Here is a 144,179-nt window from a genome sequence, read left to right on the forward strand (position 1 = left end):
GGGTGGTTTGATTTTTTTTCTTGCTGATCTGGTTGCGTTCTTTGTAGATTCTGGTTATCAGCCCTTTATCAGAGGTGCAGCTTGCTAGTATATTTTCTCATTCTGTAGGTTGTATATTTGCTCTGTTGGTTGTTTCCTTAGCTGTTCAGAAGCTTTTTAATTTAAGGAAGTCCCATTTATTTATTTTTGTTGTTGCTGTGATTGCCACTGGGGTCGTCTTCAAAATTCTTTGCCTAGGCTGGTATCTAGAAGAGTTTTTCCAACATCTTCTTCTCGAATTCTTATGATTTCATGCCTTACATTTAAGTCCTTTATCCATCTTGAATTAATTTTTGTGAGTGGTGAGAGATAAAGATCCTGTTTCATTCTTACGCATGTGACTGTCCAATTCTCTCAGCACCGTTTGGGCTTTTATTCAACATATATTGCTGTCTGCTTTGTCAAAGATCAGCTGGCTGTACATGGATGGTTTTATATCTGGGTTCTCTGTTCTGTTCCACTGGTCTCTCTCTCTCCATTTCTGTGCCAGTACCATGCTGTTTTGGTTACTCATACCCTTGTAGTAGAGCTTAAAGGCTGGCAAACTGATGCCTCCAGATTTTTTCCTTTTGCTTAAGGTTGCTTTGGCTATTTGAGTTCTTTTCTGGTTCCATATGAAGCACAGAATTATTTTTTCTAGATCTGCAAAAACTGACATTGGTTATTTTGATGGGGATTGCATTAAATTTATAAATCACTATGGGTAGTGTGGACATTTTAACAATGTTGATTCTACTGATCGATGAGCATGGTATGTTTTTCCATTCGTTTGTGTCATCTGCGATTTCTTTCCTCAGTGTTTCATAGTTCACTTTGTAGAGGTCGTTCACTTCCTTGGTTAAGTATATTCCTAGGTATTTTATTTTCTTTGTTGCTATTGTGTAAGGTATTGAGTCTTTGATATGACTCTCAGCTTGACTGTTATTGGTGTGTAGGAATGCTACTGATTTGGGTACATTTGATTTTTGTAACCTGATACTTTGCTAAATTGATCAGTTCCAGGACTCTTTTGGTGGAGTCTTTGGGGTTTTCTAGATATAAGATCATATTGTCAGCAAACAACGATAATTTGACCTCCTTTTTCCTGATTTGGGTACTTCTTTCTCTTGCCTGATTGCTCTGGCTAGGACTTCCAGCACTCTGTTGAATAGAAGTGGTGAGAGATGGCCAACATCCTACTGAATGGGGAAAAGTTGAAATCATTCCCACTAAGAACTGGCATAAAATATTTTAATTCTATAAAAATTCAGTGAGAACTTCAGGTTTTAATAGTTAATAAATGAAAATGCTTTATAATACATGAGAGATCGTGATACCTGTGATTAATGTTGGTGCTGGACTTCTTTGAGCAGATTGACACTGTAATTATTTTATTTGAATTAACAGTATAATTTTACATGTCCTGACTTCTCATAGTCTGAACTTGGATTATATATTATTCTATTGAAAAAAAAATTGCTGGTTTTATTATACAAACTAGGCAGAATACCAGAAATCTTGTATACTACTATATGAATTCTCTCTTAAATTCATGTCTGAATTACCCAAAAGGGTATGAATTATATAACTACCATGTGCCTTTTGGAACTTGCAACATTTGCAGGATTTATAGAAAAATGACAACATGATTATTTTAATTGTGTGGACTTCAAAAACACTTCTAAAATTTGTTGACAAATGTTTTTGCTGTCTAGCAAAAATATCAACAGTACCTTTGCATTGAAATATGTCTTTAGAAGCTGCTGAAAACATTACCATCTCAGAAGCAGGATAAGAAGTTATTTAATGTTATTTTGGAGAAGTTTCATTAATAGAATTCCTATAATTGTCAAACTGCATCATAAGATTTAAAAGTTTTCTCTTTCAAACTATTTTGAATATACCACTTGCAAATAAGGATTTTCTAATGGGATTTTATAGTATATTTACACACTAGTTAAATTACTTGTAAGCAAAAATGAATTATACTTTCAATAAAATAGCTCACTGAATTATCCCAATTTGTTTTTCAACTTATCTTGGGTCTTTCATTTTTAAACCTTTTATTTTTTAATTGAAGTCATTCAATTTTAATAGCATTTTGGGATTTGGTGAGTAGCTGAGCTTTGAAAAAAGTCTCTAGCTTTCTTCACCTTCAATTACAAACGATTGCTTTAACATAAACATTAGCTCTTTCCAATTCTGGACATCCAAATCCTGCCCCTATGTCTATGTGGAGGGATACGAGAAATTGTCACTCTAGAAGAAAAATGTCTTAATTCTCATTTGTGTTTGACATGATAAATGGCGATTCAAATACTTAAATGGTTGCAGAAACTCCTTCTAAAAAAAAAAAAAAATGAATATACCTTCTTGAAAACTTTACTTTATTAGAGAATCTAGCCCAAGTGTGGAAAATTTAAAATCACTGTTTATCAAAACTGGCTAACAATAAGCTTACTAGAAAAGAAAAAAAAAAAAACACAATTTCTGGGACAGAATTTTAAGGTCCAGTTTGATGTACTTGTAAGGTAAATCCCTCGGTTTAATAATATAAAAAGTCTCACATTTTAATACATGTTTTCACACTCATAATACACATACAAAAGTTGGGAGACTTGTCTTAGAAACATGTTTATATAATGTGAAATATAATCTGAACAAAAATTTTATTACAACACTTCTCTATTTTAAATCATGTTTATTATTTAAATTTGTATCACAGTGGAGATTAACTTATGCTTAATCATCCAGTCAGTGCCTACTGTCAACGTCATCAAATTCCAAGAAAGTAAAATCAACTCATTCATACACTCCCATTACCACCCCACCACTCATTGCCTGTGTTTTTTTTTTTTTTCCCCTTTTAACGGCAACATTGTGATAAGATTGTGAAAAGGTATGATAGGCTTCTATGCATAATACCCTTTCTTCAAGTATCAGGGCAGTACATTTGGCTGCACTGCATTATAGAAAACTACTTGTGACATTATTTCTATGTATAGGAGAGTGGCTCCTGGTGGGTGCGTAATGACATTGTCATAGTGTATGACAAGGATTTACAGCATTCTAGAATTTTCACAACTTTTCCAAGTTAGTGAATGCCATTAGGTAAATGTTGTATTTGTCTACTCTCAGCTGTCAGATGTGGGATTTCCGACTACAGATAAATAAAGCATCCACGCAACCTGTGTAGTGCAAATGCTAGGTAAACAGAATGACGTGGAATAAACTCAGTGGCCAAGGGAGGTCCTGATCTGATGTCTGTGACGTGCATCCCTGCTCTCAAATGAATACTGTCACTGTTCCACGTCAGCCACGATGACTGGAAAAGGCTGCTGAGGAGGAAACTAGGAATTCATCTTCATAAACAAACCAGTACGCAATTTCTCTGTTGCTTCTGTATATCATGTAGTCTGATTTGTTAAGATCTCAAACCTCTCTAGACAAAGCAGGTACCAATAAGAATTGCAAATATTCCATTTAAAAGAATTAAAAGTTGGCACCTACGTAACATAGATTATGTGGCCTGGACAATAAAAGGGATGAGGAACATGGTATTTTAAGTTAAAATTTTGGAAATGAAACACCTGAACATTCCAAAGTTACACTGGAGAAAAGCCACCAAACATTCAAACAATGGCCCTGTTTAAAAATGCCACATAAGCAATAATCTTCAATACTTTGAACAAAAGTCAGATTTGCTGCTTTGTCTTAATTATACATTAACATCATGTTACTCATTAAAATGAAATAGAAAAAAACTATAAAATTCTTCCATAGGAAAATTAGTGGGAAAACAAAAGTAAAATGTGACAACCAATTTATACAATTACTTAATTACATATTTTCCCCCAGAAGTGTCCATAGTCTGTAAGAAAAGGAAAACAAAATCAGAAAAACAAAACAACTAAAACAAAAAGTACAAAAAACTGTGCCATTTATCTTTTCATTTTCTTCCTCTGCATTCAGTTTTGAGGGAAAAATGTTCTTTCACGGTAGCGTTCAGAGTTCACATATATTAAATGCTAGAAGAGAAACATTTGGATCCTATCTTTCTATTTCATTCTTGAACATGTGTTGTACCCTCAACAAATATAACAAGCAGCCACTAAAAATTCTCTTAATTAGGAGACACGCACACATACACACACAAATCTTATTAAGAAAATGAAACCATTCCTTATCTGGGATACACACACATCAAGATTTAAAACTAAGGTCTGACCTGGTCACTTAGTCGATTTAAATAATTAAGGCTTCTAAAAGGTTCAGTGCAGAAACTCTCTGTATCAGTATTTGAATAAAACGCATTTTTGCATTTTAGGTTTGTGCTTTTATAGCCATCTTAATTCCACAGAATTTCATTAGTAAGATCTGATAAGGGCGTGTTAGGATTGTTTACTGATGTTTTGCTTTTAGTAGCTGTTAGACTAAATAATAGTGATATAAATTCAATGACTGAACAGATTTGTTTCTATTACCTGGGCTGTTGGCTCATTTCACCTTCTTTTCGTGTTTAATGTGGCCATTTCTTTTGTACTTGCCATTGAGGATCCCATTGTGGTAATGTCCATTAACTGCGCTATGCTTATTTCTAGACCACAGGCTTTTGATTTTCCTGTAGATAAATTTTGTCACCCGGGACAAGAGGAAGTAGAACAAGGCAGCACCAAGCAAAAGCACAAAGGCAATGTCCAGTAAAAAATACTGACAGAAAGAGATCTGGTGGACCGTGGCACGCAGGTGGTGGGCTCCATCGTGACGGAGGATGTAGTCTATCCAGTAGACAGTCCGATTGACAGGGTGACCCGGCTGATCCTTGTGAATTTCCGAAAGCTTCCGGGCTCTCTGACGGTAGCTGTGAGGTGAGGGCAAAACACAGAATGATCATGTTTATGCACAGTTCTGTATTTGTGGATCTCTCAACTTGAAAATGGGGAGAATAAACAACGATCCTTTATTAAGTATCTAGCATGTACGGGCCTGGTGTTAAGAGCTTAAAACATACTATCTTATGTTAACCCAATAAAATGAATTTTAAGCTGAAGGAAATGAAAATCAGAGAGACTAATAAGTAAATTGATTAAAAAGTTGAGATTTGAATTCAAGTTTTTCTGACAGCAAACCCTGTGCTCTTTCTACTCTATACCACGCGTGGTCCTTCTTGCCATGTGTTTTCAATTAAGGAGTCTCAACCTGCAAGGGAAGTAAATTTTTTAGATTCTTTTAGAATTTGAGATGGAAGGATGGAGTAAAATATGCAGAACTTTGTTCCACCACTTTTTTTTAACAATGACATTTAATTTTGTTTCAATTTAAAATAACATTAAATAATGGCATGAGAATGGATATATGTATTGGACAGTAGTGTTTCTCAACCCACTTTTAAGTATGGAGACACATATATTCAGTGTATATTATAGGTATGTATGCATGTATATATATGTATAAAGAAATCACTCTCTTAAATGGTTAATTCAAAAACCAGTTAAAGATAATCACAAAAGTGACAAAATGTAAACAGTTTAAAAATATGTAACTGCATATTTGTGTGCCAATCTTTGACAAATGACCAAAGCCCCCTTTGCATAAATCCGTGATTGGGGCTTGTATTGTTTAGACCTAAAAAATAATTTCTACCTGGAGAGATTATAAAATATGTTACTATCACAGAAGATACAGCTCTTGAGTTGTGCCTCAGAGGAACAAAAGTCTGAATGTGTGAAGACTCGACAGGCCAAGGGATGAGTGTGGACTAAACCACCAAGGTGGGAGAGTGAGTACACCCAGAAAAAATTCCTTTGGAAAGAGCGTGTAGTGTGAGGGGGGTGTCTGTTTAGACTTTAGACTGGAAGAAGACGAGTTCTGCTCATGGGTCTTTTGAGTGGTAAGATATGTAGCTTAGTTCGAGCCCTTAGATGAGACAGACTGGCTGTCAAACCAGAAAGGAAGATACTGATGGTGGAAAATCCATTCAAAAGACCTCACTAATGGCCCAAGAGAAACTGCCAAAAAATGGTAGTGGAATTAGACAGCGGAAAATACTAGGGTAGAAGGTTCGGGCAGGGGCTAAATGTGAAGGGAGAGGGAGGAATCGGATGTGACTGCCATGCCTGGCTCACAGGGGAGTCGAGTAACAGGACACAGACACACACAACACGGGGCAGGCCGGGGAAACGACTTGGGCTGGGGAGGAAGGAAAGGCGAGGTTCACAGAGCAGCTGGGAAACGAAGCTGGAGCCACCCGATCACGGCACCTAATGAAGAACCAACTAAGGTATTAATGACTCATTTGCTGACACTTTTTTAAAAATAATTTCCCTCCAGACCTACACGTTAAGTTTTAACACATATAAACACAAATCTGAGCACCAGTGAACAAAGGTTATCAGGAGTTAGGGAAAGAGCAGCCCCGGGCGCTGACTCGCAGGTGTCTCCTACAGTGACGTCAGATGACAGAATGCAATTAGCAGGCCTGTTTTTTTCTCTCCTCAATGCCTCACAACAAAACTAGTTACATAATAAACCCAGTTTATTATATTCAAAAAGTGTCAAAATCTCACCCAAATGTTAAGAGGTCAGCCTCACCTTGCTCTGTAATTTATCGTGATTTCTAAAATGGCAAAAGAAACTAGAAACTTTTTATGATTCCATTTTGTAAGAAAATGCTTATGGGGTAAAAAAAAAAAAGGCATCTGAAAAATGAAACATGGTGTCTTAGAAAATAAAATCCAACCTTCCATTTTAGCAAGCATGGAGGAGGAGGATAAAAACAATCTTAGTCCTCAGGCACCTTGACGTCACTGCACATAAACAGATTAAAGAGTTCGTTCTGTGGGGACTGTGACTTCTGGCACTGTTGAATAAATGTAACGCATATGGAATCCAACAGGTGCACTTGGACCTGGATCACTACTTAGCAGAAAGCTCACGAAGCCTCTCTCTGCTTACCTGAGTATCGATAAGGACTTTCATCCGTCAGACCGTTGGGCCTACCTAGGAGAAGGCGCTAAGCCGAACTGCTTACTAACCAGTCCAATGTTACATAACTCTTGTGTTCGGAGGCGGTCTAGGGATCCACTCCACAGATAAGTTCTGAAGCAGAAGGATTGTCCAAAATTCCTTCCGATGATATACTGTGATATACATATATATTTATCTGCTTTACCAGTAACTAAAACCTTACCTGGGATTAGTGATGACTTTCACCAGTGCGTCATAGAGCTCTTCCTCAGTGACTGTCTTCCACTGGAGCAATATCCCCATGCCTTTCGCCTGGACTCTGGTCATCGTATCATAATGGTCTCCAAAGAGTGGGATGCCCACCACCGGTACACCATGATACACAGTCTCAAAGATACTGTTCAAACCACCATGGCTCAGGAAGGCTTTAATATTTGAATGCCCTAGAGAAAGATAAAGAAAACAACTTACAACATCATTACTCTAGAGGGGAGATTTTTCTAGAAATAGTGCAGATTAAAAATCGATAATACAATTAACATAGATGGCAGAGATTTCTAAAGGCATCATCTCACTGATTCTTGTTCCATGACAATTAAGTTACTGGGTATATACATAACTACCTGACTTGTATGTATCAATTAAAAGCCATTTTTAGGTAGCTGAAATGTATAGCTTTAAGTAGTATTTTACAACTTTCTCTGGAACACAATCGCCTGACAAGCAGCGTGTATTTAAAGGGGTAATAATTAATAGGAAGCCAATGAAAGCAAGCGTTGCCAAACAATACCAGAGTGGAACCATATTCCACTGAAAGAGATATCTATTTCCTGACTTCTCAAGCATTTATCTATATTAAAGTCAAAACATACTTTATTAAAAAAATATGTAAAAATGTAGGGCTGGATTCCAGAAGTCCATAAAGAGTTAATGTGCTTCTCCAAGGAGGAATGTTAATAATCACTGTTTATAACATTCAAATTCCATCAGAATCCATGTTTCACAATTTTATGGCCCAGTTTTACATTTTAGGTATACAAACAAGTAGAGACATTCATAAAAATCAGTTGTGAGAGACGGGACATCATGTAACATCTAGTTGCCATGGCAATCAAAGGGGTAATTTGTCAAAATTAATGAGGTAGTTTAAAACCCATTTTTGTTCTCCTAGTAAACAGTCTACATTTCATAAAAGGGATTCACAGACCTGCATAAGAAGTATAAAAAAATATACTGCACATGGGAAAGGGATTATTGGTCATGAAGGAATTAGAGCTTGCAGATATACAAATCTTTTAAAATATACACACTCCAGGTACAAAACTATGTGTGTGCAGCATGGTCCCAGGGGGCCTCCCGAGGCTCTCCCGGCCCGGAGTCTAGTGGGGTCGGTCAGGCGGTGTCTCTCTGGCCTTTATCCACGGGTCTCCAACTCTTAGGCCCAACTAAAGGACCTGCCCTAGAGCTGGATTTCGAAGTTTCTTTGCAGTGGCAGAACCCCCCTGCCTCCCCCTTTTCCTTGAACAGAACCAAACCCCCAAACCCTCTGAAGAGTGGTATAAGGGGAGAGGAGGGGAGGGGAAGACACTGATTTGGTTCCTACTTCCCATCTGGGGGGAATCTTTTGATCATAATTATAAGCCATTAGAGGACACAAGTGTCATGCCCAGAGTTTAAAGGGACATTCATCTTGGAGAAGTCGGCGCACCGAGACAGTGAGGAACTCAGAGGAGCCAGGGACTTGGGGGGTGTTGAGCGTGGACCTAGCTTAGCACCCCACAGTAAAAAGACAAGCAAACAAACAAAACGCATATGCAATAAAAATCTGGATGCTCCTACGTTAAGTGTCGCACGGTTGCACTGAATAGCTGACAGTCAAGTTACCTTATTTAAATTTTCTGCTGCTTTTTTACCTTCTACGGAATCTGAAGTCATAATAGTAAAGACATGAAAGATTAAAAAAAATACAAGTATCAAGAAAGGTAAACTGCCTTGTGTTCTTTTTCCCTCAGTTTTATCATTTATAGAATATTTACACCACATGAAAGGAAATTATATAGATAAATAAAATTCTTTACTGGTTTTTAGGAGGATCATTGTAGCTTCTAGAAAATACATTTTAAAAGCCTATTCTTAAGACTGTAATTTAAAATTAAAACTAATATTAGGTGTTAGTATTATGGAATTAATGGTGCTAAATATTGCCAAAATCAAAAACCTTTTTATAATTTCTTTAATATATTAAAGAATAATATGGCATTATATTTTCCTAGAAATTTAATGAATCTTTACTTTTTTTTACTATCTATGCTTATTGAACATGGAGTTAAATTAGTTAAATTCAAATATACTTAAAAGATATGCATATAAAAATTATTTTGAGTTGAGGATCATAATCCCAAGAAATAAAAATAAATAATGCTTCAAAAATGCCTGGTGAATGAGGAGGAAAGAGGCAGATGACCCAATTAAAATTAAAATAAATCAATTGTTCCCATGGCCTTCTGCTTCTCTTTGCTTTCAGACAAATGAATAATTTCTAATTTCTCTTGGTTCTCAGACAAATCTGTAATAAAGCTATAACCCAAATCTGCATTTTCATTGTTTTAATTTTATTTTACCTGATTAGCTTAATCAAGAATAGCTTTATTCACTACTAATTTATATAGTTTATTAAATATATTTTCCAGATAGTTAAAGTCCGTGACTGGTCTAAAAAATTTAATACATAATCCCAAATGATTACAGTTTTACAATAAGTAAAGATTTGAAATGTTGGCCTGGAATTTAAAAGTTGAGATACTCAATAAAAATAGAATGACAAAAAAGCATCAGAAATGCTGGGGGAAAAAAAAAAACCAACAGATTGACTGACTTCATCATAAACTATTGTACGATGTTCTTAAGTAAAAAATAAATAAATAAATAAATAAAAAATAAATCACATTTACATAATTAAAATCTAACAGCCAAGTAAGTGCCAAGATGTCACTGACTTACCAAGCAGGTCATTTTGTGGTAACCATTCTATGAGCTTAGTGTTGTTTCCTAGATTCTTTGGTTTGGGTCCAGAAAATCTAAAATGTACAACAGAAAAATAAAATCTTTCAAAAATCAAATCTATCTTATGGTATGGGCTCTCTGGTTAAAATACCAGATTTAAAATAAATGTTACATCATCTTTTGTTGATATTCTTAAGAATAAAGCCATGTTTCAGTAACAATAAAAATTTGACTGTATTTCCTTTTTAGAGACAGGGTGTCACTTTGTCACCCAGTGGCGCAGTGACAGTGCCCTGCAACCTCCGACTCCCGGGTCTCAAGCAATCCTTCCAGCTCAGCCTCCAGAGTGGTTACTAGAGGCAGGGGCCACCATGCCTGGCTAATTTTTATTTTTTGTAGAGACAGGGTCTTGTTTGTTTTCCCAGGCTGGGCTTGAATTCCTGGCCTCAGCGATTCTTCTGCCTTGGCTTCTCGAAGTGCTGGGATTACAGGTGTGAGCCACCACACTCAGCCTAAATTCTAATCAAAAAAACTTTCATTGATTGAAGGATAAATAAATGATTTGCTTATACAGAAATCTCGTTTTCCAGCAGCTCCTTTCACCTGTACACATACACAGAGATGACAAAAAAGCAACCAAACAAATGAACGTCTGAAGTCTCTCCCTACCATCACCAAGGAGCTAGAACATGAAGGGCCAGGGAGGCCACCACCAGGCAGCCAGTGGCCCTGATCCTTGACACCCAGAGCCTGGGCGAGCACACAGATGTTGAAAGAAAGAAGAAAGTACTCTTTATTAGCTTGGCCCCAGAGATGGGAGTTCTGTGGAACAAAGAACATAATCAGGCTGTCCCCTCTCTCACCTTTAAAAGACAAACCATAAACATGCTTAACAACCGAAAGAATGACAAAAGAGTCCGAACTGAGCACAAACTGTCCTAAATAAAGCAGGAGAGGCGCTGTCTGGGTTAAGTCTAAGAGAGGAAACGCAAGGAGACTAGAATCTGAAGGGAAAAGTCCCGAGCAGTTAGAATAAAATATGTATCCATTTCGTAGGTCAGACTAATTCCTGTGCAGTTATTACAAAGGGAAAATCTATATTCCTCAGAGCCTACTTGCAATGGCTTGAGAGACACTTTATTCCAATTGTGGTAGAAACTGTGGGACCCACATTTTTCACAACTCTATCCCCAGAGCCCAGCAGTGGTGGTATAAATACGTGCTAAATAAAGTGTTCAGGTCTGATTTTTAAACACCAGTTTGGAAATTCCAGAGACAGACATGTGTTAGTGCCTCCCAAAGGAAGCTGGGATCAATCCGTGGGTGGATCTTAACCAGTGTTAACTGGCAAGTTATTTGTGAAGGAGACAAAGTGGATGCCTAAGAGAGTCCATGAAATATTTTACCTGTTTATTCCTTCCTCCATCATTGTCTACCTCATTCCAAAACGGATTTGAAGGAGTATGCAGAAAGGCATGCAATTATAACTAAACTTTCTACAATGACAATAGATAATAAGCAGAGAAACTGAGGGTAGAATATACTAATGCATCCAACACAAGGATACATCATTCGAAATCATATCTTCTTTTTATGCTGTAAGTCACAGGTCTCTTTATCCGTTGTAGTCTTATGAATTAATTCCTAGATTTCAATACACTAAGGAACAAAATGAAAAGTCAGGGACGTCCTGCTAATTTTCCCAGGGACTCCGCGTGCTGTTCTTTACTGGGACCTGCGGGCTAAACAAGGGGATACTGAAGATCAACAGCAAAGGAGCCACCTGTATTATTACCTTACCTCCATATCACCTGTTGAGGCAGCCTCCCCAGGGCTCCCGCCAGTTTGTGAGCGATGTCTTCCGACAGGTACTTGACGCCGGCTCCAAAAGATACCAGGACGAAGCCATGCTCAGCAGCACCATTTACCCACCTTTGGAGATCCTGTAAATCGAAACATCGCAGTTAATTTTGTGAAGAACTGCGTAGTTCATAATCAGTATCACCAACGACAGCACAGTTAAAAAACAAAACAAACAAAAAAAAACTTCAGGTAATTTTCTTAAACAATCTGAAAGACGGGGATATGGTATTTTCCACTAACTGCTTTTGTTTAAAATACTTCATCTGACAACACTAAATGGAATAAAAAGGGCATATGGTTTACTTGGTGAGATCAATACGTAATAACAAACCAAAAAAGAAAAAAATCAGTAGCTAATGGTCTAAGTCTCAGACAGAAGTCAAAAAACTGAAAATGATGTCTGAGGCATGGTCAGATAAATATGTATGAGGATACAAGCAAAAGACCTGGATTGAATATACGACAGATCAATCACACTGGCAAAAATTAGTGTGTCTTTGACAAATTTTTGTCAATATGATTTATTTGCATTGAAAATGAAATCAGTTCCCTTTGAGGGACACCACCTTGCTTTATTTTATTCTACAAGCTTGTGTTTTAATGGTACGAGCTATAATACAAGGCACAAGCTTGTTTTTAATGGAAAGTCATCCCTTTGAATAAAATCTTTGCCAAAGACACTGAGCTTCAATTTCCCATAGGAAAATTATGAATAATAAAGCCATGGCACTTTGAAGAACACGCTAATTTCACTGTAAGGACAACATACCTGCTGTCCTGTCCGTTTATATGGGCAGCTTGATACACCTAGTGCCACAACGCGGCTGCGAAAGCAGGGACCCGACCCACTCTGTATTCGCAATGCGCAGAGCGAGCTGTCGTGTTACAGCAGCTACGGGGTACCCCGCAGTAAGGAGACTCTTCCCAACAGAATCCCTGTGCAGCTTAAGTAAGCGCTTACATGGAACATTAAGCCTAAATTTTCTGTCCTTTCTCCCCCTTTTCTTTTTATCACTTAAAGAAATTTGTGTTAACTTGCTGTATTGCAATCATTCCTAGCAGGGGAGGGGGAACCGCATTTTATGCCCCAAATTAAGTAGTGTCGCTCCATGACCAAGAGTGGCGATGGCATAGCCACATCCTTCTAGCTATTAAGTAAAACAGCCTGTAAGTATCTGGGAACGAAGAAAACCTGACCAAAACACTTTATATTCCAGGAGAATCTATGGAGTTTATACAGACTATCTCCAACTTATGATTTTTCAACTTTACAATGGTAGGAAAGCCATACACATTGGAAGAAATTGTGCTGAATTTTTTTTTTTTTTTTTTTTTTTTATTTTACAGAATCAAAGAGTCTAACAGTATATCTTGTTAGATACAGTATGTCCTCATAATGTATACATTATTTCTTGTACAATGATATGAAATAATATGGGAAATATTCATGATAAATTATTAAGTGAACAGTGCAAGTTAAAAACAATAGTTTCATATTTTTTTCCCCACCCCCCCTTTCCCGAGTCAGCACCTTCAAGTGTTACCACTCCCCAAACGGTGCACAATGCACTCATTGTGTAGGCATACCCCCATCCCCTCCCCCACCCCCCACCTCAGTCTGATGTCCAATTGGTGTCGTTCCCAGATTTGTATTTAGGTGATGATCAAGGAAACCAATTTTCTGGTGAGTACATGTGATGCTTGTTTTTCCATTCTTGGGATACTTCACTTAATATAATGGGTTCCAACTCTCTCCAGGAGAACCATAGAGATGTTGTATCTTCATCATTCCTTATAGCTGAGTAGTATTCCATGGTATACATATACCACAGTTTACTAATCCAATCATGTATTGATGGGCATTTCGGTTGTTTCCACATCTTTGCTATTGTGAATTGTGCTGCTATAAACATTTGGGTACACGTGCCTTTGTTACAGAATGACCTTTTTTCCTTTGGGTATATGCCCAGTAATGGGATTGCTGGGTCAAATGGCAGGTCTACTTGAATCTGTTTAAGATACCTCCATAATGCTTTCCACAGAGGTTGCACTAGTTTGCAGTCCCACCAGCAGTGTATGAGTGTTCCTGTCTCTCCACACCCACGCCAACATGTGTTGTTTTGGGTTTTTTTGATAAAGGCCATTCTCACTGGGGTTAAGTGATATCTCATTGTGGTTTTGATTTGCATTTCCCTGATGATTAGAGATGTTGAACACTTTTTCATATGTTTGTTAGCCATTTTTATATCTTCTTTTGAAAAATTTCTATTCATGTCCTTTGCCCACTTTTTGATAGGGTTGCTTGATTTTTTTTTGCTGATTTTCCTGAGTTCTAAATAGATTCTTGTTATCAGTCCTTTATCTGATGTGTAGTATGCAAAAATTTTTTCCCATTCTGTAGGTGGTCTGTTTATTCTCATGACTGTTTCTTTGGCTGTGCAGAAGCTTTTTAATTTAATCATGTCCCATTCATTTATTTTTGTTGCTGCTGTGATTGCCTTGGGGGTCTTCTTCATAAATTCTTTGCCTAGGCCAATGTCTGTAAGAGTCTTTCCTACATTTTCTTCTAGAATTCTGATTGTATCACGCCTAAGGTTTAAGTCTGTTATCCACCGTGATTTGATTTTTGTGAGAGGTGAAAGCTGTGGGTACTGTTTCAGTCTTCTACAAGTGGCTAACCAATTCTCCCAGCACCATTTGTTGAATAGGGATTCTTGTCCCCAGAGTATATTCTTTCCCGCTTTGTCGAAAATTAGGTGACTATATGAGGATGGTTCTATATTTGGATTTTCTGTTGTGTTCCACTGGTCTGTGTCCCTGCACTTGTGCCAATACCAGGCTGTTTTAAGAACCACGGCCTTGTAGTATAGTTTGAGGTCTGGCAAATTAATACCTCCCATTTTGTTTTTGTTGCTTAAAATTGCTTTTGCTATACGGGGTCTTCTTTGGTTCCATACAAAGTGTATAATTATTTTCTCTATGTCTGTAAAGAATGATGTTGGTAATTTAATAGGGATTGCATTGAATCTGTAGATCACTTTGGGTAGTATAGACATTTTAACAATGTTGATTCTTCCGATCCACGAGCATGGTATATTTTTCCATCTATTTGCAAGTTCTGCTATTTCTTTTCTCAGTGTTTCATAGTTTTCCTTATAGAGGTCCTTTACCTCTTTAGTTAGATATATACCTAGATATTTTATTTTCTTTGTTGCTATTTTGAAGGGTATTGAGTCTTTAATTTGGTTTTCCGATTGACTGTTATTGGCATATATAAATGCCTCTGATTTGTGTATATTAATTTTGTAGCCTGAGACTTTGCTGTATTCATTAATCAATTCCAGGAGTCTCTTGGTTGAATCCTGGGGGTTTTCCAGATATAACATCATATCATCAGCAAAAAGTGAGAGTTTGATCTCTTCCTTCCCTATTTGGACTCCCTTGATTCTGCTCTCTTGCCTGATAGCTCTCGCAAGGACTTCCAATACTATGTTGAAAAGTAATGGAGACAATGGGCAGCCCTGTCTGGTTCCAGTTCTAAGTGGGAGTGCTTTCAGTTTTTCCCCATTCAGTATGATGTTGGCTGTGGGTTTGTCATATATGGCTTGTATCATTTTTAGGTAGGTTCCATCAATGCCTATTTTGTTAAGCGTTTTTATCATAAAAGGGTGTTGAATTTTGTCAAATGCTTTTTCTGCATCTAATGAGAGTATCATATGGTTTTTGTTTTTGCTTCTATTTATGTGGTGAATTACATTTATAGATTTACGTATGTTGAACCACCCCTGCATCTCGGGGATGAAGCCCACTTGGTCGTGGTGGATTACTTTTTTGATAAGTACTTGGATTCGATTTGCTAGTATTTTATTGAAAATTTTTGCATCTATATTCATGAGGGAAATTGGTCTGTAGTTCTCTATTTTTGTTGTGTCCTTTCCAGGTTTTGGTATTAATGTTATATTGGCTTGGTAGAACGTGTTAGGGAGAACTCCATCCTTCTCAATATTGGAGAATAGTTTATGTAGGATGGGCACCAGTTCTTCTTTGTATGTATGGTAAAATTCAGGTGTGAACCCATCTGGACCAGGGCTTTTCTTTTTGGGAAGGTTTTTTATTGCTGTTTCGATTTCAGTTCTTGATATTGGTCTGTTCAGGTACTCTATTTCTTCCTGGTTGAGCCTGGGAAGACTATGTGTTTCTAAAAATTTGTCCATTTCCTCCACATTCTCCAGTTTGTGTGCATAAAGATTTTTGTAGAATTCATAGATGATATCTTGTATCTCTGTAGCATCGGTTGTGATTTCTCCTTTCATGTTCCTAATGGAGGTTATTAGAGATTTTACTTTTGTGCTCTTGGTTAGTCTAGCCAGAGGTGTGTCTATTTTGTTTATCTTTTCAAAGAACCAACTTTTTGTTTTATTAATTTCCCTTATAGTTTCTTTGTTGTCCTTTTCATTTAGTTCTGATTTGATCTTAGTAATTTCTCGCCTTCTGCTGGGTTTGGGATCGTTCTGTTCTTCTTTCTCCAGCTCTTTGAGTCTATTCGTTAGGTTGTCTATTTGCATGTTTTCTGTCTTTTTGATATAGGCATTTATGGATATGAATTTTCCTCTCAGGACTGCTTTAGCTGCATCCCATAGATTTTGATAAGTTGTATCTCCATTGTCATTTAATTCAAAGAAATTTTTGATTTCCATCTTGATTTCTTCTTTTATAGAATAATTATTCAGGAGAAGGTTATTTAGCTTCCATGACTTTGAGTAAGGGTGAGGGTTTCTGTTTGTGATCATTGTTACTTTTATTCCGCTGTGATCTGAGAAGATGCATGGTATAATTTCTATTTTTTTGAATTTTTGAAGACATGATTTATGTCCTAGGACATGGTCAATCTTAGAGAATGTCCCGTGAGCTGATGAGAAGAATGTATATTCTGTGGACTTTGGGTAGAATGTCCTATAGATGTCAGCCATGCCCATTTGTTCTAGCATTCTATTGAGGTCCATTATGTCTTTGTTTATTTTCTGTTTAGAGGATCTGTCCTGTACTGTCACTGGGGTGTTAAAGTCTCCAGCTATTACAGTATTGTTATCTATCATTTGGTTGAGATCTAGTAGGGTTTGCTTTATGAATCTAGGTGCACCTAGGTTGGGTGCATATATATTGAGTATAGTCATGGCTTCTTGATGAATTGTGCCTTTAATCAGTATGTAGTAGCCATCTTTGTCTTTTATTATTTTTGTTGGTTTGAAGGCTAAGTTATTGGAAATTAAGATTGCCACACCAGCTTTCTTTTGGTTACCATTTGCTTGAAATATCGATTTCCATCCTTTTATTTTCAGTCTAAATGCATCTTTGCAGGTTAGGTGAGTTTCTTGAAGACAGCAGATACTTGGATTGTATTTTTTTATCCATTGGGCCAGTCTATGTCTCTTGAGCGGGGAGTTCAAGCCATTCACATTTATTGAGAAAACTGATAAGTGAGACAGTTTTTGGTTCAGCTTGTTGGGTAGAACTTCATTGTGATGTTTTCTCTCCTGGGCCATTGTGGTATCTGGAATTTGATCTTTAGCTCTTGAGTAGTTTTACATTCGTGGATCTTTCTTGTGCTGATCCGTGTATAATTCTCTTTTGAGTACTTCTTGGAGGGCTGGTCTTGTCTTGGTGAATTCCCTCAACCTTTGTTTATCTGAGAATGTCTTGATTTCTCCTTCGTATAGAAAACTTAGCTTAGCTGGGTACAAGATTCTAGGCTGGGCATTATTCTGTTTCAGAAGCGTGAAAATGGGGCCCCAACCTCTTCTTGCTTGTAAGGTTTCAGCTGAGAAATCTGGCGTAATTCTGATGGGTTTTCCTTTGTAAGTTACTTGTTTCTTTCTCCTTACAGCTCGGAGAAGTGACTCTTTAGTGGATATTTTGGTCAGCCTGATGACTATGTGGCGTGGTGTTTTCCTATTTGCTATGAATCTCCCAGGGGTCCTTTGAGCTTCTTGAATCTGTATGTCTAGAGTATTGGCAAGGCCTGGAAAATTTTCCTCGATTATGTCTTCAAATAGCTTGTCCAACCCTTGCTTGTTATCTTCTTCACCCTCAGGAATGCCAATAACTCTCAAGTTAGGTTTCTTCACATAATCCCACATTTCTTGAAGACTCAGATCATTTCTCTTACTTTTTCGATCTGTCTCTGTGACTGACTTATTTAGTTGGAAGGAGTTATCTTCAATTTCTGAGATTCTTTCCTCTGTTTGATCTACCCTGCTCTTGAGACTTTCCACAGTGTTTTGTAGCTCTCTGAGTGAATTCTTCACTTCTAGGAGTTCAGTTTGGTTTTTCTTCAATATTTCAATTTCTTTAGTGAATTTTTCCTCCAAATCCTGTATTTTTTTTGTGTTTTCCTTGTGTTGTTTATCCATTGATTCTTGTATATTATTCAGCTTGTTTATAATCCATAATTGGAATTCTTCCTGTGACATGTTGGTGTTTTGAGTCTGGTTTGTGTCAAATGGTTGGGAGCTGGTATTTCTCTTTGGGGATGAGCTTTCCATTTGATTCTTTTTGCTCTCCGTGTTTTTTCGCTGGGCCCTTCCCATCTAGATTTGTCGTTGGATCTTTACTTATAGGTTTAGTCTGGTTAACAGGACTCTTTGTGCTCTATTCTTAGGCTGTGAAACAGTCTAGGTATGTTGCTTCTTTTGGCAAGAGGGGGAGTTGCTGTAGCTCCCACGGGCAAAAGTCTGTCTTGGCCCAATGTTCGCAGGGGTCAGGTTCCACACTCTCGCTTCTGGAGAAGTATTCAGTGTTTACACTTGGGCAGGGATCCTATATAAGGTCCGTGGACCAGGGGAGAGGGCCGTCCAGGGAGCCTCTTGGTACCCTATTGCTCCGCAGTGACTTGGCTGTGGGCTCTAGAGTGGAAATTGCGTGCCCGCAGATCTCCGGCCCTGGGGGTGACTACTCAGGATCCGGTATGTACCAGAGCCAGGGACCTGGCCCGTTCCGAAGCTCACCGTGGGTCCCCAGTTAGAAGGTGAGAAGAGAGGAGAAAGAGAAGAGGGAAAAAAAAAAAAAAAAAAGAAAAGGAAAGAAAGAAAAGAAAGAGGAGAAAACGAAAGAGAAAAGAAAAAAAAGAAGAAAAAGAAAGAAAGAAAAAGAAAAAAAAAAAAAAAAAGAAAAAAAAAGAAAAAAAAAAAAAAGAAAAAAAAAAAAAAAGAAAAGAAACGCAAAAAGCCAAACCAAAAAACACCAAAAATGCCAACAAAAATGAACAAAAACAAACTACATAGCACTTCACCACACCGCAAGGCAGAAAGATACACAAATCTGAAGTATATAATTCAGCGACTCAATGTTTTTTTTGTTTGTTTGTTTGTTTTACGCCTTAGCACAGCTCCGCCCCTTCACGCCCGCCCGGCTGGGTCCCGGGCGGTTTCGCAGTGGATTTCAAGATGACGTCTGCGCGCCCGCACAGCTCCGAGGGTGGTGGGGATCCAACCTCCGCGCTCAAAAAGGCGCGGCAGCCAGAGGCCCAGAGGGCAAAGGTGCCCGCCGAGGCTGTCCGCCGCCGGAAAAAAAAAGAAAAAGAAAAGAAAAGGAAAGAAAAAAAAAGAAAAAACCCCAAAAAAACAAAAACAAACACAAACACAAACAAACAAAACCCAGAAGAAATTTACCAAGAATAAAATATACAGTTCGGCGAGCCTATTCTTCTTGTTCGTGTTGTTTTTTTTTTTTTTTTTGGCCTTAGCGCAGCTCTGCCCCTTCACCCCGAGCGCGGCCCCGGCATATCCCGTACTCCTGGCGTTGGTTCAGAGACCAGCGGAGGGCGCCGGGCAGAGAGAGCCGCTCGGCACTTTATGGCTCCTGAGCGGTTTCGCCCTCGCTTTCAAGATGGCGCCTGCAGAGCTCCGGGGCTGGAGGAGACCGGCTCCTCGGCAGGCAGAGACCACCACTGCCCGGGGGCTGGCGAGCAAGAACGCGCACCAGGGGGTCACCGGCTGGAGAACCGCCGAAAAAGGCAGCACGGGCAGAAAGAGCCGCTGGGCACTTTTTGGCTCCCGAGCGGTTTTGCCTTCGCTTTCAAGATGGTGCCTGCCGAGCTCCGGGGCCGGAGGGGGCCGGCTCCCCGGCAGGCGGAGACCGCCACTGCCCAGGGGCTGGCGAGCAAGGACGCGCACCAGGGGGTCACCGGCTGGAGAACCGCCGGAAAAGGCAGCACGGGCAGAAAGAGCCGCTGGGCACTTTTTGGCTCCCGAGCGGTTTTGCCTTCGCTTTCAAGATGGCGCCTGCCGAGCTCCGGGGCTGGAGGGGACCGGCTCCCCGGCAGGCAGAGACCGCCACTGCCCAGGGGCTGGCCAGCAAGGACACGCACCGGGGGTGACCGGCTGGAGAACCGCCGAAAAAGGCAGCACCGGCAGAAAGAGCCGCTGGGCACTTTTTGGCTCCCGAGCCGTTTCGCTCTCGCTTTCAAGATGGCGCCTGCCAAGCTCCGGGGCTGGAGGGGACCGGCTCCCCGGCAGGCAGAGACCGCCACTGCCCAGGGGCTGGCCAGCAAGGACAGGCACCGGGGGTAACCGGCTGGAGAACTGCCAAAAAAGGCAGCACGGGGTACAACGCTATTTGCTGTCCGGGAGTCTTTTGTGTTTTTCTGCCCTGGGGCAGATCCGTCCCTCCTCGCCAAGCGCTGTCTCAGCTGAGATCCCCCAGGTTCTAAGGTAATTTCTCAAAAAAGCCTCCTGTCTGCAATGCGCCACGTATCCCTCAGTGATTCTGCGCTGGCCTGGGTCAGGGCTCTATTCAATTGGGAGCGGCGGTCAATGAGGAGGACAAGCCGCTTTCCCGAGAGGCTGCACCCGCCCCGGCTGGGGGCGGGTGTATCCGACCCGCGCTCCGCTGGCTAGTGTCTGTCCCGTGTTCCCAATTTTCGTTCACCTCAGACCTCACTCGCTCTGTTTGTCCCACGCTGATTCTCCGTGGATTCACACCGCTGTTCCTGTGTGGGAGCGGTCTTCTAGCGTTGTGGCAGGTCCGGATCGATGCCTTCCTTCCCGGGAGCGCAGATTCAGGCCGTCACCACCACTCCGCCATCTTTGATCTTCCCTGTGCTGAATTTTGACCTTTCTCGGGGCTAGAGAAGATGCTGGGCCGCAGCAGGGAGTCGTGGCTCCCAGTGTCAGTCACACGATCACGAGGGTCAGTGACCATTACTCTACAGGGCACTGTGATGCCAGGTGGTTCTGCCCACCTGTAGACGAATGCAAATGTTCTGAGCATGCTTAAGGTAGGCCAGGCTAAGCTGTGATGTTGGTATGTGGGGTGTTATTAAATGCATTTCTCCTTCAATGCATTCAACTCAACAATGGGTTCATCGGGACATAACCCCATTGTAAGTCAAGGAACATCTGTATATAAAACACAGAGAGGCTATATCAACTTTGCATTAAAGCTTTTAACTTATATTCTGCTACATTTACCAAGAACATCACAGGTGATGAAAATTTAACGGTGTTACCTGTGGATTCAAAGTGATGAACGAGAGCAAACTGATTTAAAATTTTAATTGCATGTACGGTCCCTAAGCTGGATGTACTTAAATATAAGTGCACGGTAGAATGATTTGAACGCATATGGTGTATTTAAATACCATACATAGCCTTTACTGGTGTGGAAGGGAATAGAAAAAAAATTGTACTCATCATGGCTTCCTTCGGGAAAAGTACTCAGTACCTTTAGAAGAGAATACTCCATCTGGCTCAGAAGGGAGAGTGAGGCCCCAAGGTGATATCCGGACTGCTACTTCCTGGCTGGAGGGGAAAGGCCAGAGCACAGAGAGGGAGGGATGTGACCCTCTCACGACCCCTAACTTTCCCGTGTTCGGTGGGATGGATGTTTTATGAGAACACCAAGCGCGCTGGGTGTTGGATTTGGTTGAGGAGGGCGACATTCAGGAGGTGTGAACAATCCAACAGCCAGAGGCGGAAGAAGGGCTGGTAAATTTGAACTCATGGCAAAGACTTTGCAATCAGAGCTTCACGAAAAGTATGCCTGTGTCTCCAATGGGCTGGGAGATATCTACATGGCCTACACATACTTAGACAGTATTTTCTGGAATTTAAAACCTCCTCAATTAAAAAGTGCAAACTGACATAATAACAGTTTTTCAAAAAAAACTTCATAATAAATACATGCAATGTAATTTTCAAACTATAAATGAAAATGATCACAAGAAAGGATCAAATGTTGAACTGGAGATTAGCAACACTCATAGGCGTTCCCCTCACTATTTGAGGATGAATAATTCCATTTCTACACAATTTAAGTAAGTCCATTTAGAAATAATTATATATATATATATATATATCTCCTTTGAAAAGACAAACTTACAATAAAAATAATCATTTTTTATCTTCTTATAGGGTTAAGTGAGTTCTCTCTTAAATCCCTTGTGAAAAAAGGTAGCATAATAAAGAAATATAGATAATATATTATACTTATCATAATCAGATATTATATGTTAAAGTATTTGCCTTTAAAAAAAAAATGGCCTGGGTAGAAACTTATTTGCTTTCTGGTGTTGCTGGTTTTCTTTTCCTAGACTAGTTAGATGCCAAAGGCCTGGACTTTGGTGTAAGAAGAATAAAGCAGTGAGAGGTGTGTCGTCCTCCCCCATCTCCTGCGTCCCTCAGCGTGGCGCTGCTCCGCATGACAAGGGTACAGCAGCCTGGCTCTGCGGGACAGTGGATGGGCAGAACGGAGCTAAGCAATGCACCAGAGTCAGACTGGGGAACAACTACAATTTTCAATCATATTTTTAGGTAACGTTTTGAGACAATGGATGTCAAAAAATGGTGCATGGTGAAAAAATATTAGAAGAGATGGAAAAGCAAGATCTTGAGACTTTTAGTGAACACAGTCATTGAGTTTTTTTTTTTTTTTACATACTTAGCCCCCTACCCAAAAACAAACTTCCTATTAAATTCTGACTGATGTAAAACACATCCCAATTCCAGAAAAGTGCAAGTAAGCTTCTTCAAACATAACCACTGCAGAACCGATGCACATATAACTGATTAAAAGTTAGATGGTGCAGGTCCACCTCTATCATCACTAGGATAGAGGCCGAGGACATCACAATCTTGTAGCCCTCTAGAGAGATCTCTAACAGGTCTGAGGCCTGGGGACAGACTGGCTGCCATGCTTAGCATCAGATCTGTCCTGGTGGCATATGACCCAAACCTACTCCTTTCTCTCCCCCAAGAATGGGAGCCAGAGGGCTCTAATGCAGTCAAGACACCAATAACACTACGTCCTCTGTGAGCCCCATCATTCTGATGGAAAGAACACCTGGATGCTGAGAGAATCCTACGCAGAGATGATGATGGGAGAAGGCGGTGGGTGTTGGGGTTACTTTTCTTGTTCCCAACGCCAACATCAACCAACAGGCATCTTTTCCCATGTTAACATTTCTGATAAAAAAAAATGTTCTGCCTGGTGGGCTGCAAAGAAAATACTTACTCTGCAAAATCGAGTACGTAAAGTAATAATGAACATTTTGACACAAAATGTTTTTCAAAAACATCTTGGGACATCAAATGTAATCTCTGCCTACTGCCAAGATAGTTAACCAAGACTTACAAAAAAATAAATAAATAAATAAATCACTGAAAATATAAAAGTCATTCAGGAAAAAAAAAAAAATGTGCCAACCATTGTTTTCACTGATTTGTTTGGCTGGAGATTTGTGTCAAACCCCGATTCCACAATTTGCTGTATAACCTTAGTAGAGTCACCTACTCTCTGAGGCCCAGCTTCCCCATCTCTAAAACTGCTGATAATACTTTACAGGGACATTGTGAAGAATAAAAGTGCTTTGTCAAATAAAAATTACCCAGTTCTTCTCCCTAGCCAGAATGTCTGATAAATAATGCATAGATCATGGACTGAAATGATATGCACTTTGAGAAAAGGGAAAAAAAAAAAAAATCATTCTGCACCAAAATATTTTCACTTGATTATATTTTGTTCACCATGTTATAGATTCTTCAGAATACAGATGGTTAAAATACATAAATGAGAAGTAGTACAAAAAAATATTTGACACGTAGCATCAAATCTAGCTGTCAGTTTTGCAAAAAACTCAAATGAATTCCCAGATTAGGGTTTAAGCTACAATTACCCTAAAGAAGCAATAGAGAGATCAATGTCAAGGTGATGATTCTATTTTTTAAAATCTCAGAAGATGCTTTTATTAACACAGTGAAAGTTCAGGAAAATGAAATAAGCACCTAGAAGGATGTATTCATTTCCACTGAGATACTGCAGTACTTGCTTTTCTTTCTCATAAGGCTTTTAATTGTTGCCAGTTCTTACAATTAAAAGTGGTAAGCAAAATTTGAAACCCTGATTTGACTTTGAAAAGAGTTAAATTTTCAAGGTTCTTAAGACCTTCAAGAAACTGCACACAGGCAGCAGGACTATCCCAAGGATATGATCACGGCAAGGTACTAAGGTGCTACGGAAGGTAACCACTGGATAGAAAAAAGGACAGAAATACTAAACAAACAGAATTGAAACTCTCACCAGAAAAGAAAAACATTAGTCCATAATGACATTTAAACTTTTTTTAGGTTAGGAAAGGAAATTGAGAATCCAGAAGTTTGGGGACAATGGAAGAGATTTGAACATACTTATTTGCCATCAGGAATGAGAAGAGAGGTGTAAAGTATAGAAAGAAGAGACACTCAGTACTTACTTATTCTAATAAATTAAGAAAGCTAAGAGTAATCTAAATCCTTAAATGGATAAACAATAAGCAAATTGCTTTATTTTTCCATTCAGTTAACTAGATAAGTAAGACTGTCTTTTCCCTAGAATGTAAGAGTTGATTGGGCACTTTAAAGAAATGTCTCATTTTTACATTCAAGTTTAACTACTAAATTGTGATCTGCCTAGACAAAGTAAAGGCAGGCCTGCCAGCCAGTCTACCTGTCTGCCCATCTTCCTTCCAGAGAAAACGAAAACAGAAACAACCAACACTTTCTTTATGATAATCACAATGTTATACCATAGGGACATAGAGACTGATAAAGAATATTTACATAGCTTCGAAACCTGATTGATTACCAAGGTACAATTAATAATGTGACAGGGAAGAAGCCTGGGACATAACACCTTGATCAAGTGATCAAAGTGGACGTCATCAATGATGGAAGACATCAAAACCATGCACCACCTAATTAGATGCAAAACGCAGGACACAGCATTGCTTCTATGACACTGCTGACGAGGGTGCGTCTCCTGAATCCAATTATGAGGAACATGAAATAAGCCCAAACTAAGGGACAGTCTATAAAATAGCAGACCTATAGTCTTCAACAGCATCAAAATCATTAGTCAAAAAAAAAAAAAAAAAACACTGAATAAACTTTCAAGAAGGAGTCTTAAAGACACATGGCAAATAAAGGCAATGCACGATTCTTAACTGGATCCTTTCCTTATAAAGGACACTATTAGAGAATCTTGTAAAACTTCAAAGAGTTATAAAATTTAGGTGGTAGTAATACATCGTTAATTTCCCAATCCTGATGCTCTGAATTACGGTTATGTAGGAGAACGTCCTTGTGCATATGAAATGCATACGAATGTGTTGGGGGTTATAAGGTATCATATAGAAAAATTACTCTCAGGTGGTTCAAACAGAAAAAATCTTAGAACTGTGCACATTTTCTATAAATGTGCATTATTTTAAAAAACGTATTTTGAAGAGATTGTTATATTACAAAGGAAAGAAAATAAAAGGAATGCAGCTTTCAATTTGACAATTACACACGAGAAACATGGTTTACTAGCAACAGCCAATACCACCCATGAACAAATACCACTACCCGTAATAAGCCCCCATAACCAACGACATTTGTCTCAAAACAGCTTACGTGGACTTCTGTTTGCCTTTAAGAGCTTCCCCTTCCCCGAGCCCCCCCAGATGGACCTATGGTCCACCCTAGCATGTGTATCCCCCGCATTGCAAACCCTGGCTATTCCTAAAATAAACTCTGTTTTCGACAAAAAACAAACAAAACAAAAATACTTCAGAATTTTTGGATGCAAATTAAATCAATTTTATTTAATTGTGGGAAATAATCTAGATAATCTATTAATTTTTAGTTTTCAATTTAAACTTCTCACCATCGATTTCAGCATCTGATTAACACACTGAACTGAAAATTATTTAAAAACGAAAACTACGTACAGGGAATTAGTAAGTAGTCTACTTGGTAAAAACGATCTAGGGAGATATATAAAGAATTAATCATAGCTGAAAATTATGAAGCTGTAGCAAAAGACATAGGAATTATATTGCATGGCAGGTTGTATTTTCTGCTCTTAGAACCTCCCCATCACGTGGGACTATGTCCACACCCCATAAACCTGGACTATGTCCACACCCCATAAACCCGGGCAGGTTCGTGACTTCTCTGATCAATAGAGTACAGAAGCAATACTATGTGACTTCCAAGCCTAGGTCATAACGAAGGGTACAGGTGCCAGCTGTTTCTCTCTGTCTTGGAACGTTCACCCTTGGTATCCAACCACCACACCAGGCTATCAGCAAAACAGTGCAATGCGGAGAGGCCAGGTGCAGGTGTGGTAGCTAACAGACCAAGATTTTAGCGAGCCGCCAATATAAACCACCAAACCTGTGACTGAAAGAGCTTGAAGCTGACCCCAGCCGCTAGCTCTTGAGTCTCCCAGCTGAGGGTCTAGACAATCTGGAGCACGGAACAGTTTTTCCCACCCTTCCCTATCTGAATTCCAGGCCCAGACAGAGTGATTCCCTATCTGAGTCTCGTATAGGCGTAGTAAGTGGTTGCTTAAATGTCACTAGGGTGATTTTCCCAGCTCTGGGGACCGGCATGTCTCAATGTATCTTCATTTGGTTCCTCTCTGAAGAGTCACAAATGGATTTTAAAAACAAGACTAAGAGTTCCGCAGAAGTCCCTGGAATTCTTTACTCAGAAAAGATCACGGAGAATAGAAAGTTAACAGTCGCCAAACACCCTACTCTGTGACTTTAAATACATCAAGTTACCTCTTCAAGGTAAATACGGAAATGGCGGAGGCCTAATGAGACCAAAGAACCTAGTTCTAAGCCATGAATCTGTGGTTCTCATCAATACTTCAATAGAGAAAATGTTAATATTTGCCAGGTATTTTTCCCAAATCATTTTGGTACGCACATGCCTTTCTGAAATCTACTGATATTACCACGAGGGACAGAGTGCAGGGCCCTTTTTTTTTTTAATCTGCAGGCATATTCATTTCATTAATAATTCAATAACAGTTAAACAAACTTTTATTGGTCACCTTCTACGTGCCAGGCACTTACTTGGTGCCAAGAATATAAAAGAGCAAGATATGGTTTTCTGCCCAGAAGTTCATAGTCCAATTCAGACTCTAGAGCTTACTGTCAGCTTATGAACATTACCTTTGCCTTATTTCCCCGTGTGCTGGGGAAACGGAGAGTCTGAAAATAAATCTCTGTAAATTTATATCCCAGTTTCTCTTGATTTCAGAGTTGAATTTCCAAAGGAATAGTTTGGTGATGAGCCAATTAATAGTTGTATGCTAATATTTCTAAACCAATTAGAAATACACGTGTAGTCAGTTCAATTAAATAAAGTGGCAAAAATCCACTGCCAATTAAAGAATCCTTTCGTAAATGAAAGAAAATTTCTCCTTTTCTAATATTACAATACCGATATTTGGTGTTTCTAGAATATAAACCTATGGAAGGAAATGATAGTACATACAGAATTTGGCTAAACCAAGTCTAGTTCATAGCATTTCCAGAGTCAATCACTCAAATAGATCCTTCCAGGCCAATGACGGAATCAGAGTACACCTGAGTAAGCTTCTCCCAAATGCCTAATGCAGTATGTAGACAAAGACCAAAATATGCAGTAAGATCATGTCCTATAACTATGACCTCATGGATATTTCCATTAACTTAGTGCTTCTGTCTCATGAGCATGAATAGTATATACGGTCAAGAAGGCGAGAGAAGTCTTTGATTAACTTTCGTAGGGTGAGTGACAAGACAAACTGTAAAACTAGGAACTGTTCCTCCTCCTCCGTCTCACTCCCCATTGCCACAACTATTCAGGAAGTAAACTCCTCCTGTGCAACAAAGTCAATGACCCAGAAGGGTGTGGGCAATGGTGCAATGATTCTGGGATGAGTAAGTTGGTCATCTCAGGGTAAGCATTTATAACTGGGGCAGAAACACGCAGAGCCGTGGTCACAGTGCCTGCTGGACCGTGTACTCTTCCACGTACTGCCTTATATAAAGATAATTTAAAAACAAATCCCATTCTCTGCTTGGATAGACAATAGGACGATCAGAATAAGAGAAAAATCCCAGATAGACCAAGCAAAGAGTATATAAATGAAGAATAAATATCAGTTATCAAACATGGCTGTTTCCGGCTGCTAGGACCCTCAGCCTCCCCTCCCGGCACTGCTCTGACAACTGTGTTCCTTCATCACGTTATATACGACAGAGTCAGTTCTGTGAACCTAAAATTTGGATTTATCTGCTCTTCTACTATTCTAACACCATGACTTTTTTTTTTTTTTTTTTTTTTTTTTTGAGACAGAGTCTCACTCTGTTGCCCAGGCTAGAGTGAGTGCCGTGGCGTCAGCCTAGCTCACAGCAACCTCAAACTCCTGAGCTCAAGCGATCCTCCTGTCTCAGCCTCCCGAGTAGCTGGGACTACAGGCATGCGCCACCATGCCCGGATAATTTTTTCTATATATATTTTTTTAGCTGTCCATATAATTTCTTTCTTTTTTTGGTAGAGGTGGGGTCTCGCTCTTGCTCAGGCTGGTCTCGAACTCCTGAGCTCAAACGATCCGCCCACCTCGGCCTCCCAGAGTGCTAGGATTACAGGCGTGAGCCACCGCGCCTGGCCTAACACCATGACTTTTTTCCAAAATTGCTATGTTCCTAGAGAAGTCTGTAGTAAAGTTATATCTTTGAAGAAGCAACCCAAAATATGCTTTCTCACCAATTTCTTTTTAACTCCTGGGCCCTCTCATAAAAGTTCACTGCCTAATCCCAAACAATATGTTTAAAAAGTCTTATTAAGTAATCTCCACTCAATGCCCAGTGCTCATGTTCTCAATATTATTTTTTTCCTAACTTTATTGCCCAATCTTAAACTCCGATTTTTAGAACTTGATGAGATCTTTGACGGCACATTTTTTCCATATAGCTGTTAATCCAGAAGGGATATGTTGTTACCTATTTTTCTAATTTTTCGTTCTGGTGGATAGTTTTTCTAACCAGTTTTCCTTTGGAGCAATATAATAAAATTAAGTATATCAGAAAAATGTATGAATGGTTTGACTTGAAAAGACTTGACAAAGATCTTAAAATTTTCATTGATCCAACTACCAACTGACATCCAAGACCCATCTATTTCTTACCTCCTACCACACTGGGTCACTCTACACTCTCTTAGCTTACCCCGTCCCTGCCCACTCTGGTGACTTTGTTCATTTGATTCCCTGCTTGACAGGACTTCCGTCTACCCAGCAAAGTGAGCTCAAATGCCACCTACCACAGCAATTCTTGTCTGACCTTGCCACGTTTAAGAATGTATTCGTTATTTCTCTTCTTTGACGGTATTTTATAGCTCTCTTATGGTACTGTTCATATTTGAATGAGTTCTAAAATTATTTGTGTGTATATATATATATCATCTCCTTTAGGAGACGATAATTCCTTGACTTTCAAGGCACCCAAAACAGCGTAGTGTCCATAATTCATGTACATTCAATAAAAATGAGCTAATATTCAATTTTCATTGTTTTGCTAAATCAAACCAATATAAAAACCCAACTTACAAATGAGTTTAATCCAAAGGTTTATTTGTAAATTGTCTTTTCAGAAATCTACGTGTATTTTCCCCAGATGTTATACATGGTGACTTAGGATAACTGAAGTTATACTTCAGCATTTCAGGTACATTTTAGGTTAATTGTTAATTTAAAAGGCATTTGGAAGATGCCTTAAGATCTCTGGGATCACAAGTTCATGCTGTCTACCCCATTCCTAAGTACCAGAGACTGACGGACTCTCTACATACACTTAGCAGCGAGCACCTTGAAGAGTGTACCAATGCGAGTTATGTTTGTAGCAGAAGGCAGGAAGGAAACCCGTATTAGAACATTCTAGCATGACAGCAGAGCGATGTATATATGGAAAACCAGCAAGCACTTGCTTTAATCTTGAACTTGTCTTAAATGTCACATAACATTAAAAGGCCATGTGGTGGGACTTTTATATTTATAAAAGAAGTATGTCTAAAGAAAAAAAACTTAAGTAACACGAGAAAAGGACACTTACAAGTATTCTCAATTGAGGAAAAATAGAGTCAAGTTTAACTTGTCAAGTCTCTTCAAGTCAAACTGTTCATACATTTTCTTGATATACTTAATTTTATTATATTGCTCCAAAGGAAAACTGGTTAGAAAAACTATCCACCAGAACGAAAAATTAGAAAAACAGGTAACAACACATCCCTTCTGGATTAACAGCTATATGGAAAAAAATGTGCCGTCAAAGATCTCAAAGATCTCATCCAGTTCTAAAAATCGGAGTTTAAGATTGGGCAATCTGAGAATAAAATTACAGAAGAAATGTCGAGTCAAGCAGAGATCAGATTTTTCCAGGATCAATCAAGTCGGGAGCTTTTGAAAAGGTTAGTTTCGGGTAGGAAGGTTTATGATACTGAAAACGCCCTTCACAAAAGTCAACAATTGGCTGGGTGCAGGGAGAGAACTGTGGCGAGGGCCTAGCTAAAAATAACAACAATAATAATAACAGTTAGTAACTGTCCCCCTGCTTGCTTCTCTATAATTGCCACTCTGGAGCCACACAGCTGGTGGTCATGAAGATTCTTGGCTTTCTCCATAGATCACATCACCTTTTGAAACCTCGGGGTAGTTTCTGAGATCCCTTCCAGTCCTGCATCCCAGGGGAACAGCTGACCCCCCAGACCAGCGGCTCAACCACTGAGGAACTGACTCAACTAACTGGTCTTGCGACCCCACCCAAGAACCTGGTCAGCAAAGAAGACAATTTCTACAACCCTATGGTTCTTCCCAGAACCCAGCCAGTTAGCAGATTCTACTGCCTAGACCAAACTGTCTGTAAAAACCCTGTCTCCCAAATTCTCAGGGAGGCGGGTTTGAGAAATTTCTCCCGTCTGGCTGCTTAGCACTATGGGGAATAAACTCTTTCTCTGCCGTCAACCCTGCCGACTTGGCACACTGGCTTCCTCTCGGGCAGCAAGCAAACAAACCTGGCTGGGTGGCAACAATATCAGAGACAGGATATGGAGGGATGAAAAAGAACTTTTCAGACAAAGGGAATGGCATGTTCAATGGAAAAACGTAGTCACGTAGTCAGAAAGCTGTGGCAGAATAGAAGGAAAACTTGCACATCTCAAGAAGAAAAACCTCTCTATGCAAAAGCAAGAAATAAATATTATCCGCTAAAAAATGGGCTCAACGGTTAAGGAGGAAAAAAAAAAAAAAAAACAACTCGGAATTTATGAGTTCTTCCTGGATTCCTGTTACCTGAGGGTTGATTCTGACAAACTACGTAGGCCTCAAAATAGATTAAAAACCAACCACCAAAAGTAAAAAACGTCACCAGGAAAGCAATTCTTTTAACGGAACAGGAAACCATAGTCAAAATATTGGACGAAGTATCTCATAAAAAGAAAGAAGGCATATATATCATTTTAAAATACAATTTGACAAATTTAACATATTTCTGAGTTGTAGTGGTGTAGAGACTGTTTCAAAGAATAAGAGCCTTTAAAAAATAGCTCACACATACAAGATGGATGGGAAGGGTGGGAAATTCTCCAACAAGTGCTATTTGTAACAGGTTCTAGGAGGACATGCAGATGGTAAGAAAAGGTCTCCAAGGCCAGCAACTTCCAGTCATTGTGAAATAATACAACTGCAAAAGCAACAAATGTGACTACACAGCTGGAGTCACTGCAAAGAATGTGACCCCTGGGCAGAGGGCAGTCAGTGATCTAACACATGCCAGGTCCTCAGGGCAGGTGCAGGACCATCTCAGCTTGGGGAATCTCTGCATGCCAACCAAGTGTGGTCACCAACCCACTGGCCCAAAACATTGCTGCGTTTCATTAGCAGGTCACACATGTTTTTAAATCAGTGTTTATCGAATCTGAATAATCACATATAATTCAGCACTTCTCAAAGTGGAAAAACACCAGGTGTACCAGGGACTGCATAGTATAAAGCCACAAGGTGAATATAGTATCCCGAAATGTCCACTTCAATTCATAAATAAAGTGTAAGTATTTTTTAAATAATCAGACAAAGGGACATCATTCTGGCAGAGACTGCTAGTTGCTTAACAATATTCATTTCCTCCACTTCCTTAGTAACAGCTTCCAAATTTTAGCCGGGCACACTGCAGCCCAGGTAGAGACTACATTTTCTAGTCCTAGCTGCAGATGTGTGGACACCTGATTGGCCAATGAGAGAGAAGCAAAAGTCAGCCTTCCGCGGGGGAGGGGGAAGGGGAGGGGAGGACGAGAGCCACACACCAGGGGCTGCGGAGCAAGGTGTTGAAGGAGCCTGGGTCCCCGCTGACTTCTCAGAGCCCCCAGACCACCCTGGATCGCCCACCTGAGAACCTCCTTTATGTGACACAAAAATAAACTTCCACTGAGTATGGCTACTTACTCGTTTTCAGTTCCGTGCATTAAAACATCATCCCAAGTGACGCAATCACAAAGAAGAATGAAAAACAGGAGACTTTTAAATAAGTGTCCATACTTATGATTTACTGTATACGGCTTTCCCAGTATCACGTAGGTGAATGCATTTAGTCCTCTGTGGTGTGTAGGTGTGAGAAGCACCACAATGTACGTTATTAATATAATACTAATCTCTGGGTCATCTGGTTGCTTTAAAACTAGAAGATACTATCCATATGATATTGGCAATCTCCAGTACTGTGGGGGAGAAGTTGCATCTGAAAACCCAGTATCATCCCCAGCATCATTAATTTACAGAACAGCTAATATTCTGTTGTCCTAGTCATTTATTTTACAGCTGAAGAAACTGAAGCAAGGTATTAACTGCCAGGGGCAATAGAAGCAGAGTTAGGATGGAGTTCCAGTTCTAAGTTCCAGCCCAGTGCCCTTCATTCCAAAATTTACCCTGGCCGTATGCTCTATGAGATAATGCAGACTATTTTAATTCCTCAGAAGGATAAAGTTACACAAATTCAAACAACTCATGTTTTTTTATTTGCTCAATGAAAAGAATTTATGGTGTATTCTATTCCCCAAAGCTACAATTTTCCTTCCCCTTTGCAGTGCACTGGAAGAAGGGGGAAAACAATGATATGTATAAAAAAAATCCTAATCAATTTTGTAACTGGTAAACACTTTGTATTTCCTATTTATTCTTTTATTTTAAAAAAAGTTTGCTTTAGTGCATAGCTATTAACCGACCTTCAGCACTGCCACTGGACCTTTACAAAATATGCCAGCTGCTTATTCCTCATAAATATATTCTTCTTTAATTATGATCCATGACAAAATTGAATTAAATTATATACACCCTAAATCTCATTTTTGTGCCATAATAGTGAGATTTAAAAAAAAAAAAAATCCTTTCCCCCAAATTGTTACATATGGCTTAAACCACATTCATTAAGTACCCTGAATCTCATTTGACTAAAAATATATAAAGAATAAAAAATAGATTGTCTGCATGTCTGAGGTCACATGTAAATGATACTGCTGGGACATACATGCTCACACCATTTACAGCCCTCCTTCCTCACCACAGGCAAGCAGGGCATATTCTTCATTTCTCATTCATACACATTGAGTATCAGTAAAACATAAATGTTAGCATATATTGATCTGCTCAGAGTAAGCTCAAAAGCGCTGGAATGGCCTCCCATCCTAGGCAACGAGGAGGAATACAGCAAATCAGATCAAGGAATCCTGCATTATATATGAAAGGTCAACTAGGCAAAGGACCGTAGAAGAAAGGCTGAATTAATCGTCGTTTGGATTCTTCGGGATATAAGAAAATCTCCCCGATTGGCAAACAAGACCCTGAGCTGACACCAGCTTCCATAAGCCAGAACACTGCATTATCCATGAACTGAAGTAGCTGTTTATATTCACAAAATATCGTCCACAGTTCTGCCACTGGACAAGTAAGGACAAGGAAAAGGTAATGGAAGGGACAGAGACAGGGTGACGTGCAAGGACCAGCAGACTGAGCTCAAATTCTGTCTTCTGCCAGTCCCTGGCCGTGTAACCGTGGGCAAGCCACTTAGCCTCCCTGGACCCCACGTACCTCACCTGCAAACTGGAGATAAGAGCAGCCCTTACCTTACAGGGAGGTTATGAGGCTTAAGAAAGCTAATTCATGGAAACCGCTTAGAATGGTGTATGAAAGCACTCAATGGGCATTAGCTATTATTATTTAACTGTCATTGTTAGGTAATGACAAAATAGAAAATCAGAGGTTTGTGCTACAGACCCTTGGAAAGAAAGCAGTAGATATCTTTTATAACATCTCAGACAATATCCCTGGAGATTATTTATGGATTAGACTATAATTGATGTATCTTATAAAATCTCTGCAAGTATCAATATGACTTTCTAAAAAAGGATTAATTATTTACCACTGAAATTGTCAATCTGTTGCTAGCTGTGTACGCTTTCGCAACCAGAATCACACCTCTAGAACGAAGAGGTCAGAATAAACCCCAGGGATAGTAACCTGCTTCTTTCCCTAAATCAACAGTCATGTTTCAAAACTCCAAAGGATTCTGCTCGGTCTCAAACTCCAGAACTTTTGCAAAAGGCTGTCCCCATGACGGTGGAAATGTGTTTCTGCAGGGCAGTGACTCTGACACGAAGCTAGCAAATGACCCAAACAACAATGGGACCAAGTTTGCCTGAAACAAGAAAGAAGTACTTTCCTTTCCGGGCATTGCAAAAAACACATCACGATCACGAATTGCTAGCATCGCATGGCACAGAGATGTATTTCAAGGAGCTGGCCATGATCCTTTCTTGCCCCTGGTTTTGTGAGAGATTTAAGTCTAATGCCTTAACCAAAGCATCCATTATGTGCAATGAATTGACTTCTCTTGAATGTACCTGGAAGCGGTACTAACTCTGTACCTAGCTCTGTATCTTGAGGAGAACAGAGAAAACACTCGTTCAAATTGTGTGTGTGACCAATATTGTTAATTTATTTTCTCATTGAATTTTCTCTAGAATGAACAGTCTGAATCCCTCTGTCCCTACGTTTCCTTATTTTTTTCAATTCTTAAAGATGGTTAAGAAGCCTATATCTCTGTGCCTTGCAGGCAGTGGATGTTATGATTATTTAATTATAGTAGAAGAAGCTAAAAAGTGGCTTCAAGGAGCTAGTAACCAGATTAGGAATATTAAGACAAAAAGACAAATGAGTAACTAGCAATGTCATGCGTTCCAGCAAAGCTGTACCTAAGAGTGAAAACCCAAGAGGCAAGGGGACCACTTTCAGCTGTAGGGGGACCATGCAGAGACACATGCTCCCCAGCCCGTGCGATACAAGCCTTGCGGATACGAGGCACTCAGCAAGCACTGAATGAAAGGACATACGGATTTTAACAGGCATAAAGGAAGGAATAGGATATTTTAGGCAGGAAAAGGATTGAAAACGCATAGGTCACAAATTATAAATTGTATTTATTCATCCATTCAGCACATGTTTATGGAAGGCCTATAATATTCCAACACCAGGTATACAAATAATGAGTGCTGCATTATTTGAAGATTAATCACTCATTGTTTTCAGTGTCGATTAGATTCAAGGAAGAAGGGCACTGCACCTCAAGGGTGAGGCTTGGGAAACAGGTTAGTAGGATCCGTAATTGTTTACACATGAGGTCTCAGCGGTTTGCAGAAAATAAAAGCGGAAATAAAATGGAACAGAAAAATATGGATGACATTTCCAAGGAGGAACAACCAGTGACTGTTGAAACTACAGAAAGAAAGAAGCATTGAAAGAATTTAAGAAATTTGTATTTCATTTCTGATGTACCATGGCTTTCAACAGATCTAAATAGAATCCCGGACCAGATGGTTTCATAGCCAAATTTTATCAGACCTACAGAGAATTAGTACACATATTGCAGAAATTGTTTCATAACATCAAGAAGGAAGGAATCTTCCCCAACTCATTCTATGAAGCCAGTATCACCTTGATACCAAAGCCAGGAAAGGACACAACAAAAAAAGAAAACTACACACCGATATCCCTTACGCATATAGAAGCAAAAATCCTCAATAAAATTCTAGCAAACCTAATTCAGCAGCACATCAAAAAAATAATCCACCACGACCAAGTGGGCTTTATCCCAGGGATGCAAGGATGGCTCAACATACGTCAATTCATAAATGTGATTCACCACATAAACAGAAGCAAAAACAAAAATCATATGATCATCTCCATACATGAAGAAAAAGCATTCAACAAAATTCAGCACCGTTTTATAATAAAAACTCTTAAAATATGCATAGATGGAACATACCTCAAAATTACAAAAGCCATATATGACAAACCCACAGCCAACATCATACTGAATAGGGAAAAGTTGAAAGCATTCCCACTCAGAACTGGAACAAGACAAGGATGCCCCCTGTCACCACTTCTACTTAACATAGTGCTGGAAGTCCTAGCCAGAACAATCAGGCAAGAGAAGGAAATTAAGGGCATCCAAATGGGGAAAGAGGAGGTCAAATCAAACTATTGCTCTTTGCTGACAATATGATCTTATATCTAGAAAACCCCAAAGATTCCACCAAGAGACTCCTGGAATTGACAAAAAAAAAAAAAAAATTCAGCAAAGTCTCAGGCTACAAAATCACTGTACACAAATCAATAGCATTCCTTTATACCAACAACAGTCAAGCTGAGAATCAAATCAAAGACTCAGTATCTTTTATCATAGTAACAGAGAAAATAAAATACCTAGGAATATATTTGGCCAAGGAGGTGAAAGATCTCTACACAGAGAACTATGAATCACCGAGGAAGGAAATTGCAGATGACGTAAACAAATGGGAAAACACATCATGCTCATGGATTGGCAGAATCAACATTGCTAAAATGTCCATACTACCCAAAGTGATTTACAGATTCAGTGCAATCCCCCTCAAAATAACAATGTCAGTTTTTGCAGATCTAGAAAAAATAATTCTACACTTCATATGGAACCAGAAAAGAGCCCAAGTAGCCAGTGCAATCTTAAGCAAAAGCTAAAAATCTGGAGGCATCACTTTACCAGACTTCAAGCTATACTACAAGCGCATAGTAACCAAAACAGCATGGTACTGGCACAAAAAAGGAGACATAAACCAATGGAACAGAGAACCTAGATATAAAACCATCCACATATTGCCATCTGATCTTTGACAAAGCAGACAGCAATATACAATAAGGCGAAGAATCCCTATTTAATAAATGGTGCTAGAAAAATTGGATAGCCACATGCAGAAGATTGAAACAGGATCCATATTGCTCACCACTCACAAAAATTAATTCAAGATGGATCACAGACTTAAATGTAAGACATGAAGCCATTAGAATTCTAGAAGAAAATGTTGGAAAAACTCTTGTAGATATCAGCCTACGCAAAGAATTTGTGAAGACGACCCCAAGGGCAATCACAGCAACAACAAAAATAAATAAATAGGACTTGAATAAATTAAAGAGCTTCTACACAGCCAAGGAGACAATCAACAGAGCAAATAGACAACCTACAGAATGGGAGAAAATTTTGCATGCTACACATCCGTTAAAGGGCTAAGAACCAGAATCTACAAAGAACTCAAGCAAATTAGCAAGGAAAATAATCAAACAACCCCATTAAAAAATGGGCTAAAGACATGAACAGAAGCTTTAAAAAAGAAGATAGACTAATGGCCAATAAACATGAAAAAATGTGCAACGTCACCAATCATCAGATATGCTTAAAATCTTAGTTTCCTGACCACCTGAGAAACTGATATAAAAATTGCAAATGCATTTATGCATCCAACAGAGACTCACTGAGTACTTACTGTGTATAATGCCAAATATGTATTGAGCTCAGCACTATCAGAAAGAAATTCAGCTTGAGTGATTTATCTTTTGTTTGTGAAATAAGACCTTTCTCTAAAACAATGCCCTGAAGCTATTTAATGGCTAGGTATTATTAACCTCTCGGGAAGATGTGACAATATGACATTTTTTCTAACCCCCACAAGCTCCTCTTTATCAGTACCAAAGGGAAAACCACAAGACGCATGAACAACTTCTCTTTCCCTCCCTCCCCAAGCATATTCCTGCCAAATTTTCCCAACTGTCATTCAAGTAGCTTATTTAGGTACTTTATCCTTCTCGAAACCTGTGTTAATTATTACAATTTAAACTTACGTTTACAGCATTTCTTTCTGTCCTCCTGAACACAAGTGCCTACTACCTAGAGGCAGCCAATGTCTTACACACAAACATTGTTTTTATAACTTAATATTACATAAACAAAAAGTCTGAGAGAATGTGGCTGCGTCTCGTAAGTCCTGGGCCCTGCTCTTTCATAGTTTTCACCTTCGACCTTAACCCAAAATTATACAAACTGAAACACCATTAAAATAGGTAGCACCCAAAAGGCTTTATGTTCAAAGCTCCAAAAGTGATTTCCCATTTTGGAAAAACAAAAGAATCCTTTAAAGATATAGCCGTTTCAATTTTTGTTCTCATTGAGGCATGATACTGATTAGAGATCACACAGCTGATCTCAGAGGCCTGTAGATAATAATTCACAAAATAAAAGCACGATATTTTGCATTAAAAAGTATTTTTCTAAATGCAAGAGTAAACGGTGTCATTAAATGATTAATTCCACCCTATTTATTTTTCTATGGCTTAGCCCTTTAAAAGGCTCTAAAACAAGTTATTTGAAACAAATAACATTTTTCTTATCATCAACAGAAAGTCAAACGGCAAACTTAAATCCTGTTGCTTACAATCTAAAACAGCCGGGAGAGGAAAAGGTGGGAAATAAGTAAAATTTTATTTACTGAAGTGATGAGTGCTGGTTTATTCAGCTGTCTGTGCTGGTGATTCCATGTACAGCTGCTCACTTAAAGTGAAAACACAGGAGTAGGATTCAGGAAGCGAAATATTCACAGCTCAAAAAGACAGTTAAAAGAACAGGTTTAGCTGAACAGTCTTATACTGGAAAGGATACATCAATAAAATTCTAATCAAAAAACTATAATTATATGTTCATCTTGCTACAAGCTAAGAAACAACTACTGATCTTTGAGTGCCTGGTATGTGCTGGGCATGGTATTAGATAAGGTGCTGTACTCACTCTATTATCCGTTTAAACTGCAAAACATCACAGTAAGGTAGGCAGTTTCTCTTAAACAATGAGAACACCATAATATAAGCTCAGAAGTCTCAATATCTCAAAGACATAAATGGATTAAAAAAAATCCAACCAACGTTAATGTAGGTTGAAAAAACTCATGATCTTTCAGGCAAACATTGCTGAGTCTGACTTTACTATTAACATGAAGAGGGTCCGGTCGACAGTTTTAACAGGAAGAGACTACTGCTCAGCACACAGGTAGCACCAACTCCTACCTCTACTATCTAACCGGATAATAGGCCCCCTTTTCTCCTTTTGTTGATGTTTGTTTCTTTCCCTTTAATCTGAATTTCCAAGCACTTAAACTGTTAAGTTTCATCTTATAACATTTCACATTCACTTTTAAAACTATCAAGTTATGTTGGTTTTATTTTCAGTTAGTTGCACAGGTAGATGGAAAAATGCAATGTCTACAAATTTGTCCTTTTTCTATCAAAATGCAAAAGATGATGAGAAGACTAATTCAGGCAATGGAGAAATTTAGACTTTATCATTTCCTTCAAGTTTAATTGTGTCTGTTCCAGGTTCTAAAAATTTAATAAAGAATTTTCTTCTCCATCCTCCTCTCTTTTTCATAGTGTTTACTACAATCGTTCACCGTATTGGATACTACAGTCACTTTACTACAATGGTTAATGTCTCATTTGATGAATCAATAAATACCAAATAGGCCGGGCGCGGTGGCTCACGCCTGTAATCCTAGCACTCTGGGAGGCCGAGGTGGGCGGATTGTTTGAGCTCAGGAGTTCTCGACCAGCCTGAGCAAGAGCGAGACCCCATCTCTACTAAAAATAGAAAGAAATTATATGGACAGCTAAAAATATATGTAGAAAAAATTAGCTGGGCATGGTGGCGCATGCCTGTAGTCCCAGCTACTTGGGAGGCTGAGACAGAAGGATCCTTTGAGCCCAGGAGTTTGAGGTTGCTGTGAGCTAGGCTGACGCCACAGCACTCACTCTAGCCTGGGCAACAGAGTGAGACGCTGTCTCAAAAAAAAAAAAAAAAAAAAAAAAAACCAAATAGACTAGAGATCTACTAATATCACCATAATCCTGGTCAGATAAATATATTTGAATAAACCTATGTCTAACATTCATTGGAATTTGTAGACACCAAATGCTCCTATTTTTTTAACATATGAAAGTTTTCTAATTCTAGCATTTTTAATTATGAAATAACTTTCTCATTACTTCTATGAACTAGAATCTCTGAATAGGTCATTCAGGGAAATCACCAGACTCAAACTTAATGTAATCAAAATTCCAATTATTGCTTTGATATAGGAATAGGAACAAAGTGAGACTGAGCAAAAAGAAAGATCTCTCACATGGTTGGAGGAAAGGGAAGGAATAAACTATCAATAATGATGATGCTATACTTTAATATTATCTATGAAATATTATCTATTAATGGCAATGCCACCACCAGCAGGGCTTTTGTAGATCTTTCGGCAGCAACTGATTATCAACTGACAAAGATTCATTACAAATTATTAAACTTTAGCCTTTCTAAAGGCTATTAATGTTAGGTATTAAATTTAGATTTTGCCTGCCAGGTCTTTTTGAACATAGCAACATTCAAAAGTTCAGTAGAACTTCTCTACAGAAAGTACCCTAAGACTGAAAACAATAACTAAAATGCCATAAAAAAAAAATCAAGGCTTAACTTTTAAGGTGAGACTAAGGATGTCCTTTCGGTGATAATTCCTAGGGTAAATCTTTGAATTAAATAAAATCCAGCAAAATATGACCTTAGGGCAGCATATATGTATTTTTAACTTTAACACAGACACACACAAAAATCTGTTGTTTACCGATTCTGGATGACAGCTAGGCTCAACTTGAGGCAATAGTTATATATTTATTTCTCCTGAAAATATTATAGAAGTAGAAACCTGAGAAATTTTTCTCTTCTAAAGAAATATCTCTTTACATAAAGACCGCTGATCTTAGCAGTGAAAATGAAAAAAGCACTGTGACACTAAACTGAAGTCAAGACTAGTGTCACATGCACCCAATAAGCAGCCGTCACCGATCCCAGCTCTTTGCTTCCACTCGCTGGCCTTCTCCCCCCAGCAAGCTCAGCTGTGTCAGGAAGACAAGGCCAGGCAAGCAAGGGAAGCCGGTCTCCTGTGTGCCAGGGGCTTAGCACAATTTATCCCGTTAATTTTTACAACAGAATTATGTTTCTTGTTTTATGGATAAAGAAGCTGAGGTTCAGAGAAATATTAGTAACTTGCCCAAGGACCTACGGCTAGTAATAGTGAAACCACGATTAAAACAACAGGTTCGCCTCGTGGGACAACCTGGGTGCATTCCAGTTCCAAGCGGCCTCCTTAGGTCAGTTCAGACAGAGACAGTCTCCAAAAGGAACTATACTCAGTTGCTATGGGAAAAGTCAAGGGACAACAAAAAAGAAAAACAAAAGCAAAGCAAAGAAATGGGAAAGATTTCAGGACGTAGAATCTTCATTCCAAATTAATTAAAGCCCAGCGAGGACGCCTTTCCAGGCACCGCTTTCTGGACATATAATCCCATTCCAACTCTTTGCCTCAGTTGTGCCTAATTTAATGGGCATGTGAATGCCCTTATGTTAAACAAGAGAGCCGGGGACATCAGAATGCCCACAAGGTCAGACTTGGAGATGGCAGGTTCTTCTAGTACCATTAAAGGAGGGCATAGTTAGTACAGCACTTGGCATGACATCTGGAATAACAGTGAATACGTATTTTCTAACAGAATTGACGAATGAATGAAATGAGTAAATGGAGTCTAATAAAGAGGGCTAAGAGAGCCAGACATTGGCCGCCCTTTATTTCCACTGCGAGTTTTCTTTCACAAGTGGAAACGGCACTGGGATCGCAACGAGCTGGAAAACTGAGAGACTGCATGTAACATCCTTGAGAGCTTTAAGGACGATGGCATTTTATTCTATGGCCTCGGCATCTAATGGAGTCCCTTGCCCACGATGGGCACTCAACAACCATTCTTCAACAAGGGAATGAATAAGCCCAGGATGTAAGTATGAAGGACTGGGCAATTTCTTTAATAAGGATGAAGCAATCATCTCAGCCAAGATCCCCATCACATTAGGAAAGTGTGTGAAACCTAGAAATCCTCAGTGAGTTTGGGATAGAAGCTAGAAAATCTTCTGCTGGAAGAGATATGCACGAATGACAGACCTGAGTAGGGACGGCCCACAGCAAACCTAGAAAGCTTAGTGTAGTCACAAATGACAGAGAATTCATCACCCAAACAAGCAGCTAGTGGCAAGGATTAACTTTCTAGCGAACACTCAGCAAGACCAAAGATCAGAGGGACCTAAATGTTGGCCTAAACAACAGCAGGAAGAGGAGGAGGTCCTTGCTCCCTGTCACAAGAGAGAAGTTTAAAACTGAGAGAGTGTACAGTGGCTCACACATGGTGACCTTCAAGAAATTAGTATGGAAAGAAGGAGAAAGCAAGGAAAAGAGAGAGGGAGGGAGGACAGATGATTGTCTCTAAATAATTCACCTGGCCTGGAGCTCTCCTTGCTATTCCTTTCAAAGAGCTTTAGTCACGGGGTTTCCCAGAGGGTCTTGTGATGAGGTGCATCTGCCCTAGTGAGAACTTCCTTAGCTCAGATCCAGAAGTCGGGGACAGAAAACCTACAGTGGAACGTCCTTAGGACCCTCACGTAAAGAGCTTGCAAAGGACCCTATTCCTTGCTCCCAGGCCTTAATGCCATACTTTTTAGCACACTATGTTCTCCTTTGTAGCACTTCTAAATGTCAACTATTAATAATACGATTAGTAGTTTAATGTTTATCTCTCTCATCAGAATTAAGCTTGAGAGAAAAAAAAAATCACGTCTGTTTTGCTAAATCCTGTGTTCTCAGGAGCTAACAAAGTCACTGGATTTAAATGAGTAAATGATTTAAAATTTTCCAAGTGTTATTTTCTGATCTGATCATAATGATAAAAGGGCATTTTTTTTTGCTGTTAAGAAAGCAAGCACATTCTATACATATATATATGTTCTATGATAAAATTAAGAAATCTGCCAAGGTTTAAAATATATGATATTAATCTGGCAGGAAAATACGAGTTTACATATGTTAGTCTATATTCTAAAGTTTACTTTAGCCCAAACAGTTCATTTTGCAAATGAATAAACTGGCCCTATCCTGATGAAGTAGTTCGGGACCTCTTCAGCTAAGTACAAACACATTTATCTGAAGCCTGTTAGGAACTGCATCACTGTGGGACTTTTAGTCTGCATGACAGCTCAGGCCTACTGTAGACTGCAGTCCCTGTAAAATGTGTTCTGTTCCTTGATTACACAGACATGTATAACACAGGAACTTAATCGTGTTTTGTGTTATTCTGGTAGAGTCATGTCTTCAAGACCTATGACACTCAGTGGTCCGAGAGGGCTATGCCTTTTGAGTTACATTCTGTTAACAGTCATTCTAGAAGGGTCTCCTCCCTTTTCTGTCCGATTAAATTGTCAGTTTTCACTGCTTTCAGCCTGCCTCAAAAATGTATTTGCTGTTTTAATCTCCACGGGCTTTGAAATAAAATAACCAAGCTGTTTAGAAGGTTTATAATTGGAGTAAATTAACTCTGGGTAAAGACAACTTAAGGTTAGCTATTGCGAGTCAAGTATATGAAAGTTAGTTCCAGGACATCTTGGCATTTATTTAGGTCTGGCAAATGTCTTTTTGACTAGTTACTTACTAGCCCTTGGCTGACATCCAGATAAATGCGACTTTCAGAAAAATCCTGTTTGTTATTGGAATTAGCAGGAGAAATGGCACCAAAACCCCCAGATCTTTGGTTTTCCACTAAATGTTTTCTTAAAAATGCAGCTCATCTTAGTAAACGTGCTACATTTTAGTTAATAACGTACAGTTCCTACCAATTCTGCAATAAATCTATCACTTTTAAAATAATGCTCTGTAATTTAGATACTTAATAATCTACTGATTTTCAATAAATGTTTTTGATATAGACAAAAATACTAATATTTCTCTCCTTTTTACAAATAAGAAAGCTGCACCTGGAAAGTTCAGGTGACAAATCCCACAATGGCAAAGCCAGTGAGCGGCAGACAGGGGACTCAGACTCTGGTCTCTTGACGCCCAGAACTCAGGTTCTGACACCTGCTCCTTCAGGCGCGACAGCATGAACTGGTGAAGCAGAGCTAGTCTGCAAAGGCTAAAACTAACTTTGTACTTACTGAATGTTAGACAATCACAACTTCATTACTTCTCAAACCGTGTATTTCTAAACGAGGACGCATTTTCAACAAAATCTGTACAGTTCAAACATTTTAAATGCATTTAAGTATTTTCTGCACACCTTAACGCCTCAGCATGCCACGTGTCTGGCCGATTTTAGTTTCAAACTAGCAAAGGGAAAGTCAAATTGACAAAAGAATGTTAAGCGCTGTATCAGGCACAGTGACATTGGCTATGACCTCTGAACTCACAATAACCGTGAGATCTGGGGCCACAAAAAGCTGAAAATGCTGCCTTAGGACCTTCCCTGGAAACAGTTTGAGCCTTTAAGAGTATAATCCCCCATATGCATGGGCAATAAAAACAGAGACACCCAGAGTGTGCCTCCCAATCTTCTGGAACCATCGCCTCTCTGCCTTTTACTAACCAGACTAATTAACAGCTGCTATTGATTCTTCTGACTTGTCACCAGACCTCCGATTTCAGCATAAAATATTCACTACACCTGGAAAGGCAATACGTTAAATTGCTGTCAGCCATGAACACACAGCAGGGAATGAATTTCTTTGTCTTCCTCCTTCGCTACAGCTAACTGCAGCAGAGGTTTAGAAACAAGGTGGTTTTAATTTTAAAAAAGAAGGGGATTTTGGAGCATTAGGCAGCCCAAGCTCCAGTAAGGTTGACTGAGGATGGCCGTTCCCGGCCACAGGGCTCCGATGAGCGGTGAAAGGAATCAGAGGGGAGGGCAGGGGACGGTGGGGGGGCAGGGGGCCATCTGCTGAAAGGGAGCAGAACAGAGGAGAAGCGAAAACCAGAATTTGAAGGGCCAAAGACAGACTTAATAATCTTCACCAAGGCTAGCCACATTTTAAAGAGATTATGGAGTCCTGTGAAAAGATGATATTGATACATATTATTCCTAGCAGATTAAAACATTTTTTAAAGGTTGTCTGCTTTACGCACTCATTACAAATGCCTATTAACGAAACCACTAAGGCGTCAAGATTATTTATTTATGTTTCTCAAACAAAAATGGTATTGTATCAACTCCACTGGGCACGCTTTGTCCTGTCTGATTTTCTAATTAGCAATTCTTAGCATGATTAAATGCTAAATACACAGCTGGGTAAAGCTTCAGCTGGTAGGAACCAGTAGTGCCTAATACTGACTTTTAAAAGAGAATAACAGAAGTACTCAAACACTGGATATACAACGCTGGAGGCCCGATTCAGCTGCAAGAAGTAAGGTTATCAATATAAACACTGATTATATACAATATGTGAACAAAGCTAATAGCTATGCAGTATCTGTCATCTCTGTTGAAAAGCTTTGTGGACTAGATAGAAAATAAGCCTAGCCTAAGTAGCTTATTCAGTTGAAACCACACATAGAATATATTACATATGATTTCCATTAAACTGTAATTTAAAAAGACTTAAAATTTATTACTAAGCAAGTCTAGAGGGATAAATTATACCACTATCTTAAAACATTATCAGAAGCCTGTATGTTTTAAAAAATGAACTTTTTACATTCAACTGGAAATAAGCTATACATAACCGAGTACATATCTTTTTATCTTTACTTAACATTCTTCTTCGTAACCTCTAACACTTCTAAATAGCTGAAAACAACGGAGACTTTTCTGTCTTCGTAACAGAAAACTGACCCAAATTACACACCAGCATAAATTTCTACTCTTTAAATCTGTAAAAATCTGGTAAACAAGACTCATTTGAAATTTTACTCACAAAGCAAGTTACTTAAAATATAATTGAAATAACTAAGTTAAGGTCAGGAGTTCGAGACCAGCCTGAGCAAGAGTGAGACCCCCCGTCTCTACTAAAAATAGAAAGAAATTATATGGCCAACTAAAATATATACAGAAAAAATTAGCCGGGCATGGTGGCACATGCCTGTAGTCCCAGCTACTCGGGAGGCTGAGGCAGGAGGATCGCTTGAGCCCAGGAGTTTGAGGTTGCTGTGAGTGAGGCTGACGCCACAGCACTCACTCTAGCCCGGGCAACAAAGCAAGACTCTGTCTCAGGGGGGAAAAAAAAAAAACAAAAAACCAAAACCAAAAAATTTTATAATTTTCAAAAAAATTGAACTTTACCAAAATTAAATAAAACATGCAAAGGCTTGAAGCATTTTCCTATAATTCCAATTTTTGCTTTTTAGAGAAACATTTTACAAAGTCTTATTCATAATTTCTCTATCACAAAAAGCTGAAAGATAATTTTTTTTAAAAAAGAAACCAGGCCGGGCGCGGTGGCTCACGCCTGTAATCCTAGCACTCTGGGAGGCCAAGGCGGGTGGATAGTTTGAGCTCAGGAGTTCGAGACCAGCCTGAGCAAGAGCGAGACCCTGTCTCTACTAAAAATAGAAAGAAATTATCTGGACAACTAAAAATATATACAGAAAAAATTAGCCGGGCATGGTGGCGCATGCCTATAGTCCCAGCTACTCAGGAGGCTGAGGCAGGAGGATAGCTTGAGCCCAGGAGTCTGAGGTTGCTGTGAGCAAGGCTGATGCCACGGCACTCTAGCCTGGGCAACAGAGTGAGACGCTGTCTCAAAAAAAAAAAAAAAAAAAAAAAAAGAAACCAAATTACGTATACACTTTGATGTGGTTTAAAGTTCTTTTTAATAAAATTACAGTTGGAGGAAAAAAATCTTTCAACAAAAATGGTGATTTGATTATATTCCCTGGGGAAAAAATGCACTTTCTGTACTGTGCAAAATAAAATGAAATGATGGCTTGAATTTTTAATAATTAGTCTTTTATAAAACAGGTATTACTCATCTTAATGCTATTTCTAATTATTGCTTATGGTTTACTAGAAAATCTAAGCTTCACTAGTACATAAGTTATAAAACTGATCCTTTTCCACGCCTGTCCCTTGTCATCCTTTGCAAGACTTCACCTGTATGAACTATCAGAGGTCTGACTTTGTTCTGCCAACCTAACTGCATGAGAAATGAGAATGTTTTAAGAGGAGTCTGTACTTTAATGTTCATATGGTGCTCAAAGTGTTCTCTTTCACAACGTCACTGAAGTGGAAGAAACTTTAAAAGCCAGTCCGAGCCCCACCGCCGACCTGCCCACGATCGTGTGATAAAGGCAAAGTGATCTTCCCAAGTGCCTCGTATCCACCTGGCTCCCGGCGAGTGCTCCGTCAACTCTGCCAATGGTCTGACGCCACAGACGTGAGTGGATTGTTAAAGGAGAATATGAATTTAGTCTTTTATTGCTATTTATCTGCTTAGCAACAGCTAAAATTGTTCCGATGACATATGATGAGGGTTTATGTACCCAACTCAAACAAGGAAACGTCTGATTCAGCAGCAATGATAACACGTGGGCCTAAAACCCCAATTTTTCTACTTATCCTTTATTTGTTAGGTCATGACATCTCAGAATTCTTGGAGATTCTATCCAGCCTCAAACAGTGGATTTGTTGGGGCCTCTATACCGCTCTGTAATTAATTTCACTTGTTTGTTTCCATGGCTTTAAGAGGATCTCTCGGAAGACAAACCCGTATCTGAATACCCAGCCGTGACCTTTTCTATCAATTCCATGCTGACATGTTCCAATGGCCACAGGTTTCTCAAATTCAATATGCCCCAAACAAAACAATGTTATTTTCCGTCAAAAACCTGTTCATCCCTCAGTCTTTCCCATCAAGGAAATGCCATCCACCGGTTGCTCAAGTGGGAAAATAGGTTCAACCCCAGCTCTGTCAATTCTATCTCCCAAATGGACCTGGAATCATCTTCTCACCATCTCGCAGCCACCGACTCACCTCTGAGCTACTGCGACATTCAAACCACCGCAGCACTCCTTCCCAAAAGCAGATGCAACCATTTAAAGCCCATCTAGAGCCTCAGCAGGAAATCCAAACCCTCTCCAGTGCCCACGGCCTTGCATGATGCCATCCCTGCTCACCTCTCTCCAGACTCACCTGAGCCACCCTGCACGGCCCGGTGCCACCAGCTCCTCAGCCCCGCTGAGCTTTCTCAGGTCTTCAGAGTCAAGGCCCTTCCCACTCCGGGACGGGTGTCTGCTGCCTGGAAGGCCCCTCCACTGGCTGGCCGCACCTTCTCGGGAGGCACTACTCTTATCACCTGAGAAGTCTCCTTGTTCTCTACCACTGCAACCTGGCGTGTGCCGCCCCCCACTGCAATTACGCATCTTATTAACTTATTTACATCTTTAATATTTCCCCCATTAGACTAGAAGCAGCACCGAACAAAGAAACTGTGACTTACACTGAACATGGCTAGCTCAGTGCCTGGTACCTATCAGGCACCCGAGAAATCTGCGTTAAATGTATAACGAAATGGCTCGCTAGCCTTTGTAGGAGTTGCCATCTCCTTCTGGTTTGCAAAACTTCTCCCTGTCACGTGTGAAAAAGTTCTACAAGGACTTTGCGGTGAAAAAGAAAATGTCAAGCTGGTTCAGCTGTTCCTCTCCATGGCCTGAAAAGGTAGTCAGGGGATTCAGTTAGCCTCAAGGGTTTAGTAATATTTATCAAGACACCTGAGTTGCTTTTCACTGATGAAAGGTCTGGAAATTTATAGTGTAACAACAACTTTATCTTATTTTTGCAAAACAAATCGGGTTAAGTGCATCAGCTTTTAAACTTGAAATTAATAAATTTAAAACATATACATTAAGGCCCATAATATGCAGAATGCTACAGTACTGGGTATGAAAGTCAATGAGAAATAAAAGTTGACTGGCCTGAGATATCTGCTCTCAAAGAGTTTTGTTTCCTCTTTCTTTCTGAAAGATGTAAAATGTTTTAGAACCTAGTGTTTTTCTCAAATATCTATGCAAATGAAGTATTTTCAACTGCTATAAAAGATCTTTTTCTCTAAATCCAATTTAGTACAATTCAATAGACATTTATTGAGTAGTTGTTACAGTCAATGAAGTTTATTTTTACTATATTATATATACGGGGGAAAAAAGAGCAGAAGAAAATCAAGGGAAAATAATACGCACACCGTGGCACTAACTTTTCCCTCTTCCATTTGCACACCGTAACTCTACCGAAAAGCCACCCCATCAAAAGCCACCCATACGAAATACTGTCACTGTAAGTAAATGGCCACTTTGCCAGGGAGTCTCCTGTGAAGCAGACAAACACGGTAGGAAAAAAGAAGACATGCCTGTCCATAGCACTTTTATCTCTCACACTTTCTAGAAGGAATGCTCTGTTAATGAACTAATGAACTGACTATAGCGACAGAATCAGAATTCTTGAATATCCTACTAAAAGTGGTTCCTACAAATAAATGCTGCTTTACAAAATACATACCTTGACAAAAAGCCAAAGGCAAATGTTGGAGGTGAATTAAAACGGGAAGAGCTGAAAGATATTCGTTCTAAGGTCCTGACCTATTATGAGCATGGCCGCACACGGACAGTCTATTTAGATCTGTATTTTAAAGCAAGAGTTGATAATTCCCCAGCATCATCTTAATTTCACAACAGGGAACTGGAAGGTAATGAGCTATCCAGATATATAATGAAAGCCAGGGCTTCTCTAGTTCTTGAAATCTAGATACGTGCACATTTATTTTGGTGCATTGACACTGAAAATAATTTTCTAAAATAGAGAAAATCTGTAATTACCAGAAAAAATGTTTCTCATACAAAATATATTACACATGTAGTTACAATGTATGGATCACATGGACTGTTGGAGTTTACATCAATGGTTGCAAAGAGGGGACAGTCCTCTGACCAACAGTATCAGCATCACCAGGAAATTTGTCATTGGGCCCATCCTAGACCTACTAAGTGGCCTACAATCACATATGAACAAGAACATCACAGGACTCTGATCTAAAAAATTCTGAGGAACATGAAGGAGAATACAAAAGACACAATGGAATATATGACAAAAACACAGGAAGAAGTCAGGATAAAGATTGGGTTGGCTGCTGAATTTGCACTCTGCCTCTTAGAAGAAAATACCAACTTTTTTCTTTTTCTTTTTTTGATATTTCTAGGTTGTCAGGTCTAGTTCATCAGGGTATACGTGTGGAGGAGAATTTGAGTGGCGTCTCTGCTAGGAAGAAGGCCATCTTTTATTTGCCTCGAGTTCTGCTTAAACTCGCTAAGGAATGAGCGGCACAGAACCAGAGTGGTCAGGAGAGCGGCCAGCACACGACGCTACTCCTGCAATTCTTCCCACCCTAGAACAGATAGATCTGCCGTTTCCACGCACTTCTTCAGACCCTCCAGACGTTAAGGACCACCTATCTCACTCAGTTGCCATCTTCCTTCTGCTTCAGTGAGAAAAAGGATGGAGGAAAGGCAGACACAAGTTTCCAAGTGGAACGCAGAAGTGCTCACGGTCAGCTGCTAGAAAGAAAGAGGTGAAGCCCCAGATACTCCTCCACACCCCTCCTACACCTCTCCCCACTGCCCTGAAACCATTACTCCATTTGCCACGTGGAAATTAAGAAGTTATCAGTGATTCAGCAATTACAGCTCATTGTAAGTTACCAGAGTAATTAATATTACAGCAACAGTAAGAGCAACAACCATCCCCACCAGCCGTTGCCATGGCGCTCCCAAACCAAACCCTCGGGGGCGACCACTGCTGTCCTCATTTTAATGAGGCTTTCTTTATCCAAAAGAGTCATATGAAGACCAAGATTAAAAGCCAGGGCCATTGGCTTGAAAAGCCCGTGTTTTTCCACTTTGCTGCTTTGTACAACACTGTCCGACACCTGGAATGTTGGTGTAAACTATTCCCTGAACAAAACCAGGAAATGGGTAGTTTGTCTCAGCTCCACGGATGCCTCACAAGCTCACGCTCACTCCGTTGCCTCTAAAATCTGCACTCGGGGAGAGATCAGACATTAGCAGTAGAGGTTTCCATTTCAAAAACAGAACTGTTTGGCTTGGAATGGGAGTATTTGTGAAGACTCTATCATACCAGAAAACTAGTGCCCATGGCAATTTAACGGAAAAAAATTGTCATCTGTAAAAATAATCACTTAATATTTCCCTTGAAACTGCCAGTGTTTGAATTAATGCCTAAAAGAGCAATTCTCTAGGGCGTACTTTAAAGACTTAACAGTGTGGGGGGTCGGGGCGGATTAAAAATCAGGCCAGGTCCCGCAATGTCAATTGCAAACAAGTTTGTTTCACTCTATTTGTATATTTGGATCTCCTATCATATATGGAAATCCTTGTAAGCCCATAATGCTCGCAGATTCTGCTAACAAGCTGTTTAAAACAACAATGCTGCTTAGAAAATTATCATTATCAGTGAACTGAACAGTGAGTTATTGATGGTTGAGTTACAGTGCCCGAGTTACTTCCTGGATAGATTCACTTAGCAAGGTATTCTGGTTTCTCACAACAAAATAAAGACGAAATACATGATCAACCTATAAAACTTCTGCAAAAATATCTGCAAGAACATTTTACGTAAACAAGTGCCCACAGAGAATCTATCATTTCTGTCCAAATGTCATGTTGTGGTAAATATCTGAGCTCAGAATTAGTAGCTGGAATTAAACTACCAGCCTCTTCCAAACATTACAGTCCTCAATTTTTTGATCTCCATATAGCTAACAACAGAGCATAGTATTACTATATAGATGACGACATTCTATAAAAACTATTTGTGAATGATGATATCCATAATAAGAAACCAACTGTAGAGAACATATGTTTTGAGTAAGTCAAGCTTATTTAAAAACTGGCATTTTTTTTTTTTATTTTTTCATTGTACAAGGAGTTTATTTGTGCTCTAAAATAATGAAACATCAACATGCACCTTTCCACTTCATGGGTCGTGAATAACATAGAACTTGGACAGGAAAGCCTTTGGCCTTGGTGCTTCTGTTTCATGGGGAAAAAAACTGGCATTTTAATCAATATGGTTATAACCCCAACTCCAGCTGTAAATTTCATGAGATAACATAACTTGGAAATGATCTGCTACAACACTGGATCCAGCCTTTTAGCTCCAAGGACTCTGGTTCCATATCCCAGCCTAGATACTTCATTCATCAGTGCAGAAATCAGTTTTCAATCATCCTAGGTAATAATAAGGAATGGCTTCTGTGTGAATCAGTTAATACTGAATATGGAAAGCCACCGTTTTGTTTCTTGGATTCATTTTTTTCCCCCCATAACCTGACCTGCTAACAGGTGGTGAACCTAATGAATGTGTTGCTCAATCTCTCATTGTTGCCAAGACCTCCCTCTGTGAGGGAATCCTGGCAAATGGCAAAATGACGAACAGTGACTATCTCATGATCTTGACCCTGTTCCCATGCTCTTTCTTATCTCTGTTTATCTCGTATCTGTATCTCTCCCCAGGACTGTTTCCCTAAGTTAAAAATGTGTCTTTACAACTGGTGAAATGAGGATGCCCTTAAACACTCCTAGTGTGGCAATAAAGCATGCCTGAGGGACACCAAATTAGTGCCACGCCACCTCCGGACACCTTTCAAGGCAGCAGAAGCTGGCCTGACTTTCACTGCCATTCCCATTTATGTGCATACTTGGAACAGAGCAGAGACCCGTGTAGTTCATTAGTTGGGTAATGTGTGGTCACCTACACTTCTCAATATCAACAACATTAGAGTAGTTACTTCTAATTCATTAAAATAACTTGGCCTCGGGTTTTTGGTTACTTAACATCTGGGATGTTATGCAGACATACGTTTGGAATAAACAGATAATGATTATAATATTAACAACATTACTGCAGTCGCTGAATCACCTATTTGTTGACTATTTCTGTTTGATGCAGTTCATTTAATATTAAACATTTATCTAGTGCCAACCATTTTGCAGACACTCAGCGTACAAAAATGAGTAAAAGTAGGGTACCCACGCTTTATGGCGCCCACATTCTGGTAAGGAAGAGAGCCATGTAAAGAAAAAACAAGGGTTAAGGTACAATCTGTTAGGTGCCAGCAGAGTTCAGGACTGTCGAAGCTGATAAGTGTCAGAGGTCAACTGCCTGGTGGGCCAGACCATCTCGGCCAATGGGAAATCACCTTAAAATTACCACCTGAAACATTTTAATTTTAATAACTGACAAACTTCCTACATAAAGGTGTACTATTCTGTGGTGGGATTATTGTTACTACCATCTAATAAAATTACTAAAAACTACAATCAATCCTTTTAGATGTTATTATTTCATTCACATTTAATATTTAAAGGACCTATTCAAATAAGAACCTGTTTACACACGTCCTTCTTGACCAAAGCAAAAATTTTTGTTTGAATTTGTATCCGTGTTCTCTGTCAGCCTGCAATGACAGAGCAGACAAGCCACTACATGGATATGATCCAACTCGGACCCTTTCCCCTTAATCACCCCTTTTCAGACCTGCCCTTCTAGGCAGCCAGACAGTGTGAGAAGAATGGTTCCTCCAGGCACATTTCCAACACGAATTTTACAACGATTCTATTATCCAGGCACACGCTGTGTCTTCACTCTACATTGTAATCAAAAACATTTGAACTTAGGCTGATTTCTATTACTGAATCTCCAAAGCACAAGTCAGAGTCCATCTGATTTCATGTGACTCTCATACGAAGCCCCCACAATCTTTGAGATGGCAAATAAATAAGATCGCGAGACCACTGTCTCTGCATGCTGTTTTTTTTTTCCTTTTTGATGTATTTGCACATATTTTATTCCTCCTTTTAAAAAAATTTTTATTTCAAAATATTGGAGGGTACAAGTGTTCTTGTTACATGGATAAACTGTATTACGTTGAAGTTGAGCTTTCAGTGTCTGCACGGTTTTTGTGCACAATTGTGCCTAAATGACTAAAATGAGTGACAAGAGATGCAAGGCATCTTGACAAAATACCTAACCAATAGCAAAACAATCCACATTACATCTGGGTTTGCGACACACTATCTGTGTGGCCTGGGATGAGATCTTTGTACCTACCACGTGAGAGAGAAATGAATGGACTATTCGCTATGTCCAGGTTATGTATTTTAAAGGAAAGAATAAATAAAATGGAGCTGAACTAGATGTTCTCTATAAAGTTTCCATAGAATGAAACATTATGAAAGCTTCTAAAAAATGTCTTTTCTCTATTTCTTTCATCCCGAGTTGTGAAATTCAAATCCCACTGTCAAATCACCTCCAGACATCTGGAAAACTTAATCCATTCTAACGTAAGACACCAAGACCATTAACAATTAAGCTGTTATGAGTGAATCATGTGTTCTAAGCGACTACTTGCTGGGCTCCCTTGTTTTAGTGTCACAACCATGTCCTGTATATGATACAGGCATTTGAGAAACTCATTAAATCTTCGAATCATAAAGTATAGTTTATTATCTCAGATAAATCTACTAGAAGAATCTCAATAGGAACACATGTGTTGCTAAGCATATAAAACTTCACCAGAGTAAGGAATATCTAAAAGAATAAGGCATTATAATTCTTCAAAATACTCCCTATTCAAGAACTATAAAAGGCACACTGAAATGAAAATAACCCTTCACACTTATCATCCAACAGATGTTCAATGATAATAATGTACTCACCTATGTCCAGATATCATATATAACACGTGCACATGCCATATGTGTGTGTAACCCAATTGACACAAAGCAATTGTTGCAAATAAAAAGCATACTTGCAAAATAATCACTGCAGAAAGCCCAAAGAGAAAAAAACAAATAGGAAAGCCCAGAAAGAAGATTAAGCCGGTGTCAAAGGAGAGATTATGGCAAATCAGTAAACATTCTGAGTAACACCTTACGTGGAGTTCCAAAAACCATTAAAAAGATGTTTTTAAAGTAAAACAAAATAGTGACGCTAGTTAGGACATCAGTGGGCAGATGGAATCCATGGGAGAAAGTTTGGATTGTAGGAAAAAAAAAAATTCGCACATGCTCTGCATCTTATTGAAGGGAGCAGGATAGGAAAAAAAAGTATGAACTACTACTCTATACTTAGACTGTGTCATTCAAGTCGCTGTAACTCAAGAAAAATGTACAGGAACTGGAGGGAAAGAAAAGGCAATCAGAACATTCCTTTTCATCACTGACTCCTGCTTCAATCAGGTGACTGAGGAAGAGATGTGGCACTCGGAAAACAAGCGAGGCCGGCAGAAGGCAGTGCTGCCCCTGGGAACCGATGAAGACTTGGAGAGAACAACGGTGATTTATATAATATTACAAATGACTCAGGTAAGGTAAGGACAGACTGGCTTACCAAATCTCTTAGAAGCTGCTTCTAAACTCTGACTGTAGCTTCCTTTAGTACTATATTACAAGGTGATTCTGGAAGAGAATATTTAAGCACTCACATTGAGCTTGGATAAATTCAGGAATGGCTGAGATAAGCTGAGGTTAATCTGTATCTGTTACAGTCGATGTCAGAGAGAACCGTACCCTTACAGCCTCTAGAGGCTGCATGGATCTGAAATGCCACAGGGGTACAGGCTATCAATCTGGCCACTTCTGTGTTTCCATGCCACATGGCATACGTCAGGGTGTTGGTTCCTAAATATAAATCTAATGTCTGTATTAGAAAAGTCTACGATCATATATTTCCAACCACCTTATTGCCTCATGAGAAAAGTCGGCCCCGTGATTGTTCTCAGCTGATACGTATGTAAGAAAATCTGGATTTACCCTTCATCAAGGCCCTGATAGAATTTTTAGTGCGTAGTGACAGAGCTAGAAATGAACAATGTAGCAGAGCTGTTGTGAGTGGCTAATTTCAGAGGTAACAGCAAAAATGGTTTGCATAGAAAAAATCCTACACCAAGCCCTAAGCTTCTCGGTAAATGGCATCAGAGGTTGAGGTTACACTGCAAAAACTAACCTGAGGGTCGGAAACCCACTACAGTAACAGATACGTGTATGACTTCTGCTAGTTTGAGACACCTCATTCAAAAAACAAAAACAAAAACTAGGATAGAGAACAGAACACTAAGGGATTCACTGATGGCTCAACCAGCAAAAAAAAAAAAAAAAAAAATTAGGTTTGACTTAGAGAACAGACAGATTCTCTTAAAGGGCCATTAATTCCATGTTTGAAAAGAAACTGCAACAGGACACGCTTTCTCTAGAGCGATTGCATTTGCTTACTAAATTACATTGCTTACTAAATTAGCTGGCACCCTACTTTGATGGAAGTTACCACCTCATTTCCATTGTTGGACATTAACTTTCTAGTGGTCATGACTTCCCAGAGAAGAACCTCTATCTACTCAGTTTACAGTTATTTGAGTTCACCGAACTTAACCTAAACATGGATACCTGTGATTTTGCTATTTGGGATAGAATATAGGGGATGCTGTTTAATGAAAAGCAAAATCACACTCATTAAAACTAGCCATCTAACTATACTCCCCTCACACCCTATAGATTTTACTACTTAATCAAAAATCTACCTCCCAGCCAGTCTACAGACCATACGGGAAAGTGGTCTTGTGGCATTGCAGAAATGCTCATTCAAAGCAAGAATGTGTTCCAGGGAAGAGGCAAGGCCACACATAAAGGGCTCCTGGTGGGCTCTGTGTCCTAATTGCTTTTTAGAGTACTAGCAGCTATCGACCAATAACCAATCTTATTTCTTCCAAACATCGCAATTGACCATCACAGCGTAAAAAAATGACTGAGGAGTTCAGCAAACCTTACTTCTGGCAGCGGGCCGGCCGGCTTGGTCAGGATCCCTCCCACGTACACCACGTTGGGCAGGGTGGGTCTGGGAAACTCGAGCGCCACGTCGGTGCACAGCATCCACAGGCTGGACCCGTGGACCAGGTCGTACATGGACCTCTCGGGCAGCAGGTTGTGCTTCTGCATTATCCTCTCGTATTTGGGAAGAACCAGAAAGCTGACCCCTAGTCTGGAAATGAGGTAAACGCCAGTGTTTTTCATCCTCTGCAGCAGGGTCATGCGGTCCGTGAGGAGCGAGTTAAACTCTGGGACGTACGCCAACGGGGCAGGGGCTCCCACCTCCGCGGGGTACCAAAGGCCGGTGGAAAAGACAGCGTATTTGACCCCCAAAACATGAGCTATCACAAATCCGCACATGTCGTTAGGGTCCACCAGCAGCAGGTCAAACTTCTCTTTCTTCAGGCTCCGGATCAGGGCACGGTTGCCAACCATCATGTCACAGTTCTGCGTGTAGTGGTCCAGGATGTCAAAGAGCTCGATGGCTGTCAGTCGCCCAGAGAAGATATTCCGCATTTTGGACTGCAGGAAAGCATCCGAGGTGCTGCTGTTGAAGATCCCTGGGTAGCGCTGGAGGCTGTAGTGGTTCGACGGGGCGATGTCTCTGCCCTCGGAGAGGAGAAACACGGTGTGGTGGCCTCTCTCGTGCAAGGCTGAGGCCAGCGTCTTGAAAATGTATATGTGGCTTTCGAACATAATTGGCGGCACGATGATGATTTTGGCGGCCTTCGCTATCCCAACAGCACTCCACAGGAGCATGAAATAGGAAGTGTAAGCCTTCATCGCTGCAATGACAACCAGAAAGTGACTTAAAACAGAATCCCGTGCTGACCACTCAAAACAGTCACACAGGTTTTGTTCCAAAATACATGATGACCTAATACGTCGTCTAAAGAAATCACTTTTCAAATTATCCTAATATTGGTTGGAATTACCTCTTTACGTTTGAAAGATCAGTCATGTAAGTATAGGCTTGGAAGCAAAGTTGATACAAACTGAAATATATTAAAAATGGATCTGTTTCAGACCATATAATTGCATCAGTAAACTCGGTTTTTAAAAATTGGAAATAAAACTTCTATAAGGTTGAATGATAAATAATATCTTTTCTTTGAATAATATCTATGAAACATCTGGTTATCTTCTAACTGAATGTCAATGTTAATCCTAGGCAGAAGATCCAAGATTTTTGATTTCCAGGTATACTGGTATGTGTTTATTTCAGCAGTTACATTTCCAGTTATTACTAAGGTACACCAAAGAAAGATTGTTTTAGCAAATAATTCTTTTAAGTGGAACTTCAGTAGTTCTGTAGAAAAGATTTTTTTCCAGAGGAAAAATAATCTTTAACATGTATTCTCCCTTTACCTAAATACCATAGGTATACTGGCAGTCGATATTTACGTAATTTATATCAATTTGCTAATGCATTCCAGGGTACAACCTAGAAGAGAAACTTAATAGAAAAGTTCCAGAGGGTTAAATGTATCTCAGTAAACGCTTGTTCAAAGAGACTGATGAATCACCGTGTCCCAGATGAGACTTGCCATGTTGCACCTGTCACTCAGGGGCAAACGGCAAATCACATGATAACTGTACACTTGAAGGCTGATACTTCTCCTACCCCTTCATGTTAACAGAGTACGTTTAACAGTTAAAGTCATTCTGTGGGAACCATAGAGTGTGTAAACAGCCCCTAGTCCACTCGGTATAACTAAAACTTTAAACTAGACCCCAGATGGAGAAAAGATCTAAACTGCCCATGCACACTGGGCATTTTTATTACAAGCAACAACTCAAAATAGATTTATATCCACATCACCAACTCACTACCTACTTTTACTCATTATCATGTATCAACCCTCCTATCTGCACACATTCTACCATCTAAATGCAGTTGTAACAACTACACCTTCTCAGCATTCAAATATGTTAAGCAGCCTAAAGAGATCAATAGCAGTCAAAATGATTTCTACCAACATCCAGACTGAACTATAAATACATATACCAGATGCATTTTTCCTCTCCTACTCCAAGTTTTAAAGTATTTCTAGATAAACTGAAATAATACCATTAAGAGTAAATAAAAGTAATGCACATCATAAACATACAGTTAAATGCTGCCTGCATTATTACAAGGGCTTTAAAAATAAATAAATTTGGAGAAGACATTGTTTCTATAGCAAAGTTTAGTCTATAATGACAAGGTCAACGAAGGAAGAAAATTAAGCAGCCAATCTCGGAAAAAACCTTCCAAGTCTTTATTCTACTGGTCTACCTCACCTACGTGGCTCTCCAATGTTGCCTCCTTACAATGCTGAAGAAGAAAAAATTAGGGATTTTACATGGACATGGTATGAATTCCAGGGATAAGATGTACGCAGCAACAGACATTCCAGCACCGATGGCTCAGTGTGGCCACTGCTTGCCTATGTGACAAGATACACTTAACAATGGCTCAACGGTAGACAACTTCTCTCCCCACTGGGTTTTGGGTCTAGTTGAGAAGACAGTGGTGCCCTTTGTTCACAGTTTCTCACATGGTGGCACTACGATGGGGCTGGCTGAGACTCTAAGTGCACTACCATCCAAGCAATCCACAAAATCATGAATCCACTCTCACCCACGGTTCTCAAACCCAGAAGGCTGGTGACAACTTAAGAATTCCCCTACTGATTTTATTATTTAACATAACTCTCGATGTTCTATCTAAATGTAATGGGAAATAAATGAGGTGTGAAGACTAGAAAGCAGTAAACAAAATTAAGATTTGGCGCATGCCTGTAGTCCCAGCTACTTGGGAGGCTGAGGCAGGAGGATCGCTTGAGCCCAGGAGTCTGAGGTTGCTGTGAGCTAGGCTGACGCCACGGCACTCTAGCCCTGGCAACAGAGCGAGACTCTGTCTCAAAAAATAAATAAATAAAATAAAAAAATAAGATTTACTGAGGATAAGATTTTCTTCATGGAAAACTCTGATGAATCAGCTAAAATCAAGGCAAACTAATAAGAAAGGTCAGATGATTCTTAGTTACCCCCCCCCACACACACACACTCATTCTCATAGCCCAAAAGCTTTAATCAATGGAGTATTATTCAGCTCTAAAAGAAGAAATGAGCTATCAAGCCATGAAAAGACATGGAGAAACCTTAAATGCATATTACTAAGTGGAAGAAGCCAATCTGAAAAAGTCTCATGCTGTCTGATTCCAACTAAATGAATAAGTCTGGGAAAGGCAAAAATATGGAGACAGGAAAAAGATTCGTGGTTGCCAGGGGTCAGGGGTGAAGGAAAGATGAACAGGTAAAGCACAGAGCAGTTTTAGGACAGTGAAACGACTCTGTATGATACTATAACGGCGGATGCATGTGGTTACACATTTGTCCAAACCCGTTAAATGCACAGCACTGTGAGTGAACCCTCTTATAAACTATGAGACTTGAGTGAGAATGATGTGTCAGTGTGGACTCACTGATTGTAATAAATGTACCACTCTGGAGCAGGTGGTTCTTGTGGGGGCCAGGAGTAAAGGGGAAATCTCTGTACATTTTGCTCAATTTTGCTGCGAACTCAAAACTGTTCTAAAAAATAAAGTTTATTAATTTTTTTCAAATAAGGTCTTTATGCAAGCAGCCCATAATATTTATCTTATAGTTTATTATATAGTTATTTTAGTTCTAGTATATGATTATAATTAAATAATATTGTTAGCTATAATATGTAATAATATAATTATGTTATTATAATAGCCCATCATACTATTTATATTTAAAGCAACCTAAAAAAAACTTAATAAAATAAATGAGGCAATAAAAATAAAATATGTGGATCAATCTATGCACCACAAACAAATACAATGGCAAATGATATCCTGGAAAAACAACCTGCAACACACATAATAGATATTTAATTGCCATAAACAGTCTCCTGAATTCATCATTGCAGGAAAGCATTGGTACTAGTTGCAAACTTTGAAGATATGTTAAATTCCCAGTAACTGGGGATTGGTTAAATTGTCATTCATTGATACAATGCAGCCACTAAAATAATCTTATAAAAAGAATCTGGCATAGGGAGACATTCAAGATTCACTATTGACTAAAAATTAGGATATAAACATTATATATAGCATGTACCACTTTGCAAAAGAGATATATGTATACATACATAGGAGCAGTAAGCCAAAATAACAACGTATTTTTCTGGATAGCACGAATTATAAGGAATTTTAACTTTTTCCTACTGGGTATTTACAAAGTAATCCACAGTGGGCATGTGTCACTCCTATGAAATAAAAATAACAAATATTATTTTAAAGTAAGATACGATGAAGAAATATCTCATTCACAATAACAACAAAGTATATAACATGCCTTTTAAATTACCAAAACAGGGTATTTGTTGGCTATACTAACAAGCATGGCCAGACTTTCTGTCAAGATATACACATCGGAATAATTTCTAAATGTATAGAAATACTATTTTATTTTAATGAAAGACAATATTCTAAAAAAGTCAGTCCTTCACATGTTAGATTGAATAAATTTCTTTCCAATCCCACTGGATGATTTGTTTGAAATTTAAATCAGATTATACTCACATTCACTTAGAATAGTATACACAAGAAGAAGGAATACATTTTTGATAAAGAAACAGTAATAATTTAGGACACCCATGTAAATATTAAAACATACATTAAAGGCACAGTAATTGCAAACTATAGACCTGGCCCAAGAATGCTAAATCAAATCAATATCTCAAAGAAGGATGCCTGTAAGAAAATACTTGTAACATAATACTAAGAAAATAAAAGGCAAATTATGCATATAATATACACATATGTCTATATAAAATGATTATAATGACAACGAAGTAAATATCGATCAGTAGTAAATTAGCATTGTCAACTTGAGGGATTTTCTTTTTCTGCTGATATGTTTTCTGGATTTTTGAAGATTTCTACCAAAAGTATGTAATTTTTGCAGCACACCCATTCAGCTGGTGAGCCCCGTTAGTGGGCCTTACTCCCACTCCCCCTTTGGAGTAAAACATCAGTCCCTACTTGCTGGTCTCCACGTACCCCCCAGATGACCACAGTCAGCCTTGGGCAGCCCCACAACTCCGCCTGAGCCCTCGTGAAGGGCACTAACACTTCCCGCTGTTCACGCCAATGCCCTTTCCCAGCACGTATCTGCCTGGACTTCTGGGTAACACCAGACAGGACTGACGCCCTCTCTTCTGAATTCTCTCTTGGCTGCTTAGAGGCTGCCACTGTTTTACTGTGCTTCACTGCCAAAATCTTGAAGAAAATCCAAAATTCCAAGAATCTACACAAATTCAGTTTTGCACATCTACCCTTTCTTTATATTAAAAACTATTTCTATGCCTGTATACAAGACAAGAAACCAAGAAAATTTTAATAGGTGTGCCCACTCACCATAGGGAGTTTAAGTGTGAATTAATTTGGGCAAAATAACAAGAATATCAGGATATTAGGGTGGCACTTTACTTAAATGTTGCACATGCAAAACACTCGTAGGTTTATAAAAGTGATTCCTCCAAGGCCAAAGGAAGAGAGGTTTTTTGTTTGTTTGTTTTGTTTTTTGAGACAGAGTCTTGCTCTGTCGCCCTGGCTAGAGTGCAATGGCGTCATCACAGCTCACAGCAACCTCAAACTCCTGGGCTCAAGCGATCTTCCTGCCTCAGCCTCTGGGTAGCTGGGACTACAGGCATGCGCCACCATGCCTGGCTAAGTTTTCTATTTTTTGTAGAGACAGGGTCTTGCCCTTGCTCAGGCTGGTCTCGAACTCCTGACCCTCAAGTGATCCTCCTGCCTCGGCCTCCCAGAGTGCTAGGATTATAGGCGTGAGCCACCATACCTAGCCCAAAGAAGAGTTTTAAACCCTTAGAGCCCCAGAAAAAGAAATTAGATTAGCTACGTTGCTCCTGTGAGTAGATATCAATGATTCACATATGCTGAAATTTGATACAGGAACACCCCAATATACCCAAAAAAAGCAGGGGGGACCACCTTTGGCCACCACTTGACAGGATCATTTCTCTGGTTTTTCCTGTTTAAAGTCAGGTCATTAATAATCCTGAACTGGAAAGCATTCATGAGGATGAGCCACATAGGAAAAAAATGAGAAGCACATAAAACATAAACTAGTACGAATGTTTGTTTTGTTTTGTTTGAGACAGAGTCTCGCTTTGTTGCCCGGGCTAGAGTGCCGTGATGTCAGCCTCACTCACAGCAACCTCGAACTCCTGGGCTTAAGTGATCCTCCTGCCTCAGCCTCCCAAGTAGCTGGGACTACAGGCATGCGCCACCATGCGTGGCTAATTTTTTCTATATATATATTTTTTAGCTGTCCAGCTAATTTCTTTCTATTTTTAGTAGAGATGGGGTCTCACTCTTGCTCAGGCTGGTCTCGAACTCCTGACCTCGAGCGATCCACCCGCCTCGGCCTCCCAGAGTGCTAGGATTACAGGCGTGAGCCACCACGCCCAGCCTAGTACAAATGTTTTTGATAGTCTATGCATCCCAGCAGCTCAGCAATTCATCGTCAGTCATTTTAAAAAAAGAATAAATCAAAATGTTTTCACAGTAAAGGAGAAACAAAATAAGGGCTAAGAAGAAATGTAAAATCATGTCTGTATATGGCGAATTGGGTCATTTAGAAAAATGAAGGGGACGATTTAGTCCAAAGTGGATTATGTGGTCTGCTGAGCTGAACGGATGAGGTTCTCACTACTTTTAAGTTTCCCTGGCATGTAGAAGTATGTGGAATACAACAACGTGAGCAAATATACCAATCATAATTGCCACCAGAGGTCAACTCTGGTACTCTACCAAATATTGTTAGAGAAACTTCATCTCACTTCAAAGCACCTTCTACATGTAAGCCTTGGAAAATGCCATCCAGCAATATAAAAAAATAAATAAATATAAATCCAGCAAGATAAATACTGATTGGGCATCATTACTAGAGCTTTTAAGTAAGTTTTACTTTAGAAATCTATTCCTCTGTATTCCCCTAGTGTAACCTAAGCTCCACTAATGTGGGGATTTTAGTAAACTCTGGTGACTGTTTTGTTCCCATGGCCTTACCATGTAGTCAGTGCGCAATAAATATTTGCTGAGTGACGGATTGCAACTGCCATCCTGCACCAGGGTGTGCAGACGGACCATGTGCACCTCCACCAACAGCCCTGTCTTCTGCATTTAATTTCAAATGAACGAACCTTCTAATTACATCAGTTGCTCTACCTTTGAACAAAATTATAAATCAAAAGTGTTTGCCCGAGGCACTGAAGTTCCATGCACACCTTGACTACACACAAAATTTCTGGGGTAATGGGTATTGCAGCTGGAGGAAGAAAGTAGCACGTCAAAGTCAGATTTCATTACAGCTTTTCCTTGAATCTGGGCTCTGTTTCCATCTTGTTAGATAACTTACACATTCACAGCGTTATAAACGGACCAAGAGAACTGCCATTATAGTCAATAACTACGAGAGTATGAAAGGAAACGGGAACCTCTGGGAGGCCGTGCACGGGCGCATAGGCAACAGCCGTGGCCTCTGTCCTCCTCTCGCCCAGCAATGGAATCCTCAACTGGACTTTGGCCCACAGCCGAGCAAACGAAAGACAACCTTTCTCAACCTCTCTAACAGCTAGTGTTACTCATATAAATAAGTTCTACTAAGTGAGAGGGAAGCAGAAGTGCCGTGTGTGACTTCTAATTTATGCCCTTGAAGGTTCCCTGTTCACCTGCCGGAAGGCAGGAATGAGGACGTGGTAATGATTAACCCCTGGCCCACGCGGGCAGCGGAATAAACTAGGAACGGTGGGACAACAAAGACACGGGGGTCCCGACACTGTGGGACCAGAGTACCGGCCCCGCTTGCTTATGCTCCAACTACCTGTCCCAAGCCACTGTACCCAGAATTGAGGGGAGTTTCCAAGATGTGAAACTTCCAGTGCTGTAACTGGGCAAGTCTTGGGCAAACTGGGACACGTGCGTCATCCTATAGTCTGACCCTGCCTCCTAACATACTACGGTCAATAAACAGCAGCTGTTTTTCATCACTATGTGCCTTTCCCGCATTACAGGCTTTAGAAGCATTATCTCATTTTACATTGAGATCATGCAAAGGCAAGAACGGTTTTCCCCATTTTACAGATAATGAGGATAAGGCTGAGAGGATAAAAATTTGAGAAATGATCAACAGAGCGAATAGACAACCTACAGAGTGAGAGAAAATATTCACAAGCTATACATCCGATAAAGGGCTGATAACCAGGATCTACAAAGAACTCAAGCAAATCAGCAAGAGAAAAATCAATCCAACACCACCATTAAAAAGTGGGCAAAAGACATGAACATAAGCTTTTCAAAAGAAGATAGACAAGTGGCCCATGAACACATGAAAAAATGCTCAACTTCACTAATTATCAGGGAAATGCAAATTAAAACCACAATGAGATATCACCTTGCCCCAGTCAGAATGGCTTTTATTAAAAAGTCCAAAAACAACAGACGCTGGTGTGGATGCAGAGAGAAAGGAACACTTACACCCTGTTGGGGGGACTGCAAATTAGTACAACCTCTATGGAAAACAGCATGGAGGTTCCTCAAAGACCCACCATTTGATCCAGCAATCCCACTACTGCGTATTTACCCAAAGGAAAAGAAGTCAGTTTATCAAAAAGAGACCTGTACAATTCACAATTGCAAAGATATGGAATAAACCCAAATGCCCGTCAATTCATGAGTGGATTAATAAAATGTGGTGTACGTATACCATGGAATACTACTCAGCCATGAAGGATGACTTAATGCCTTTTGCAACAATTTGGATGGAACTAGAGACCATTATCCTAAGGGAAGTATCTAAAGAATAGGAAAACAAACACCACATGTACTCACTATTAAATTGGAACTAACTAATGAGCACACATGTGCACAGAGGGAAGTAAAACTCATTAGAAATCAAGCAAGAGAGGAGTGGGGAGGAGGGGATAGGAGAAAACCTACCTAACAGGTACAATGAATACTATCTGGGTGATGGGCACACTTATAACCCGGACTCAAGCGTTACAAGAGTGATCCATGTAACCAAAAACATTTTTACCCCCATAGTACTTAGAAAAAGTAAAATTTGACAAAGATGTCTAAATTAATACACTTTTATTCCATCATAGGAAGAGGAAAAAAAGGTAAAAAATATTGTAACTGTGGGCATACTAAGGGAAAACTCAGTTTTATTGCTACAAAACAGCCCATATTTTAAGCATTTCTCTTTCACCTCTAGGCAATACCTGGTGTTCTGAAGTTATTTATGGCGGGCTATTTGCAAGTAAACCACTAAAAGCAAGGAATTCCTTAAAATTACATTGTAGAATGGGAACATCTTGATTTGAGGTGTGAGGAGAAGAGATAATTTGGAAAATTAAGGCCACTTGTTGGTTAACATGCCCACCTCCAAAAGAAAAATTGCCTAGCACCTTTAATTAATTAAGAGTACAATCTAGGTGAAAACCTTAGACTGGGAGAAAAACTTAGCTTGGTTGTCAGCCCTTCATAAAGATAGGTAATCCTAGATATTTTAAATCCACCAAAATTTACTAAATCAATGGTTTTGATTCATTCAGAAAAATTGAAGAAACATATTTATCTGTATGGAAGTGCACAGCTTAACTGCAGAAATAAAACTGAAAACTGTTGACTGCAAAGGAAGAAAAAATTTGGTTCAATTTCACAAATTTGATAAAATATGTTAATCCAAAGCACCCTGTCAGAAGTTTTTGGTCAAAATTTCTAAATCACTTTTGCTTTTAAAATATTGTTTTGTCTAAGAAAAATCATTTGAAAGGGCATGATGAAAAATATTCTATTACTAATATTACATATCTTGTACTAACATATCACTTTATGGAAAATAAGACTGATAGAAATCTCTAGAAGTATTACACAGGTAGGCCTTTCTTTATACACATGAAATATTAAAAGGAATACATCATTAATGATACCATTCAAAAAATTCATTTTGCACCTAGGACTTTGAAGCGTGCCAAGCGGTACACAGAAAGACCTCCTCCTGCAGGAGTAGTCAGAAAGAACGTTGCTGCTGCTGCTGTAGCAATTCCAAGCTGGCTGCACTTGCCGCCTCATCCGCACCACAAGGAGCTGCAGTTATCTCTTTCCAGACATCGGTGGTACAGGTGGTGAAGCCGTAATGAGAAACTCAACCCTATTTGCTTATCAGTGATAGCTGGCTCAGGCCCACCTGGGGAGTTTCTCCTCATCAGGTGGGAAAGCAAGATAAAAACAAAAATGTAGAGAGGAAAGGAAAAAATGGGATAATATGGGTATCAACAGACATTGCACTCAATACCTTATATATACTACGTACCCAGTTAATGCTTGATGATGGTGATTAAATTTAACTATATAAAACAAGAATTTGACCACCTAATATAGTGATTCTCAAATTTTAGTGTCCAGAAAAATCACCTCGGATGCTTACTAAAAATTCAGACTCTTGGATTTCTCCCCAGACTCTACAACAGCCTGTCTGTTGAAGAGACCCTGGAATCTGCATTTTTAGGAAGCAGCCTCTGGAGATGTTTGTGCAATTCTCCCACTACACTGACAGGTCAGGATCTAGTGCTTGCTACTTATGTGCAGTAACAGAAAAACAGGTGAGGAAATGAAGTCAACGTGGGTCTAAAATTTCAAGACCTGAATGAAAGCTCAATTGTCCTGGGAATTCAGAAAAGCATAACGCACAGCCCCAGATCCCAAGCAACTGAGAATAAAGAACTAAACAATACCAGACAATTTTGTTTTAATTTCTAGTTACAAAGTACCTGGTCTCTCAGGAGCACATGAACACAGTTTGAGTACTTAATAAGGAGTAAAAAGACATAGTAGATCCTTTCATTTCCATTGTGTAATATTCAACTTCCTCATTATCACTTAATTATACAAATTATAAACTAATTTGAAATCTTAGTGTTACCAATATATTTACATTAGATCATTAAAACAATCGTTGATGCATATTTAAAATTTTGCTTTTTTGGATATGTACCTTCTTTGGTAACCTAAGACTGTCTTTTCAGTTAGCTCACATTTCAAGTAGTTCAAATTATGAAAATGATCTTTTAAATGACTTATAATAAGAGGAAAAATAAAAATGACTACGGGATGCATCTATGGATCCCCAAATCAGTAGCCTTTGTATTTTAGGCCAAGTCATTTAATTTCTCTGTGCCAAGTTTTCTTCACCTGCCAGGTGAGGCTATCAAATTAAACGATCTTGAACACCTCCTACTATTCTAAAACTTACTGAAAAATGGGTTTAAGAATAGGTTTAATGAGATTGATATGATTTGGTTCATAAAAGCAGTGAAGACCAGATCAATGGATACTAAGGGGAAAAATTAAAAGACACAGAATTCACCTGGATTTTAAGCTTCAGGTTACAGAGAATGTTTAATGTGAAGACAAATTTCATAGAGACCCTGTTAAAATACAAGTCGTGATTCAGTAGATCTAAGGTGGGGCCTAGATTATTTATTTCTGAAACAGGTGATGCGGTGAAAGCCCCTTTATGCATTAATAAAGGGTCGAAAGGCGGGAACTGCGGGTGGGGAAATATACACATGTAACCAGCCGTTGCCCCCCAGCCTGCCTTCCTCTAACTGCTCCCCACTCAGGAGTCTCATAGCTGATGGTAACGAAGAGTCTTGGCCTTCTTCACTGCTCCCACAGATAACATCACCCCTGTGCGACCCAAGGCCAGTTTTTGAGATATCTTTCAGGCCCTGCATTCCAGGGGAACAGCTGACCACCCAGACCAGTGGCCCAGACCAAAGGACTGACTCACCTGGTCTTGCGACCCCCTCTAAAAACTGACTCAGCAAAGATGACAATCTCTACAACCCTACGGTTCTGCCCCGAACCCCGCCTGTTAGCAGACCCAACTGCCTAGCCTTTCGCCTGTCAAACTATTTCTAAAAAACCTTTCCCCAAATTCTCAGGGGGAGGATGTTAGAACTTCCTCCTGTCTCCCTGCATGGCACTCAACTTTTTCTCTGCTGTCTCAGCGTCTTGGCTTCCTCCTGAGCAGCAGGCGATGACCCTGCAAGACTGTGACAGTGTGTGACGCTGCTGGTACATGGGCGGCACTTTGAATAAGCAAGGATGTGCAGGAAAGCCAAGCAGTGGAAGGAAGAGTAATAAAACATGATCGATAACACGGCCAAGCAATCAACAATGCTAATAACCTATTGGAAAACAAATGATTTTTTAATCAAACATACACACACACAAAAAGAAACGTGCTTAAAATAATGAAAGGACCTAATATGCATTTTTAACAGACTGATATGCGGTAGATGAGCCAATCTTTGGACATATGGCCACAGTCCAACTCTGCACATTATAATCACCTGGGAAGCTTTTGAAAAACAGCGATGCCTGCAAACCTGCTACCCACAACCTAATTCAACTAAATCAGAATTTCTAGAGCCGAGGCCCAAGTCTTAGAATTTTTTGCTTTGCTTAGTGTTCCTGGGTGATTACAGAATTGAGAACTACTGGGCTACCCCTACACAATGTCATAGCAAAATACACAAAAATAAACAACTAATTCAACCCATTGGTTTGTTTAAAAAATAAATGGAGGAATGTGTGTTTTCACCGAACTAAAAATATCTGTTTATGCCTCAATAACCAAATAATAAGCAAAATACAGTATCATGAGTTTTGGCTATAAAACTAACCAGGAAAGTGTTAACCAGGAAAGCATTTTGAAATCTAAACTGAATCTTTCTTTTGTCTTTAAAATGATCAGAAATTTTTTTATTACACGAGAAAACGGAACTGACTGGATATTTGTGTCATAGGTCAGTGGGTCTCAAACGTTACCGTGCACCAGAGTTACCTAGAAGATTTGATCAAACACAGACTGTCAGGCTTGCCCTGATTGTTTCTGGTTCTATAGATCGGGGATGGGCCCAAGAATTTCCATTTCTAACGAGCTCCCAGGTGATGCTGATGCCTCTGTTCCAGGAGCCACATTTTGAGAATCATTAAAAAAGTTAAGTTTGCAATCTTAAAAAATGCAAATTTTCCTTTTTAACAACAACAACAACAACAAAAAAAAAAGTGGCATGAACACACTTTCAGTCTTTATTACATGCCTAGTTTTAAAATGCACATATCCTGCAGAATAAGGTGTGGGTTTCTTTTTCTGCAACTTCCCAAGACCAGCTTGGTACCAGTTATCGCCATGCATCTGCATCATGTGATCAACACTCAGCCAACAATGCGAAAATTCTTTGTTTTCACGCTGATCTCACCCTTACACAAATGAGAAAAGTTTCATAAATCATACATCTGAGATGGAGGCATTAAATTCTGACACTTTTTTAAAAGAAAGTACTTGATGCTTTCTCTACAAAAAAAACCAAACCATACTTGATGTTTTAAAATGTTGATAATTCCCTGTTATTGGGATTTTTATCAATGAATACAGCAAGTGAATCTGGAGGAAAAATCCAGATCAAATTTTCCTCTTCTCCTGCCATGAAACATATTCACACGTGGGAGAAACAGCTCTTCAAGACACCAACACTTACAGATTTTTAAGGCTACAGAAATGTACTAGAATCACAAAAGATCGTGGGATTGTTTCTCCTATTTATTAAGAATATCCTTTCTTTAATATCACTAGTTTAAATGTATTTTTAACATTATCTACAATAACATTAAATGTCACAAAATAAATTTCCATGTAATGTCTCAAACAACTTTTGGGGCCAAAATTGGCCAAATGTAATCAAAAAACAAATCAGAACAAAAAACAAAATTCTAGGTATTTCCCTACTCATTTCCCTTGAAGTCCTCATAGGTGAATAAACAATAAACTTCTCCATTTTTATCTCATAAAACTCCAGCATAATTACGAAGAGAAGGTGGTTGTAGAATATTAGATAAAAAAAAAACAGCAAAGTTATATTAGTTCTCAGAAAAGACTCTGGTAGGTTCTGTAGAAAGACAGATGCATTTCTTTGATGTTCCTGTATTAACCAATAAAAATGTACAATTTGTGTCTTGTAAGCATCAAAGATTATGCCATATATCCACCACAATGAAGCAAGTCCAGAGAAGTCCTTTATCTATCAGTCATCGTTATTAGTCTTGCAAACATAAGATAAATATACGTAAACATTGACAAGTGATGTATTTGTTACAAAATGATACCAAAAATTTAAAAACGTGTTTTCATTTAAAAAATAAATCAGAGTCACAATTTAAAAAACAAAGACAGCTGAGTCCAAACGCTCTCATTTGTAGAGAAAGGGAAAAAGTCTCCATGCAGCGGTTGCCTAGCAGCACGCGGCTAGTTCATAGTTATCCATTGGCAGAGCTGGAACTAGCACTCAGGTTTCCCGGGTCTTAATCGAGTATCTCTTACCTGTGCCACGTAAAGACTCTCCAAAGTTGTCACTGCCATATGTCAGGTAATAGAGCAACTTTTTCTTGAATTCTGGGATACACAAATCTAAACGGTAGTCTTCGCAAAACCTTAGTAATGACCTTCTTAAACCCTCAGACATCTATACTATAAAAAATTGCAATGCATTTTGGCTCTAAGACAGAAGAGTTCTATCACATAATAGGTTGCTTGCTGAATGAATGGCTGAATTAGTTCTTCAATGTTACAGATACCCCCTGTACAAACCTCCAGGAAATCAACATGTCTGGGTCAAAATGTCTCTCCTTCAATCTCCTTTTGGGCAGCGTAGTAGGGGTAGGAAGAGGAAAAGGATTGCATTTAAGTAGTATCGAGATAAGCTAAGTCATTTTTGCAGACAAAAATAATGGTTAGAAAGCATAATGCATTTGGGGCCCATATAGAGGCTGGACAAACAACCAGATCCTAGTAATGGGCTGTTCCCTACTCCCCCCTCCGCTCTAACTATATCCTTTCCTCACACCCAATCTGTAAGCCAACCAGGAGGATCCTTCCACTGAATTCCCTGGGAAAGGCAGGAGAGTTACCCCCAGAAGGGCAGGCAGGTGTGAGAACAGAGAAACAAAGCAAGGAGAGAGCAGGACAGCCAGAGGGCCTTGTTTCTGTAAATTGTGCACAGTTTAGAAATTTGAGGAAAAAGTATATTCCAAAGCATATGCTCAGATAAAATCTAATTGATTAAAAAATATACTCTCAATGCCTCAAGAATCATTTAAAACTGGCAAACAAAACAGACAAGTACCACTTCTTGCTAATAGTCTTACTTAACTTGTCTCTTTTTTTTCTTTTTTAGACATGGGTCTTGCTATGTTGCCCAGCTGGAGTGCAGTGGCACAATTATCATACTGCATTATAGCCTCCAACTCCTGGCCTCCGTTCATCATCCCACCTCAGTCTCAGGAGGAGCTGGGACTACAAGGACATACCACTGTGCCCACCTTAAAGTGTATTTTTTTTCCCATTCTTCTACTGCTCTGCCTAGAGGGAGATATTTTAAATCAGAAAAATTTTGCAATTACCAAAGGACGAAATAAGCACAAAGGAGGAAAAAAACAATTCTGCCTGGGCTGGTGCTCTGACTCCACTGGTATAAAAGGTCTGCAGAGGTACAATTAGCACACGTCCTAAGTCACCTTCCTCACATGTGTCAGTGCTCTCTTCTCCAACTACTGTTTCATGGCATCAGGTATACTTATATTCAAATGTAAATACTAAATAAAAACTAAATATATTTAATGATTACTGTCATTATTTCCTTTTGTTCACCTGACCTAGAATTACCTGTGAATGTACCTCCATTTATTAGAAGCCCCAGGCAAATTTAAAAGAAAACCTAAACCATTAAAATTTTATAATAGAGTTCAATGGAACTATAACACAGCCTTTCTACTTATTTCTTTTTTCTTTTGTGACTCAATGATCCAGCAGACTGTAAGATACGGTGCTCCTATATAGAACATTTAATTTAAAAACAAAGTAGGGGAACATCTGAAGTTTGAATGATATGGTCATGGAAAAAAAAACAAGAAAAAGCATCAATAGACAAACAGAAAATTAGGGAATTTCCTACCCTTACTGCCTTGTGAGAAACTAAAGATAACATTCAATTATGCTTGAATATCTTATCTCCGATCACTAATGTTTGTCCAAGGTGGTTTGCCGGACACAAAAGGGGTCAGACTCCGCCCTTTAAGAGCTCACACTCTGCTTATAGGAAGAATGAAACACAATTTAGTGTTAAAGGATCATCAATGTATGTAAAAATGAAAGTCACAGAGACTGGGAAGTCGGAGGTGGGACTTGAGTGTCGAAACCCTGCAGGGTGGGAATTTGAAAGAGCAGTGGAAAAAAAAAGACAGGACATTCCGAGTGGGAGGACATCCCAAAGCACATGTCCCCAGGGATGAAAAGAACCCTGCTGAGGAGCAGGAGAAGACAAACAAGGGTGGTCCTAGAGCAGCTAGACAATAAAGAAGAGCCCTGGGAGCCAGGCTACAGATTCTGGAATTCCATGTGAGAACCGACAGCACAGTCAAATGGCAGAGGTGGGAGGGGACTGGGATCAAGGCCGAGGGAAGGTGAGAAAGAGGCACTAAGGCCACCGGTGAATTAAGGGACGAGGGACTGCAAAAGGCAGCCCACGGTGAATGCAAAGTATCAAGCAAGGAGGAAGGCCACCATCCAGGAGGCAATGATTGAATTAGGGACCAGGCTAGATGTAAGAGAGTGAACGTCACACCACCGATGGCTGCCATGTGAAGACTGGTGCAAATGGGGGTGTCAGATCTGAGTTAGGAAGTTGAGCTGGGGACTTCAAGCTCTGGAGAGCATGTGTATGAAGTCAGAGCTAGAAAGCTGTGGCTCACCTACGTATAAATAAAAATCCAACCCGTGAGCATGAACAACCTCACCAAGGGAGTGAGAAGAGAGAAGAGGAGAGGCTCCCGGACAGAAGATGTTCTCTAAAAAGCCCAGAAAGGAAGCACAGGCACGAGCAGACGGTAGGTGAGGAGCACGTTCCAGGCGGTAGCAGCAGAGGGAGAGGAAATCTCAACCAGTGGGACCAGAGCGGAGCATATGGGTGGGGCCTAAAGAGAAGCTATTTTGTTTTATTTTTTTCAGCTTATTATGGGGGTAACAAAAGTTCAGGTTATATATATTGCCCATGCCCCGCCCCTCCATCCAGTTTCGAGGGGATCAAGGTTTCAGCATTCTCAGCAAATGAGGCAGGAGGTAAGCTCTCGTTCAAGCACATGCTCTAGCAAGAAGCCTGGGGTATTAACATCAACCGCCCCCCTCCAGACTGGATTGTTTTGCTAACCCCAAGAGGTCACTTAAGAACACTGCACCCCCAAGTCATGGTGTGTAAAATGCTACCGGACCACGCTCAGGGGCAGAATGAGCACGAAATGGCAGAGTGTGCAAGAGATTTGCAAACTACAATAAAGCTGTGTGAAGCTAACATTTTACTCAGGGAAACTAGGTGGTATTTCTAAGGTAAGGTTCACGTCAGAGAAGGTTAGCTACATTTTCCCACCAACATTCCTAGTAAACCTCAGCCCTGCCCCGGGATGGTGTCCCCTGTTTTGGATGCTGGAGACCACAGTCATGCTTTCTTTTTTAAATTGAACTCATTCTGGGATCGATCCTATGGTTTCCTGCTACGACACACCCAGTTTACACAAGGCCCAGACATGACACTGAAACACTGTACTTTTCCTCCTGAGTATTTTTTTTCCACTGTTGTTTTTCCCTTCCCTCTCCCCACCTTGCTCTTACTCCCTCTTTCTAACTTACCTCCCCCTCCCAGTTTCCCCAGCTCTCACTTTATCTCCATTAAGACACATTCTCACCAATGCCTCTAAAGTATTTGCAAAACCGAGGGAAAACAGAGTCGGTGATTAGGTGATTAGCATTAATATTCCTTAAAACAGTTTCACCCTTGACCTTATCCATAAATTTCACTGTTTTGCCCTTCCTTTAAATAGACAGGCAAACCTGTTGGACTAGTTTCCCTCGGAGCCCTGCTCTCCTGATTGGCCCGGCGAGTACAACGGAACAGCAGCCCGGCAGCACGGATGCAAAACCCATGCAAAGCACAAGGGTGGCTTGTCTTCCCGAGAGAACCCACTGGAAAGGCCTGCAGATCCTGCACTAGCTGCAGGCAGACAACAGCACTGAGTCACTCATTCCACGGCTAGTGTGAAGGAAAAACCTTCATCCCCCCTGCTGATTCCTTTCTTCTGAATAACGGGGATGAGGATGAGGAAGAATCAGATTAAGCCTTGAGGTTAAGTTTAAAAGTTTACAAAATTCTGATGGATGAGATGATATTCAATACGTGGTACAGAGGTGTGCCCAAGTTTGTAGTTGTTGTTGCTTGCGTGTTTGCTTAAGCAGGTTAGAAAAATTTGAATTTGCAAATTAATCAGATTAATCAAAATAGGATTCTTTCCATGGAAAGATATTGCCTCAAATAGCAAAGTCTCTGGGCATATTTCAAATTTTAAAATCACTAGCTACATTCTTTTACTGTATAATATTTCTAACATATAGACAAATTTAAAGATTAATTTAACAAACATCCGTATACTCTTCACCTATATTTAAAAAGCATATTAAATATTTGGCCTGTTTTTTTAAATTCTATAAATACGATTCAATTTATAAAAACTGAATGGTTATATAGCTTTTCAGGGACTTACTACAGAAAATACAGCACATTTGTGAACCTGATTCTACTTTCTAAGTTCATGAGCACGTATTATTTATACTTAATGTCTCACTTGGAAGAAAATTTAGCCCCATACCTATTACTCATTAAAGCAAGTTATAGCTAATAAAATAACTAAAACATTATGACTTGTTATCTTGAAAATATTCCAACTATTAAATTTCTTCAAAACAGAATTAAAAAGTACAAAATGATTTTACAAATATTTTCTTATGTAATATTCCTAAGTCAAGCAAATATTTACCAAATCAGGTATAAGTGTAAATGTATTTAGTCTACTGGAATACTTTGTAGATGCATTTCTGTTATCTATACCAAGTCAACAGAAACTGATTATACCTTCAAAATAAAACCGACATAATGATTATTCCAAATTAACAATTCAGGCAAATGGCACAAGGCTGCAAGCAAAACATATAGTATTTCTGAACTGTTCCTACTATATAATCTTTCCATCTAATCTAAATGCTTTAATACTTATATAAATTTCCAGCCAGGGAATGGGAACTAACCTAGGCTGTCCTAAGATACCCTGTCTTCATAAATCCAAAGGTATCATTTTATTTTGCCTGTGCACTCCTAAATTCTTACCTTGGTGTGGCACTCCTGTACAAGTCAATTTCAACTTGTCATTTGTTATCTCTGTCAGGGAAGGCTGAGCATGACAATACACAGTGTAAAACTGAGTTGGTGAATAGACAACTGTGGGACTGAAAGAAATCCTAAACTGGAAATCACTTGCACAGATTACTGTGCTTTAAAGTAACAGGAGCATAAACTATGAGGGACCAGGCACAGTGGGCAACAAAGCACCGAAATTCAACTCCAAAACAGAGCAGTGCTGATAGCAAAATGTGTGACTAGAGATTTTCAGGTAAAGAACATGGTCAAATGGGTCAAACATTAATACGTACGTAAAATTCATTTCACCTTAAAAATATGGAACATCTAATTTCATTTTACTCAACAAATACTTATTGAGAGTCCTAAAAGTTATGTACTATTCTAAATGCTGTATAAATAAATAAGTGGTGAATAATAACAGAATATACAAAACAGACATACTGATTTGAGCTAAAAAAATATTATTTGTAACCAATTAATCACCTATATGCCTTGTAAGCAATTAGTAAACAATATGCACTATGCTTAAGTGTTGATTGATTCCCAAACCAATTCACATACATAAACATTTTCTTAAAATATCCACTAATGACGAGGTAAAAAAAAATTCCTATGTATGAAAATACAAATCCAATTTTAAATGTTTATCTCTAATATAAAGCATCACTTCATCCAAACAGAGAAAATCCTAAGGAAAAAAAGGAAAATCCTAAGGTAAAATCCTAAATATTACCATAGTAGACTCAATTAAATATAACAAGCAAACAAACCTCTACGAATCAGTCCCTCCCCTACCACACAGGTTAATAATTCTCACCTGCATAATATGGTGTTGATTTGTAAGACATTGTAAGATACGGAAGTGAGTTCTGAATCATCAAATAATACATTTATTTTGTTAAGTTCTGATACCATCTGTATTATTTTGTTGTTTTGTTTCCAGTTTCTATGAAAATGAGTAATCAATGCCCTTATTAGATAATCTAACTGGAACATACAATACTAAGATGCTTTAACCAAGACATTGAAAATGTCTCAGATTTGATTCCCAGGTGCTTTTTAAAAAGGTCTACGCTATCAGCCCCTCCAGGCTAGTCCTGAGAAACTTAACATCTCTGTAGAGGACCTTGTTCTCCCTTCCCTCTGCTCGTCAAAATTCTCAATTGCTGCTATTCTACTGGTTTCTAACTCAAAAGGCTAAAAATATGATCAAGTTTTCATCTTAAAAATATCTTTTCAATCACCCTCCCTGAACCCTGAGAGCCAGTACTTCTGACAGCAAACGTTACTACAGACCTCCTAATCACAAATCCAAGTTCTGCTTTTCATGAAAACAGCTAGCATGTATTGAACACACACCAGCAACCTTCTGGGCATCTGCTTCACAGATTTTATCTCACCTGATCCTCACAGTAGTCCTATGAGGTAAGTGCTTTGAACCCCGTTTTGCAGATGAGGAAAGGGTACTAAATTGGGAGCCCAAGGTCACAGCTATTTCGGGGCAGAACCCAGACTGTCTGATCCTCCTAAAACTCCTCCTCCAGCTACTGAAATGCTGCTCTCCCCTAATTCACCTCCAACCTCTCTGGTTCAGCACCTTCTCAATTGTCTTTGCTGCTCCCTATTTCTCTACCCAGCTCTCAAATTTCAAAATCTCCAGGGCCTCTATTTCCCTCTTAACTCTTCATTTTTGCCCTGGAAAACCTATCAACTTCCACGGTTTACAATCACCTAGATGCTGAAAACTGCTAACTCAGTCTGTTCATCCATCCATCCATCCATCCGTTTATTGACCTACCTATCTAGCTCAGGGCAACTCCGCTCAGAACTTACGTGCAATGATCCATTGGACATACATCTCCAGATGGATTTTCTACAAACACTTCGTATTGTCTATGTCCAAAACTGAGCTCTATCGCTCTTCCTTCTCGAATCTGCGTCTCCTTTAATGTTCCTCCCATGCCACCCGCTCCCACTGCACCACCTCATCAGTCACCTAACCCTAGAGATTCTACCACCTGAACATCTTTGCAATCAAACCCTTTTCTCCAGCCCACTGCTACCACTTTGGTACAAGTCCTCTCTTACCAAGGTCACCCCAATATCTTCTAAACTGCTGTTCCTGTCTCATGTTCCCCCAGTGCATCCTTCTAGATTGCTGAGAGAGGTGTCTTCTCATCACTCCTTTGTTTAAAACAACCTTGAACAGAAAATAGTCCATACTCCTTAGGATGGCAAACAGCCCTCCATGATCTTGTTCCTGCCTACACCAATTCATCTTTCCTGCCACCTTCTGTGAAGCCTCTGGAATCTTCTGCCCCCATGTACAATTGGTCACTTCCAAACTCCTGCTCGGGGTACTCCACGCCTATCTCTATCACAGCACTTACAGAACTTACAACACCGTACTATACGTATCAAAACCAACTCCTATCTATCGCCCCCTCTTAAACACAGAGCCCTGCCAGGGTCTTAAGCGTAGCACATCCCCAGTGCTGGGCATATCGTATACTTTTAATTAGTATTTGTTGAATAAAACAATGAATGTTTGTAAAAGCTTCAGATTAAGAAAATAGAATTATCAGTATTTTCAAGACCAAGTCAAACGACTTTATTCAAACTGATTTGTTTATGTAGCTCCTCCATAGGTCGGTATGCAAAATAATATTTAAATAATTCACCTAGGCGCTCATGGTTAGCAGGCATACAAAGTCATACTTCTTATGCCTGGTTTCCAGGATAGGAAAATATTAACAACATTACATGTAGTTTTGTGTGTTTCAGCGTCAGAAATTGGTGTGTAAAATATCAGAGTAAATACATCCCTGAACAAGACAATGTGGGCCTACCATGAGAAAAAAAAAAAACTGCTTCAACTTCTCAGAAAAGCAAAGAATTTCCAGAAGACTGAACTGTCTGAAATTAAGATACCCTTCTGAAAATCTCATACACATTTTTTTTTTTCTATAAAAAGCACATGAAAACCTTTTACATAAAGGCCATCCTTCTGGGAACCTAAACAGTTCAGCTCACAACGCAGCCCAAAAACAAAGCATGTGGACAGAAACTGTCACAAGGTCCACAGGCTTTATACTCAGGCAACAGCCCACACCATTTAATGGAAAACAAGACAACAGATAATATAGCATCAGGGCCCGCTCGCAGCCTGACAGCGGTAGAAAACGATAGCTGATAACAGAAAGAGGACCCAGAAAAACCATTATAGAAAGAATGGTACTTCTGTCTCCATTCTAGTATTTCAACCCAGCAGGCTGAGACCATTTATGTCAACAAAAACAGCTCTATACACCTCAACAAATAGCACTATTCAGTTCTTTATGAATTGAAGCTCCTAAAGACACCCCCCCCAAAAAAAACTAACTTATAGCCAATATCTTCCAAAGTGACAAGAAAGACAGTAAGATTCAGAAATTGCTTGTTTTAATGGCTAAGATTTTTTAAGTTTCAGTAATTAGTGGTGTGAGGGGTCAGCTATCTACAAAATGTGCTTATGTAAATAAACACAACCCCAGATGATGGCAAATAAATGAGATATTATTACATATTGTATAAACAATCAAAAGTTCTTACTCTCCCAGCATATCTTAGAAATTTCCAGGTGTATGCTGGAAAAGCTTGTGTGAATTAAACAGTAACTATTTGATAAATAGGCATATAAATGATTTTGAAAAAGTTGAGGATGGAGGGTGGGGTTTTCAGCAATATTTAAAAGGTAATTAAGCTGATGGTTGTTCACAAGGTACCATAAAATGTTTTAATTTAAAGTATTAAGAAATATGAACTGTCAAACTCTTTCAACAAAGAATGTTATAAAAATAATATTTTGTTATAAATATCTTTATTTACTGCATCAGTTTATTATTTTAACGTATGTACCAAGCACAGATATAACAAGTATAACCTTCTGGAAATTTTAGATTTGAAGAGTTTGAATCTCTACGGTAATATTAACCTGGAAAAAGTCAGAAGCATAGTTTCTGCTCAGTTATGCCCAAACTTCTAATAAAGTACCAAGCTTTTATTAAATATCAAGGCTCTGCTTCACCATAGTTTTTAAACACTCCTATAGCACTAGGTCACACAACACTAGATGTCAACTTAAACTTGTTGGTGCTAGGCAAATCAGACAATACTGAAGCATTTCTCCCTGGCATTATCTAGAACAGTTGCTGAACAGAGACACATTCCTAAAGCAAACCTCAAACTACCAAGAGATCATGTCTCTAAGAGAGAACTGAGTCAGATTTAATTTAATGAACACAAAATCCTGATCTTCCTTACCATGTCACATTGAAGTGCATGACTTCTTGGTTCATTTAAAAATCTCCTGACTCCTAATAGTATTAAAATATCGATTAAAAAGCACTTTCTATCCTTCCTTCAAATGGCAATACTTTTTTGCCCCCCTGGGGACACGTGGGAATTCAGCAGGCCAATTCCAAGCGGATACAGATTTTTTTGGAGATGAAATTCTCAGAAATAGAAACAACAGCACACTTGGCAATAGCCCTAACTGTCACACACTGGTGTCACTAATTTTGAAAACCTAATAGTACAAAGTGCCAGCCTAAGGGGACATAAGATTTTTAGAGTGTTTTTTTTTTTTAATCTTTTCCAATAGAATCCACCTGAAATAAAAAGCTCTATCTCCACTGAGGTGACTCTCAGGATCACTCCTGATTTGAAAATGCCACCTCCCCCTCCCCTGGTGATAGTCCCTGTCGCCGCTGAGGATGCCCAGTTAGCAGGATCCGGCCTTCTGCGCCGGTTTGCGGGAGTCTCAGAAGTTCCCCGCCCCCGCCCCCGCCGGCTGAAAGGTGATAAGAACCCGCGGGACAGGTGCTAGTCCAGAGGCGACGCTTTCTCTAAGGCAGTGCTGCAAAGTGAGTGGCGCGGTCACCGTACCCAACTTTTTAAACCCTCCGTTAAACCAGCGAGTTCGCACGTACAGATTGCGCACCCCCTTCCCGCCACCTCTGGTTGTCCTTGTGTCCCAACGCACCGCATCTGCGTGCACTCCCCGCTGCGGCCGGGCTCCCGCGACTCCGCACAGTCCCAGGTCCCCGCGCCGCCCGCCCGCGGAAGGCGCCCTCCTCCCCGGCAGCGTCCTTCTCTCCCCGCGTCCCCGGCGCTCACCGCTTCTCTAACGCCCCGGCCACCACACGCTTCCTTAACGCAAGGGCACCCCCGTGTCGCTCCCCGGTCGCCGCGGGGGCCACTGTGCACTCTGGGGTCTGGTGGGCGCGCGGCCCCCGCGGGCGCCGAGAGGTCCCGGCGGGCGCGCACCGCGCCGGACGCTCCCCACCCCCACCGCATCCCGCGCTCCGTCCCCGCAGCGGGGACGCCAAGCGGAGGAGAGTCCGGGAGGTCACGAACCACCGCCTGCTGCCCCGGCCTCGGGACCCCGCCGTGCCCATCCCTCCGGGGTCAAGTGCAAGGTCCTCAGCGGGACCGGCGCCCCCGTTATCACCTCCCTCCGCCTCGCACGCGCCAACGCCAGGGGACCCTCGCGCCGCTGCCATACGGGAGGGAGAGGACTGCGGGCGCCGGCGGAGGAGCACCTGGGGGGTCCCCGTCACAGTCCTCCACACCCGGCGTGCCTCCCCGCTCCCGCCGTCCCCTGCCGCCTCCCTCAGCCCGACTCCCGTCCCCGCCCCCGATCGCGCCGCCCGCGCCCGCGGGGACGCCGTGGCCCCCAGCTCACCTCGTCTCTCGGCGGCTCCGCGTGCGTCTGAGTGTGTCTCCGCGCGTAATTGTATCCGGAACAGAGGGGACCCGTGTGCGCGCCGGCTCAGGTGTCGCCGCCTTCGGCGGTTCGGGGCGTGAGGGACGCTGCGGAGTTGGCGCGTTGGCTCAGGACGGGCTCTCCCGGCTCAGCGGACGGCGACGCTTTCGCCGTGGCCTCCCGCGGGTCCGCGGCGCGCCTGCTCCTCCGCAGCTCCCCGCGGGCCGCCGGGCCCCCCCGGCCGCGCCCCGCCCCGCGCGCCGCTGTCCTCCCGCGCCCGGCTCGGCGGGCACCTCGCGGGCTGCCGCGCGCTCTCCTCACATCACACGCGTCGCCCCGCGAGCGCCTGCGACGCCCCGGGCCGGGGCATGTATGCGGACGCGCCTTCGGGCCACGCGCGCGAGGCTGGGCGAGGGGCGGCGAGCGGGGACCCGGCTGTCGCCTGCGGAGCGGCGCCGGCGGGCGGGCTGGACGCGCGAACTCGGCGCGCTGGAGCTGCGAATCCTGGGACCCGCACGTGGCCCCGCCCCGTCCCCCCCGCCCCCAGGCCAGGCGTGTCCCGCGCCCTCGCGGCCACACCGCCTGGTCCCGGTGCCCGCCTTTTTTCCTCACGCGGCGCAGCGAGTGCTGCGTGTGGTGACACCCTGTGTCGCCCCGACTCCTGGCCGTCCCGCCTCACTGCGCCTGGGTCCCTTCCGGAGTGGCGCTTGGCTGGTGGCTGGAGGAGTTGGGGCTGGCGCGAAAGGAAAGGGGGGCTGCCCTGGCACCGGCGCTGCCGCCAGCCCGGGCTGCCATGCTGGGCCGCGCCACGTGCAGCACAGAGCGTTAGAAAACGCGGGTTCGGGGATCCTGGAGAAGGAAAATGGGGCGGCTGGGCTCGGTGACATCCCTCCTCGCAGGCTGGCGCTGAAAGGGCCGTTTGTGCTTTGCTTGGTTGAGTCTGTGGCGACTTGATTCTGACTGAATCTGTGTTTGCCAGCACAGAACCTTGCCAAGTGGGCGTCTTGTCCCGCAAGCGGCTGCCTCAGACCCGAGAGGCCAACCGCCCTCCGGCGTGTGGTGTAGACCGTGAGCTTCACGGAAACCAGGAAAGCCCCGTCGTGTCGTTCAGTCTTCCTCTGAGCCTGACGGTCACGGTGGTGCATACGTATGTGCACGTGTGTATGTACGTATGTGCACGTGTGTATGTATGTATATATTTAATATATATGTAGGACGTGAACTGAACTGTTTATTGTTTACGTTCCACCTTCCAGAAAAACAAAACGCATGTGGGTCATAAATTCCAGAAGCGGAGACCCAGCCCCGAACACAAATGTGGGAAGGTTTAAACGCTGAAAACCAAACAATGCCCAGTCAGGTCATTCTTGCCTTGCTCCAAAGACAGATTCAGAAATACGTTGGAACTTTCTCTCCTTAGAGGAAAAAAAAATGTCAATTATGTTTTACCATATATATTATTACTTAATGATAAATTTTAAAAATCCTAGCATAGATAGTGCTTTTCTTATTTTATTAAAGTCCGTATGCTCAAGAATGTTCACCAATGCACAGATTTTTCAAGTGCCGATTTCCAGAAAGATAATGTACTTTCATTCTTTTCAGATTAGAAATTTGAAAATATTCCTGTGGAAAGCACAAGGAATTTTTTTCCCAGCCTTTCTACCTGACTTAAGGAGAGTACCATACTCTGTATTTATTTCTTATTTAAATTGCACTAGAAAAACCTAAAATAGTTAAGTGTTAACAGTGTTATGCATCTGCAATTTTAACTGGTAATGGGAAAGTTAGTCAGCTAAGTTTTAGAGGACTGTTAATATTTATTGACATATTTAAGTAGAGATTTTTCTATTACTGGAGGTAGTTTAGCATAGTAGAAAATGGCCTGTTTTTAGTTGATTTGCTACCTTTCTTGACTGTAGGATTTATTTTTCATAAAGTGTTCTGACAAGACCAAGTTCTTCTAATGCTTTCTTTGCCTTTTATTATAAGTGATGTAGTATTTCTTAAAACCACTTCTTAGATTCATTTTATTCATCTCACGAGCTCTTTTCCTTTCATCCATCTAGCAAATATTTGTTAAGCACCCAGTTTATGCCCAATTTTAATAAACCCTGTAGAGAATTTGTTCCCTTAACTGTCCCCCACCCCAATTATCTCTTGATCCTGCACTTAACAAGCTGGGAAAAGAAGTAACTTACAAACATTTAGAAAAAAATATAAGTATATATCATAGCTCATTTAAATGTAATCACAGGTCAAAGTTCAAAATAAAGACAGTAAGTAGTGGGAGAGAGAAGAGGAGAGATTAATAGTTGGCTAGACTTGTTAGAAAAAGGGTCATGGGAAAGATTGTCCTTGATTTATATCGTGAAGAACAGGTAGGTTTTTTAGTTCTTCGAGAACTAAAGGAAACTTTGTGTGGGAATAAAATAGTGTATTATTAATTCTTCCTGGACAATTTTTACAAGCCAGATGAGGAAACCTATTACCTAAGGCACATGATATTAAAATTTAGTAAGTAACTGCTATAACTTAAATATGAAATATATTGCTTTGTTCAGTTGTGATTTTCGCACTGTTTCAATCCAAGTGAACAGACAGTTGAATACCTATAGGTGCCAGCCCTGCTAGACAGTCCAGCCACAGATACGAATGTGGCATGATCTTCTGTCCCTCAAGGAACTCGGTATTGCAGGAAAGAAGATTAATGCACAACTATAAAACTGTACTTTCCAACAAGGACCTGTTGGGCCTTGACCCTACACGCCACTGAGTTCTCTAGAAGGACTGAAAACAAGCATATGACAACATCCTGGCCCGTTCAAGAAATAGGACGAACTCTGCAATCTGCAGATCTTCTTTAATTTGTTCATCGAATACTAGCTTCTTCATTGTCACTGGCGTTGCCAAATATTTTGCTTGTGTAAATTCTTGATTTTTAATTTTCAAAAGTACGTGGTGTGTTTCTCTGCCCTTCAGACTTTGCCTGGCTATCTTACTTAGGCCTCACCTGAAGTCTCTCTTCCTCGGAAAATCTCCTCCAAGCCCTGGCTGAGGCTGGCTGTGCATCTCTATCACATCCCTGGACTTCCCCTGACCTAGCTCTCATACTACTTTATTATAATTGTTTAGCTGTGTATCTTCTGCTAAAACGTGTATTTTATAATGACAAGGACATGGCACATAGTGGGAACATGAGGAAGTAATGGATGACAGTAAATATACTTGCAAAATCACGCTGTTGGACACGTGCATTCCAGGTATGCCACTCCAGATCCAAGGTTTCCCAGTTCATACGTTGAGAACTCATCTACAATATAATCAGAAGCTTTTGCTTAAAAATAATCAAGCCGCCACCTTCCTATATAATGCAAATGAAATGGATAGTCGCTGACATTTGTCACATACTCCTGTGCCTGTCGGTATGCTAAGTAAGCGGTTTGCCTCCTTATCAAATTTACTTCTCACAACAACTCCATGATGTTAGCATGGAGCCCATTTCATACCTACGGCACATTGATTTTATCAAGCTTAAGTAGCCAAAGGTCACACAGCTATGAAGTGATGGGGTCAGGAACTAAATATGAGACCATAAGGCCAGTCCCAGCTCTTACCTACTGCGCAGTACTTCTTATCACTAACTTACCTGCACAGGTCATTAGCTTATCTCTCAGCTGCAAATCACCCTTCTCCCTTCTGCTGTGGAATTCGGAGGCTGGGGAGCCTCATTTCTGCTGCTCCGGCGGGCTCCATGCCAGTCTCTGCCCAGGGGGGTGCAAGAGGGTGACTGCAAGGCTGGGGGAGGAAGAAGGGGATGCTCTTTCCTGGCCACTTCCTGTGGGTTTCCTGTAGGCTTCCTGTCTGCTGTGCTTCTGGTGGGCCTCAATCAGCCCGGCATGGTTCCTCACTCTCCCTCCAGCAGCAGAAGTCCTTTCTCCAGCTGCGTAAGAATCCAGTTTGCAGTTGTTTGCAGTTGCAGTTTGCAGTTGTCCAGCACTGCAGAACCAGCTTCATCAAGCCCCTCTCCTCAGAGCCCCCCACCCCCAGGACTCCTCCCCTAATGTCATAAATTCCAATGAATCCATCTCCTTGTTCCCCATCCTTAGGGATGGGGGCTGCTTCCTGCAGTTAAAATCTGGAGTTGTCTTTCCTTGATCTAATTAACAACTTCATACGTAGGAACAGTCTCTCCTGACTGGACCTCGACCCGTGCAAGATTATACACGCAGCTATTAAGTGATAAAGTCAGGAACTAGAACTGGGCCGGTCCAACCAACCACAGCTGGTCCCTAGCGTGAAACACCCTTATCACTGTGCTGATCTAGGTGAAATTCCATTTGCTTGTCATTTTCTACATGAATAAATAATAATAGTAGGCATTAGAACAGCAAAGAAGTAAATTAACAAAAACAAGTGTGGAGTTTAGGAAGTGTCAAACTGAAATTTTCTGTTGGGCATGCAATCGCATGGACTTCTTTAAAGTCTTTTCAGTTCTAATACAGCCATATAGACAGACAGATGTCTAACTAGATAGATATATGACTGTAATACAACTATATAGCCATATACACATAGATAGCTATCTAGCTAGATAGATACATGTGGCTAGATTATACAGCTAATATGTAACCATATACAGAGGGAGAGAGACAGGTATCTAGTTGGCTAGCCACTAATTTGGGCTTTGAGATGTTCGATGAGGTGGTCAGAAACATAACCTTTCACATCTAAAATTAATAACTAGAATGTCCGTACTTCTTTCTATCCAGAATAAATGCTATAAAGAAACGTGTGAGTTTATTTTATATTTCCAGGTTTAAAGATACTAGATTATCTAGATTATTGTTGCTGCTGCTCCTATTTCCCACACCACTCTAGCTGTAAGTGCAATGTAAGTGAATCGTTTTTCAAGGTTTTTTTTTTTTTTTTCTGAGACAGAGTCTTACTCTGTTGCCCCGGCTAGGGTGCCGTGGCGTCAGCCTAGCTCACAGTAACCTCAAACTCCTGGGCTCAAGCGATCCTCCTGCCTCAGCCTCCCGAGTAGCTGGGATTACAGGCATGTGCCACCATGCCCGGCTAACTTTTTCTGTATATTTTTAGTTGTCCAGTTAATTTCTTTCTATTTTTTTTTTTTTTTTAGTAGAGCGGGGTTTTACTCTTGCTCAGGCTGGTCTTGAACTCCCGACCTCCAGCGATCCTCCCGCCTCGGCCTCCCAGAGTGCTAGGATTACAGGCTTGAGCCACCACGCCTGGCCTCAAGTTTTCTTAATTGGAGAATTTTTAACCAGTGATAGATATGGTTTTCATTTGATCAGCAAATATTTTTAATCATTTAAGTGCAAGGTACAGTGCCACATGCCAGTGTGACAATGGTAAATAGGACAGTATATGCAGTTCCTGCCCTGCTCTTGCAGCCTGAGGAGGTAGATACATGTTCAACAAGCGACTACTTTGACAAAGTATTCAATTTTATGTCATTTATTTCTGAGCTTTTGGGTTTTTTTTTTTTTTTTTTTTGGTTGGGAGGGGATGAAAATAAGAAAATACCTCTTAATATACAACTGGAAGATAGTCATCAAAATTTTAAGATTTTTGTCCTAGCCAATGAACTCATTCTCTCAATCAAGTCCATGAGTGACACGGAAACCTCAAGAAGACCAGAGAGCTACAAAAGTGACGATGTGTTGGTGACACTACCTTTCCTAATTTCAGGCCATGTATACAGTCAACTGTGTTTGCTGAGTGACAGCATGCAATGACATTGCCTTATGAATCATTTCTACCTTTCTTATGTACAGTTCTCACGAGTCACACACTCAACACTTTGAAAAGCTTTCTTTGGTTTTACTGTGGGGTGGCTGGCGTGGTGTCACACAGCACCCAGTAAGGGAGGAAATGACAGCAGGGTGTTTAGTATCTACCTCTTGAGCTCCTACAATGCACTGTTGTCTTTGGCTCCACGCCACAGTTTTTAAAGCTGTAATTGTAATTTTGTTGGACTCGGAATTACACAAAAGACCTCCTAGAAATGCACATCTCTGAACTCCACCTTCAGAGATTCTGACTCATCGGGTCTGGGATATGGTTCAAGAATCTGGATTTTTTTAAGAGATACTAAAGGTCTGAAAGTTCTGACGCGACTGAATCATTGCTTTGAAGATTAACTAGAGCATCAGAGGGAAGGTGAACCGGGGGCAGATGTGAGGGGAGTTCAGCATCTGGAACATAACGTGGGTTCTGAAGCCATCTTGGGAGTAGATCCCGGTTCTCCAAACTTTCCTGATGATGAGAATCCCCTGGGAACTTTGGGCAACTTACTCTGCCCAACAGAATTACCTGGAGAACATTTAAACCTCTAGACGTCCAAGCCACACTGCAGACTGAATCAAAATCTCTAGGGCTCAGCCTGGGCAGGAGTATTTTTTAAGGCTCTCATATAATTTCAATGTGCAGCCCAGGACTTGAGCGACCGTGCTAGAGACTGATTCTCAAAGCCAAGGGCGGCGACCAAGAATCTATGTTTTTAGTATAAGCTCCACGCGGTCCTTATAAACATAAAATTTGGAAATTATTAAATTTGATAGATAAATATTTATTTCGAAATATTTAAAGAAAGAACCATCCACTTCATAATATATAGTACAAAGGGGCGGGCTTCTACTTATGGGAATTGATGATTACAACATTCTTTAGCTCAAACTGCCTATCCTTGTCATTGACAATTATATTAAATAGGTATATATGTATATACACACAGAGATACATATATATACATGTCTCTCTCTCTCTGTCTCTCTCTCCAGGGTTTTCCAGAGAAAGAAAACCAACAGGATGTATGTAGATACATACGTAAGAGGAGATAGGAATTGGCTCACGCAGTTAAGGAGCAGAGAAGTCCCAAGATCCTTTGTCTGCAAACCACAGAACCAAGAAAGCGGGTGGAGTAATTCAGTCAAAGCCCAAAGGCCTGAGAGTCAGGGGGCAGATGTATAAATACTGGTCCGAGTCTACAGGCCAGAGCACCAGGAGTGCCAGCGTCTGAGGGCCAAACTGTGGATGTTTTGGCTCAAGAGGAGAGAGTGAATTCATCCTTCCTCTGCTTTTTTGTTCTGTGGGCCCTCAACTGCTTGGAGGAGGCCCACCACGCTGGGGAGGGCCATCTGCTTTGCTCAGTTTACCAACTCAAATATTAATCTCTTCCAGAAATATCCAGAGATAATGTTTTACCAGCTACCTGAGCATCCCTTAGCCTAGTCAAGTTAACACATAGAATTAACCATCAATAGATAGGTAGGTAGATAGATAGATAGATAGAAGTATTTGGGCCTTTATATTGTGAAATAAGAACTAAACACAAATGACAAGTTCTTATAATAAATGAGATTTATGACTGCTTTACTAATGTAATGAAATATTACTTCCCTGAAAGGTAATTTTCAGGGTGTGGGGTTATATTGCTTTTCCTCATTTAAACTTCCTATTCATCTCCATCAAGCCCTTTCCAAATTCAAAGTGGACCAACTTGTTCCCAAGAAGAAAAAGCACCACCCCACCTTCCAAAATAATTTGCACCAGGACCAGACTGTGTGTTCTGCTGAAGGCGGCAGAACATAGGGAGGCCTTTAACCCCACCCAAGAGGGAAGAGAGTTACTCACAGATATCTCAGTGATACTCAACAACAGACGGCAGGGGAGCGCGGTGTCTTGATTCCAGGAAACCCTACACGTGATTTCCTCTTGCAGAATCATGAGACATTTAATAAGAACTAGACAACGGTGACCTTTCGTCTAGTCCAACTACCACATTTGAAAGAAGGGGACACTGGTGAGCAGAGAAATTAACTGCTTTGCCTCAAGTTAGCACAAGTTAGTGCCTAGTTTCCCTGCAGCTGACTCTGAGTCCGGGACTTTTAACCCCTCATACTGTCTGTCTTCTCTTCCAGCTCGCTCACCTTTAGGCTAGCTGTTATTAAATAATCTAAATTCTAGTATTCGGGAGAGTGCTGAGATGGGTGAAATTCAAACAGATACTACTGTGCTGAGGATGGAACTTTCGCCGCGATTCATAAGGGTTTAAGTCCTTGTGTTGTGCCCTTTGAATGGCTTTTCTATCTTTTTATCCCAAAGGTCTTTTGGGATCAAGATCAGGGCCTATATAAGGGAGGTAAAGACATGAACTATTAGTTAAGTTGAGTTCTTCCCCTTAAAAAGCGTTCACTTTCTTTTGACCCTCATTTCCTTACCTCTGCATGTCTTGCTTCTACCATAGCATCTGCGATGTTAAGAAATCATAAACAGGGTATATTTTCCTGAAAATGGCCTGTTTTTCATCTAGGCAAGAAATTCTTCAACTGGCATGTATTCTTTGGTATTCTAGAGTTCCTGATGAAAAACTAAAATTGGTTTTAGCGCTTTCTGTAGCTTTTGGATGGTAACCTTTTATCCTAGTACCACTACTAAGTTCCAATGCCCACATTTGTGTTTGTGTTCATCGGTGTGTTTAATTCCATCAGGGAAGACCAAATAACACAGGACACTGTAGGTAGAAAACTTTTGTAGCTGTTTCAGTAAAAAAAAAAAAAAAATGAGAGAATAATTGAGTCAAAGAATACATGGTAGTATAGACTCCATAGTAGTCAGGCTCTACTTTTTTACTTTAATTGGATATTTTGCTGGTTTGGATCCACTTCTTTGTGCAAAACAAGTGAAAATCATGTAAGTGGAAGTGATGCCCCTGTGGCTCATGCCAGGAAACCCCTATGATTTTCCTCCATTGTGTTCTGCAATCAGCTTGCAGAATTACTTTACCTGTAAATGAACCAATAAATGTACAAAAAAAAATTTTTTCCTTATTCCAACAGTCATCAAATAAGATACTCTATTCCTATGGATTTTATAATTGCCATGTTATGTTTCTTTAAGTGAATAGATAGTCCTGTATTCTTGTCAACTGACATCTCGTTAAATTATAATTTCTAGATTGTCTGTGGGCAGTCTGATTAAGTATACGATTTTATTATACGGACTTGGCAAACATAGTGATGGAATACAGATTCCTAGTCAAAAGCTCAAGCTTTGGAGTCAGGATGCCTGGATCCAAACCTTAGTCTCTAGAGTCTAGATTACTTTACTGGCCAAGTTACTGAACATCTTTCTCTTAATTTCCTGGTCTGTAAAATGGTGATAATAACAATTTATACTTCATAGGATTGTTGTGAAGATTCAATCAGTGATACATGAAAAACACTTAGAATATACTTTCTGCGCAGTAAATGCTCAAAAGAAGTGTTAGTAGCATTGAAGGTGAAAACAGAAACATTTTAAATCTGATTTTATATCTCTCTATCATTAAACCCTGCACTGGTGATTTGGTTTCAATAAAACAGCATTATTTGTCACATTGAAATGCTTCTGTTAATAATTGTTTGTTTGGGGGGTTGTCAATATGTTTATAATTAACTTGTAAACACATAGGTGACTTTGTGAAACAGTATTCGTGAACAGTTGAAGAGGCTTTAAGGGGACGGTCGGTATTGATGAAATTTAGGAAGACTCATAAAGGGGTTCATAGGTGAAGTCGACATTTTGGAAGAGAAACAGATGAAGTTCATAACCCAGTGACCTCACTGCCGAATCCAGGTGTGTCATAAACAGATCCTGTGATGCAAATCAGGTTACCTGCTGAGAACAGATTAAACAAATTCATACAAATCAGCCTTTGTCCATTTCCTTAACATGACTTCTTGATTTACTAGGCTTGGGAAGCACCAATATGCCCGATGATCTCTAGCCTTGGAAATTCCCTGGAGCCCTGTGGAATGTTCTCACGATTTTGGCCTCACCTCCTCCTCCGCTGCACGGAGAGCAGACCCAGCAGGGTTATATGGTGAGGTTGGGAAGAATGGCCTCCCCCTCCCATCTCTGCTCCTGTGTAATGCATCTAAAAGACGTGATGTTTCTCTCGGAATTCTGATTAACACATATAACTTCTTTCTAAGGAGCGTAGGAGACCATAAGGAGACAAAGTCAAGTTTCACTTTGACAATGACCTGCTGAATTTTAAAATAAGAATTTTATACAACATGTTATTGCTTAAACAACTTATTCATATGCCATACCTTTATTCATGGTGTTTCCTAGAATGCCTTTCTGTGCCTCTTCAGCAGCATTATATTTTATGTCTAAATCCTACCCACCTACTCTGGCTCCAACGAGCCAACTCAACCACAAAACCGTCTCAGATTTCCTCAGCTAGACATGATCTCTCCCCGATTGCCTTAGACTCTAACTTTCTGAGCTTTCCTAGGGGTTAAATTTCTTGAAGGCTTTGTTCTTAGTATGTGTTCATGAATATTTGTTGATTGAATAAATAAATTTCATAATTAGGTAAAGTAGATGATCTCAGTTTTTCTAGAACATTGAGTTAAATCCTTGCATTTGGAAATGGAAGCATTCTTTGTAACTTTCTGCCACGTTGAGGTGCTCATATTTCAGCATATCTTTCAGAATACTTCTCTAAATTTCATATCTTTTTCCTCTTCCCCCTATTTCTCTAAGTATACTGTTGAACAGTTCTGTTTATTAAACTTGCTGGGCAACAGAGTGAGACTCTGTCTCAAAAAAAAGAAAAGAAAACAAAACAAAACAAAACAAAAGTTAAGTTGAGTCACTGGTAGACTTTGAGGAGAACAGTGATAACGATTTATTTATTATCACAGATGACAATGATAGCTTCTTACACCTGGAAGGAAGAAACCTTAAAAGATTGTCTCTAGTCCCAGCCTTTTAAATGGGTTTAAACCCAGAGAGCCAACTCGGACTGAGGTGCTTGCTGTGTAGGCAAAGAGTCTAAGGCCAAACCCTGTCTCAGCCAGAAACACTTCCCTGGTCAATGAGCAAGGCCTGCCCCAGTGTCAGGACGTTGGTTGCCATGTGTTTAGGTTCCTCATCTAGTCCAGCCACCTTTCCCCCATCTGGACACACTGATCTTCCAACAGGTGACATGACTTATTGACATCATCACCTAATTACTATCAGGACTTCTGAGCCCCAGATTACTGATACTCATTGTATCTCGTTCCTTCCCCTTTTCAGTTTTTACACTTGAAGCAGTGATCATTACATTTCTTTCCTGGAAACTGAAAAGATATTAAAATAAAAAGATGTTGTGATGATAAAGAATATTGATGCAGGCCGGGCGCGGTGGCTCACGCCTGTCATCGTAGCACTCAGGGAGGCCGAGGCGGGAGGATCGCTCGAGGTCAGGAGTTCAAGACCCGCCTGAGCAAGGGCGAGACCCCGTCTCTACTAAAAATAGAAAGAAATTATCTGGACAGCTAAAAATATATACAAAAACTTAGCCGGGCATGGTGGCACATGCCTGTAGTCCCAGCTACTTGGGAGGCTGAGGCAGGAGGATCGCTTGAGCCCAGGAATTTGAGGTTGCCGTGAGCTAGGCTGACGCCACGGCACTCACTCAAGCCCAGGCAACAAAGCGAGACTCTGTCTCAAAAAAAAGAAAAAAAAAAGAATATTGATGCAAATTTTATTTCCTTAAATTTATATAAACTTCCCAGTTTTTTAAAGCACTTTTGTCTTTATCTTCGTTGAAGCTCTGAATGGCCCTATGAATCCTTAATAATCCCATAAAACGATCCTAGGGCCATCAACATGCAAAAACAGCCCCTCCAGCCACTCTTAACTGGAATTGCATTTGCCAGTGATTATGGAGGGTTTTTTTTTTTTCCTTAAAAAAAAAAAAACAATTACATCTATACAATTTAGTTTAAAATTATTACTGTAGTTATTTCATACTTTTTACGAAAATATTTCTTAGTGCAAGTAGAGCAAAAGGAAGGAGGGACCAAAGGTACCGAAACGGTCAGTGATAACTTTAAACTGCCGTTCTTTCTGTGCATTGTGGGGAGAAGGAGGAGGAGTTTGTTCTGAGCTCCTGTGATGACTAATGAAATTTTTATTCCTTTCAATAAGAGCTTTAACAATTCGGCTGTGTTATAATGAAATGTCCATTTGTCCGAAGTCTGGTTCCTGGCCCATCAATACCTCTTTGTGGGAGGTGCACCCCTAAAGTATGCCTTTGTCCTATGTGGAATGTGACCAGAGGCGTTCCGTGTAAGGAGTCTCAGTAAAGCAGCCTGACGTGAACAATGGGCCTTCAGAGACGCTAAAATTAAAATGCGTACATATATTTTTCCGTACCATGTGCCATTCATTACCTGACTAAAACATTATGTAAAACAATGGGGAGTAAAACTTCACATTTTAATATGATCCTGGAGAAATGTTTAAAAAAAAATCTAAATAATAAGTACAACATTCTCAGCCACGTGTAAAGGACATCTGGAAACTATTTTTTTGTTGTTGTTCTGTACGGCTAAAGGACTTCAGTTCAAAACTATCTAATGATTGTAAATCGTCTATGCTTTCCTAGAAATATTTTTGCTTTTATATTCTGATGAGAAGTATTCACTTTTTTGCCTTATGTTTCAAATGCAGCTCATGCCAACTGGGATGTCTTTTCTTACTTTCTTGTTCCTTTCGTTAATATTTAGTATGTAGGGAGAACCAACAAAATGTTGGATCAGTATTAAATATGACTTTAGCCATAGTGGCCTCAAATGTCCACTGTGACAGAAAAGCACCATGTGCTTATAAAGAATCCACGTAGAGCAGAGAATGGAAGCAACATGATAAGCATCTTGTGGATTTGCATCGCTGGATGTTTTTGCTTTTAACGGGCTATTCTGAGCTGATAACAACTTGACTTTTATCACATACAAAAACCCAACACTTTTACTGCTCCATTCTCAGCTCCAGGGTCTGGGGCACCAACAGGACTGGCCAGGTGGCCGCCCCGTCCTGAGCAGCACAGCAGCAGCTGCGTCTGGTGGGCGGGGCCGTGAGCAGCATCACCTTCTCCAGGTGTCTGTGGGAAATGCTGCCCCAGGGGAGGCTGCTGGGGACCATGGTCACAGCCACTGCATGGCTACTACTGGTAGCCTCTGCCCTTCTTTCTTCCTAGATTTCTCCAAATGTCTCAGGGATGTGATCTCCCCGGCAACTCTTTCTGTGTGGTTATTCTCTCGTTTTCTGCTCCACTGTGTTGCTATAGATTCTTCTTTTTTTTTTTTTTGGAGACAGAGTCTCACTCTGTTGCCCGGGCTAGAGTGCCGTGGCGTCAGCCTAGCTCACAGCAACCTCAGACTCCTGACCTCGAGCAATCCTCCTGCCTCAGCCTCCCAGAGTGCTAGGATTACAGGCGTGAGCCACCACGCCCAGCCTGCCGTAGATTCTTAATTGGACTTTTAAGTCCTTCCAGAGCTATTTCTGTTCAGGGATAGCTGTTCAATTGTTATGGTGGGAGGACAAAGGCTGATATTTCATACTCCATCATCTTGCTGACTTTACTCTCCTCAACTATATGTGCTATGCTTTAGATTGTTTTTTTTTTCTGTTTTTCTTAATAGATTATCAACTACTTCACAAGGGTAATATTATACACACACGCACACACATATAGTCAACCACAGTTCCTGGTTAAGTGATAGGCATTCTATGAATGCTTATTGAACAAATATACGAAGAACAGAGGAGTGATCATATTTCTCATTCCCTCTTTTTGTTCCTTTCAGGTAACTTTTGACTAAAGGTAACTTTTGACTATGGGAAGTTCTTACAGATGAAAAGGAAATAAAAATTCAGGTAATATATCTTTACCAAAGCTTTTATAAAAGTGGAAGTGATTCTAAAATGAAGAAAAACTATTTGTTGCCTTCATCAATTTACAATAGCTTAGCAACATCCTCCATAAGAACTGGTTGCAGTGAAAAATTATAGCAAGTTACCACTAGCTTGTCTTAGCAGGATCTTTTGTAAAGCTTGTGTAAAATGTTATGCCAGGCAGAATTGACCTAAGCAAGGAACATGTTTTATTTTCACAGGTAATTTGCTTAGACATTAATAAAATGAGTTGTGCCTACATAGAATGATCTATATCATCTGCAGAAGCTCCCAGACTCCAAAGCTGTCTTTCCTCTGCGAATCACGATGTTGAAATAATCATGAATCCTTTTATTCTAATGGTCTGTTTATTAGTAGAGAAAACACTGGGATGTTGTCATTTCTCACTTGGTAAAGTCAGCAAGAGTATTCTACTCACTGCTCTCTTGAGAATTCTTTCCTAGGATAGTAGACAAAAGATAGGTTGTGTATTAGACAAGAGAAATTAACAAAACTATAGAATCTGAGGGTTATCTCATAGAAGTACTAGCTAGAAAACATATTTGGGACTTTGAGAGGGACAGTCTCAATCTTGGGGGGGCCTCCAACTCGTCATTTATAAAATAAAAAGTTTATTTCCATAAACCTACCAAAAGAACTCTCTAGACAACTGATTCTTTCTCTGGCTAGAGCTCTAGGAAGATGTCTCCAGGTTTAGTGGGTTCCTGTGTGCCTGCAGCTTGCTCAGTCTGAGTTAGAGTGACGACAAGAAATACCAGCATCCCACAGCTAGACTCCCCTCTCTTGGATAACATTTCTTATTGTGTAGAGTGAGTCAAATTTATTCAAATAGTAATGGCATCCTGATGGCATGCAAGTTTAGCATATTATTGAAATTATATCACTTTGACAGTGTTGTATGATTCAGTACTGGTGTGTCTGTCTTAATGCTCATACGACAAATGACTCATCACACACTGATACGATGCGCAGGATGTTTTGCACAATTTGAATGTAAACACTGTGCTGGATAACATGAATTTTCTCTTTCCAAAGGCCATAGTCTTCATCCACTAGATCCTTAAAAGTGTGCTCTTCTTTTTCCTTTTTGTATTACATGACGACCATTGCAAAACAAAGTTCCTAATTAAATAGCATTGCTTTAATCCTTACGTCAATCTTTGGCTCTGTCTCCAGGAGGCAATTGTTTCATTGTACAGTAGACAGTTTTATAGGGTCATTGTAATTACACCGAAGTTGGAAATTAATACAATCCCAATATTCATTACAAATATTTTGTTTGTTCGTTTTTTAAATATGCCTCTATATACACATAAAGCCCTCTCAATAATCATGTATTTGGAACACGTACAATTCTGTATCCAATACTTCAACCAATATATTTCATGTGATCTTTCTTAAAGTCAGGAAGGCCACCTCTGTGAAAGTGAGATTGGACGTGTCATGGTGGAAAAGTCATTCACTTTATATGTCATATGATAATTATGTAAATTAGTGGATTATGGGCTGCATTTGCCTTATTTAGGATAAATTTTAAGTGAAAGTTCCCAAAGAATTGTTGAGGTTGAAAACTTATGCTTCTCTTGAAACACCTTTATAACAAGTTTTCAAATTAATTTCTAAAAAGGTTGAATTGGTTAACACTGTCATTGGCAATAAAAGTTTTATTTCAGCATTTACAAAAAAAAAATGATAGGAATAAATATTTATGGGGCGTCTCATTTCTCACTGCTCGTCCAGCTACTCTTCACGTTTGTTTATTCTTTCATTTATTCATCTTAGTCCATCTGGGTGGCTCTAACAAAATACCATCATCGTGATTCTTATTGTTATGGTTTCTTTCTAATTTGGTCTTGAGGTCTCTCTCCTGAGAGTGGTATCTACTCTCTAGGAGAGGCCTGGCCCAGTGGAAAGTTAGGGTTGGTGTGTCTGCCAAGTGAGACACAATGAAGAAGTGAAACCAAAATGCATGAAATAGAAGAAACTTCTTATTCCTAGGTCCACGAGAGGTTAGCAGTGGCAGCAGGGGACTGATGCAAAGTCTAAAGGTGGCAAGAAGCTTAACCAGCAGGTGGGCAGAGAGAGAGAGAGAGAGAGAGAGAGAGAGAGAGAGAACCTGTTGGACGAAGGCTTCATACAGGTCCGTGGACACCATCCCTTAGGCTCTCCCGTGGGGGCTGTAGGTTGGCTAGTTTAAAGAAAACACATTCGGGGGACTTTCTTGCATGCCTCTGGTGTTGACCACGAGGCTGTGTCGTAGTCAGCAGCTGTGGAATACGCTGGCTTTGGGATCAGTGAGATGAGAAACAAGAGGGCCATATCTCCAGCAACCACGTGGGAAGGGTAAGTTTTAACTAGGCCAGAGACGATGGGTCACCGCTGGATTCAAACAACTCATGTCAGGCCGATACATGGAAGCTATGACAGCAACCGAATTCAACCAATTTATGACAGCCATAAACGGGGAAGCTTGCAAACAACAGAAATGTCTCGCAGTGTTGGTGGCTGGGAAGTCACCATCATGGTGCCAGCAGATTTGCCTCTGATGAAGGCCATTTCCTGGTTCATAGATGGCGCCTTCTCCCTACATCCTCACATGGTGGAAGGGACAAGGGGGCTTGCTAGGGCTTCTTTCATAAGGGCATTAATCCAATTCATGAGCACTCTGCCCTCACGGACTAATCACCTCCCAATGGCTCCACCTCCTCACAGCAACACGTTAGTGATTAAGTTTCAACATATACATTTTGAGTAGAAAAGAAACATCAGTCCGTAACACCAACTTCTTGCCATAATCCCAGAAGAAAGTATTTCTATACTCAGATTTTGCAGAAAACGGAAAAAAGGCTCACCCATGCTAAGAATTTATTAAAGATCACACAGCAACAGAAAGATCCAAGATTCAAATCCAAACTGTCAGGTACCAAAACCTGTGTTGTTCTTTCTGGTCTACCTGACAATTATTATTACTCTAGAAAGTTAAATTATTTTTGCTGATTTAATAAGCAAAGTTAACTTTTTTTTTTTAGTTTCTTTGATATCACAAGGTTGAAAATTTTTTCCCGTTAACTATTTCTTCACATGACAGTGTCGTGTGCTTTAGTAATTTGTTACTATTGTGATTTTAATGTTTTTCTTACTCACTTACAGAATATATAGATTGAGATATAGACATAAATAGTTTTTTGTAACGTACAAAGTAAATTTACATTTTCATTGTTTTAAACTTGTTTGTAAGAGTTAAAATTTAGATGAATTTAACATATTGCATTTTACTTTTTTATTTATTGACGTGAACAGATGGAGGCATTAAAAATAGGACAAATGGCAATCTTATATTAGAGAAGACTACTTCTGTGTACAACAGTCTTGTTTTGACTGCAACTACATGACATTATGAGTTGCAGGGCCTACTGATGGAAAAATCTAGATTGATCAGTAATTATTTGTTTGGAATGCAAACTAGCTTTTTATTAAAGAGCATTTTAATTTGAAATAAATGTTCTTATGGGATGTTTTCGCTTTTCTAATCTCAACATTCAGAACATTCAGAAACTGTATGCCCATATTTTCTGTTAATATTTTGCTTTTGTTATCGCAAGTTGAGTCTACAGTTCCCTAATAAATGCTGTTATATGACTGGGCTTGTTTTATCTTCATCATTTGGTTTTATCACTATAATTTAGTCAATGGAGCTGTGTTTACTCTTCTCAATGAGTCATGTTTCCTTTATGCATTTATTAATATGCTTTACAAAGATTACTTTCACTCCCATTCATGTCTCTGACTAGTTGCCTAAATGTCTTTTGATGAATAGAAACGGTCGTTGGGAGAATTTTCTAGAAATTAGCTTATTAGTTTCCAATAAAGGACAATAAGTACAAATGAACAAAATATTATAGAAAACTGTATTAGTGATGAAAGTATCAATAACTTCTTCTTTTTTTTTTTTTTTTTGGAGACAGAGTCTCACTCTGTTGCCTGGGCTAGAGTGAGTGCCGTGGCGTCAGCCTAGCTCACAGCAACCTCAAATTCCCGGGCTCAAGCCATCCTCCTGCCTCAGCCTCCCAAGTAGCTGGGACTACAGGCATGCGCCACCACGCCCGGCTAATTTTTTCTATATATAGTTTTAGTTGGCCATATAATTTCTTTCTATTTTTAGTAGAGACAGGGGTCTTGCTCTTGCTCAGGCTGGTCTCGAACTCCTGAGCTCGAGCGATCCACCCGCCTTGGCCTCCCAGAGTGCTAGGATGACAGGCGAGAGCCACCGCGCCCGGCCTCAATAACCTCTAATAGGACATAAATACAGGAATTTAAGGGCTATTTTTTTCCACTATTGCTATGATTACTAGCTGCTATTTACTGAGCCCTTACTAACTGCCATCCACTGGCTAAATACTCCACCATTATCTCATAATTTAGATTTCACAACTCTTAGGTAAATATAATGATGAAAATGGGGTTTTTTAAAAAGATTATGAAAGGGTTAGGTATTTGATGCAGGTCACGTAGCTAGTGAGTAGGTAGAGTCTGAATTTGAATCCAGTTCCAAATTTATTTGAGTGTAAAACAACTTCAGGAACACCTCTTTCCAACTGTTGGGACAACTGTGCTCCCAGAACACAGTCCCAAAATGTCCCCTTAGGTGTCCTAGACTTGATCAGACTTGAGTCTCAATCATTCAAATAAGGCTCATGAGACAAATATAAAGAAATTAAAATGTCATTTTGTTTTTTTTTTTTTTTTTTTTTTGGAGACAGAGTCTCACTCTGTTGCCTGGGCTAGAGTGAGTGCCGTGGCTTCAGCCTAGCTCACAGCAACCTCCAACTCCTGGGCTCAAGCCATCCTCCTGCCTCAGCCTCCCAAGTAGCTGGGACTACAGGCATGCGCCACCATGCCCGGCTAATTTTTTGTATATATATATTTTAGTTGTCCATATAATTTCTTTCTATTTTTAGTAGAGACGGGGTCTCACTCTTGCTCAGGCTGGTCTTGAACTCCTGACCTCGAGCGATCCACCTGCCTCGGCCTCCCAGAGTGCTAGGATTACAGGCGTGAGCCACCGCGCCCGGCCTAAAATGTCATTTTGAATAATGTACAATGCTAAGTATTAACATAAATGCTAAAAGAATTAGACATTTGAAGTCCTTTAACCAGTGCATTCTCTCCCGGTAAGCAAGCTACAGGAAAGTGACATTACAAATGGAGAATTTCTGCGTGCTGAAAGAAAAATCCCAACAGGAAAGACTATTTGGGATACATGCTTAAAAGCATTCTGACATGCATCTTTTCCCACAGAAGACACATGTCTGCAAGCTTCATGCTTGAGACAAGGATCCTTTTTCTCTGGACAGTTCTTGGACATGAATTGTGACCATTCCTTCTGTAATTCCATGACTTACAACCAAACTTGCCATGATTGATACTTTATTTATTTAAACCTGTTAAACGTTAAAAAATGTAACAGGTTTGAGGGAGAATTTGTCTCTTTGATATTTTATATATTTGCATTTTATGTTGATTTCCATAGAGAAACCCTGTTTTCAAGGTGAGTGGGTGAAGAGGTAGCCCGGGATGGGCCACAAGGCTGTCACAGCTATCAGGTGCTACCTGCTACATAGGAAGTATAGGGCGGTCGCGGTGGCTCTCGCCTGTCATCCTAGCACTCTGGGAGGCCGAGGCAGGAGGATTGCTCGAGGTCAGGAGTTCGAGACCAGCCTGAGCAAGAGCGAGACCCTGTCTCTACTAAAAATAGAAAGAAATGATCTGGCCAACTAAAAATATATATAGAAAAAATTAGCCGGGCATGGTGGTGCATGCCTGTAGTCCCAGCTACTCGGGAGGCTGAGGCAGGAGGATGGCTTGAGCCCAGGAGTTGGAGGTTGCTGTGAGCTAGGCTGACGCCACGGCACTCACTCTAGCCTGGGCAACAGAGCCAGACTCTGTCTCAAAAAAAAAAAAAAAAAACAACAACAACAAAAAGAAGTATATTGTGTTATAATAAAAAAAAAGTGAATCAGTAAATAAATGGACTTTTTTTGACAACCTGGAAATTTCTTCATTATTTCCTATGTTGAGGAAAAATGAAATATAAATCAATTCTTTGAATAGCTTTTCTTATCAGCATCACATAAAATCCTGATACCTGTTACTTTGTATGAGATAATTTTGTTTTGTTTTTGCACTTTGAGTAATTGTTACTACATGCTGTTAACACAGTGTGATTGATTTCAATTACACAATGCTCAGGATCTATTTTTTGGCTTTATTTCCTGGTCATAACTGTAACACAGAACTTACAATTGCTAAACTCTGATAGAGAAAAATCTCTACTCGTGTTTACGCACCCTGTCATAAATTTCGAGGTTTTAAATTTCCCAGTTTATTGGGCCCACTCATTTTATAAATCCCTCTACCACCACTCCTCACCAATTCGTAGTTTTTAGAATCTTCTGCAACCACAGAACATTATCAAGAGGGAGAAAGGCAGGCAGTGAAAGTGTCTGGCTTTGATGTTGATTTTGCCTCTGTTAACCAGGTGGGTGGGAAGAAACAGAAAGAGGTGGGTCACAACAAATGTGCCTCTAGGATGGCAGGGACACATGCTTATACCCCAAAGTGAACGTTCATCAGTTTAACCTGCCTGATCACCCCTTTATCCACATTTAATGGTGATTTTGTTTGCTGAATAAAAGAGAAGTTAATAGGGGAAAAAGTAAGACCTTGTGAGTGAGCAGATTTTGACCTTTGGACGTCTGGAGGAGAAGAGAGTGTAGAAGGGGAAGCAGGAGAGGGACGCAGACAGAGGGACAGTCACAAGACATGCTTGACAACTTCACTAACTTGCCAAAGTAACAGCTCTGGCACAGTGGAGAGGCCTGGAGATGAGCTAGTCTTGGCGCTTACCCGGGTCTCTTTCTCCGAGTTACTCCACATTGGTTGTTCCAATTCTTCCCAGTGTCCTGCCGTCCAGAATATCACACCGCTAAATCTTACTGGCAGCGTTCTAAAATGGGAAAATAAATGCCTGAAACCTGAAATAAAAGACTCCCTTGTAGCTTTGTGGGGCCATGACTTAATCTTTTTCAATGAAATGTTAGCAGTGTACAATATTTTCAGAAAGTCTCCATTTTGCTTTTCTGCTTTCCTCTCTTATTTTTGTGCTACCATGAAAGTGATTTCTGGAGCTTTGGTATCCAACTTAGACCGGGAAGTAACCTTGAAGAAACCGTACGCAAGGTTCACAGACGAGAAAGAGAAAATCCTGGGCCCTAATCACACTGTGGATATACTTCTACTGCCAAATCAGGAGCGATTTTTCATGAAATAAAAATAAACTTGCATCTTAAGTCACTTTTTTGTTTGTTTTTAATTTTTCTGTTACATCCAACGGATCAAAATTCATAAATGCTGCAGTTTTCCTTGTAAATATCAAGAATATGCAATACAAGTTTAAAACTTACCTGGTGATATGGGATAAATATCATAAAATATAAATACTTTTTATAAAATGAAACCTGGATTTTGTTAATTTTTTTTTCAATTGCCCCATCAAAAAAACCCTTAAAAACCTGGCAGTTCTTTTTTATTACCTCAATCCTAAAGGAAAGCACTATTTTTCAACATTGTACTTGTAAGTGTCTAAAATCACAAATTGAAGGAAAATTATTTCAGAAAAATTTGAGATTTCCTAGTTAAGCATATTAATATGCTATATAAAATTATTTAGGCAAACTTAAGGAAATATTTTCTTTCATATATGTTATGAAATTATCAATCATATGATACTAATTAAACACAAAATTGGGGCTGGGTTTTTCTCAAATTGTATATGTCATATAGGTTTTTATCAGACAATTGGTATAACCATCTAATTCATTTATTTTCATATTTGAATGGATTGGTAAATAATAGCTGTGAAAAATTAGGACTTTGTTTCCTCTTGAAACATGCTTTTTCATTCTACCCTTAATGGCAGGGCATTATTAGACTATAACAAGCATTATCATTTCATAATTCCTGTTTATAAAACACCTATTATATGCCAAGAATATTTAACATATTATTTCATGTTATCTTAATTTGCAACATAGAAGAAAGTTAATAAACATTAGCTGACTTAATTAATCTTCACAAGAAGGCTTACACATTCAGATCAACATTTGTCTACTTTATAGGTCAGGGGCCGGCAACCTGGACGCCCTCCACACCCTGCCCTTTTGGCTTTTTATGGAAGCTTCATTATAGAGTCGTAATTCATTACGTAATTGGCCATTGGCGACTGAGTCAGTCTCTAACCCTGCTCTCCTCATTGGTTGTCTGGGATGGGCTCAAAGTTCCAGTTCTCTAAAAACAGGCCCTGGGCAACTAGCACTCACCCTGGTGTTATCTGGGAGGCCCCAGACCACAGTCATCTTATCAGCCCACAAAAAGACACTAACTTTGGAGATTTCAAGGGTTTTAGAAGCTGTGTGCCAGAAACCAACAGGTGATAGAAGGGTGGGGTGGGGCAGAGACTAAATATACATTTTTTATTATGTCACATTAACAGTAATTACCCAAGTAGGAAACAAAGTAGTTATTATCTTAAATTTATAATTTGTCACTCTCCTAGAAGAATGCTAGGCACATAGAAAATGTTCAATATTTTTTTCAAGTAATTAAATAGCTCAGATCTTTTATAATGACCTTCACTCTTTTCTCATTTCCATTAAGAAGCAGGCTTAATTGTGTTTGGGACTAAGTTTGTTGTATTTAATCTAAGTGCTTACTTTTTAGCAGAAACTTTTATGAAATTCAGGAAGGCGGCTGCTTAATTATTGTTGGCTCAATTGCTTTATATTCCCTAGCGGGAAAATTAGCAATATCCCAAATCAAAGCATTCTTATGGCCAGATCTCTCTGGCTAGTCCAAAACTGTGTCTAATTGGTGTTATATTCACAATCTACATAATCAAGTAAAGTTATGTCTTTTCCTATTTGGGTTTTCAAAATGAGATCAATGTAATTGTCATGGTGTTCTAGAGGACAGCCCTCACATACAGGCTGGCATATGTTCTTCTGCCATCTCTAAAGATAAGAAACAAAAATGGAATTTGAAGACATCTTTTGTGTAAGAGGTTGTAGTTTAGTTGGTTGTTTGCCACCCAATATATGAGAACATTTTTATTTTTGAGTTAGCAGGTGTTTTGCTGCTCTTTGGAACTTAAAATCCAGTGAAAGCAAACCAAATTTTTGCAATCAATCTTGCATAGGAAGATGGAACATAAGGTATTAATGATCATATAATATTTAAATCCAGGTGATTAATCATTTGAAAAGGTTAGAAAAGTAAGTTGTAGTAGATATTTAACACACTGATACCGTCTTCTTTTTTCATCAGGGTGTTTCTAAACATGTTAGAAAAATAAGCAAAATGATCACAAAATGAAAACATTAATTTTAAAGTTAACTTGAGCAAGTAAAGTGAAGAAAAAAATTAAATGGGTTTTGGGATCTATGTTTCTATGTGTTGTGGTTTCAATATGTGTGGGTAAAAACTTCTCTTTCCAATGATTGAAACTGGCTTAATCTATGACGCAATTATATCACTGACAGAACTAGGATATTTTCAAGGTTATTGATCACTTCTATAACCTGGAAAATAATTAACATAACAAAGAATAAATTCTAAATATTGTGGATTTTTAAAAGCACCCTTCTTTTCTTTACTTGTTTAGTAACTTTTGTTTTGATTTAGCAGTACTGATGCAAAGTAGTTGAAACAAGCAGCTAATACCATAGAAACAATATCAGGCAAGCTATTTGAGCTTGTTATTAATTGTTAATTGTCTTCTGATCCTTAAACTAGATACCAAAACTGAATAGACCATGATCAGCAAGAGATGCAAAGTATATGAATACTGTAGGTGCCCAAATGCAAGTGGATTGCTAAATATTTTAGTGCTGTCCTAAGTGTCCCTGAAGAATTCTGTTTAATTTTTCTCATATTCTAAAACAGGTAGTATCCAAAATATTTGTCCTATTACAAGTAGTCAGAGATTAATGAATATATTCAGTTTGTCTCAGGAAATTAACCAGAGATTACATTTTATGTACATGTAGATAAGCATGGAGGGAAATATATAATTATATTATAGTTTTATATTTTTGATAATAAAATATTCATAGTCTTCCATTTCAACCTCTCTCTTAACCTATGGATTTTACGTTTAAGGCAAGCCGAACGGTTTACATAGTCTTTTCCCTAGACAGCCTTTGTTATCGTACCTGTGTGCATTTGCCTGCATTCTTACTACAGTGTTTTCTCCCAGTGGTTTCCTGACAAATCCTATCCCTTCGAGCTAAAATTTTTCTCATCTGTGAAGCCTGCCCTGATATAGATAGATAGATAAATACAACCTCTTCATTCTTTGAATTCTCATGCTGCTTTTGACACTGCTTTTATGGCAAGAGTCTCTCATGCAATTAAACACACACTGTTTTTGTATAGTGCATCCTACACTTGACCTTAGTCAAAAGGCCCAGAAGCAGTGATACTTGTATAGTGAATCCTTATTTTCTACATTATGTTGAAAAAAATTTGATTTTGGTGTTAATGTCTACTTTTTTAAAAACTTTACTAAGCTGCTGTTTATGTATTTGGTAGTGGATGTCTGAATGAATAGAAGGAATCTTTTCTTGGGTCTGGGTGATGCAATAGAAGAACCATTCAATTTGTATAGATCTCCAAGTTGGAAAATATAGTTTAGCATTTCAGAACTCAAAACCACCTTAGTAAACTAAAGAAGAAATAAAGACTGACACCCAACAGGCCAAATACAAAGTATTCCACTTAAAGCAACAACAATAACGATAGCAAGAAGTGAATAAAGTACTGAAAATAATAATTATAGGACAGAAAGTATGAATGACAAATGGGGCTATCATATCTGGTGGGGGCCTTTTTATCACACAATCAGAGTAGATGGGTGCAAGCACCCATAATGCAAGTTGGAAATTTTGAGGAGGAAAAAAAAGGAAAGCAAAAGAAAACCTTTTTAAAGATGTAAAACAAAGGATATCTTACAACAAATGATGATTCGCTATATTCTACTGACTGTGCATAAACATGAAGACTTTTCTTGAAAATGAAATAACTAAATGCAATTATTTATTAATGGTGGGAAATCCCAGTGCCTTCTATAGCAATTTTAAGTATGGAATTCAATTTTTCTCCAATATTCAAATGAGATTCTGTCCGAAGGGAGAAGAATGACCCTGTCAGGTGCAAATTTAGTAGGAGCAGCTACGATCAACTTCATGCTCTTCATTTTATTTACACTTTCCGTACAAATTTTCAGACCTGGTATTGTTGAACTTGAAAAGTGTATAATTTGAAAGCTAGGAAAATATAGTGTCTTGATTTAGTTGTTTGGCTATCTAAGAGTTAAGCAGAAAGCCTTCATTATGGAAGGTTTGTGCCATCTTTTTTCATTGCTGAAACTGTTTCTAAAACTTACTAGTGCATTTTATATTTCACAGAGTACAGCACTTGGAGGTAATTTCATTTTCATTGAAGCTTCAGAAACTTGGAAGGCATCACATTTATGAACTCTGATTTTAAAGTCCTGTGTTTTTAGACATTGCACGTCGGGTATGCTTCTGTTTAAATGATGGGATTATATACTTTGGGTTCCAGAGTATGGAGCTTTGGATCCTATGAACTATTTCATCATTGCCTTAGGCCCCACAAAAACTCTTCGGTGAAAATCCAGATTTCAAAGTGAGAGAACTGCTGCAGTTCGGTGAATGGTGTTTTCAGTTTTACCTTCCAGGCGGAGACACTGTCCACAGAGAGAGAGTTCTGGAGACACCACTGACCTGCTGGACTTTGGCGTGAGTGTGCCTGGCGGCAAGAGCTCTGCTGACGGGCTGCTTCTCCCACTCATGTGATCTGAGGAGACACTGAGTCCACAGCACAGAGCGCCAATAGCTTCCCCCCTGCAAGGCTAACGCCTTTCAGAGCGATCCTTTGTCCTCTGGGGCTCGTTCAACGGCTTTAGGAAAGTGATAGCGTGAGCAGTAAAAATAGAACAGTGTCCAATCTGCAGAGGGGAAAAAAAAAATAAAAAGAGTTAGAATTAACCTAAAACAGTGTGGCATTTTGTAAATGCTTTATCTATTTTACTTTTATTTCTTGGTATGGTTATATAAAATTAAAGCCTTTGGGACATGGTCATTTTATTTCAACGTTATTTGAATTACAGGTCTTGTTTCTCTCCTTATTCTCATTCCCTCTCACAAAATCACAAAGGGTTTAAACATTCCTTATTCCCTTTTCGCAACTAACAACGTGAAACGAGATGGGAAAAAAAAAAATGACAACCCTTTGGAATTGGCAGCAAATCTAGCTTCTACCCATTCATTCATTGACAACTGCTCTAAAGTATCGCAAAGATAGGAATCAAATCATCTAATGAGCAAACTTTACCTTCCTCAGCCAAGTCTGACAGTATTTATTTACTCATGTGGCGTGCAGTTTATGAGTTTGAAAGTTATGCTTGCAACAAGCACATTTCAGAACAGTATGGGACTATAGTATTTTTACCTATGAGGAAACTTAGGGAAATGACTTTATAAAGTTGCCAGGAACTAGTAAGTGATAGAGATAATACTTTGTAGGCTATCTTAGACAATTACGAAGTTAAATGATCATGATACTCTTTCAGTGACATATTTCTATGAATTCATGGAGATGATGTATTTCAGGTTCACTTTTGTAGTGATCTAGTCATTCATTTTAACAGTATTCAAGCACTTACTGTGATCTAGGCACCGTGCTAGCTGGGAAAACTACAGTTTCGCAAAAACATGGTTCTTGGATGTTTGCTAAGGGTCATAAGCAGGAAGTTACAAAGCAGTGTGGTAAGGACTTCTTAATACAGAGCGCAATCGTGGCGAACGAGGTGATTGAGAAGCATTCTAGGCACAGCAAATTTGAGGGTATTTCGGTGCAGTAATCACATTCTTGGAAAATGAGAAGCGAATGACACGTGAGGAAGAGTAGTGACTGCGTATAAATTATGCTTTCAAGAAATCTGACGGTTAAGCCAAAAAGACAAAAATAAAAATCAAAACCAAGAAGGAGTTTGCGGGTTACAATGATGTGAAGTGTCATGGATTTTTTTTTTCCCCAATGGAGGTAATGAACATATTTGTATGCTATAAAGAAAAAGCCGACACATAAAGCCACAATGGAGCAAAAAGATGCACTGGATTCACAGTTTTGGTGGTTCTTTTTCTGAGCGAGAAAATGAGATGATGCTGCTAAAGAGCGGATACTCCAAACTCAGCTGTAAAGCGCGGTCACCCGCTATAGAAAGCCGGGTGGGCAGGAGGTAAGAGGAGAGGGTGGAAGATTGTCTCGGCACCTGTGGGAGCCGGAAGGAGGGGAGCAGCGGATCAAGGATGCTCACTGTTGATTTGTCCTGAAGGACGAGGATCAGAGACCATACACGGTTATTGCCAGCACTCAAGTGACTGTGACACTTTCTCTGGCCCTGCTGAGCAGCAATACAAGCACTGACGGGGTGAGGGGACGGTTGCTGGTTTGGGCATCAGCAGGACCAGAGAGAAGAAATACATGAGGTGAAGAATGTAGGGGGCTGCAGACAAAGCACTGGAAGTTATAAACCTCACAATGTTCAAAGCACAGAGAAGGAAGTCAACACAGGGAGAAGACAGGGTGACTAAAGGACTCAAGTCAGTCGAAGGAGACCGAGAAAACTAGAAGGCAAGAGGGTTCGATGAATTAAGGGGTCGTGGGATGTTAAAATTCCTGGGTGGGGGAGCTTTCAGATGGTAACTTCCGGCGTGATACCTTGGGAGTATGCATTGAACCAAAGCAGAGATGGGAATGATTGGATTTGAAGATCACAACGAACAGTGCGACTAGGTGGTTGGACAGAACCTCTGCTTGCATGTGGAAATCTTCATTCCAGAAGAATGCAGAAAAATGAGACAGATGCAAGAATGTAAACTGGGGGCCAAACTTCTCAACGAATGTGGGGAAGAACTGATTGGTCAGGAAAATGACAGAAAGAAGGAAGTTTTAGAGGGCTGACAGATTTGGATGCTGTAAGTTTTAAAGGATGAAGGGGTATTTCCTGCATGAATATAGAAGATAACGATCTAGAACTGGGGAAGAGAACCAAGAGAATGTTGCAGGTGCTTTAGGAATTTGGGCCGGGGGACAGTGAATGACCTTGTTCTTGAAAGGACTACGGAGAAGTCAGGTATTTGGAGGTCAGCCAGTTTTCAAGGGAGGGTCAGAGGAGAAATATATAGAGCAGCTGTCACATGCTTTCATTTGGAATATTACAGTATGTGCTTAGGATTTTAAATAGAACCATTTTAAAAGCGTTCTGGTGCCCTTTCAAGGTGATTCCTTAAGGACAGGAAGCACAAGTGCATATACTTATCTCTGCATCTCCTGTCCAGGTAGGGATTTGTGTACTATAAACTCCTCGAGATAAGGGACTGGTCTTTGTTGTATCCTCAGCATTTAATACACAACTTAGCAAATTTTAATAAATTATTCTGCCTGTCGGATAGTTGGTGATCCACACTTATTTGTAGAAGTATAATATATTACCCAGTACACAGATAATGCCTTTCTTAAGTTTGTTTCCTGTTTTTTCCTTTGAAGAACAAAGAGTGAAAAAGAGCCCAAAGTAAAGGTTTTATTTAGCTTATGTATCCATAAAACTTTGACAGCTTCCCTGTAAATAATTAAATTACTATGAAACAGGGCACTTTTTTACCATTTGAAATTGGTGGCCATTTTTCTACCTTTTGAGAACTTTTCATTTCCTTTCATATTATGGTATAATTTATAAATTTTTATTTTATGGAAAGAAAAATCCAGTCAGGGAAGTGTCATGTTTTTTAAGTCTTGTTTAAGTAGACGCCTCTTATCCAGGCTCACAGTGGCCTCCCATATTTTTCTCTTATTCTAAGAGCTATTTTTTATTTTAGTGCTGACAGAGACACGTAATTCAAAGTTAAGTCTAACTGTGCTGCAACAGTAACTTTTAAAAACTCGACTACACAATCTTAAAAAACTTAAAAGTCAATGTCACTATCAGTGAAAGCTCTAATAAATTCTATAGTTGTACATAAGGCATTTTGCAGGTTGATAATTTCATGTGTTCAGAAAAATGCAAATCAAATTCGCTATTGAATATTTTTTTCATAACTTGACTATAAAAATATTCTTCTATTTTCTCTAACACATGCATATATTCACATGTAACTTCAAAGATTACCAATGATATTAATTTTACATACATTTCTTAGCTAAATATTAGCTATACTTAAATGAATGTCTATTTTCTTAGGCTCATATTTTGAGATCAGGTATTAATCTTCACTCATTAATTCAACAAGTATTTATAGAGTACCTACCGTGTACAAGGCAGTGTGCTAAAATTTGCTAGGACACTGAGATTAAATTGACTTCAGACACAAAAAGATTGGTTTATGTATGAGACATGCCATTTGTTTATAAGACTGTAGGGGTTCATGACAGAATACTTCAATTTTTTTTTTTTAAATTACCACAGATAATTCTGAGAACTATATATAAAAATATCATTTCTTCTGAGTGCTGACAAAGGTTGCTCTTGACAAGATTTGTTCTTTCGGATTTCTCCATCCTCTTATTTCACTAAATCGTGCTCTATTATGCTATTGTATTCACTTGATCTTGGCAGGATGCATTATGCAAATAAGTGCCTGCTTCTTATGTATCAGCAAGCGAGATCTCCAAAATGTCTGTGCTAACTTGCTGATTTGAATTAACCCTATAGACACAAGAGGGCACACTAACTCTCGTTGCAAGAGAGATGTCAAGAGATGTTTTGTATTATTTAGACAAAGTTCTCATTATAAATGTCACAAAACTAAAATGTTACAAATATACTGTGTAAAACACTGAAAGATTCAATCTGTGTTTTCCAACAAAAAAAAGTTCCTTAAACAATTCCATTGATCTCACCGAGATTAATCATGTAGAAAGTGTTACCACTACTAATAAAGTCATGGATGCCGATGAAGTCAAGGGCAGTTTTAAGTAAACAGGAAGTTAACCAATGTATCTCCAGAACACATTCGATGGGCAACAAACTCTACAGAGCATAAAGTAATGAGTGGAAAGCGTGTAGACTGCAGGGTGAGCAGAGCTTAGTTCCAATGGAATCAGTCGTGGGGCAAATTACCTCTCGAAGTCCGCACTGCCTCACTTGGAAATGCATATTACGTCACCTATTTTATGGTTTAATGCTCATTTCCTACTTCCTGTATGTTTTTAGTATCTATTAGTTCAATATGAATTTGGTAGAGAATTGCAATCCCTGAAACCTGTGAACATGTTCAAATACATGGAAAAGGGGAATTAGGGGGGCTCATCAACAACCTTCAAGCAGGGAGATGATGTTGGAGTAGCTGAGTGGACCAATGTCATCATAAGGGTCTTTAAAAGTTTGAAGGAAGCAGAAGAAAGTCAAAGAAAAATTTGATAATGGGAGCAAGATCAGAGAGAGCTGTGATGTGACGTGAGGTGGACCTGCCATGGCTGACTTTGAAGATGGAGGAAGGGGACCGTGACCCAAGGAGCACGGGTCCCCTCTGGACGCTGGGAAAGGCAAGGACTGGATTCCCCTCTAGAGCTTCCAGAAGGGAACATGGCCCTGGCAACACCTTGATTTTAGCCCAGTGAGATGTGTGTCAGACTTTTGACCTACAGAATTGTAAAATAAATTTGTTTCAAATCAAGATATTTTTCAAAATTTGTGACAGGAGCAATGGAAAACTAACACAATGCTGGAAATTCGAAATTATCTTTTAAAACTCAGAAAGCCAACACTGTTGGTGAGAACTTCATAGTTTTCTTCATAGAACAGGTTCATAAATTAAAATTTTGAGCACTGTATTTGAATAATCAACCTGTGGAAATGTTTTCTGTTTGAAATTTTACCATGTACACTTTATAATTATACATATACTTTAGCACTATCTACATTGACTTTGTAACTTACACAGCTTTACAAAGAAGGTTTAAATTTCAATCTAATATGAATGGAGTAAAGGTCACTCTAGTAAACTTTCTAAGGATGGTGAGACTTAAATGGACACACCAGTAACTGAGATGGTAGCTAAGAGTATGGTTTAAGTCCAAGCTAATGTCAGCTTTAGTTTCCTGCTCTGAATTGTAGCCTGAGAGATTTAACATTAAATATTGTAATTAAAATTACAACTATTATAATTGCTCTCATTGGTTATTCTTAGCTAAGGATATGCATTATCACTCTGTAAGCCATCCAGTTCTTTTCATTTATAATACCTAAATTTTTAATCCCCAAAGAAAGAAATGTTGAGTGGGACTGGTAAAATAGGCTACAAGAAGAATAGAACTTTCACGTAGACCCTGATGCCAGATAATATTAGGGTCCTGAGGTATGGTGCTAGGACAAGCATGCACAATACAAAACCAGTTAGAGACTCTCCAGAGGGAAGCCTAGATGAGCTAACAAAGGGACAAAGGGAAAGACCTACCTCTGGAGCCTTTAACTTGGGAAGAAGACAGGAGACAGAAAATAAGGTTATAAGGAGGCAGCTGACCTACGCTGGGCCAAAATTCAAGGGGGCTAAACACAGCAAGTCTTAGACAATAATAAGTGTAACACAGGTAAAGGTCTGGAAAAGGGCAACCAAATGTTTTGCAAGTTGTCTCTTTAAAACCCTGCATCCTTTTTGGGAATTAAAACCTGCATTCCTTCCCAAGGCCAGTAATCAAAGGTGCAGAAAAAAATGTTCTTTGCTGTTTGTTTTCTGTTACCTTAAACCACAGGAGACGGCTCAATGGAATTGTCTGGACAAGAATCACAAGGTCATCCCCACCGGGGATAAGGTCCAGGGGATAAGGTCTGCTGCAATCCCCAGTTGTAGTTGAACAATAGTAGCCAGAAGCCATGACACGTGACACCAGTCCTGTAGACCTGAGCCCAACCACATAGCCCACCCACTCTTTAAAAAGCCGTATTTTTCTGCTTAAAGGCAGGAGGGTGGTCTTTTGACATGCCAGTCTTGCCTCCCTCCTCATTGGCTGGCCAAGTAATAAACTTATCTTTCCTTTTTCTCAAATCATTCGTTCTCACTCTTCATTGTCACTGAGTTGGCCTTGGGAATAAGTACCAAACTTTCAGTATCATAAGTTTTCCCATATAAAATAACCACACGACAGTGCTTTAAGAGAACCGACAAGCTTCTACTCTTTAGTAAAATCATTTTTTATAAAGATACCTGAGTTATGTTCAATATAATGACCTTTTGATGACTCAGGCTAACTGAATCAAGATCACAAATGAAGGAGCTCAGGAAATTTCACCCCAAAGTATAACTCCTTGGTATAAAGAGTATCTTGAATTAAGAGCCCTTAAGGATCAACAACAGACTTTGGAAGGGGCTTTCCCTCTTTCTTCATAAAACCAGATAGACTCATCAAAAACAATTGTCTATCCTTCCCCTCCCTGTTACTTCAATGGATTGCAGGAAAGAAGATCAACAATGTGACCAGACTAGCTCAGATCATTTTAAACATAATACCTGTCTCTCAGGTTAATTTCCAAAGAGAATTACTTATAAGTCAATCTGTTTCCCCCTCCCCCATCCATCCATCCATTCTCCCAAGTATCGATTCATCCTCCTAAGTAACCACTTACTGCCATTCAACACAATTACCTATATTCCTCATCTCCCCCTCCCCGCTAAAATGAGGATATATAAACTTTTGGGCCCCACTGGAATATAAGCTAATCACTCTGTGATTCTCCTCATGTGCACAGTAAATAAATCTCTTTCTCTTATTAATCTGCCTGATTGTAAGCTGATCTTTCAGAGAACCTTCAGGAGCACAGGGGACGTTTTCCCTCAGCCTCACACAATATTTACCATCAGTAAATCCTTGTGGAATTTAAATGTGAAAATGTCTAAAAATCAAAATGATTGATTTTGGTAACTATTTAATCTACCTGTAACAAGTGTCGAACTAAAGGAAGAAACTGAGGCACAATTTATATAAGTAGAGAGTTTTTATGGGCCAAATTTGAAGGCTGCAACCTGGGAGACATAGATTCAAGTTGCTCTGAATACATGTTCGGAGTAGCAGCAGTTACAAAGTGAGTTTTTAAAGGAAAAAGAAGGGGCAGTTCCTAAATTTGTTTACCAAGAGTCTGCATTACAATAAGCTATTGTGGCCTAGCAAGGTGACTCACCCATGTAATGCCAGCTCTTTGGGAAGTTGAATCAGGCAAGAGGATTGCTCGAGGCCAGGAGTTCAAGATCAGCCTGGGCAGCACAGTGAGACCCCATCTCTACAAAAAATAAAAATTAGTTGGGCTTGGTAGTGCATATATGTAGTTCTAGCCATTCAAGAGGCTGAGGCAGGAGGATCACTTGAAACCCAAGAGTTCGAGGCTCCAGTGAGCAATGATCACACCACTGCACTCCAGACTGGGCAACAGAGTGAGAACTTGTCTCAGTAAAATAAAACAAGCTATTGATTGGTGATGCTCTGTTTTTTGTATCACAAATTCTAGGAATGTGAAGAGAGTGGGTAAGGGTCACATAGTACTACTTGCTGTTAACATTTTAGGTAATTTATTAGCTAGTCTGGAAACTACCGGGAAGAAAGAATAAAATGCTTTTAAACCATTGTCCTCAGACATGGATGTGGGGGACTGGAATTAAGAAGCTCAGAAAATTTCACCACAAAATATGACTCCATGGTATAAAGAATATTTTGAATTGAAGGCCCTTCAAAATCAAAAGGCATTGGTAAGAGCTTTCCCACTATCGCACAAACCAGACTGATCTCTCAAAAGAACAACTGACTTCCTTTCCCTTCCCTGTTATTTCAGTATATTGCAGGGAAAATGATGGAGAATGCAACCAGAGCTGACCCAAATCATCTTAAATATAATACCTGTCTCTCTGGCTAATTTAATTTGCAGACAGAATCATTTATAAGTCAATTTGTTTCCTCTGTCCATTCATCCTCCCTAGCAACTGTGTATTGACCCTAAACAGACTTACCTATACTGTTCAACTACCTCTCCCCTCTAAAAGGCAGGTATAAAAATATCTGGATCCCATTTGGATATTGAGTAATTACTCCATGATTCTCCCCATGGGCATGGAAAATTAACCCCTTTCTCTCTTATTAATCTGCCTTAATTGTGAGCTGATCTTTCAGCAAACTTTCGGGGGGAAAGAGGCAGATTGCTCCTCCCCCCCACATGACTGAAGTCTCTTTGGAGCTGACAAATTTTGCATCCCTCACATTTCCCAGACTGCCCTGAGCTACTTTTCCTTCTCATAGGTGCTTATCAATTTCCACCATTTGTCTAATTATATCTTAATACCGTTACCAGAATATAAAAAGTATTTTTATTTATGTGAACCCAGGTGTCTTGGTTCATTTTCTGTTGCTGTGATGGAATACCACAGGACTGGGTAAGTCACAGAGAACTGAGGATTATTTAGCTCGTGGTTCTGAGGCTTGAAAGTCCAAGGTGACATGAGCAGCATCTGGTGAGGGCCTTCTCGCTGCATCGTGGCAGGGCAGAGAGCGTCACGTGGGGAGAGGGCAGGAGTATGCACGTCAGCTCACGTCTCTCCTCTTCCTCTTATGAAGCCACCAGTCCCATCATGGGGGCCCACCTGGATGACCTCACCTTATCTGACCCTAATTATCTCTCAAGGTTCTACATCCAATCAACATATGAACTTGGAGATTAAGTTTCCAGCACATAAACTTGGGAGACACATCCAAACCGCAGCACCGGAGTTCAGATTTGGAGACTGTGAGTGAACATACTTACCTGATTGTAAACATTGTGCTTCCGACAGACCAAGCTCTTGTTCTTTTTCTCATGTGCACAAAGCCAACAACTGGCAATAAAACATGACTTTATTATTCAAAAAAAATGTATGCAGTAACTACAACGTGCCAGGCATTGTGGAAAATAGTAGAAAAATTCCTGCCCTCAGTTACATTATAGTGGATATAATAACCAAAATAAGTAGATATAGTGGTAAATGCTAAGGAAAAAAAAAAAAGAAGAAGAACAATGAGCGAGTTCAGGAGATGGGTTGCGAAATATTAAAAGCTTAGAGTGGCCAGCCAAGGTTTCCAGAGCAGAGATCCGAAGGAAGTAAGGGAGGTGACCATGTGGACTCTCAACAAAGAGCCTCCCAGGCAGAGGAATGCTAAGAGCAGATGCTCCGTTGCAGGAAGACGCTTAAAGTAACAATGCAGAGACCTGCGTGGCTGAAGCAGAGTGAGCAATAGGGAAAACAGTAGGAGAAGAGATACAGAAAGGAGGCGAGAGTCAGATGGGGTCTTGTAGGTCGCGTTAGAGACTTTGGCCTTTACTCCAACTGATATGACAAGCCACTATGGACTTTCCAGCTTGGGAATGACATGATCAGACTTATTTTTTGACAAGTTTCCTGGTCACTTTCTTGAGAATGAAGTTAAGGGTTTGAGGTTGGTTGGGGGCCAAAAGGAGAAGCAAAGAGGCCAGTGAGGAGACTATTGGAGTAATATGGTCATGAAATGAGTGATTAGACCATGGTAGTGGTAGGGAGGGTGATGAGAAGTGTTTCATCCATGGATATATCTTGATGGTAGAGTCAACAGCATTTGCTGTTTGGGGTGAAAGGGACTGAGAAAAATCAAACATAATACCAACCTTTTTGGCCTTTGTAACTGAAGGTATGAAGTTACCATCAATTTTGATGGAGAAAACCATAGGAGGAACAGTTTTGGGGGATAATATTGGGAACTAAGTGTGGTCATGGTAAATTTGAATGCTTACTGAACATTCGAATGGAGACGTCAAATAGGCAGATGATTTGAAATCTGGGGCTGAGGGTGGCTCAGGAGGGAGATATTAATTTGAAAGCCATCAGAATGTAGATGGTATTTTGAACCATGAGACTGGATAATATCGTTGAGGGAATGAGTAAAGACAGAGAAAAGAGGCTCGCAACATTAAGATACCTGAGAGAAAAGGAGAAATAAGAAAATGGATTGAGAAGGCAAAACCAGGCGAAAGTGGTGTCCTGAATGCCAAGTGCAGCAAGCGTTGAGAGGAGGAGAAATTGATCTCATTGGGTCAATTGCTATTGACGGGTCAAGAAAGTTGAGCACTGAGAAACGATTATAGGATTTAAGAATGTGGAGGTAATCATGACCTTGGTAAGAACAGTTCCAAGCGTTCTTGGAGCGGTGGGGACAAAAATTGAATGAAGTTTGTTCGAAAGAGAATAGGAGATACAGGGAGTATGGAGAACCCTTTCAAGGACTTTTTGTCTGATTATTAGGAGAGAAATTGTACAGGAAGTAGAGAGCAGAAACAAAGTTTTTTTTTTGGGGGGGGAGGCCTTTTTGTTCTTTGTTTTAAGATGGGAGAAATAATAGTGCTTGTGTGCTGATGGTATGAGTCTTTACAAATGGAAAAATGACTGAGGCAAGAGAGAAAAAAGGGTAATTGCTGCAGCAATGACCTTGAATAGGGGTCAGGGATGAGATGACCTTAAGCTAGACGCAAGGAGAGTTTTTTCCTAGAAACAGGAGAGGAGCTAGAGCTGGGCACATACCAAGGTAGACGGGTAGCTATGGTGGTGGGGACTGTAGAGGCTTTTCTGATAGCTTCAGTTTCCCCATGAAGTTGTTATTCATCTAGGAAAAGGTACAAATGGCAGGACAAGGAAAATATAAATCTCCAACACAGTAATGACCCCTTCTCAATAGGTTTACTTCATTTAATTCTCCACTTACCCTGACAGTTATTTCTAAAGATCCCCGCGCCTTTTGAGCAGCGAAGGGGATTTATCTGTCAGGCTGTTATCTAAATATTACTTGTGCATTCAGTTGCTACTGCAGAGAAACCACCTAGAGCATCTTACAGAAGAGAAAAGAAACTCTAGTCCTTTGCCCTTTTAAGACAGGGCATGCATCAGCACAACTTCTCAGGAGTGCAGATACCCTGTTAAGATGCTAATTAAGTGCTTGTCAGGGAGAATTTTTGCCTTTCCTTTCCCTTATCTGTTTTCCCCAGCATTTGAAATCCAGTCCCTGGCTGCAGAATTTCAATGCACAAAGATATTCCTGGGAAACTCTCTGGCACTTACAGATAGTGCTTCAACTCTACTTGGAAGAAATCTCTTTCCTAAGCACCAGCAAAGCTTGACACTTGTCCTTAAGATGACTGGAATGAATTACACTGGAAGAAGATTAATTTCAGAAGAACATGTGACCCCATGACATAAATATTGCTGTGAAAATCCTGGAGCTCATTCACTATTAGAAAGACGAAATGCAAGATTCTGAGGGGTTTGTTTTTATGGGTGGTAGCAAAAGACTAGTTATAACCCATAAACCTCAGTCATATATACTAAATTTTAGAAACTGAGGCAAGTAGCTGGAGGAAGTGGGTAAGAGACATCATATAGTGTAATGTAGCTCATGTTTCTTAACAGAAAAGTTGTCTTTTTGCATATAATCTGTCATTAGTAGCTTTTATCAACCCAAAAACTTTTTAATAATCATTTTATAAAATATGTCAAAACATATTACACAATTTATTAAAAACTGTTTTTATGCTATTAATATAACTTGCTAGGGAAGACCACAGTGAGGAATTCAGCTTTTTTTTTTTTTTACACAATTCTGACTAAGAACTGAAGTTCAACGTCCCAGGTTTCTCAGAGGATAACTTAACGCGTATCTACTAAATTGGTAGAAGCGAAAGTAATACTCAGGAACTGAGTTGCTGAGCTGAATTACCAAAGGAGGCCTTCTATTCTCCTGGAGATAATGTCTTTTGACCAGAAAAGTTATTGAAGGAAGTGCTAACAATTTGTGGCTGCCCAGGCTAGGTCCCTTACAGATTCCATTTATGACAGAGTAAGAGCTTGTATTTGGCAGAGTGTGCCTAAAGTAAATGTAAAATGGGCTGCTGCAAATCTCCTCCTTCGAGAGCAATGGCCCCTCCAAAGCCCTGGAGGTCCCTGGCTCTTCTGTGTCGCAGTGGAGAACCGTGTCTGTTTTCCTCCCACCACTTTGGGGTGTTTTGGGAAACGGGTGAACACCTGGTGCTATGCAGGATGGGTAATTTCATAAAATGCATGTTCAGTTTAAAACTCATTTTAAACATCGTGGCACATGGTTTATGGAACCATTACATACCAAAAAAAAAAAATGACTATAACATTAAAAAAGAGGGCAAAAATGGTTGATAATATTTCAAAACTTTGAAGTGTGAGTTATGGCATTTGTCTTCAAATAATGAACAGATAAGAATGTAACTCTATTTGGATAAACTCAGCTCACCTCTCAGATTGTGAAAAGTGTAGGCAACAGAAAGAAAAAAAAAAACAGCCTACAATGCTTTCTTACGTGAATGAGTTAGAAATGTGCACAGGACACACTAACCAAGAATATGTTCGTATCGCACCTTCTGCCAGCTGCCGCCCTGGTTTCCGGGTTGCATGAATGACTTGTCTCTCCTGCAGTAAAACAGAAATCGTCAGAATTCCCTCTAAGCATCTCTTGCATCGGGGCCACGTTTGAAGAATTTTGAAACTAGTCACCTGGCTCCTCAACAGCACAACTTTCACTTCTTATGAGTGAATTCTGGGCCAAAAATGAATATTTCTTTAAAATCATATTAAAATGTTTTTATGAATTATTGTTTCTTGGATATTTTAGAGAATATTCTGGTACATTTACTTGCTATTTATTGCTTCTTGAAACTTTGATGCCAGGTGTTTCCTTTTGATGTCTTGTATTTTAACAGTCACGATTTCACTCAGAGTTGCTTACTGCTTAATTATTTTAAACAAAATTTATTCTTAAATGACTTAAATATGGTACAAATATCTTTATATTTAAGCCAACAATGGCTGAGTCAACCAAGTTACAAAATATAGGAGAAGAGAAATGACATTTATCGATCGCCAACTGTCTGTTACTGTGTGAAGTGCTTAATATTTAACTTAGCTCAGTTGATTAAGGATGCCCTTTCCTTAAAGGGAACTTTCTAGAAAATGCAGGTAGGAGCAGGGCAGGGCCCATGATAAGCACATGCTACAACTTCATCTCCTGTCCTGTCCTGTCTTGTGTAGCCAAAATAGTGCAGTATTTCTTCATATGCTTGAACATATATGTATATTTCTCATGATCATTATTAGACATTTCTAAGATTAATCTTAAAATTCTTCATTCTTCTTCTGGTTTAGGGTAATCCTAAGAATAATTTAAATGGAATCACAGTGAGGTTATGTGGTATCTCACAATACATTCTTCAGACACCCACAGTAGATAGCATTCATAACTTTGCCTAAATAAATGGCGAGATTTATAAAATAGTGACTATGGCCACAGTATAAACTGTATACTTCCCCAAATCTGTACTTTCTAACATACAGACATTTTACCACACACTAGAATAGTTTCATTTTTTTAAACCATTTTTTTTTTCAAACTCAAAGTTCAGAAGAAAAAAAATGTACCAATTTCAATATATTTTCCTTGGCAGAGAAGAAAAGGGCATTGTACCCTACACTAAATTCCAGCCAAGAAAAAAATTTGCAGTTTGACAGATATTCCATTATTTTTAAGGAACTGTGTGTGTCACATTAGAAGAAACTCTTTTTTTTCCATTGAAATGATTCAGGAACAGAGAAACCATTTTTTAAAGCTATAGCTTTCCATGTTTATAAAATTTTCTTCATCTTCCCCTTACCCTGATTATGAAATTGAAAGGGAATTATTCAAGTCAAAAACATCTTAATGCAATAGAAGAAATGAATGAATCAGGGTTAGGGCTAGCTGTTACACATTTGCAATAGTTATATCCTGACTTGGAAGTTTGGTGTCTTCTCCTGGTACATCTCTGACCTTCTTCTGCTCAGCCAGAAGCCACCGAGGACGCTGGCTTCCAGGCCCCTGAGCAGAGGAGGAGCATTTAAGGGCTGACTCACCCTGTTGAATATAGGGCGCTAGAGAAGTTGCCTTTAGCAAACTCCTGCTGACTCACTGGTCCACCGCATTTACTGGAATGAGCTCAATTTTGTATTAAGTGATTACCTCATCTGCCTCTAAGGTATTCAGCTCCACCAATAAAAACTTAACCCTTTGGTAGGGGAAATTATTACAGAAACTTCATTAACAAGAGGGTTTATGGAATCTACAATTTTTTTTTTTTTTTTGAGACAGAGTCTCACTTTGTTGCCCAGGCTAGAGTGAGTGCCGTGGCGTCAGCCTAGCTCACAGCAACCTCAAACTCCTGGGCTCAAGCGATCCTCCTGCCTCAGCCTCCCAAGTAGCTGGGACTACAGGCATGCACCACTATGCCCGGCTAATTTTTCTATATATATATTTTTAGTTGTCCATATAATTTTTTTCTATTTTTAGTAGAGACGGGGTCTCCCTCTTGCTCAGGCTGGTCTCGAACTCCTGACCTTGAGCGATCCACCCGCCTCGGCCTCCCAGAGTGCTAGGATTACAGGCGTGAGCCACCGCGCCCGGCCGGAATCTACAATTTAAAGTTCAGATATTTTGGGCTAGTATCTCTGGACTCAAAGTTTACTAATTATATCTTATCTTCGAAGCCTCCGGAGGCTTCCTTACCCTTGTGTAACTATGCACAAAGACTATGAATCTATATAATTTTGGAGCCTTTCAGGTTACACAGACTCGGACTCCACCATCCTTTAACACACATTAGGGACTGAATGTTTGGACCTCCCTTCCCCCCCCCCCCCCCGAGATTTGTATGTTGAAGCCCTAACCCCCAACGTGATAGATTTGGAGGTGGGAGGTGGCACATTTGTGAAGTAATTTGGTTTGGATGAGGTCATGAGGGTGGCCTCTGGGGGTTGTTTGAACAAAGTGGGAGGCCAGTAGGCTGAGACAGCTCTAGTGTCTTGGGTTCCTACGTAAGCAAACCAAAGCCCAACCCAACGTACACAGTACAACAAAACTTAAACTTAACCAGTCAGAAACTGACAAAGTAACCTCTAACTAGGGACTTCCCACTTCAACCAGTCAAATATATTTTGTCTTGCTTTCCTGAAAACCGTATAAAAGATTTCTGGTCTGGTGCTGCCTGATTCATGAACTGTTGAATGCTCAAATAACCTTGTTGAAATTTTAATGTGCCTAAGTTTATCTTTTAACAGACTCAGATCCTTAGAAGAAGAGGAAGAGACCGTGTGAGAAGACAGCGAGAAGGCGGCTGTCTGCAAGCCAAGAACGGAGTCTCCCCGAGAACTGAATCTGCGGACACCTTGACCTTGGTCTTCCCAGCCCTCAGAACCCTGAGAGACACATGGCTGTTGTTGAAGCCGCCCATCTATGTTGTTATGTTATGGCCCCTGGAGAAGACTGGAAAGGGCAATACATCATCGTGCTTTGAACAATTTTAATTCTAATAGTAAAATGTTGGAAGGATAAAAGTTCAGAATTATTCTCATTTTAAAAATTTATAGTCAATTTATTTTTATTGAAAGCACATTTATGTTCATCTTTCACACTCATTGGTAATGACTGCCAGGTCTAACCCTAGAGTGTGAAATTCTCACTGAACTTAACCCCTTCATCCCTGATTTACTTACTCCATTGGATAAAATGTCTCCATCAAAACATCATATGTCTTAGGCTAAAGAAAAAAATCCCTTCTCTCTCTCTCCTCATAGGCATCCCTGCTCACTAGGCCTTTAGATTTGAGAGCTTGGGGCCGCCATGGAAAAATCTCACTCCCTCAGCCTCTTCACTGAATCTCCTGGATCCTCTTTTCTATATGCGTAAATTACAGAATTTCCAGCAAAGAACTTACTATTTATTTATAAACAGTCCTACATTTTTTAGCATTTACGCAGGTCTTATTGGGTTCTCTAATTGGATTATATCATTTTATGGCATGGGACCCAAATGTATTCCGTCATCTCTCTCAACATTTAACATAGGGCTAAGTTACTAATGGTGCTCAACTAACTCTTCGATGATTAAGATTGCCAACTTTAAATGCATCTTTTTCAGATGTTGGTTTCTAGTCAAACAAGTAGATTAAAAAAATGTAGCAGATTTTAACATGTTATTAAACAACTATTCAAAATCATTGCACAGTTTCCATTATGTCAGTATATCTTTCCTAAGCTCTAAGCAAAGGAACCCTCCTTTCATGCCATATAAATATCTATATTAAATTGAAAGACACCAATAATTCTTTGGTCATTATGCCTTTGTCAAGTATCTGTGATTGTCCTCAGCACATTTATTCCTTAAATATTTCATTTTTTTAGATATAAGATATTGCTTGGAGTTTGGAAAGAAAAAAATAGGAATTAAATTATGATAACAGTAATAAAATATTAACTTGAAAATTGAACAAGTACAGATTACCCTGTTAAAGACACATAAAACTATGTTCAAATATGTGTGCCCTCCCAGTTATTTTAGGCAGGATAAGGAACACTTATAGAATTATAATAAAGACCACCATAATCAGAATTATAGTGAAGACCACTATGGATCAAAAATGAATAGCGTGTTAGTCTAGAAAAGAATAAAAAAATAGCTCTTATGTAATTTAAATTGCTAGAGCTAGTAATCTATAAATTACAAAAAAAAATTGGAACGAATGAGACTTATAAGGGAACTTTGTTAATAAAAATACCTATTTTTTAAAAAAATATGCATTCCAAGTATTATATATATTTTCTTTGTTTAATACAACCAAATTAGGTAATTATATTTGAGTATCCCTTTTTATTTTTAAGAAAACTGCAAACTGAGAGTAATCAAATTGCCAGAGAACACACAGAGCTAGTATAGACAAGCAGGAATTTAAACAATTGTTTTAACTCCACACACTTTCCTTTACCCAAGACAGCTCGCCCTCCAAATTTTACAGACAAAATCCTTCAACTTCAGTCAGATAGATCATTTCATTCAACATATGTGCTAAGTGATTACTAAATGTGAGGCACTTTTCCTGCTGGGAAAAGAAACCTCTCAATCTCTGCTCTGTAAAGATATAAATACATTTTTGAAAACATTCAGACATTTTCTACATTTCTTAGACATTCTGCCACACTTTACAGACTTATCAAAGTTAGTCTAGAATTGATTTCCCAGATAAATGGATGAAGGAGATAATGTTTAAAAATTTAAGTAATTCTTTAGGAAAGTTGTAATGGGAACCAATTTTTCTAATTCTCTACCTCGCTTGCCTCATTAGAAAGTTCAGATTTTAAGTGACCCCAACTGAACGCTCTCAGAATTCAACTGAATATCAATTGTCTAAGTGCCCTGCCAGGAAGTGTGTAGATCAACTGATGCTTTGGACTTTCATGTCACCGGTCCCCACGCCGGAGCTCCTGGGGCTGCCAGCCCTAGTTATCACAGTAGCGTACAAGACACTCTTACCGCTTCAGAGATATCAAAGGTTTTAAGAGCTGTATGATAGGAAACTGTATAAAGACAAAATATCTACTTATTTATATATCTTATTATAAATCACAGTATCACACTGAGTTAAGACAGCAAAAGCTTTTTTTCAAGTATTGATCTGAGTCTTACATTTCTGAGTTTAGATACTGAGAGTTCAAATAGCAAGGGTTGAGACAGAAGAAATACTTGTGCGTGTGTGTGCATGTATGTGGATATGTGCATATCTACATAAGAAAAGTCTTCCAGAAATAAAAACAAGGGTTGAATCTTTAGGTTGACCGGACATACTGAGAAAAAAAATAACCAAAAAAAAAAACCAACCAAACAAACAAAAAACCCCCAAAAAACCATCATCAATCAGAATGATGGCAGGTTCTAGTAGAATTGATTAGTTTCAAAAAGAAAGGAAGGATTCTTTTGCAACCAGAACAAAAAAAAAAAAAAAAAGATCAGGTCACCAGTAAAAAACAAAATCAGGCTGGTGTCAGACTTCTTCAGAACTGAAATTATAAGTTGGTTAATTTCTCAGAATAGAAGCTGAGTGCTTTTAAGCAGACTCACGTGGAAAATTATTTTCATTAAAAGATTTCAGTGTATAGTTTTGGATGCTATGATTCATTACCCTCAACTGCTTCCCCGCTCCACCCCACACAGATCTATTTCTTCTAGATTTTTAAAACTGTGTAAGGGATACACTATCATAGGGCAGTCATGTAATGCCCTCTTCTGGCTATAGATCAAACCACTACATTTGCTACGATTATCTGGAAATTTGCATGTTTTATTTTTTTTAGTTCTTTTCTATGCATTTACCTTGTAGTATCTGTTTCAATAAATTTTAGTGTTCAATACTTAATCAATTTTAATAATGAATATGTTGATGATGCAGGCATTCATCTGCTTAATAACTTAGTTTAATAACCACGGGTAGCCTAAAATATATTTTTTCGTCAAAACTTTGGACTCCATCTAGCTGGGATATTTTTACTGACAAAATCAACCAGCTTACCCCATTTTACATCGCAATTTTAAAAAAGACAAAGTGATAGATAAGTTCTAAAACAACGACGTGTATTCATAACTAATATTGGAGTTTCTGCTTCGACATATGTGTGGGAGTTAGCTAAATGATTTTTGCTGCTTCCTAACTAGGACAAACAGCACTGTGATGTTATTTTACCATTCCTGTTCTTATAGTTTGCACCCAAGCGTTTCCACGCTTTATTGTATCTTTTATCACAAAGGGATTTAGAAATAAAATATAAAGCCAGTAATAATGAGTCTATACTCAAAACCAAATATCTATAATTTGAAGCAGTAGTTTAATGATTTTGTGGGATGTCACCATTTAGAACAGTGAGTATTAACCCTCAGGGACACATCAGGATCACTTGAGGACACAGTGGGAAGAGGAAATTTTCTCCAGTAATGAAATGTGCGATATTTTCCAGATGTGTTAGGACATTTTACTGGCCTTATACTTATGGATTATATAAATAATCAGCCAAATCAGGACACTTTTGAGGGTAAAAGAATCACTATTATATAATCATTAGTATTAAGAATTATGTCAAGATACTGGCCTAAACTGGGCCTTTTGCAGGCCAAGCCGAAGTTGAGTCAATGTATTATATTAATATAACAATTAGAGTAAAGGGAAAATGAAAAACTTCTGTTTTTACTTCTATTCTCAATGGCATACCTCATCTTCAATTTACAAGTCCTGTTGTATGGCAAATAGAAATGATGGTAAGCCTTATACTCTCCTTGGAGCCAGAAGACCCAGCTTTCAATCCTGACAAATTACTTAACTTTACCGTGTCTCGGTTTCCTCATCCGTAAGGTGGAAATAATATTAGTACCCACATTATAGTAGTGTTCCAAGGATTAGAGGGTTAATAATGACAGAGTTCATATGTGGGTTACGTTCAGAATAGTATCTAGAACATAGTAAACCCTATTGTTAATAATAAAATCATTAGTTTCTGAGAGTGAATGATAATATATTTGAATTTTTATAAAGATATGAGAATTTTAGAGTTTGTACTTCTATTTCAGGAAAGCGGCCTTTAGGAGGAGCCTCTAAGATGACCCCCATCTCCTCACAGTGCTCGTGCTGTGGTTCAAGCCTCCCCTCCTGAGTGTGGCCTAGGCCCAGTGACTCATCCCCAATGAAGAATAATTAAAAAAAAACAGAGGGATATATACCTACATGATGGGTGCAATGTGCACGACCTGGGGAACAGACACGTCTGGAGCTCTGGCTTGGGGGGAAAGGCGGAACAGGAGCAACGTATGTAACCTGAAATTCTGTATCCCCCATAACAAGATGAAATAAAAAAAAAAAAAAAAATGTTAAAACTGAAAAAAAAAAAAATAAATAATAAAATAAAAAAAAAAAAAAGAAAACAACAGTAAAAGTGATGAGATGTCACTTCTGTAATGAAGTTATGAAAAGACTGTGACTTTCATTTTGCTCTTCCTCCCGTGGTATTTCTCTCTCTTTTGGGTCCCTGCTGTGAGGAGCAAGGTGGCACGTTGTGAGCAGTCCATGGAGAGGCCCGTGTGGCAAGGAAATGCGACGACTCTGTCCCAAAGTCAGGGAAGACCTGAGGCCTGGAAACAGCCATTTCCATCGCCAAATGGTAATTTTAACATATTCAGAGAATCAAAATGTAAATAGTAGGAAAATGTGATTTCTTCGGTTTCCATACCAAAAAAAAAAAAAAAAAAATTCTAAGTAGTCTCTGTCCAAAAACAATTTCATTAGAATTTCCAAATTTAAACATAGCTCAGGTTGTGCTCTGAAAGGAGGAGATGTTCAGTTATAAATTCAGGCTTGATAGAAATTCTGGGATGGAAATTAAACTGAATGCATTTTAAGAACATAACCTTAGAGCTTCGTGTCATGTCATTTTTTACCACTAGATGGCGCTATAATGCCAGATAACACTTAAAAACCTATTATGTTTTCATGGAACCATTTTTTTTTTTTTTCTTTTGCGAGCTGTAGATAAAATGTGTAATCCTAATCATTTTTTGGAAGTGATCTTGTGATTATGCTCCACCCTTACCAAGCAGCTTCTGTAATGTGTCAAAGAGAAAACTTTACATAATCTTGGGCTGTTAGTGGAGGATAATTAAATTTGCTTATTTTTATTTTTCATATAGCAGATTTGAGGAGCATATTCCTGAGGAATTACATACATGTTGGAAAGATATAATCTATTGAAATTTTAAGGATGGCTATTAGGTTTTCTACATATCTGTGTGTGGCCATTATAAGAAGGAAAAATGAAACTTCTTGGAGAACAAGGCCTGTGAAAGTCAAGCAGTGATAGGGGAAGACTGATTTTGTAAGGAAGAAGTCATAAAAGGTGGAACTGTTGGTCACAGGCAAACATAAAAGATTCATACTCTAATCCTTATGAACTCTGTTTCCCATCAGACCTGTTACATTTGGTAAGCATAAGTCCCCAATCCCTTATCTAAAGACTTTGGGTCCAATCGTGCATTAGAATTAAGGGTTCAGGTTATAAAAAGAGAATACAGTATTTATATCCTATGCAGTAGTACAAAACATTGCCAGCAATGTCTGAGCTAGCACGTCTTCAGTAAACACGCTGTTGTAGGCTGGATTCCACAAGAGTCAGACTTTGGGATGCAGGTTCAGGAAAGGATGTCTACTAGGATGTGCTCTTGGGACCGACACTTGGAGAGGGGAGTTGAAGGAGGCAGGATTGGGCAGAGGGAATGTTCATTCGATTTCAATGACGACTTTGGGCAACTCCCTGGGAAGATCTCAACTGGGTACAGTTCTTCAGAGTTGTCCCAAATTGGCGTGAGGATGATGAGCTTTCCTTCCTCCATGTGATAAGTCATTGGATATAGGCTGCAGGTGGAGAAAAGGAAACCTTCTGGCAGCCTTCCCAGCAGCTGGGGAATAAATTTTTCATTCCTGCTGTGTGGCCCGGGCCACCTCCCCAAGGTTTCTGAGCTCCAGATCACCAGCTCTTCTCAGGAAAAGGTCACTAAATTTGTCCATGAACCACCAAAACTTGGCAAGTGGGTACAAGGGGGTGTCTAAGTGATCCGCTGAGTATGAAACACATTCCTCCTTGTCCCTTTTATGTTACTTTTTCCAGGTGAAAAGAGTCAATTCCTCCCACCAAAATGCTAGTTCCACTTCTTGCCTTCTGTTCACTTGCAGCGAGCGTGAAGTATCTAAGAGGCAGCCATTAGCTTATAGTTCCACAGCACTCTCGCTGTGTATCCTGGTGGAAATGTCCCCTTTGGGGGAAGACAACTCAGAGTCACTGAGACAAGAAGCACAAAGTCACCAAGTAACTCACTGCGAGTGATGGTAGGCGAGGTTAACTCTGCTTCTACGTTTCGGTTCCTGGACTCAGGCATTCTACTTATTGGGGACATAAAATCATACAAAGGTCTTTGAATTCAAGTGGACACTCTGTCCTGGGGGAATGGTGTCACGGTAAAGCATCTGACCTCTGACCTGGCCCTTCAGCACTGCCTTCAGCAGGCCATTCCATCGTGCCGTCTGGGCAGTGGCTTCTGGATGGCACAGTACGTAGTGTGACTGGCGGGTCATGTGTCACGGACCAGTTGCGCACCTCCTTTGCTACAGAGTGGGTGCTTTGGTCTGACATGATATTATGGGGAATTTTGTAGTGATAAATCTTATGCTTTATAGGCCTTAGGGCAGTGGTGCTAGTTAGGCCGCCATGGGCAGAAAACACAACCCCATAACCATAGTACGTGTATATTCTTATCAAAATAAATGATGCTCCTTCCAAGGTATAAGAAGTTGAATGTATCCATCTGGCCACCAAGTGACAGGGGGATGTCAAGGGATGTTGCCACATGAGGGACTTAGCAAGGACCACTGTTGCTGGCAGCTTGGACGTTTCGTGGCTCTCGCAAGTAGGAGCCAGTGCTGTTGGCCCTTGTATGGCCTCCATCTTTGTCACCATGGATGCTTCTTTTACGTGTCCATTGTGCTAGAACTGAGGTGGCTGATGACAGGGGCTGGCTCACCGGGCCGTTAGAGTTCTGTTTACCTGAGTGGTGCGTGCCTGTTCCATGGCACACGCTCTCTGGTGGGCACGAACATTGTGAATACGAAGCCATGTAGCTCCACAAGGGTGTGACCATTCTCACGTATCCATCCACAGGCGTCTACCGCACACCTCCTTGATCCTTATCTTTCAATATTCCAGGCTCCTGGTCAGCCCAGCCATTTCCCACTGCCCACGATTCCGTATGTGTGCTAAGCTCGGGCTTCCACGGCAGTGGGCAGTAACTCTGAGACCCAGGAGCGGGGACAGAAGCAGGTGGGATACCAGATCTCATGTCACAGCAGGTCACTGCAACCGCTCACCTGCGAGCCTGGACCAACCTGGGACAGGAGGAGTGACACAACCTGGGAAGGGAGTTACAAGAAAGACCGAGAACATCCTCTTTCCCTGGTGGCCGGTAACCAACAGCACAAATACTGGTTAAGTAATAAAATAGAACAGAACGTGAGTTGGTTATTTCAAAATGTTTATCAGCAATATGGTAGGGAAAAAAAGCATTTCTAGGAACTCTTCAGTGTTCACACAGTAGTGTTTTGTTGTTTTTTTTTTTTTCACATTAAACTCAATTTATTTCAAAGGGAACAGAACAAACTTTGACAAAAATGTGCGGCACACAAATGTTTATGCTTCCAGAACTGGTACATTTTAACATTAAGTGTATAGTATTGAATCATTTTTAAAGAAAATTCATGTGCATAAATTTTTTAAAAGACTCAAAATACACACCCAAAATGTTAACAGTAGTTTTCTTTAGGTGGTAGAATTTTGGGTGATATTTCTTTTTCAATTAAAACATATATATCTTCCAAAATATGAAATGTTTCCTATAAAATGAGGAGTTTCTAATTGTAAAAAATAATTGATTATTACTTCCACGCTAAGGAGCGTGTCTGAGGCCGGCAGACCCCTGAGCTCTCAGACCTGGTAGCTCACCCTGTGTCCTGTTCCCATATTTCCCTTCTCTCCTCACGACCAGCCTGGGTGGCTGAGTCGACAAACCTCACCCTGGAGGCACCAGGAGGCCCCAGCAGGGAGGACAGGGGTTTCTACACCCTGGCTGCATCGCTCTCCCGTATCTGGGTCTGTGGTCCTCTTCAACATGCAGCTTCAGGGAAGAGACACTCACTGTTAACCAGGTAGGACAAATGCCAAACCCATCCACGTGATCAACAGGGTGATAGATTTTGGAGTTAGACTCCCCTCGTATTCAACTGAGGAGTTGTCTTGAAGGGTGTGATATTTCTGTGAACCGAAACATGAAACAAGTATGTCGTCTAAAAGCACACTTGTATGAACAGTGACGCAGTATTTTAAGGTGTATTTTAAGGTGGAGTTGCCTCAGGTTGTCTGATACACGTGATTGGCTTAGAGACAGCTTCAGAAAGTGGTAGGAAAACCACTTCTCTTCCCGTGTGCATTACCAGCCCCAATCTTGCAGAGACAATGAAAAAAATTAGGATAAGTGGTTCTTAAGAACTTCGGGGTACCATAGAAAAATCAATAATGTATTTTTTTAAAGGAAGCTAATATATCAACGTTTTTAGAATGAAATCATAAGAACTGAAAAATGATCTGACTTTTTTTTAGTATATACCATATGCTAGGTACCTTCTTCTACGTTAACTTCCTTGAAGCTGCATCTCCACTCCATAGAATATATATAGAAAAGAGTTTAGTCTAGCTAGTTTAGCAGAAGTAATAAGGAAATTAAATATCTCCTAGAATCCCCGAGAGAACAGAAGAATCAGACTTGGAAGCCTCACTGACAGAAATAGTACAGGGAGGAAAAACCTCCAAACTAGGCCTTAGACGTGAAAATTATTCTGAGAAGTTAAAAAGCATGAAAGAAATTATTATAAATGGTATCATGAGAGACTGCAAATCCATTAGAAAATACATTCAGCATCATCTCTCTACTTGCACATGGAATCTTTACCCAAGTTTGTAGGCTGTCAAAAGAAATTTGTATCCTATGCATTTCCTAACATTGATTTTAGTTCTACTGACAATGAAACAAATGTCACACATTACAAGACCCTCAGAAGAGGGACTAACTTATCAGTTAAAATGGTATGGTAGATTGCCTTATTTGCTCAAAATTATTTGTGTCCTTCCCACCCTTGCCCGGCTTCCCCAAGGCTTCCCCAATATACCCCTACCCCACTGAGCTTGGGCTTGGCCATGTGACTTGACGTGGCCAATGGAGGGTGAGTGGGTGTGGCACTCTGGCTTGGCTCTGGCCCACCTGACCAGTTGTCTCTGCAGCGAGAATATCATGTCTCAGATGGTGACTCCTGAAAGCATCTAGGGGTGGAACTCGTGGGGCTGGGCTGAGCCCAGTGGGGCATGCAGCCCTCAAGCTATATCCACAATAAAAAATGTGTATTGTACAGAAATTTGGGGTTTGTTTGTTGCCATAGCAAATATACAGGTAATACACAGTGAAACCCAATTTTTTAAAAGTAGGATCCTATTCAGGAGCTACTATATTAAGAATCAGCAGCAATGGAAAATTCCTGAGATTTAAAATCTTGTTGGATTAATTTTGCTTCCACATACCATCCCTATTGATTTATTTCTCCTGGAAAATAAGACTGTATTTCAAAAGAAGAAGTATATTCTACAGGGGCCTCAGTCTGGGAAAAGAGAGCATGTGGTATGTATATCACTTTGTATATAATATATGAACGTCTTTAGAGAATTTCCTGGGTTGCATGTTGTAATAATTTTTGTTCATCGTAATCAGTTTGAGATTAAAAAATTCAATGTAGAGTGCAGAAGTGAAAATTTAGTGTGGACCTGCTTCAAAACGATGGTTAAATTTCTATAAACCAAATTCTAATATTGCTGGGCACGCTCAAATATAAGGCAAAGTTGTTTTTTTCCTCAGATAAGAGTGAACAGTTACTTTATATTCAAGTTCTTACAGAGTCTTGCTTATTGCTGGTTCTCTCGGTTTACTTAATTTTGACTGACCATGAAAATTTTTGGTGTTTGGGGAAGACACTTTAGCCTGAAACCACAGCTGTCAATACTAGTATTGAGAAAGTGATTGACCAAATTGGTGACAAAACAAGAAAAAACTTTAATACAGATTTCCTTAACACTCTCATGGGAATGACGTCACAACTGGAAGTGTCTGGTAATAAACCCTTTAAAATTTACTTTCAAAGCAAAAGAGCGAATGATTATGTTGGAGAGATCATGGATATACATCCATAGGATGATATAAAAAACAAACGTATTAATGTTTTGTGATTGTATACTCAGGATACATTTTCCAGTGAGAATATCTTATACAGATCCAAAAAGTGCTTTGGAGACTGTGGTTTTAAACAATATTTATAATTTTATATATACAAATAAATATTAACATGGTAAAATTAGTGAAAAAACTTCCTTTTGTATCTTTTCTCTGGGAAAATGGGATATGGCTTTGCTTTATGTTTTGGGTTAATTCAGTAGGAATGCCTGGTATCTAACTCTATTCTGATCCATTTCTTTTCAACATTTACTAACTACCATGAATTAATTCCTCATCCTTTTACCACCCAAGATTAGCTTACTCATTTATTAATTAATTAATGAGTCTAGAATGTATTAATAATTTAATTTTAAGAGAGGAAATATTTTAATATCTTCTAACTTCAGAAGCCTAAAGATTAGCTAGACAGAGATCTTATTTAATCATTCTGACATTTGTGATTATTTTGACTAATAAAGAAGAAGCTAGAATTCAAGAGCCAAAGGGTAAGCTGTCACCTTTGGCTCTGACCAATCCTATATTAATTGCTGAGCTAATTAAGTGAGCAATGATTGGAATATTGTCATTAGTAAAATGAGGCAGCTAAATTTGTTTCCTTCACCCAACACATTTTAAACTGAAACTTCATTAAAGTAACAATGACACGTTTCTTTCAAAATGAAAAGAAAAAAAGCAAAAAGGAAAGACTGGATAATCCTCTTTGGGGATCCTTTCTCCCATGGTTTTAAAGTATTAAATTTGGGGTTGATTTTTACTACTAAGTAAGAACACACAGAAAGAAAATACTTTCCCATTGACCTGTGAGTAGATTAATATGAACCCTGTGGGCTATTCCTCTTGGAATAATGGCAAATAGAACTGTCAAAGTTACACTGATGGCTTAGTTTATTTTGTGTTGCTGTAACAGACTACTTAAAACTAGGTAATTTATAAAGATTAGAGTTGTTTTTTGTTTTTTTTTTACAGTTATGAAGGCGGGAAAGTCCAAGGTCAAGGAGTCCACACCTGGCCAACGTCTTTTTATAGTGTCATCTCACGGTTAAAGGTGGAAGAGCAAGAGGGCACCTGCTTGGGTGGGGGGAGAAAGAAAAAGAGAGAGTAAGAGAGAGAGAGAAAAAATGAGAGTGTGTGTGAGAGAGAGGAGGGAAGGGGGCTGAACTCATCCTTTTATCAGGAACCCACAATTGAGATAACAGAGAAAATAAACCCACTGCCATGACAATGGCAATAATCTACTCATGAGGGCAGAGCTCTCTGACCTAATCACCTCTTAAACGTCCCAGATCTCACTCAACACTATTATATTGTGGATTAAGTTTCCAACACATAAACTTTGAAGGATGCATTCAAACCATAGCACCTGGTAATTTAGACCCACATTCTCTCCAGTAAAACATAATGAAAAATAAAATAATCCAATAATTTGGGGGAGGCCTATCTGCAAAAATTTAACTTTTGGGTTACTATTGCTTTGTAGTGTATGTTAAAGTCAGATAGTGTGCTGCCTCGAGCTTTGTTCTTTTTGCTCAAGATTGCTTTGACTTTTGGGGTATTTCTGGTTCCGTACTAATTTTAGGGTTTGTGTGTGTGTGTGTGTGTGTGTGTGTGTGAAAAATGTCATTGGTATTTTGATAGAGATTGCATTAAATCTGTAGGTCACTTTGGGTAGTATGAACATTTAAAAATATTATTTCAATCCATAAACATGAGATATCTTTCCATTTATTCGTGGGAAAGCCCTCTTCAATGCTTTCATCAATATTTTATAGTTTCCATTGTGGAGATCTCTCATCTCCTTGGTTAAATTTATTCCTATTTTTTTTTTTTTTTGTGGCTATTGTAAATGAGATTGCTTTCTTGATTTATTTTTCAGGTAGTTTTCCTGAGTTGTTCAGATCATTTTAGAAGTCTGAGTTTGCTGTAAAGCTCTCAGGTTTTAGGGGTCACTTTAAGCACCAGTATAGCCACATAGTTTTTGCCAACGCTACATAAAAGACAAGGATTTTGGTTTCCCCAGAAAGTGACTAGTTGTTGGGATCCACACAGTTATTAACAACACACACATACATGAACACACAACAGATATACAAGGACTTCAGACAGAGAGATGTGCAGTCTGAGCTGTAAATCTTTTTCTTATTCCTGTAGTACTCACAGTTAGACACTTTGCTGTTCTAAATTACCCTTATCTGTTGAAGACATACATCGTGTTCTTCCCAAGAAAATTGTAGTAATAAATATTTAAATGTCTAAGGTGGGCTACAGCACATTAGGGGTCCATATTAAGATTATATTTCTCACTGGGAGCTTTTAAAATCCATTAGGGAAGTACAGCCAGAGTACAATTAGTCATTAACTAGCATAAATTGAAGGACAATTTTGAAGTTGCAACACAAGGGTTAGTTCTCTACTGGGAATCAGAAAATAGAGTAAGAGTTGGGTTGAAATTAACCCAAAAGTTTTGGCATGTCTGAGTCTGTATCCTTCTGAATTAAATTTCAAAACAGAGTGTTGCTTTTTTTGTGTCTATAGTTGTGTTGTCTAAAATACAGCAGCCACTAGCCATATGTGGCCATCTAATGTACAACGTGAAGACTACAGGTCATACGATTGTGCTGTATATGGGATTTCATGATAAATGAATAGATTTTAGCCGCTCTTGCCAAAAAACAAACAAAAAATGGGTAACTGGGAGATAAGGGATATGTTAATTTGCTTCACTATAGTAACATTTTTTTTTTTATTTCATCTTGTTATGGGGGATACAGAATTGCAGGTTACATACGTTGCTCCTGTACCGCCTTTCCCCCCAAGTCAGAGCTCCAGGCATGTCTGTTCCCCAGGTCGTGCGCATTGCACCCATCATGAGGTATATATCCCTCCCTTCCCCAACCCCCCTTCCCGAGTCAGCACCTTCAAGTGTTACCACTCCCCAAACGGTGCGCAATGCACTCATTGTGTAGGCATACCCCCATCCCCTCCCTCACCCCCCACCTCAGTCTGATGTCCAATTGGTGTCGTTCCCAGATTTGTATTTAGGTGATGATCAGGGAAACCAATTTTCTGGTGAGTACATGTGATGCTTGTTTTTCCATTCTTGGGATACTTCACTTAATATAATGGGTTCCAACTCTCTCCAGGAGAACCATAGAGATGTCGTATCTTCATCATTCCTTATAGCTGAGTAATATTCCATGGTATACATATACCACAGCTTACTAATCCAATCATGTATTGATGGGCATTTGGGTTGTTTCCACATCTTTGCGATTGTGAATTGTGCTGCTATAAACATTCGGGTACATGTGTCTTTGTTAAAGAATGACCTTTTTTCCTTTGGGTATATGCCCAGTAATGGGATTGCTGGGTCAAATGGCAGGTCTACTTGAATCTGTTTAAGATACCTCCATAATGCTTTCCACAGGGGTTGCACTAGTTTGCAGTCCCACCAGCAGTGTCTGAGTGTTCCTGTCTCTCCACACCCACGCCAACATGTGTTGTTTTGGGGTTTTTTGATAAAGGCCATTCTCACTGGGGTTAAGTGATATCTCATTGTGGTTTTGATATAGTAACATTTTTACTATCTATATGTATTCCATAACATCATGTAGTATACCTTACATATACGCAATAAAATTTATTTAATAGAATATAAATTTTAATTGCAATAAAATAAAACGTTTATTCCTCAGTCAGATTAGCCACATTTCAAGTGCTCAGTGGCCATTTATGGCTAGTGTCTACCACACGGGACAGTGCAGATATAGAACATTTCCATCATCTCAAGAGGTTCTCTTAAATTGTGCCGGTGAATAGTATGATTTTCCTTTTCTCATCTTTTCTTTTTCTTTTATATTGCCAAGGTACACATTAAAATGTAAGTGATTATTATAATACTTGGTAATGGCATATTCTAATATCTGGCTAGCGAAAATGGAAGACAGTTTAGTGACACAATTGCATTCTTCTTTTTCTAAAATCACCTTTCTTTGACAATGGTGATATAGCACCACTTGTATTTTCCTGGAAAGAGTTGGAACCCATTTTACTAAGTGAAGAATCCCAAGAATGGAAAAATAAGCACCACGTGTACTCACCATCAAATTGGTTTCACTGATCATCACCTAAGAGCACATTTAGGAATAACATTGATCGGGTGTCGGGCAGCTGTGGGTGGGGGAGAGGATGGGTGTATACATACATAAAGAGTGTGATGCGCACTGTCTAGGGGATGGACACGTTTGAAGCTCTGACTTGGGGGTGGGGGTGGGGGGCAAGGGCAATATACATAACCTAAACTTTTGTATCCCTACAATATGCTGAAATAAGAATAAAAAATAAATAAATAAATAAATAAAATCACCTTTCTTGGACTTAAATGCAACGCTTTCAATCTTAACTAAGTCCTCATGTGTACTTAGGTTAGGACCATGTCCAAAAGAAAAGGAAATCCAGTTGCTTGTTCTTCCATGTACTGGGATATGATTTCTTAGTGTCACAGAGTTCCAGGGAATGATGACACACAATTTGGGAAATAACACACGGTTAAACAAAAGTGTATCTTCCTCCCCTGCTGGGTCGGGAGTGCACAGAGACCTACATTTGCTCACAGACGCCTCAAAATAGATCCATGAGTTAGAGATTTTTGCACTAAAGTCAGGCCTGCTTGGTGAATTCCCAATGGATATTAAATTTAAATTCTTCCCGGTTTCTCATCACGTGGCCATCAAGACAAACATAAGATCTTTGTCGGTATTCTTTCTTTTCTCTTCCCCAGGTAATTGCAGTTTGAAAATGTAAAGAGTAGGAATTGCCTTCACTTGGGCAGAAATGTGATTTAGTTAAATAGAAAACCTAACGCAGTATAACCAATGAAGATATGCTCTATGTATTTGAAGACAAGAAATCCACTAGCTGATCTGAGGCAATTTCATTAAGGTAATGGATCATGGACATAAAGGTTCTAGTTTGAGTGCCAATTTATTCCAGTCCCAGGGCTGCTGAGATTTTTTTGGAGTCCCGGGGTAAGTAATACACCACCAACACTTTGTAGGATTCTAGAGAGCTGCTGAAAAGGAGAAATACACCAGGGGTGTAGCGATGCGAAGGTTATAGTCATTTCCTTTGTAATTGTAACTTTTGGAAATTTTTTCAGGAGTATATTTTTGCAGTTCTCAAAAGAATTCATCAAATATATTCACCTACTAGATATATGAATATATGTCTCTCCCCGCCTGGGACACTTATAACCTTTAAATAGCAATGGAATTTCACTGGACTCTTCAAAAAAAAAACTTTAGATTTATGCCCATCTGACGCAATGGATGTCTATGTTCCAGTAGCACATGGTGATATTTATGTAAAGGGAACCCTGAAGTGAGTCATTATGGATAACGTGTTGGGACACTTGCTTCTTTGAGCAGATGATGAGTTACATGTTTCGCCCGTAAGTACAGATTTGTTTCTAGTCAGAGTTAACCTGCTTTCTAAGACTTTTTCTGAAAGTAAAATATAGGCAGCTCTAAAATGAACACAAGTGTGAACGAGAGACACACACTAACAGACAATTATTTACATTAGTGTCTGCAGTTAAAAAAGTATTGGCAATTGCATTGGACTATTTAGGAAAAAAATATTCATATCAAGAAAAGAGATGGCTCCTTTCCCTCTGTGTTGATTTTGGTTGTTGCCATAGAACCAGTGCTTGTTCGTAACTCTAACAGGCAATTCATGACATTTATTTTACATGTTAATGTTTTTATTTTTAACCCCATTCTTAATCAATTTAAATCTATTTCTAATGCTCTCTCCAAAAATAATCCTTCATTTGAAAAGAATGATGATTCCATGTTCTTAGCCCTTTCTGACATACTTGATTATTTGTACAGAGGTCCAGTAACTTGATATTTCTTTCTTAAATTTCTCTTCCTTTTCAGTAGCAAAGTCATCTCAGGTATATCCTCATAATTATTTTACCATGTTTCTTTTAAGGAAAAAAATTTGGTATCCCTTTTCTACAAATATTACTCAATATAACTTTGGACAGGCTTTCACAGTGGTTCTAACACTAGTTTCTTTCAAGTTTGAAAGAAAAATATTTTCCTTTAATTGCTCTCAGTTGGATTTTTGTAGAGCTGACTTTCTGGAAATTTTCAGGTAAAATTCTATGCATGTGCTAAAACAGGGGAACAATTTCCGACATGTTGATTTAGTTTGGTTTATGCACTATTAACTCACAAAGCAGCATATTCATTTAAGCAAGCTTTTTTTTCTTAATAAGGAGTTAGAAAAGCTAGTGAACTGATGATTTCAAGGCAAGGCACAGGATTTTAATTTTTTATTTTCGAGCAGAGATCCTTAACTTCCATAATTTTTCGGGGTTAATTTTCACACTTTTGTAATACAGGCTTCTCTTAGAAGCCAGGGAGCTCTTTTCATAAATAAAACTTAAAAGTTAATTTTTATTTGAGTATTTTGAAGACATCCTGAAATTAGTGGAATTCCTTGAGTACTTATATATTTAATTTCATTATATACTTTAATTGCACTGTAAAATTTTTGAATTCTTTACCATGTTTTTTTTTTTTTTTCTTCTCAAGTAGACTGCAATCATTTTACAGTGTCTTCTACACTATTGCTATTTAGCTCCTACTTCACTCTCTGCTCTGTATTTTCTCTTGGAGGCTAAATAGGCATATCAATTCCGAGAAGCCCAAACCTGAAATCTGTGATCCCCAATTCTATTCCTAAAGCCTGATCCTCTTTTTCTGTCTTTAGTGGAAGGCTATTTCATCCTTCCAATTTTGGGGCAAAGAAATCTCAGGCTCATCCTTGACTTTCTCCGTCTTTCACATGTCACATTTAATCTACCGACATCATTTCTCAGCTCACCCTTGAAAACCTATTCAATATCTTACCACTTCACTCCACCGCTGCAACTACACCGCATTAACAAATCACCATCTTCCCTCACCGAGGCTACTGCAATAGTCTTCTCTCTGGTATTTTGCTGTGGTCTTTGTGCAACTAGATTATTCCCAGTACAGCAGCTGGAGTAACCCTTCTGAGAAGTGGTGGACTCCATCACTGTCCTGTGCAACGCCATCCAATGCCTACCATCTCTTGCATCCCTACAAAGGCTGGCACGTCCCCCCTGACCTGCTCACCCCTCCTCACCACTCTGAACTCATTTTCCATCCTGCCCACTTACTCGGCTCCAGCTGCGGTGGCCTCCCCACTGTTCCTCCCACAGACCAAGTGTGCGCTGTCTCAGGATCTTGGACTTCCTGTTCCCCTCTGTCTGTGACACTGTATTCCCGCACGTCCTCTGGGTCCCTTCACAAATGCCATCTCATCAGAGAGAACTTCCCCAACTGTCCTATATAAACAGCACCCTTCCAACACCAATCTCTAAACCTTACCCTGCTTTATTTTTTCTCGGATTGCACTTATCTTGATCTCATTTGTTATGCATTTCTAAAATTTTTTTTGAGTTGTTCTACCTCTACGAGACTGTAAATTCCACAAAACAGACTTTGTTTTGTTCACTTTGTACCCCAGTGATTGGCACGGAGCAGGCTCACGACAAATATTAATTGAAAGGATGTACGAATGAACCGCACAGTCCTCCACACAGGTAAATGCCATCTGGGCGTTACAGCACACGTGTGGGGTTGAAATAGTCACGTAAAAAGTAAAAGCATTTGAACAATTATTAGTCACAGTCTTGTTTGTCTTTATAATAACCTCATTTTCTGAGAATATTTTAATATAGCGTGGGTGCATATGGAGTCATCAAACTCTTGGTTAAATAGTGCTTACTTTAATTTCTAAAACAAAAATACTGTGTTCGACATTATTCTGCTAAAAGCTTTATGTTCCTCAGCAGCGTCACCATCAACTATTAGTTATTATTCACCTGCTGTGATTCAATCTTGTTTGTCAGTAGTATTGCTCTAGTATCTTAAACTTTATTTATAAGAGAAAGAAAAGGTATGCCATAATATGGGTAATGATGAGAATTATCAAACACTATAATTTTATTTGTCCAGAGCTGACTCTGAAATATCCCTGTGGTGCCGTTTCAACTACCAGCAAGTCATTCTTGATGCTTTTGATTTTCATAATAATTGACTTTATTTATTTCCAAGTGGTAAGATTGCAGTTCAGAGATTGGTTGAACATTTGATTATCTATCAACCCGATGAGAGTGTTTAGGGCCTCACAATAAAGTGAATTTGTGAAAGAACCTTCAGCTTTATTTTTCACAGTAAGAGCACTGTTTCACTATTTGTTTATATTTCTTTCTTGGTTTCTGCTGGGAATGTGTCATAGTCACTTCACAATTAATCCTTTAATCTCTTTGCCTCCTGACCACTCAAATATTTAATCTTATGATAATAATTTAAAATTCAGAGTTTTACATGAAGACTCACAGAAGAACAGTGGTCTTTCTGTTTGTCATTTCCAAGTTTCCAGGTTGTACAAATTGGGCAAAGTTGTTTCTGAAGTTAACACTGTGCCCACGAGTGCCTGTTTTCCACTCAAGCTAAAAAAAGCTATGCATCAAAGAGAAGTTCACCATAACACTGAAGTTAAAATAATGAGCCTAAAATTCTGTTAGCAACAGCAATATGAGCTATTTACAATATAGCCACTAACAGGCCCGGTTAGCTGTCTTTTTCTTTCTGCCTCAAAACTCCTCCTTTAACATTTATGTTTAAATATGATATCCAGAAATAAATTATTTATATTAAGTATCATAATTTTTAAGCACCTATAAACTTCAGTTTTCTGTAAAATTTCTTTATTAAAAAAGTGTATACATGAGATATCAAGCAAATATGCCATCTCAAGCAAAACATCCCATTGCCTAGAGTAAGACTTTTCTTACTTGGGTAAGCAAATATAAAATGTCTACTTTTTGTACCATAAAGACTTCAAACACATTAGCATGGTCTTAATTCCAGAATACAAAAGACTATTTCATGCACTATAACTATTACCTATACGATTCTAAAATAAGATTAAAATATGACATGTTAAAGTGTAGGCATCCTTCTTGAGGCATAATTAACTTTTACTCAGGACAGTCTGATTGGGTTTATAATTATTCATTTACAAATAAGTGAATAATTTCTTACCACCATCTACTATATGATCTGTTCCAAAGCTAGAAACAAATATATTTATTATACATTTGAAGTCTAAAGTTGCTTGGGGCAGTGATAGGAATTTTATAATTACTGAATGTTTTTCATTCTTGGAGACTAGAAATATTTTCCTACCCTCAAGCTCCCCCTCAGATCATCAAATGCTAACAACTTTCATTCCTCTGTATCAGCTATGCATCAGTTTATCAAAGGAATATTCTCTGGACATAAATTTCTTAGCTGTGAGTCTTACTCATTAATTTTGATCTATTTTATTACTCTAATTGGATTTTCACAAGTTTGGTATTCACAAGTCAGTATATTTTAAAGAAAAAAATACGTATGGTTTTTTAGGTAAGTTGGACCTGGATTTCAATCTCTATTCTACCATCTTTCAGCTGTATTAATCTTGGGAAAGCTTACCAATCATTCTGAGCTTCAACTTCCACAGTTCTAAGATGTAAGTATAACTTTCTCATAGGTTCCTGAAATAATTAGGCATTGCATATCTTCTATAAATAACCTAGAATGATATATGGCAAATAAGAGACATTTAGTAAAGTTATTTTCTCCACTTGGAGGTTAGGAAACTGATGCCCACAGAGACTACAAAATTTCCTAAAGATACTGAGAGTAGCAGAGACAGTATTTGGACTCAGATATGTCTGATGCTAAGGCCTATGTCTTTTCCACTGCTACATGCCACCACTATATTTGCTACTTAGAAAGAAAAATTAGTCAGCTGACTTATTTTTCTTAAATGTACAAAAGCAGCCTCTAATTTAAAATGAAAGTTTTAAAATTTATTTCTAAGAAGGATTCAGGATATTGTTCACATATGCACTGCTGTAATCCAAATTAGCAG

General features: G+C 39.5%; 1 protein-coding gene across 1 annotated transcript; it reads right to left on the reverse strand.

Moving 5' to 3' along the window:
* Positions 1-4,475: 4,475 nt before the first annotated feature.
* Positions 4,476-82,582, reverse strand: UGT8 (UDP glycosyltransferase 8). The gene is made up of 6 exons (XM_069459174.1): positions 82,455-82,582; positions 57,283-58,106; positions 11,788-11,930; positions 9,985-10,061; positions 7,208-7,427; positions 4,476-4,879 (listed from the first exon to the last, which is right to left on the reverse strand). The coding sequence occupies exons 2-6, from the start codon at positions 58,102-58,104 to the stop codon at positions 4,516-4,518; spliced, it is 1,626 nt and encodes a 541-aa protein (XP_069315275.1). The 5' UTR covers positions 58,105-58,106; positions 82,455-82,582; the 3' UTR covers positions 4,476-4,515.
* Positions 82,583-144,179: the final 61,597 nt, after the last annotated feature.

Source organism: Eulemur rufifrons, chromosome 26 (assembly GCF_041146395.1).
Source record: "Eulemur rufifrons isolate Redbay chromosome 26, OSU_ERuf_1, whole genome shotgun sequence".
NCBI classification, from domain to species: Eukaryota; Metazoa; Chordata; class Mammalia; order Primates; family Lemuridae; genus Eulemur; species Eulemur rufifrons.

Bases quoted from the DNA above. Each gene is read 5' to 3' on its own strand.
- UGT8 (XM_069459174.1), bottom strand. From the start codon at position 58,104: ATGAAGGCTTACACTTCCTATTTCATGCTCCTGTGGAGTGCTGTTGGG. The intron at 10,062-11,787 runs GTAAGGTAATAA...TGTACATTTTAG, and splicing joins CCTCAACAGGTGATATGGAG to ATTTTCTGGACCCAAACCAA. The intron at 4,880-7,207 runs GTAAGGTTTTAG...CTCACCTCACAG, and splicing joins AAAGTCATCACTAATCCCAG to CTACCGTCAGAGAGCCCGGA.